Raw genomic sequence first — 122,297 nt, 5'->3', positions numbered from 1 at the left:
TACGAGAAGCAAGAATTACTTATATTTCCAAAAACCAGCAGCACTCGGATGAGCAAAAGTGTGTCTGCTCAGAACCGGACATAGCACTAAGCACTTTTCTACATCAAGACCGTTTTTTTAAATATGAACGTTGCCGTGGATTTTTGCATACTCACATTTTACGATTAAATCTGTGCGTTTTATAAAGGAGGCCCACAGTCTCCTATAGAGCAACATGTGATAACGGATAACAGCTTTGCTATTAAAAGTCTGTTCATCACATAAGTGAGTAAATCAAAACTAAGTTAAAGTTTAGACTCTTTCAGATCCCTTACCTTTTACTAAACATTTTCTGAGAACAACTGCAAAAAGCCTTTTAAGGTCAACCTGGTAAGATTGATAAAGATTCTATCTGTGTTTCTGATGATTTCAAGTTGTCCCTATATTAACATATATTGATCTTTGTTTACATTTGGGAATAAACAAACTGTACATAACTCTGTGTACGGTATTTTATTCAGTACATAAAATGTCAATGAAGTGTCCTTGCACGTAAATCATACATTAGTTATGGGGTCATTTATATATTACAGACGTTCAAGAAACATTCTGTGACAGGTTATTTATGTGAGGAGTGTCATTTTTTGAACACATTGTGTACTTTTTTATTAGGTTTAGAGTCCATATAACAGTAAAGCAAATGTTACAGAGAAAACACATTCAAAGCAATCGAGGGACCTTTACATAAGAGAGATAAGTGTTTGTAGTTCTTGGAACTGTTCCATTGAACAGAATCTGATATAAAGAATGTGCCATGTGCTCCGCTCCCATTTTATGTCCTATGCATGTCATTGCATGTAAATCAAATATATGATGCTGGCCAGTTCCTAGGCACGAGGTAATGAAATCTACTGGTTTCTGAGAACTAATAATAAATTCTCAGCAAGATTTTAAATAAGCCAGGCCAAGCAATACTTAAACAAACACATATTATCTGTATGAAGCTTTTAAGTGTGTTTACAAAATGCACTGTGAAAACAACATGGATTTGGTACTAGAAATATGAATAAACAGTGAACAATCATTTACAGACAAGTGCTGTTTATTGTGTTCTTTCTATGTCCATATGTTTATGGCATAATCTGACACTGGCCTGGGGCGTTTTTTTTGTATATGACATTGTTGCTCATCTTCCTGATGTTCATTCTCCAAAGCAGTCTCGGGCAATGAAGAAAGAGGGAGTGGATGTTAAAGGGCACTTTTGACTGCTTTAGAATTCTGATGCAGATCAAACAGAGATTTGCTGATTTGGACAACTGAAAGTTTCTCCAGTTGTTGAACCATGCAATGTTTGAGCAGATGCGCAATGCATTTCCAGTTGAGGCATTACACTCCCTAATCGCCTGCTATGGTCAACATTTTGACACAGACAGGCTCAATTAAGAGCTACAAGTTTTTTATTCTGACAGAGACCTGCATGGAGAAAATGGCAAGTTGTGTGACCTCCTCAGAGAATTAAAGTCGAATGATTTGGACAAGGTTATGTCAGATCCTTTTTTAACTAATGTGTCTTGGTGCTACACTTGGAGCATGATTGCATTTATTTCCACTAAAATGTTATAAGCATTCATTTATGCAAGCAATTATTGTAAATAATTTTTGTATTTTGTAATATTATTTACTCATAATTACTCATAATTTACTAATTTGACTAAGTCTTTTTCTGTGTTTTGATCTTTTCCCTTTCACAGTAAAGAAGTCACTGCAGACAATAAAGGCTGTGAAGTGAGTTTAGGGTTATGGGATTAGGAAATGTTCCTGTACTGGCATTAATAGAAATAAGAAAAACTGCAATAAGATTTATTTTCTCACACATTTTCAAACAAAGAAATTAAACTGTTTTTCTGATGACACACTTGTTAAAAGTGCAGAGATGAACAAAAATTACATAAGTAGGAATCTTCTGCCTCATTTTTTAATTCCACCGCACACCACTGGCACTGGCTCACCCTCCTTTTTGGGGCGATAGCACAGTCCCATGGCCGATGAGGGGGTAGTTGGGTCGCCCAGGCAGGACAGAAGACAATCTTGGAATTGGTGATCCTATCTAGGAACCTTTACTGATAGCTTTTCCGGGGGACTTTCGAGGGGGGTGGCGCCAACTAAGACAGGTGCTGGTTCAATGGGTCATAGAGCGGCCAGGGTTGGGAAACACGATGGAAAACATTGTTTGCCCCACTTGAGAATCTCTTCGGTTTTCCAGTGGATTTCGGGTTGGTGTTTCAGAAGACACGGGCGACCCAGGAACATTTCGGTGGATGCCTGTTTCCAGGACCAGAAAATGGATATCCTCTTCATGACACGCGCCCAGTGGTCGAAGGTATATGCAGGAATACTGTGTGTACCCACTTCTTTATCAGTTGGAATTGCGTATACCCACTTGTGAGTGCAGGGTATGCACAGGTAAACGGGCGTGTACGTCGAAGGACAGAAAATGAATTGATTAAATTAATAAATAGATAAATGTACCAATAAACAAATCAAATTAATCCGTAAATGAATGAATGGAAAAAAAACTGAAATAATAAAAATGTCTTATGTTCTCAATCCCCATCAGTGCTCTAGCGATAATTGTGGGGTCAGTCTTTCATATCATAGTCATTTGCTCGGTGCAGATTTGGGTAGTAGTGGGCAAAATTTATTGTTTATTACTTTTATCTCTTCATTTATGTCTTTATTTATTAATTTCTTTATCCATGCATATTCCATAATTTATACACGTTATTAAGTAATTTCTCATCCTCCATAGAATACCATTTGTGAAAAAATGTAGGTGAAAGAATATGCTCTGATGTAATGCACAGCCACGATGGCTGAAGTTATTGATGTAAGGATGGATGAGATGTTATGATATATCTAATTCACTGTAAAAAATGGTACAGTTTTTATAAAAATGCACAGGGAAATTACAATATTCCTTTCGGGTCCTAGAAATGGTTACTATGGTTACTAGTGATGCGCGGATGGCGGTTAAATCCGGGGGCGCTGCGCATGATCCGCGTGTCGGTTGGGTCGGGTAATAAAAAATATATTCTGATTAATTGCGGGTGGGTCGCGGGTTGATGAGATCATTCGTTAAAAATACAATTATTTATAACAACTTTTCTTTAAAATACGAATGTGTTTTAATAGCAGTTTCAACCAGGCAACCGGCAATTTTGCACTCATGTAAAAGAAATACGCGGGTGTCGACAGTGGAGAGGGGGTCCTTTTCTTAATGCAGAAATGGAGGCGAAACAGATCCGGGAGAAACCTTCAGCTAGACAAATAAGATCGCTTATTCCCACGACTGCGGCGCCTTGCTAGGAGAATATTGTGCATTCCTGCAACAAGCTGTGCAAGCGAACGCTCATTTAGTGCGGGTTTTAGAGACGAGGCGGAATCGTCTGAATCCAGGCACAGTAGATGCTATTCTGTGTTTGCACAGTGCAAAAGAAAAGGCCAAGTAGCTAATGCTGAATTGGCACCATTTTGTTATCGGACTTTGTTCTGTTTTCTGGAAAGAAAAAAAGTTCTTTATTGTTACTTTGAATATCTGTTTTAGGAATGTTCCAGTATAATATTTCAAATTATTTGAGCTGTGTTTGTGTGGCCGAAGCCAAACTTTTTGTTATACAAATAAAAAGCATTTTACGATTAGCGTATCATTTTAATATCGGATATTGACAGACTAGTTCTAACGTCACTGAATCTGATAACATCATGCTTAAAAAAATAATTAGATGAATTAAAGTGACGGTCGGGTGCGGATATCTATATCATAGAAAATTATACGTGCGGGCGGATGGCGGGTGGATAATTGATTTGAAGCAGCGGATGCGGGTGACATTTTAGCTCATCCGCGCATCTCCAATGGTTACCGACTCTTGAATATGTTACCTCTCTTTTAGCATTCTTTCTAAAAACGGACCCCAGAAGTACTTAGTATGATTGAACCAAATGGATTTTACACATATGGTGACTTTACATGGATAAAGCACAGGATAAGGTAAAGTAAAGGTTAGCCGAGAATTAACACAGCTCATCTCCTCACCTGTAAACCTGCTTCCACTCAGTGACCCTGCTCTCCACAGACACATACACAGATGGCCAACTGATGCTACAGACCACACACAAACCTTTAGCTGGAGGTGGAAGATGTAAACGCAGCTGAATACTTTGGCATGGAATATAGAGGAAGAATGAAATGTTTATGCAACTTAGCCTTGAAGTTTTTGTCGTCAAATGTGTGCTCTGAAATTGTGGCGTGAGGCTAACAGGCTGTGTCTTGAAAATATATATAAAATAATAATCATTTCGCCACAGCTTACAGGGAACATTTTCAGAATTTTCCTTCCAAAAGTTCTCAAAAACATTTTAAAATAACAATAAAACGGTTACATGTCATTGCTAAACATTATAAACATGTGTTTTTACAACTTAACATGAACTTTAGCAAAACATTCTTTGGCTCCAGATTTAGGCAGACTTAGGCACAAGTCTCTTTTACCAACTTCTATTAGACTGTATGATCAGAGCTTAATATGACGATAGAGTGCATTACACAGAGGTTGTTTGTAATATGAATAATTCTTTGTGGAATTGATACTCAAAAAACAATCATTGTGGTTATGAATGGTTTTATGTCGTTCTCTTTATTATTTATTACTAATAATATATTTGTCTGGTATGTGCTGATGTGACATATTACATTTCCCTTAGGGGATTAAGATAGTTTATCCAATCCCGATCCACTGAGGCGCTTTTACGCGGCTGAAAACGCTGGTTGCAGGCGCTTGAACAATGTTATTTTTTAAGTGGAGGTGAGTTGCTTACTATGATACGCTGAGTGTCCTTCCTTCCTTTTATTGAACTCGTTACATTGATGCTGAAACCCGGGAGGAAGGAGAGACATGCTGTCAGAGAGCCCTCACTGCCGAGGGTGATCGCGGTGCTGAGGAGTTCGGGCAGCGCGGACGAGGGATGTCCGCGAGTGGCTGCCCGAGGTGGTGGTGCTGGATCCAGCATTCGGATAGGACGGAGACCTCGCTGCCGTGCTCCTGAGTCGAGGTGGGATGGCTGCCATCCGAGAGGGAGTGGAGGAGTCACCGCTGTTTGCCATGGGCCGGAGCACGCTGCCGTCCACCATGAAGGGGAGGAGCAGGGTACTGGGGACTTGCTGTCAGCTGCCCTCAACTAGAGGAGCCATCGCTGGCAGCCAGGAGGCGGCGGAGGATCGAGCCATCCACCAAGCGTCCAGTACCATCGCATGGCACCACGAGGAAGAGCTTCTCGGCTGGCTGAGGGCCGTGCGTCAGTGTGTCGGGGAACCGAACCAGGGTTTATTTTCTTCTCTTCCTTTTCTAGCATGTGTCGCTCTTTGTGCTTCCGTTTCGGCTGTTCTTACCCCCAGGCGCTGTGGCTGCTGAGACTGGCCCCTGTATGGGGGGTTGGGGGGAGTAGAGCGCAGTCTCTGGTACTCTACAGTACCGCTTATGACAATGATTATTTGCGATCATGTTGTAAAATAATAGCAGTGGTGTCGCGTAAGCACAATCACTTGTATAATTTAGTCACACAACCTCTTCCAAAGACGTGATATAATCAGTTATATAATCAACGACCAGCATTGTTGTGAAAAGCTCTTAACTAGCTCAGCTGTCCTCATTGCCGGATTATCCAATGGGCATTATGGGCACAGGCCAAGGGGCCCATACATGCTTGGAGCCCAAGTAAGGGGAAGGTAATTTCACATAACCGCTATATTAATTCTGCTGTGCGCTTCTCTGGCCCGCACAGATGGAGGTGCTTACACAAAAATTGTTTTTCTAGCTTAGGAAGTCTGTCTTTTTTGATTTTGTAACTTGTACGATACCCAATGATGGCTTTCGTTCAAAAGGAGCTTATAGCGACAAATGTAGCTTCTTCTTGGATAAATCTTAGCTTTCAGTGAGGAAATGTCAGACCAATAACTGCCTTACTTTAACAATATTTAGCCTTCATTCTTAGCTACTCCACAATGCTTTTACATAAATTCGTTAATGGTGTGTATATGAAGATGAAAATCTTTGAGAATATTCTTAAGAATTTGTATTTATCTTAAGAAAGTTCTTATACAGTTTTGTGTGTGTGAATTATTCAATTCAATTTTATTTATATAGCGCTTTTCACAATTTGCATTGTTCCAAAGCAGCTTTACAGGGGAAAACGAAAAATGGTAAAACACGCTACATGGTGTTTTATATAATAAATTCAATTATTCTAGTAAATAATATCTAATGTCAGCATCTCCTGGTGGTTTAAAAAATTATGGAAGAATCTAATGGAACTGAATTGGTAGAGGTGGGGTAGTGTGTGCTGCTTGCATATGCCAGTGAGTAACAGTATGTAGGGAAATGTCTTGATATTGGTCCATGGTTGCAATCATTTGGTCTAAATCCTGTATGATGGAAGATGGTGTTGATATCGTCCGGTTGTCATCATAGTTTGTAACTTGTCAATGTAATCCTGTATAAGATAGAGGTGTTTCCTACACATAGTAACCTATAGGCTAATTTAAACCTTCACCACTATGGTAACCCCCTCAAAAAAACTATTTTAAAATCCAGTCATAAGAGCAAAGCATGCTGGGAACTCAATCCGCGGTGTAGTTTCGGTTAGTCATTGAAAATGATTTATTTCGTCCAAACACAAATGGAATAAGTTATGTTAAAGAGTTGCCTATTTAATGTCAATTTTACACAATTAAATTGTGCTTAAACATAAAACCAACAGAAATGTGTTATATCGAACTATTTTGATCAAGTAAACAACCTTTAAAAATGATAATTTTAGACTACAGTCACTATATTTTACTTCAACTATATTTCACTTGAACTTTACTTCAAAATTCAGATTTAAAATGGTACGTAAATTAGGATACATTCTTTGTGGAAATCGCATTTATTTATTGCATTGAATTACACACAAAAATGCGATGCAAATCAACCTCCATTACACCATTATTCGGTATCGGGCATGCTGAATTAACCAAAGCATATAGAATGTATCCGTAAACCTGAAAGTTCTTGTCTCTTCGAGAAACCTGAGTTGTTATGGGGAATTCAGGCCTCTTCCAGCTGTGCAGCATGGGCTGAGGGGGTGGCCTTCAGGTCACACTCTATGCTGTTTCTCATGATGGAAAGAATTGGTGTGCCCTGCAATTTGATACTGTATAAGTATTTATGAGCAGACCTCAGACCTCGAAACTAGGAAAATTGGATTAGTTTTATATGCGGACACTTAAAGTATCGTATGTAAGGTACACACAAAGAATGTGACACCGTTGTTGTGACACAGTGTATTGGATGGTTGTAACTTCTTACGTACTCAATGTTTTAGATATTTTTTTATAATGACATCCTCTTACTTCTGATACTCCTATCTACAGCATATGAATAGTTGCAACCTTTCGCATTTTTTCCTTGCAAGCAGGACATATATTTTCAGCTTATTTAAAGGCGGGGTGTCCGATTTCCGAATTATTTGTAATTAGACAAAGTCGGGCCGAGTACCAAAACAACCTTGTAGCAAATCATCAGTAAGGTGCACAGTGCACAGGGACGGACATTAGCCGAGCCGAGTGCTGACGAAAGCAAAAGATGGGGGTAGGGGATGGTTTGTTTTGGCACCTCGCATTTAAGTGAACCATTCTAAAAGGGTTCATTCCTTTCTTTTTCTAAAATAAAAAATCGAAAATGTTCTGAGAAGCCTAAACAGTTTGAAGTCTTCAGATAAAGCATGTGTCTGTGATAAGAGTAACTGGAAGAACATTTAAGCAATGTTTTTCCTTTCACTGAACTGTTCAGATCAACGTGATTCATGACTTCCTGTGTGAACCATTCCCTGATCCCTGATCTCTATCCATCATAGGGAAAGTGGATGCAACTCTAAACAGTACATCTCTTTTCATGGCCTATTTTATTACTACCGCGTATATATTTGGTTTTCCCTGAAAGGGAGTTAAAGACTCAATTTTCACCCTAAAAATATGTTCTCACTGAAATTTCCACCAATATCTCCTTCATAAAGGGGCTTTGCTGTGCAATGACCATATACCCAAGCACATATTCAAATCACCTTTCCACCAAATCTGAAATTTGCACATCTTATTAAATAAGACATTATTGCATGTGGAACATCTAGACAAGAGATTTAAATTAATTTAATTGATCATATTAATAGTATTCTTAACAGTACATTACAGATATGAATAGTAATATAATACTAATAAATAATGTAAAATACAAATATAATAACTTAAAAAAAAACTGAATTTAACAGACAACATTTCTTCTAAATTCCAAATTACATTAGATTTTATTTGCATTTACTGGCAGAAAATTGAATCAGGACAAACTGGTCCAAAATAACAAAAAAGGCTGAATTTGCGGATCTAGAATGAATCTTTAAACTCTAAAAAAATGAATTGCCTCTTTAAAACTCTGCATTGCTGCAATTTGTAGATAAAAATCAAGTGTAGAAGAGGGAGGAATTTAGAAACATACATTCCATCTTTTCAGGAGACATGGACTTTGTTTGTATGCGGTCTATATAGATTTTTCCCAAGCCGATTAAAGCCAATAAGTACAGAACATTTTTAGCTTGTAGTTTCTGTCACCACAGATCCATCTCCCCAAGCTGCTTACCATCATTCAGGATTCCGTTGCTATCAAGAGACACATCTGAATTCCAAACTATTTCAAATATATGCATACCAGGAGACATAAGGGCACATTGTTAGCAAGATACCCCGCTTGACATATCTAAGCAAGGAGGAATACAAAACAAGTTAGGTTACAGAGACAATAGACGTGTCTAGCTCTGGGAAAAGGGTATGGTCATTAGTTATACAATGTTTCAACATTGGAGATGGAATATGGCAGGTGACAGCTGAAATACCCCCCAGTTAAGCCTAAATGAACTAGTAACACCTGTTTTCCTCTGTCACAATGTCTGTTGAAACACACTTTTATGTGCGGGAGTAATATGTCTGGACAAGCGGGAGCATTTCTGAATACATTTAATCTCTATTCTATTAATGAAACCCTAAACAACCATGGCTATATATGTGCTGTGACTTGTACTGTAACAGATGAGCTTAGATAACAAATAAAATGTATGTAATATAATCTTATTATCGAAGTGTATCTGAATCCTATATTCCTATACCTGGTCTTCACATGGTGTTAGTTCAAATAAATCTTTAAAATACTTTTAGGTATTTACCTAAGGTTTCAGATGCAACCATGTAAACAGATTAAATATGATGTTTCATAATCCTAAAATATTTTGACTTCACTGGGCTGACAAATCATCCCAAATCGTAGCCTCTGCTTCCAGCATCCGACAATGGCTTATTAGTGTTGAACGTACGTGTATAAAAGCTTCTTTCACTAATAGTTCAGGCGGTGGCTGATAAAATGCACAGCTGTGGCCCACGTGTCCCAAAGCCAGCCCATGTCGTTCACATACTCGCTTCGTCACAGATCAAGAAATTCACTGTATTACTATAATACACTACACACTTAACCCCACTTACCAATGTAAATTCATTAGCATAAAATCAGTGCCCGTCCTATGCTTTATAAAACATCATCACCTCTCCGCAGTGGCATGCACGGGTACATTGCATCGGTCTACAAGCATGGGCTGGCAGAAATATACAGAAGTATACAGTACAGCTCAGCTTCTGTTTTTTACAGACACATCTTGTTTGATCAAATCAATAAGCCAGGGCTTGTAGCCACTCAAACGTCCATTGTCCATTACATTGGCAATAGACAGTCTGAAGGAAAAGTCAATAAATGCAGCCATCTATATGCACTCATGCTCTCATTATACACTTTATATGGTAATGAAAATGATATGATGCCTAAATGACACATATTCTTGGAAACCTTCTGAGTGTAGACACCCCAGTAAAAAAATTTACTGGCATGATATGCAGAGTTTTATAATATACAAATACAACGTATTTCAGTGTAAACTGCGTTCTATTCACTAAGCACTTGTAGTCCAATTTGAACAGATGCTAAATGTGCCGACACAGAATTCTCGGGAATTTCACAATGTATATTCGGTTTATAGATTAAAGTTTATTTGCTAAATTTGGCAATGTAAAGGAATAGAGATGTGCGTTTGCTGCAGTATGCAGTAATTAATAGAAGAAGATAATTTGCAAAAGCTGATTCAGATGTTTGGATCACTGTTGCGAAGCATATATGCCATCTGCTGCATCCTGTATTGTACTGTATTAAGATCTATCTATCTGTCTGTCTTTCTATACTGTATATATACAGTTGTGTTAAAAATAATATTAGTGTGTTTAAAAAAAGTGATTAAAGCTCAAAATTCTTATAATAACTTTTATTTCAATACACAAATGCACTGGGGCCCTGCACATTCTATTCAAAATCAAAACATGAACAAAAAGTATCAAATTGATTATTACTGTAAAGAAAGTGAAGAAAAAGAAATGTTAGCCCAAAGAAATTGCAATGTCTGCATTTTTTCCCCAAAGTCAAACATTTACTGTATAAAATGAAAAATGCTTGAAGCTTCTGAATCACTGAACTAATATTTAGTTGTATAGCCAAGGTTTCTGAGAACTGCCTCACATCTGTGTTACAACTTCTGGCACCTGTGAAAAGATATTCACGCCCAGGACGATTGCACTAAAGATTACAATTCCCCTGCATTTCTTGGTTTTACCTCAGAAACAGCGCTTTTGATGTGACCACACAAATTTTCTATTGGATTAATCTCTGGGGATTGGGGTGGCCACTTAATAACGTTGATCTTGTTGGTCTGGTACCAAGATGCTGCTCCCTTCATGGTGTCTTTGGGGATGTTGTCTTGTTTAAACACCCATTTCAAGGGCATTTCCTCTTCGGCATGAGGCAACATGACCTCTTTAAGTACTCAAACTGATCCATGATCCTCGAATCCGAAATATAAGGCTAACTCCATAGTATGAGAAACATCCCCATATCATGATGCTTGTGCCACCATGCTTCACTGTCTTCATAGTGTACTGTGGCTTGAATTCAGTGTTTGGGAAGCCCAAAAGTCTACAAAATATTGCGCCATTTCTCTTTGACCAGTCTATGTGTTCTTTGTCAAATTGTAACCTCCTCAGCACATGTTGTTTTTCAGCAATGGTACTTTGCGGGGGCTTCTTGCCGATAGTTCGGCTTCACATAGGCATCTTCTAATTGTAACAGTATTCACAGGTAACATCAGACTTTCCTTGATCACCCTGGAGCTGATTATTGGCTTTACAAGATTATTGGACACTTTGCCATTTTGGCTATTGTTCGATTCAATTGAATGGTAGTTTTCCGTTTTCTTCCACGTCTTTCGGTTTTGGTTGACATTTGAAAGCATTCAACATCACTCGTCTTCAGGTTGTGCTGACGTTCAATGATGCCTTCTTCCATGAGCCCGCCTTTGTTGATTAGGGGGCTGAGGGTAACTTCGTTGATGAAGCCTGGGCCCGCAAGAGAGGGCTCCCTCTCTTTCCTCTCCACCCACCAGTATTCTCTCACTCGTAGGACTCATTACCTCCTTTAACCATTGGGAGGAGATAACGTTTTTTGTTATTAAATCTTCTATAGTCCCCATTATTCTGGGTCAAGCATGACTTACTTTACACAACCCTTCAAGTAACTGGACTGATAGTATTGTCACGGGGTGGAGCGTATATTGCCATGCTCAATGTCTCGGTTCTGCTCACTCTTCTGGTTCTTCTTCTCAGGTGCAGGATGAACTGGTCAATCTGGCTCGAGTTCCTGAGGTTTACCACAGTCTTCAGCAAGTCCCGGGCCTTATTATTCCCATCGTTTGTCTCCAGCAAAACAAAACTACAATGTCGCAGATCTAGAGCTGTTGGCTGTCCGTTTGGCTTTGGAGGAGTGGCGCCATTGGTTAGAGGCAACGGTCATTCCCTTCATTGGGTGGACCAACCATAGAGTAAATTTGGTCTGCCAAATGGCTCAATGCTAGACAGGCTTGCTGGGCAATCTTCTTCAGGCACTTAAATTTGGTTCTCTCTGTTGTTTTGCTCCCCAGGGTGACTCGCCTCCTACCGACACCATCCTGCCATCAGAGTGCGTGCATGGGGTGGGTCACAGTTGAACACTGCTTCAGGCGAGCCCTAAGTGGAATTAAGGTGCCTCGGGAGAGCCCAGCAAGCCTCCTCTTCGTTCTTGAGTCGGTCAGTGCACCATCGTCCAGGCTGCGCCAACCCTTTGTGCTTAGGAGACTGCCGGGGCAGGCGTTGATCATGTCTTCCGGATTCACGGTCTTCCAGAGGACATGTTCTCCAACAGGGAGCGTGCCGAGGGTAGGGGCACTGTCAGGACTGGGGTTTGATTTTCCCTTTCTCTCTCTTTTGGTTGGCGGTCCCTGCACAGCTGTTGCCACTCTTTACTCCCATGACGAAGTTTGCACCTCGGCTGACCAGTGCTTCCTCGACCCTGACTCTCACCCCACGGCTCGCCACAGCTTTGTTCCTTAGTTTGATATCATCTCTTATGTTTAATAAACTCTGCTAATCCAACTGCTACGGGTCTCCACTGTTCGTGACACAGCATGCATGTCAGGACTGTTGGTTTTCTATTTCTCTACTACACCTACTAGTAAAATATTTGCCATATAGAATTATAATTTCTAACAAAAACATTGACTGATCTCGATAGTGATGTTGGACTGCTATTATTTTGAACATATTGTATATTGCATAATCCTTGAAAAATGCATTATTGGTAAATTCAAAAGTGTTTATGATAAACAATACAGATGTCTGATTTTGTACCCTGTGAGTATTTATCAGAGACAAAAAAACAGTAAGGAAAAAATATGTTGTTATAGTGATGGTTCAAAAGCAACATTTTCCTTTGCATATCTGATCACAACCTTCCTTAATGTTAAAAGTAAAAAAAGGCAAATTTTATTAAACAAAATACTACATTATTTACAATTTTTGTTCTATTCCAAAGCACTTGCTTAAAGGTCCAGTGTGTAATTTTTAGGATGATCTATTGATCGAAATGCAATATAATATAATAGCTATGCCTTCAGAAGTGGATAAAGAACTTACACAATGAATTATGTTTTTATTACCTTAGAGTTTGCTATTTCTATCTACATACACAGGAATTTGGAAACCTTGCCGCTAGATTTCAATGACTGGACCTTTAATCCTACCCTGGATTCCTCTCGATTTTATTTAGCATTCAAATCAAATTATGAAGATGCCACAAAGTGGTGTCTGGAAGATTAGTCCATTTTACCACCGGACATGGTACTTTGACCCGAGTATTACATGGCATTTTTATGAATTGAGCCCTAGGTCAAACTCTTGTCCCATATTTTTAAGCAATCTGCGGCGACAACCTCAATCAAGTGCTTATCCTCTCTGGGCAGTGGAAGGAGATATCACTGCCTGGGGAAGCTAAGCTTTAGCGGCCGATGGATTGGCAGTGTTGGCTCAAACCAGATGACACTTCATGACTCTTATGCAAGACATACCAGCTGTGACCGGTGAATGTTGGAATTAGCTTTACATAACAGACCTTGATTTTCAATTCCCTGAATTCAGACCATAGTGCAAAGAATACGTGAAAGATTACAGGGTAGTGTGAATACAAACCAGTTGTATATGTTTTTGGGGTGATTCCTTGGTTATTTGATATTGGAAGTTGAATATAGTTTTAAATGCTTTGGAATTTGAAGATGGAAGGATTTATGCTAGTCGTGGGGTGTTTGATATGGTTTCTAGGAATCACAAGTATCTATGAAATTGATCCCAAAACATGCCTTGTGTTTCTCCTTCAATTTAAATGAACCAGATTTATTTAAATGTATATCGACTGAAAATTAAAAACACAAGATCAATCTTTTTTAACCATTTTCCTCAACAAGCCTCAATTCTGAATGTGCACAGAATTCCCAAAGAAATAGATAAGCCATAACATGCAGTGGAACAAAATTTGACTTATGATCTTGAGAGGGTTCCAAAAGGGGGTATGTGAATTACGACTTATTCCCTCAATCCTGTTCAAACACCATGGCTTGTCAGGGGCGCAACTCTCTCTCTTTTTCTATGTAGCCCTCTCCTCCTCCTCTCTGATCCTGCTTTAGCTTTACTAATCATGTCTTTTGCTGTGACCTTAATAGTGCACAGGGTGACTCCACTGTTATTGTGCTGTAATTGCAGCTACAGAATGCTGGCCTGATCTGTGTTAAGCCTCAGTCCTAAATTCTGCAGTCTGCCTATTTATACCTGCTGTGGGCCAATATTGGACGCTTGTCTCTTCTCTGGGCTAAAGATTTTGGCCCCTCTTAGGACGCTTTAAGCGTCCCTTCACCACATTTCCACTCCATGCTCGTTCTTCTGTTTTATTGGCTATGATCTGTTTTAGTGCTTCTTGCTATAGGGTAAGCATCAGGATTTATTTTCCTCATATTTAGGGTTAGGAAGCCAAAGCATTTCTTTGGTGTAACTCCCACTATTTAAATACCGAGCAATAACCCAGGAGGGGTTCATAAATCGGGACACGTATTGGAAAGAAAGTTTGTAGAATTCTCGAATGGAACAGTTTCTAGCTTGACTGATTTCAGGAGACATTAGTTCGCTTTTTTTGTCTGAACCCGCGTCTCCTACATGAATGTCAAGGCTCAAATCTTGTGAGCGTGTGCATAGCTCTGACCCCGCTGAACTGTTAGGAACAAAAACACAATAAATGAAACTGTCAGCAATGTTCTGAAAAGATTATTCGGATTTATGAGGGGTTCCTTGTATTTATTTATTGTCTTTATTGACAATGCAATGACTTGACCCACCTGATCTCGCAGGAATGAGTTACTATTTTGCGCGAGTTGGCCAAATTGTATGAATTTCGTACAATGTGAATTGTTCAAAAACACATGAAAAATAACTGTGTAAAATTAACCTAGTACATGTTTATATTTAACCCAAAAATGGTTTAAAACAACCCAGCATTTTGTGTTGAAACAGCCTCACATGGGTTCATTTATAAACCAATTGATGGGTACCTTATTCTCCCAATGCTAGGTTGAAAATTGCCTAGCATTTTAAAACGCAATACTGAAGGCCCTCCTCTAAAATGTATGAATAAGAACGTAATATTTCATTTCAATTATTTTCAAATTTCCCTGAGATTGTGTTACTTCTACACAGGGATAGTCATTCTGGAACAGAAAAGGGAACTTTAACACACAGTAAGGGCTTGGGCGACCATTAGATTTCAGCAATGAAGTTAAAGCATTGATATAATGAACATTCTCTTTCTTTTTAATAAGAATAAATAAAACAAAACAAAAAAATGTAATATAATGTGATACATATAATGTGATAAATGAGAAAAATATGTAGGATTTATTGCTTGTTGGAAGTCTCAGGGTCATAAATGTTTGTCCAATCATTGTATTTGCTATATTTGTCCAAGCTAGGCTAACCCTAAAGACTTTTAATTAACATGATAATTAGCCACTAGCATCTCATGTATGATTACAAAATGAAGCATTGTAATGACAAAAGGAGCCTGTAAGGGCTGGCATTAGTACAATACAACCATCTCTTTAAGATGTCAAGAAAATAGAAAGGAAATCTGTTTCAGAATGACATGGTCAACTTTGCTTATTATTAGTTTAGGTGCCAAACTGTATTTTTGAACGTGGAGTTGGGTTTTAGATTTGTAGAGCTATGCCCACATTGTTCTGGCCAAACACTAGCACCACAGTTTCATTAAATTTCCTCTGCTTTCCAGGAACGAGCTGGTCATTGGCAGGTCAATGCATGGCTTCCAAAGCTTAGATAAATAGCCATCATTATTGTTGCAATTGGCACTGAAGTCGTCTTTGTGTACCACAGGCACAGGGCTAAAAATAAGCATTTTCTTGAAAGTATTACCAAAGATATAAAACATGCAAAAGATACGCACAAATAAGTCATATGTAGTCATTTAGTAGACACTTTTAACAACAACACTATTCATTTTTCTCAAGGATTAAACTTCTGTGCATAACTAGTCATATGCGGTTTGTGGAGTGGAGGTGTGGTACTACTTTTACTTGATGTTTTAATTTCGGATTTTAATCTGACATACAATATCACATCTGAGAGACTTTCCCTTTTTACCCTAGCAACTGCACAGCAATACAAACAAAGTTTGCACCAAATTTTCCTAAAAATATAAAGATCCTTTAACATAAGGTAGAGAGCGTAAGTTTACGGATTGAAACATTTCCAACAGTTTTAAGCCAAGTCTCAAAAGGAAAAACACTGAAGAGCCACCTGGTCTGAAAGATCACAGGTGAAATATATCCCAGTGGTCACGGCACTAATGAATCCAAACACTCGCGATGAAATTGAACACGTTGATCTCTTTATAAACATGATGACAAGCAGTCTGTACATTTCACGCCCACTATAAAGGTTTCGAAAAAAAACCCTGCTGATTATTTAGTTCTTCACACATCTGGCCCAAAGGCAAATTCCCGATGTTAAAATCTTTATGCATCAGGACAAGCTGACATCAGGTGCCCACGCATCTTTTTATGTTGCTTTCCAAAACATTACACAGTTGTCAGTTGTTACTATTGTGAACTTTTTGTTAAGCTTCAATGACCAAAAGAAAACGTGTAGTCCGTTTGGCACGTGCCAGGAACTCGTATAAATGGTGTGCGATTGTGCAACTCCCGATTGTTTGTGGTTATCTAATAAACAGCCATTAAAAAGTATTAGATGACATTATTATGACACACTTGTTTTTATTGGCAACTATAACATTATTAAGTGTTTTGATTGCACAATGTTGTTGTGGTTTGGGATTTGGATGTAGCGATAAGGTTTCTTTGAACATCTCTTATTTACCTTGCTAAAGGTTATTTTTGAAACCAAATGTTTATTAAGGATAAACAGCACAGAACAGAACATATTGTTCGTGCTACAGACATGAAATGAGGTTGATTACTTTGCAAACATCAAATAGTATATTACGTTCCTATTTGATAAACATTTCTTACTTTATACAGACCGTAGAAAAAAAAAACCTAAAAAAAATATTTTTTTATTACATTGTATTAGTCGACCAACTCAGTGTTGCTTAAAACTAGTTTCAATTAAAGGGACAGTCCACCCCAAAATGAAAATTCTGTCATCATTTACTCGCTCTCTCGTCATTGTACACCTGAATGACTTGCTTCTGCAAAACACAAAAGAAGATAATTTGAAGAATGTTGGCCCCCGTTCACTTCTATTGTATGGACGCAAAACCAATGCAAGTCAATGAGGACCAACGGTTTTCTTTAACCAACATTAGTCCAAATATCTTCCAAGAGTGTGAGTAAACGATGGCATAATTTTCTTTTTGAAATATGAAACATATAAAGCCTTATATAAGATGGACATTTTGTGCAATCCATTAGATGCCAAATTAAAGCTCAAAGGTCTGGATAAATCCAACTCTTCCCCATATGTATCTGGCATGTTTTCCGTGCTTCTCCCACCAACTAACCGCACAACCATCTAGTTTTTCTCTCCCACTTCTGTTCCTGATGTTAACATTGTCGTGTTTTTCTTTCCCTTATTAATAAAAAAGAACGTCTCCTGCAACAAATTCTCTCAGGCTGATATGTTTATTCTTGTCTGTTAGTACGAACAGCCAGCGTTTCCATTTTTAAAACTGGAGCTTTGACCGGTAATTGCAACATGGGACTGTTCATCTGAAGCTTGGCCTTCTCCCAATTCACAAAATGTTCTTGAACGTATTCCATCTCTGAAGTTAATACAGGCCGAGAATTTCTACGTCTCTGAGATTGCTGCGTATATAAGCGATCTGTGTCAAGGTTGAACGATGCAATACTCTGTCACCAAATGTCCTGCATTTTAAAAGCACTTGTGTACATAATAAAACAAATATTTACATAAGGAAACAGTTTCTTTCGTTCAGTACTGCCAATGAGAAACAAAATCCAGCGAGGAAATGTTTAAATATCTCAAACGGTACACTCCGACTTTCCATTCAAATTGCATTTATCCACCCATGGCCTTGATGTGCAAGAACAGCACATACTTTACAATGACCGAATTTAGATTCTGTCAATCCCCGAATGGGTGTCGTAACCTGCAGAACAATGAAACAAAGGCAAATGTTGTTTTCCTCATAATAGGGCCACTGTGATAAGTTTCACAGATGTCTTGGTCCACAACAATAGTTTGTTTGATTTCAGGCCGTCAAATTAATGCAAATTTTTGTTCTGTTTTACTCCACATTTATAATGCACACATTACATCAAGATATCGATTGTTGGCAGAGTAGTGAAATGTTATAGTGTGAGAAACACTGACCGTCCTGCCTGATTTACCGTGTGCAGATCCTCTCTTCTATTTGTGTTTCTTAGACAGTTGGCACCTCATAAATGTATCAATAAAAGCTGGTTTGCCTGAATTCAGAAATTGCTAAATGGCCGACCAGGGAGACAGATGAGCTGACAAAAAAAGGTGAAAGCACAGAAGTAAAATGAGTGTTATTGAAGCTACAATAACAATGAAGCGAAGGCCAATAAGAAAGAACAATGACAGATTTTCAACTCAAATTCACGACAGAATTTTAGTTTTATGGGTAAACTATCCCTCTTTAAGGCTGAGAAAGAGCAACCTCTGGGAAATGCACTTCTCTTTGAAGACAAAACAGACAAATATCAGAGAGTATTGTCTTTTATCAGGGATTACTCTAAAAGAGATATTCACAAGTCCATTGAACTTTTTACTATTGGTAGCTTTGCTTTTTTAAATATCCAACTGCAGTGAATAACGTATACTGTACAAAATGAATGAAATCGATGATAACTCCAAAGGCTTAAGCAAAATAATTCCATGCATGCTTAACACACAATATTTATCTTTATCTCAACCTTCAAGATAGTGTGTACCCAAGCAAAGTTCTTCAAGGCCACGAGAAAACTCTTCCTGCAGCAAATTATTGTAATAAGAGTTTTTCATTGGTTGATGACGTCTGTTACATTGACCCATTGAGTATGTCTGAAGAAAGACATTAGGTGAGGTGTTAGTAGGGAATGAATAAAAAACGGGGACCACCTCTTTGTTCCTGCGTTTGGGAGGGGGCTGTCAGAATGATTTAATGTAGCGAGGTGAAATGAAGGCTCTGGTTTGAAGGCTTCTCCACATGAAGCTCACTCATTGATGTCTAATTTAGCGATTTGGGTCAAAGGAGCTTTGCCGTCTGCTCTTTGCACATGAGACAGTTTCCACAATTGTCCTCAATACCAAATGCCATTTTCTGCCCCATTTCATTGAAGCTCACTTCGGAGAGGAGGGAGAGAGGGGGGTATTAATAAAAATCCCTGAGAAGATTAGGGTCTGGCTGGGAGGTTCTTTTCTGCTTAGTAATATGTGCGAGTGGGCACAAGTGCATGTGCAGTCTCACGACAACAGCTCGGCCGAACAGCCGATACGTATAGGTGGTGAGCTGAATAGGCCCTAGAGTCATTTTGTTTCTGTGTCACGATGTGGGGGTGTTCGGTGAGCCTGAGCGTGCATGTTTTCTCTATTTCTGACAGCATTTACCCAATAATTAAAAGTGGGGCGGTAAAAACTGTATTAAATGTGCAATACAATGACTGAGGGCTCAACTATGGGCTCATTTTACAAAAGGATTGATGTGCGTTTTATATCAAACGTGCTAATGCTCTGGTATAACAGGGGAAATTATGCTACAAGCATTGTGTAAAAAAATAAAGGCTTTACTGGAAGCTATGAATGGTTTTGTTGTACATTATTAAAAAATGGCCCAACATATGTGGCTTTAAATCCCAATACTGCATCCATCTATTCATTGCAAACACACTTGTGCAGATTTGCAGGGGTCTACAATGCACTGTTAAAATTCCTACAAAACAACAGAGATTTTCCGGCAGGTGGGGTTCCCTGTTTTTTCCCTATTAATTATTTAGTAAAAATATTTTATATTTTTGTGTATATTTGCAAATTGAAATTTTGTAATATCGATATGCAGGGTAAAATCCCCAATCCCCCATATTTCCTCAAACTCAACAAAAGTGGTTCAGGGAAATGTACAGTTCTGCACAAATCTTTTATGAGTTTAGCATTTCCACAGTTCCTTCCTTATCTATGAATATCTTTGTAACTTTGTGACAAATAAAATGTTCAAACTTTAATCTAACCACAATAACTTGTTTACTATATACTAAACACGTTAGGCTGCTAGGAAACAGTGGTGACCTGAGAAGCAGAAGTGTTTTATAAATCAGCAACAGAAGTGATAAACACTGCAGATATGAGTAGATAATGCAGAAACACATGAATAGTGTTTATTATACCTAGCTATATATGTCGGATTTATCAATAATCTATTAAATGAAATTAATTTAAATACAGAAAGCCATTCAATCCTATCTAGAGTCATATCCTGTGTATTTACATTTGGATGAATCCCCTGGCCCCACCGAGACACTATAATCTGTAAGATTCGTTTCTATTTATACGTGCATTACAATTGGATGTAGGTATTGCGTAACTTCCAGCAGCCTACAAATTCGGCAAAAAAGAAAAATAACGCCCTCTGCTGGATACATGCTTCTATTGCAAGGTCTTAAAATAAGTTAGATTGAGAATTGTAAGGCACAAAACCTGAAAAAAATTGTCCTTAGTGTTATTCATGTGCCGCGCCTATTGTTGAGCCCTAAGTAAGACAATGTAAGAATATTATAAAAAATATCCACATTTAAAATAATATTATACAGAATGGGAACAATAATAGGCTTTTAATGAAAATTACTTGTTTTACGTACAACAGCACATGTGAGAAATGTTTCTATTCCATGAACAATGGTTTGTATTGAGAGAACTAGAACCACAATACTTCCTATTATTTCACACCAAGTTCCTTCATTTCTGTTACATAAAAATGTGGAAGCGACAGGATTGTTTTTCGACCCTGCACACAATGGAGAGACAGTTTGTTCTATGCCTGTTACATTACACTATATTTATACAGATTTTAGTTTATAATGAAGCAACACCATGGGTTAGGAGACAATGCTCACAGGTAAATATTATAATTCAGAGGTAAATCATTCATTGTGGTGTTCTGGAGAATAAAAGGATACTAAAGAAATACATTTACTGTGAATTAGTGTTTTCCTGATCAATTTAAGTTGTAAGCTTTAAACTGCGTTTATTTCAGATAACAGACGGCTATGATTGTAGTGATATGAGCCTACAATCGATTCCAGATGAGATACCGGATTCTGTCAAAATTCTGAAGTTCAGCTTCAACTACCTGCCTGCTCTATACAACTTTACTTTCAAAAGGCTACAGAGCTTGCATTTTTTAGACATTACAAGGTGAGAGAAATCATACATTTATTCAAGTGATTCATATCCGTTTTGCATTTAACCCTCAAATCCTGTTTCTCAACAGATGCAGCATCACTTTCGTATATGACGATATTTTTATACATCAAACAGACCTGCAGGTCCTCATACTCATTGGAAACCCACTTGTGTTCTTTGCGAGCAGAGCTTTCTTTGGACTGCGTGGCTTGAAATACCTAAGTATGGCTCAGTCAAATATAAAAAGTATATCAGCCATCCCGTCAGATAATCTTGCTTATCTGGAGGTTCTAGACATCAGGGGAAGTGACATTCACAATTTAGATGGGCTAAGCAAATTCTATTGGCAAAACCTGAAGAGTCTACAACTAGATATGAACACGATTGAGAGAATCACGGCGGAAGATTTAAAACCACTTCGCGGAATGATCGGGATGAACGTTAGCTTTAAAGCCAACAATATTATTTACGTAGAACAAGGTGCTTTTCAGTCAATGACCTTTGGGAGTATTGATTTTAGTGGTTGTCTAGGAAAGCTGGACATTTCTTTGCTATTAAAGGGTCTTGATGGTGTTAAAACCAGCAGGCTTAATCTGGGATTGTACGAAACGGATCCAAAGTCGTACATACCAAATAAAGCACTAGAATCTTTCTGTAACATCTCAGTGACTGACCTGAATTTTCAGCTCCAGCATTTTTCAGACCTGAATAACAGAACGTTTCATTGCCTCAAAGGACTTCAAAGGCTAGACCTTACCAGAGCCCATCTCGATTTACTGCCCTCTAACCTATCCGGCCTGTCCACATTGTCTCATCTGGTGCTGAACAAGAACAGCTTCCGGGATGTCTGCCACATCAATGCCAGGAACTTTCCCATTCTTACGCACTTGTCCATGAGTTCAAACCTGGAGCGACTGAATTTTAACCGTAGATGCCTGGTGAATCTTGTAAGCCTGGAGAAGCTGGATCTCAGCCTTAGTAAAGTAAACCCCATAGGACCTTGTTGTAATGACCAGCTGTTTGGTCTGGGTAAACTGAGGTTTCTCGATCTCAGCTATGGCTCACCCATGTTCTGGGATGTCCAGCCTTTCAATGTAACTCCAAAGCTGGAGCACTTGGACTGCAGCCATTCGAGATACACTCTGAATGGCAGCTCGCCTTTCAGAAATCTACAAAATCTTAGAAGTCTAAATCTCTCCTGGACAAACAGCAATCTGAAAAACGTGCAACTTTTCAAAGGCTTGAAGACTTTGCAACACCTCAGTTTGAAGGGGAACAACGTTCAAGATGGAGTTTTTACTCAAACGGAGCTCTTCAAACACGTTCCTGATTTGGAAACTCTAATTCTGTCTGCATGTGGAATCCGTGCGATTAAAGAAGATTTGTTTAAGGAGCTCACGCATCTGAAGCAGATCGACGTCAGTTCAAACAGACTGCTCAAATTCAGCATTTCGCCATTTTACTCATTGAAATTTCTCCAACTTAACTTTGCTAATAACTCCATTACGATGGTGGATGTTAAAGATGTTGTGGATTTGGGAATTGAAAGTACCGTTGATCTGAGTTACAACCCTTTGATATGCAACTGTAGCAACTATGATTTTATTAAATGGGTTGAGGACAATGTTACCAAAGTTAGACATATAACAGAGATGACTTGTAATGGCACAGGAACAAGGATTGTGGATGTTCACTTGCAATGTGAATTTTCCGTACATATGGCTTTATATGCTATAATAATTGTTGCGGTTGTTATTGTGTTTGGCATTATTTGCATTTTCTTTCTAATCAGGAGCATGAGGAAAAGATATGCAAGCTACAGGGAACTATAAATACGGACACATTTTCTCTCACATTGACCCGCACCGTCTTAAAGGGATAGTTCACAAAAAATTACGATTTCTTTAAATATCTCCATTCTAAACAAGAAAGAGAAGTTTTGAAAAACATGATCGTGAATAAATTACAGAATACTTTGTCGTTGCGCAACTGTACCTTATATCTGCTTTCAAAGTTTTGGAACATAGTGAATTATATAAAATGCAAAAACCAAACAATGAAAATGTTGTTTCTAGCTTTCTTATTATATGAAAATTGTAAGGATATACTGTAATTCTAACTATGTCTGAAAGATTTGTATGACATAAATGTGAAATAAAAAAGCAAAAATTTTAGTTTTCACATGCCTTTTTATTTTCAGTGTTATACAACTTTAGAAGTATAAATATCTGTATAGTATACAACATCTATGACATCCATAGAGCTTTTTGTGGGTGATATACAAAACTCAATACCACATTTCTTATTGCACAGATCCTAAAAGACGATGATAAGCAGGGTCATCTACATAAACACTGGTAAGAACACATAGAGAAGACACATAGAGAAGAAAGAAATCGCCAAGCAAAAACCGGAAAGACAAGAAACAATTAATCTACCACACCAACAATCCTTAACAGCAAATGTCTGCTAAGAGGAACTCACACATACACACACACATCGATCACAGCAGAACTTCCTGTGACAGCACATTAATTTGGCAAATAACACAATGTACATAATATACATCCATGAAGTAGCTGTAAACAAACATTTAATGTGCTTTTTCAACATCTGAATTTTCAGAAAAGGCAGGGGAGGAACCAAAAGCAACACGAACAAAAATCTCTGGGGTTAATTCACGGCAATACTGATGAGCATAAGAGACAATGCATGTGTCCTACAAAACATTCACATTTCAGTTCATATAATGCTAGCTTAGAACCTTTTACCCAAAACCCCAATAAGCATCGAGACTGTTTAATCATAAGGTGCATTGTATCTGTCAAGACTTCCTAAACTACGTAGTAAAGTCTACGAGGAACAGAAAATTCAGTCTGCTTACACTGTTTAAAATCTCTAGCTTTTCCTAACACGGTGCATTGCGTTATTTAGATACTTAAGCATATTTGTGAGACCAGTTCCTATAAATGCTCTTTGCTTACATTTAATATTGTGAGGTACTTTAATATCATACTGTAATATAGCCTAGATGTTCAGCAATATATGTGTACTGAAATGGGCTTAGGTAGACAATCGATTTACTTGAAGTTGGTATGTGATGCATACATACCAGCAGAGTTATAACAGGTTTAAAGTTCAGACCGCTGAACTGTTGATACATCGGTCACTGTGTGACTGTATTAAGATAAATTAATCTAAACTAATGACAAGGATGTTTTTACAGGTGATTACTTTGAACATTTTACATGAACGTCCCTGGCATGAAAGAAATGAGAGCATTACACTTCACACCTATCAACTCTTTTAGACCAGAGATGTGACTGGCAAAAACGCCTTTAAGTATTTATGAGTGTTGTACTTTGCACATGAATAGAATAGCAACTGACTGAACATGAAACATGTGGTGACACTCATGATTTACCACAAACAGTCACAAAAATCACTTTTGATAATCCCTGCTTAAGCCCTTTTAACCAGACCAGGGAAAGTACAGTACATCATGTTTTGTATACTGAATGTGAATGTTAGATTTTTTCATAAAAACAGATTGTAAGTATGATCCACGTAGTAGCAAACCTTCAGTTTCCGCATTTTATATAATGTGCTACATTTGCATTGCCCATGTTTTCAGGTAAATACATTATTTAATTTGTGATATCTTGAGTATGATTAAGAGAACTTTTGGAGAACATTCCCTCTGCACGCATGTGGTTATCCCCTACATACCTCAGCGAAACTTCAAGTACACTTCCATTTCCGAGTGAGACTATAGTTATTCTTCTAGTATAGACTCTAAATCAGCAGAACTACTGAGAAGATGACATCACTAGGAGACTAACGTCGAGTACAGTTTACAAACATGACATAGCAAAATATATACATATAAAACATACAACACTCATTTTTAACCGACCCCCTCTGTACAATTACCGCCGCAGTATTTACAATATATTGCATAAAAATGAATCCTTAGAAATGTATGTGAAAGGAATGTGAATTTCGCCATAACCTGCTAAGAACAGCAAGTCGTAATTCCCCAGAAAACCCTAAGGCCCCTTCCACTACGATTACAGAACCATAAGATGATTCCAGTATAAAATAGTTCCAGGTGAGAAGCACAGGACAAAGTGCTTTCCCTCTGTGCACCGCTACCCAAAACAAACCTTTGAAATAAACACCCACAAAACAAACAAAGAAAAAAAACAGTAAAGTACAATGTCAGTGAGTTTTCTGCTTGCAGAGTGTAAGCCACATTAATAACACCATTGCTATACCTTCTGTAGGTTTTTTTAAATACGTCAAAAAACAGTGTAATACATGATAACGGTATGTTTAAATGAGCACTAACTTTTTTCACACCGTCTAGATTCATTTCAACCCTAATTGGCACAGCCGAGCCTTAAGAAAGGCCTCCCCACTCCATCTCCACAATTATTGCACATGCCACTCGCATAATGCCTAATTTGCCGCATTTGCAAGATCTAAAAAGTGACCACAAATCAGCAGCAAATCAAGACTACATTCAGCCTACACTTTTTTTTAACAGAGAATATATAAACAAAACATAGATTACGACACAAATTCATCCCTCTGGCTTCGTGAGAAAAACCCAAAGTAACAGTTTCACCGGTCCGCAGATAGGAAGGCTTGATGATATTACACAAACAATAATGACGTTTATATCCTCATAGTCCTTTGAAAAATAACCTTGGCAACTACAATAACGTATTACTTTTTCGAACCTCGTGGCGAATCCTTGGTTTGTTTAGGACGCACAGAATCTTTTTCAGAAGTGGTGATATCCTTCGTAAACATTGAACCTTTCGCAGAGTCTTTATGTGTCGGTTTGGGTGCTGATGATGTTTCTTGAGAAGGTTCTCTTTTCTTCTTTTCTACTTGCTCTCTCCGGCTGGATGAAACTGATTTATCAGTCACCTTTGAATCAGTGAAGACGTGTTTAGAGTCCGGACTGGATGTTGTAGTAGTAGTAGTAACCACAGCATCACTAGCGCTGGACACCTTGAGTGGTTCTGATCTCTGAATGTCAGTTCTGGGCTTCGTTTGCTCCTTAGAGGAAGGTCCAGGTGTTTCACCAGTGCCCTTATTTGCCGGAATCCCACTTGAAACAAAGATTTTAATAGCTGGTACAGGTAAAACTGGTGCACCTTGAGAACCAGTGCGGGTCACTTTCTGGGCTTTAGGTGTAGAAAAGACAGACTCTTTCTGCTCCTTATGTTTAACTGTACTGTCTTTGACAACGGGCTGTAGCTGTGCTTTGTTCTCCTGCTTACCCTTGTCTTCAACTGCCTTTCCAGTGGATTGTGTAACAAGTGGAGAGTCAACTCTAGGTTTGTTTTTGGAACTCAAAGGATTCTGTTTTGATGACGCAGTACCAGACTGTTCTTGCTGTTGTATTGCAGTCTGCGTTGGACCGGTCTCAGTTTTAGAAATGTTCATTACTTGTTTATTAGCCGTGGGGCTGTCTGCCTCAAGTCCTTTCTTGAATTTCTGCTTTTCGTCAGTTTTAAGTGGTGATTTCATATGCACTGTGTCTCCAATTGTAAAATAACAGCTCTTAGTTTTTGGTGGACTTGCACCAGTGTCCATCTTTGGTGTGGTAGTAGCACATACCTGACTTTTGACAAGGGCTTCTTGCTTTTCACAGCTCTTTGAAACTTCAGTCGCAGAGCCAATCTTTTCACTCGCATGGCATTTTGGGTCTTTTTTAGGAGACAGTTTATCTCTGGAGTCTCCCAGTTTGTCTCCAGCTGCTGCAATGGGTTTTAGATACTTTACTGTTGGACAGGATTTGTTAGTTACATTTTGTGTTTTGTCAGAGGTTTGTTTTGAAAACTGAACTGAATTACTCGTCTGTCCATTTGCCGAGCCATCAGAGCGTGACACTTTGGCACATGTTTGTTCAGACTGTGTATCTTGGATTGTTTTAACTTCAGTCAGTCCAGAGTGTTGTGGGTTGGTGTTTGCGATGGCTTGGGGTTGTGAATCAGTAGAAGGCAAGGCTTTAAGAGGGGAGGCAATGGAGGATGGTGTGGCTTTTCTTTGAAGCATAGGTTTGGGAGACAATGGGCTTTTAACGAGAGGGCTCTCAGATGTTTCTGCCGCTTTTGTGACAGTGGGAGCCGAAGATACACTCTGGGGGATGGATGCTATATCAAAGACATTATTTTTTGAGTTAGCCTGCTCAGAGCTAGTTGTGATTGGAAAAGTCTTTACATTTTTGTCAATTCTGTGTAATGCCTTATCTCCCACAGAATCTTGAATATGCTTCACAACAGAGTCAAGAGAGTCTTTGGCACTAGCGACCTTGTCCTTTCTGTCTACATGATCCTTTGTTACAGCCAATATTGGACTTGATGTCCCAAATACATTGCTTGTAATAACTTGTGTCTGATGACTCTGCTCTGCAACCTTTGCAGTTTTGTTTGAATTGGCTGGCTTGTCCTTTTCTGTAGACCGTGATGAAAGTGAATTGGATGGTTCCTCAATTGTCCCACTAGGATTTCTTTCAGAAGATGCTGTTGGGGTTTGCTGAGAACATTTGAGCTGGGGAATAACAACAGTAGAAACTGGCGACTTATCAGGTTTGTGAGTTTTGGTAGGGACAGGTTGTATTTTCTGAACTTGCTCTGCCGGTGCTTCCTCAGGGTTTTCCACATCCTCCGCTTGGTCTTCATTGCTGACTTCCCTGATGGATGCCGTTTTCCCACACGAAAAATGAGTGCAATGTCGTGCAGCCCTAAACTCCTGAGCTGTCTTTAGCCTAGTCTCTGACTTCACATTTATGTCCAAAGATTCTGCTTTAAGGGTATTTTGCAATTTCAAGCCATCATTACATTTGCTTCTATCATAAAATTCTTCATTGCAGTCCTTGGATATGGGCTCTTCTTTTGAAGTTGTTTTGCTGTTCAAATTCACGTTGTCCTTAGGAGTAAGTGCTCCTGTTGTTTTCTGTTGAATTAGTTGTTTTCTACACATATTTCCTGCCATTGTAGCAGTGTCACCATGGTTGTCTGCCATTTTGGAGAGACACGTGTCAGTCTTGGACACCCGAGGCCCAGAAAGCAGGCCGATGTCTAATGTGCCCTCTAGAGGTTTTAAAGAGGACACAAGTCGTCCTTCCAATTTGTACTCCGAAAAGGTTTTCCTGATGGGATTTTCAGAGGAGGCGATCATTTGAAGTTTTTCTACGGCACTTTCGCCTCTCCCGCTGAACAGCTCAGGGGCTAAAGTCTCAGGGCTCATTCCAGAAGAACTGTGAAAGTTGCACATGCCCCCTTTCAAGTGTTCTATAGCCAAAGCAGAATCTAGCTGAAGACTTTTGGACCTGGTGGGGTTAAAATGAAGGCTTTCGTGAATGCCAGATGAAATGCGACACAATGAGTCTTCCCTTTCGTCAAATGACTGCCTCTTCCTTGCAAACTCAATGTTGGGTGCTTTAAAATCTAACCTGTCTGGTTTACTACACTCTTTCATTGACCTGGACAGCTGTCTGTCTTGTTGGCATGGAGATGACCTCTCGCCTAATAGCGAAGCACAATCTCCACCGACAGTCTCCGCAATGCTCTCACACACTCTTGGGTTCAGTTTTTTATAAAGCACGTCCTTCAAAGTAGCATTAGAGGACTTGTCCAGTGACCCAGATTCAGAACTCTGTGGTCTTGCACTTGGTCTTGTTAGAAGAGTCCACTCCTTATCATCAGTGGCGAGGGAACACACAGAACCTTCCGGATCTTGCACGGTGTCTTGTTTATGCAAAGACTCCCTTCTCTCAGTCCAGTCTGGCCTTTTCACCACCCCCTTGGCCTTGAGCTTTTCTCTGTCCAAGTCCTCTACTGACTCTTGTCGACCAACTTTGCGAGACACAGGCCGCTTAAGACAGCCCTGCTCAGCAGGCCTTACTCGAGTAATGGCAGGTGGCTCACAGGTTGTGATCTCTTCTATGCATGCAGAGCTATGCTCCCCCTTACACAAGGCCTCTCCTTGAGCCTCTTCTTGAGTCACATCCAAACTGTGCTTTCTGGTGCATAAGTGCTTTTTGTCTCCAGGATATGAGGGGGAGAGCTTCTCCTCTGACTGGACTCGCTTTAGGAGTGGGGACCGAGGAGGCTCAGCGCTCTTAGGTCGCACCATATGGCGGACAATGGTGGGGGGCGAATGCATCTTGGCGGGGAAAGTCTGAGATGTTTTGGTGTTCCCCAATGTATGACTCAGCAAGGGAGACGGTGAGCGCTGAGGAGACGTCGGCTGAGGCTGTGGGGTTGGGGAGGGGGTGCGAGCCAGTGGAGAAAGGGGAATGCTGCCTGCTGATTGGCGTCGGCCTTGGCGGAGACGTCCAGGGAGTTTAGGTCCAAGACCATGCAGAGTGCTGGGCCGGATGTGGCCGGAGCCTGCAGGTGAGTTTGGAGCACTGGAACTAGGGGAACTGCTCTGTGATGAAGTGCCACCTGGAGAAATAAAGCACCCAGCTAAAATATATGGACAGCATACAATGCTACCTTAAAATATTCACAGGGAAGTACAAAAGAGGGCAGATCACTATAAACAGCAAGATAATTAATTATCATATGATTCATAATAAATGTCATACACTAACCTGACTGGGTAAAGTCGGGTGTTGGACGAAAGCCAGCTGTAGGGGAGCGTGGTGAAAGGCTGTGTGTGGGAGATCCGGGCAGACTCTCTCCTGATGACAGCGAGCGGTTCAGTGAGGTGAAACTGCGGCTGGTGTGTAAGAGTGGAGAAGGCTGCATGGCGAAGCGTCTGAATACTGATCGTCGCCTGAAGAGAAACAAATACCACAATTCCCAAACTCACTCTATTGAAAAGAACATAGATTATCAAAATATATAGAAAGACACAGAATGTTCACAGTACAAACTTACAATAACTTAAATGTAACAAGCAGAAGCAATACCAACTTTCTTTTTCAATAACCACATTCCCTAAATGGTATTCTTTACCTTTCTTGCATTTTCTCTTTCTTGGGCTTCTTGGTTCTTCGAATCATTTTGCTTCTGTAACTATTCCTTCTTGCTGGACCAGTTTTGATTGAAGTGTTTTCAAAAGGAGTTGTGGATATTGCAACTTTACTTCCACTCTACAAAATGAAATTTAAAGCATCATTGTCAACAGACTTCCTATAACATCAAATAAAAAATAAGCACATTTAAGTACAGATAGGACAAATAAGTACTTTTAAAATCATGACTGATTTCTGTACCTTCAGTAGTAGTTCCACCACCTCAGTGTGAAGCAGCCCATGAACTGTTTCTCCATTCACGTGAGTAATCAGGTCTCCTGCTTTAAGTCCAGCCTTATGAGCAGGTCCACCATCCTCTACATTCTGTTATCAAAGATGAAAGTTCAAATTAGTTTTATTAGCATATAATTTAACACATTAACCAGGCGAGATGATGAAAATGCACTCTTACCCAGACCATGTGATAAACTGTATAAACATCACTGTCACAGGCGTAGACCCGGATTGCGCGAAGTGTGAAACCAAATTTCTTCCCAGAGCTGTGAATGATGATTGGCTGACGATTGCAGACACCAGAGTGGGAGGAGTCTCGGCTGGGGGAGGAGTCTCTGGTGGAGGGGTCTGATGACAGAGAGTATGGCGAAATAGGACTGGCTAATGGGGACACACCAAGAACATCTGTGGAGCAAGATAACAGATTGCAGCATATTCATAAAAAACGGTCACAATGCAATACACTAAAATTCAACTTTCCATAATGGAAAGTTTTAATACTTTAAGGTTTTTAACCTTTTAAAATGCCCTGCTGTACAATGTATTAAGTAAAAAAGAAACTAGAATATAAACCAGACATAGCACCTTAAGCTTATATGCAATATAGTTATACAGCAAATGTATACAACAAAGACTCTACACTAGTGCATTTTCATTTGAAATCTGAGTTTTCGTTTTCAAAACGCTGTATGTCCACACTTTGTCAGTTTAGACAGCGAGTATGTGTTTTATTTATTTTTCATTTCATCCATTGTAGAGACATACGACTAGATAAAGCCAAGCCTACAGCCGGATATCTCCAAACGCGTCCCATCCACACTGAAACGTCTGAAAATGCTTACATCCATGTACTGCCAATTAGTTTAACCTAAGAAAAGTCAGTATGCGTCATCTCTGTCAGGCGTTCGCCTTATTATGTCGCGGCAATGTGGAGCAAAGACACAGTTTTCTGATTTTGGTGCGGGTAACACAAGACTACAAAGCTTCAAAAGTGGAAGTTAAACTTAACTCGCGCTCCGCTGCCAAACAATAACTGCGAGTAATGAAATATTCAGTCTCCTAAAATTCTATCTAACGTATGCATGAATTGACATTAATGCTATCAAACAGGAAAGCAGTGGAAACAACTGTGTCACATGACGAAAAAAGCATCATCGTTTTTAAACTCCTCTGTTTTCCTCATCCACACTACAACACAAAATGTATCCACCGAATGCGTTTGTTATACACATTGTTAACACACTAACCTCCAGGGATCATGAGTGACAGGGCGCTGGTAGACACTGATTTTGGCACTTTGCTGACCGGACACTGCTTGTCTGTGATCTCAGGTCTGGGAGTGCTCAGGAAGATGCCTGTATCAGTAGAGGGCTGCTTACAGGAGCTGTCTGGACTTTCAACTGCCTCGTCCCTCGACGGCACCTGGTCCAGGTGCTCTGAAAAACTGCCTACTCCAAAAAAGTGTTCTAATTACAATTATACCAAACTGTGATCAATGCCAGCACAGCTAATGTACATTTATGCACTTCTGTACATTCAAATGTGCCCTACCAGAGAGGGTTGAGTTACTGATGGTGCTACAGGGTGTAGTAGAATCAGGCTCATCCTGAGGCAACTCCCCAATACTAAAGGTCACTTTACTGGGGTCTTCCAAAGCAAGAGAGCAATTGCCGTCATCCACTTCAGCAGATATGGCAAACTTGGGCAGGAGACCTGAACATCTGCTAAGACTTGTGCTCTCGGTGTCCGATGAATGAGAGAGAGAGGGGCTGAAGGTAAGTAACAAAGTTGTTAGTCGCTTTACGCTATCAGATGTCATTTCTAAAAAGATGGTTGAGTGACGTACATCTCAGTGAAGTCTGGAGTCCAGCTCAGTGAGTCGACAGTCAGTGGACTTTCAGTCTTCTTCTCTGTGTGTTCTCCTTTCTCCTCCAGCTGACCTCGTGACAGGTCCAGACTACTGTACACCTTCCACACACAAGGAGAATATGCATCACTAAACAGATCACAAAATGCAATAATGAACCGACCCTTTTTATCCTAGATTCATTTTTAAATCTAGACCTAGAAGGCATTGGTTCATACCTTATATATGAATCATAGTTATACTTGTCTTAACAAACGCCACTAATAATAAAAAATGACATGTATTGGGTACAGAGTGTTCCTTTACTTTGTCATTTTGACACTTTGAGGACAAGTGAAAAATCCACCTGACACTATATCAACTCTCACCAGACACACTGTGTGCAGTATAGTTTCTAGACTCAACATATACTGCATTGCACCAAAGTCCTTCATGCCTGAGAGCAAGAATGTGCATGAGTTTTTGTAGGTCTTCTGTTCTACAGAAATAGATATTCAAATGTGAATTCCTTCACATAGATCCTGCGCGCTTGAAGCAGACATTGTTGATATGCTGGTGTTAGTGATAGTTGCAGAGGGCAATATATGCAAATCCTTCTGCACCTCAGGACTGCAGACTATATATATATTTTGTATGAGTGTGTGGCAAACAAGTAATAGAAAACTCACTTTAGAGAATCGATGCGAGGATGAGGAAAACTGACGGAGTTCCACATTGAAATCTTCATCATTAGTATCGTCCTCTTCTTCAGTTTCAAGGTGATGGTACCTATCGGATCGTGCTGAAAGGAGAAAATGTGTCACATGGTGCTGTAATTTCAATGCGATCTTAAGTTACAACAACATTCCTTTAAATAATTTTAAAGGTGCATTTTATCCAAAAGTGCCGTCATGTGATATATATATATATATATATATATATATATGTGATTCATTTGGTTGGAAGTTAGATTTCAAACTGAATAAGTAAATGAATATTCATTTTCACTATCACTATAGTTTATTTTACTTAAACATTAAATTGAAAAACCTTTCAAATTATGGTTTGTAAATAAAAACCTAACAATTGATTTCAGAGAGCAACACAAGATGACTGTGACATATTCCTTAAGCTTCTTTAAAATATACAGTGAAAAAAAGCAAATTATTCCAAACATTATACCATCATCATCATCACCACCTAGCTGTTGTGTGCTAATATGTGACGAATCTATCAGCAAGATGAACATCTGAACCTCCCTTTGAAATTGAAGTCAAGAGCCTGCGGCCAGCACTGAGTTCGTCTTTACTCCTGCATGAAATGTCACTTAATGAGTGAATGTCACTTACTGTCAAAGTAGCTGGTGTCGTCTTCAGACTCCAGCTGAGGGATGAACTCTGCTTTCTGCCTCAGCAGGCTGTTCCAGTCCAAACTGTGAAAAAACTGATGGTGCTTGACCTCGTATGCCCCTCCTGTTAACAACACAAAGCCAAGATTCAGCACTGCACTGTGTTCTAAACAGGCATGAAATGATAAAGCATGGAGTAAATAATAGCTTTTAATATTAATCTCACTCCACACGTGTCAGTATATTAAAGCAACAAAAGCTGTGATTGTAATAAATTGTATTATAAAAGCAGGGTCTGAACTTTCACTTGTTTGATGGTATTCTGCAATGCGCTTTAAAATGTCCTATGTACATAAATAGGATTTAACAAGACGAAATTCAAGAAACAGAATTTACGGTCTCCACTAAACGGAGAAAAACGTGCTACAGTTTGTCTTTTTACGGGTGGGCACATATTGGTATGGCAGACATGAATAATGCAACACAATTTCCTGTGAATACCCTCTAAGGTCTGCTTTAAAGCTGGACTGTGTAGTTCTCATAAAAACATCCTGGTTTGATTCTATTAGTGTGACAGGAATGATGCTGGTCTTGTTTGCTATCCAGGTGTCATTGTCAATTACTTAGTAGGCCTAATAGAAAGGACTGCAACAGGACACATGCAAAGGTTGCCGATCATTTACAACATTTTAGGACAGTATGTGGCAAAAATGTATTGCAAAAGCACTGAAGCTTTAGGTTCAAAAGTAATCTTTACACGTGCCTATGGTAAATAAACGGAGAATTTTATTTGCAATTTTGCTACCACACTTTTAGTTTCGGATCAAATTACACCGTCTAACCAATTTTTGTAGTTCTTGTATAATTCTGTGGTGCTTATTATTGTGGTTATATTTATTTTCATGAAGCATCAATGTGTAAGTGTATATTTAAGTACATTCTAAGCTTATATAATTCATAATGATATACCGATATATTGCCAATAAACAAACACTTTACAAATTTTCACATATTTTACAAAAGACATTTCAGTAGCATGGATGTGGGATGAAGCGATGATGAACTTCATGAGGACAGTATCAAATGTACACTTCTGAGGTTTTGGACGACTCATTTTTATGTTTAACTGTTGTTTTGAAGTGTTATGCCAGTACCTTGTAATGTCTGCATACATGTAGTGATTCCAAAATATGCTTTTTCGTATTCAGCATGTTAGATCTCTTTTTTATTGTGTTACCGGTCATAGAACACGTGCTTCCTTGCTAACCCTAAACAGTTTTTTGGTTATTTACTTGCCAAAGCCAATATGTACTTGGCAAATGCTAATTTAGGACCCTTACCGCTGCCGAGGCGTTCCAGAGGGTTCTGTTTGAGCAGCAGGGTGATCAGCTCCTGGGCATCGAATGGTGGCGCATCCTCACCCTCCGGCCAGTTTATTTCATCTGAGAGAAAAGCAAACGGTTTCATCATCCAGATCGCCCGATTCAAATACAACCAATACACTAGTATTTTCAGGTTACATTTTTTGTTTTTTATTCAACATGAAAGCCTATCTTGGTTTTTGTCATGCCTTCATTGTAACTTCATTGTAACACCGAACCCCAGCAGCACACACATGAATATGAAGAATATTTTTACATATGAATTTAAACATGGGGCAATTATCGTACATCAACATTTCTTCAAAGCATAAACAGGCCTGCATAAAACATCGATTTCCAGGGGCTGTTTGTTTTGTATTAACATGGATCAAGGAGCGAGCTTGTCAAAAACTCAAATGAATGCAGAGCAACAAAACGCAGAGCAACAAAAAAAAAGAAGAGAGACTTCGGCTGAAATGCCGGTAGGGTGAAGTAAATGAGGAGATGCATTGTTGCTTTGCGACCGTCTATACAGCAACACACGCCACAAATTTGAATGAATATAATACAAAACATGAATATGTAACCAAGCCCAGGAGCAATGGCAGCTAGCTGGGCACATTAATTAAGGCTCGCACACCCATGATAAAAAACAACTAACAGCTGCAGAAACCATTTGGTGTTTTCTCAGTCATGGGGTTTGAGTTAAGGGCATGTGGCTTTGACGGATAATGAAAGACTGCTCAAAAATATTTAAAAATATTTAGGTCAAATTGAAAGTGATAGATCACCCAAAAATGAAAATTCTGTCATCATTTACTCACTCTCATTTCGAACCACTATGACTCTCTTTCTTCTGCAGAACACAAAAGATATTTTAAAGTAAGTCGGTAAGCGAACAGCACTGTCCCCCATTCACTTCTATTGCAACTGAAATGCAAGTGAATGGGGCCAGTTAACAACATTCTCCCAATGCAAATTATTACAGTAGAGCTGTCAGGACATTCAAATATTCACATTGGGCAAATTATTTCTGCTTATAATTTTATTACAATATCTTTTAATAAATAAATTAATAATGCTATCAGTCAAATTGTGCTTCTTTTCCTTAATTATTTCAGATGATTTACGACACGTATATTATGTGTGTTAGTTACAAAAATATTGATAATAGTGTTTTTTAATATCACATGACTTGTCAATGCCGACATATCGAGACACGTCTAATTAAAATATCATCATAAAATGTATGAATATTTTACTTCAAACAAATATTCAACATAAACTTTGATAAATGCAACACTAATCTCGTTTTAATAGATTTAAATAGACACTGCCTTTAAAGTCTTATTTGTAAGTTATTCCACAGCAGTTATGTGTTTGGTGTCCTGTTTTAAGCATGTTGTAATGCGGTTTGCTAGAATGTTCTAGGTGACTGTTAACTAGCCCGTGTCAAAACCACCCTGCCCTCTTGCAATAAAGCCTAACCTAGCATTACTAATGCCTTAACAAGCACTAGTGACATTCTAAACAACATTTCTGCTGATCTTTTCAGACATGAGGCATTTGCATTTGGAAAAACTGCATTTAAAAAATATTTTTTATGATTCTATGACAAAGCTCAATTCATATGAGACTGATATAAACGGCAGCACATTAACCCAGAGACAGAGAATGACAGGTGCAGGATGAGAACAGGAGATCTAGTGTCAGTAGGGACCCACTGTTGATCCTGTGAAATACTGATGTCCATTAATGTGAAGCACACATCTTGCAACACTATCTCCCTCTGCTAAAGCTCTTGCCTGAATGAAGCATGACTTTATTGCACAAGAGAAATCAGAAAGTGACTGACCACTGATGACCTGGCCGAACAGCTCCTCTGGAGTGTCTCCAAAGAACGGCACACAGCCCACCAGGAACTCATACAGAATGATGCCCATTGCCCACCAATCCACAGGCTTCCCGTAGCCTTGTCTCAAGATCACTTCTGGAGCAATGTATTCCGGAGTCCCACACACCTGGAGAAATGTGTGCAGAAGGCCAATACGCAGACAGACAGCAAATGTTACGCTTTGGCTGCTAGCTTTTGACAAGGGTCAAAAAGATTGTCATATAACGATAGCAACTGAACATGTCATGAAATCAAAACATTTGCAAACAATGCACAATATGTGGAAAGGTTTTGAGATGCAATTAACCATATGTACCTGTTTATCAGAGAACTCTCTGGCATCTTTTTCAATGTGACCTTCGTAGAGGTTAGTGGTCATATTCATCAGCCCCACCTTCGACAGGCCAAAATCTGTCAGCTTGATGTGTCCCATTGAAGTCACCAACAAACTGTCAAAACGTAACAACAAAGAGCAAACAATCACCACAACTGACAACACCGCAATATTCCTATTTACTTTTATACAGCATATTAGTCAGTTAGAATGTAAGTCACTAGCAACGTCACTTGCTAGAACCATTTTTAACAGTTTTTTGCCAAAAAGTCCGCAATGGAACTGGCCAGGTTCTTTAAGGGAAGTTTACCATTGGCACTTTTGGTGCACACCTCGGTTCGATTAAGATAAGAGTTCGGTTTGTTTGGATGATGTGAACAATGCCTTGCGAGCCCGGGTACGCACCCGAGAACTGTACCCGAGTCGGCTTAAAAGGGAGGTCAAGGGTGCAGTTCATGTGAACTCCAATACGGTTCGCTACTGATATGAATGCAATCTTGAGTCTTGATGACCCGCTTTTAATGATGTACATATCGTTTTTTGTGTGCCCTTCGCTTTTCTGACAAGCGTATTTTTCATTTCTGTTCGCCTTCAGCGTTCCTAAGAGAAATTGCAGTACATTCGTAGACAGACGAAAGATGCCAATGTGTACAGAAGCTCTGGAAACAACGGTTCAAAAACATGAATGTATAAAAGTGAAGCGAGCAATATTATGCATTTTGCTGGCTTGATGACTCAAACAAACCGCAGTTAGGAACCATATAAAATAATATGAACGCAGTCCATTGGGGGCAGGTGGAGGAATCGAACTAAATGTGAACCCTTATAGGCTAGTGCATTTGCAGTATGTTTTTGTTTACCATTTACGATTTATTTTCATCTTGGTAGCTTACTTGTCTGGTTTGAGATCACGGTGGACAATTCCATAGTTGTGAAGATATTCCAGGGCTAACACAGTCTCAGCAAAGTACATTCTGGCCATATCCACAGGAAGAGGACCCATGTTCTTCAGAAGAGTGGCACAATCACCTCCTGGCAGTATGAATAACATACAAATTAATGTTGCACAAATGTTATGCTTTCAGTTAAATGAAATGAAACAGAACATACAAGGATTAATGTTGAGTAACCATGATACGAGAAACAAGCATTATGACAACAGATTGCTTTTTAGGGTCTGAATTTGTTCAGTTGTTGGAACTTATAAGGACTGTATAATAACTTATATAATAAGCATTTCCGTTATTTATTTACATAGAGTGGAGATTAGAAGGGGTTATGAGGAGGATGAGACTTTGACAAAAATAATGGAAGGCTGAAGGACAAGTTTATTTTGGTTATTGCACATTTTAAATCCAAATAAAACCAAGTGTCCAGAAAATTACTAGGTCTTTTTATTCATCAGTCACTCGTTTCATAAAAGTCAACATTACGTTTTAATATCCGTTTATAGGCCATTCTGGCCTTTATATTGGAATCCCTTAACTCACCCTCAACATACTCCATAACCATGCAGAGATGTCTGCGTGTCTCAAAGGAACAGTACATGCTGACCACAAAAGGGTTCTCGGCGAAGGTTAGGATGTCTCTCTCCACAAAGGCCTGCTGGATCTGGTTCCTCAACATCAAGTTCTGCTTGTTGATTTTCTTCATGGCGAAGCGCTGTTTTGTGTCCTTGTGTCTCACCAAATATACAGCACTATGACAGAATAAAAAAATCTTATATTATTCTAAATATAGTCACCCAATGTCATCCACACAGCTGTTGAGTCATCTTACCCATAAGCTCCGTTGCTGATCAGTTTGATCATCTCGAAGTCGAGTTCGCAAGGTTTGCGTCGAGCCCGTAGTGCTGCACTCAGACTGTGAGACTAGAAGAGACACGCAGCATGATGTATTACAGTATGACTCTCATACGAACAAATTCGACAGTATTTTAAGAATAGAGTACCCCTTTCTCCCAAAAATTATTTTTAGGAATAATTTTTTAATTATTGCAGAATTTTGGAGATCTAAATATAAGGTTTCTGTGATTTGTCTTAATATGTACCCATTTAATTTTTCCAGCAATTGGTTTAGTTAAGTACTTACACTGACAGAGTCATCAGTCTCTGGAGTTTCTGCAATCCCGCTGTCGTAGCTTGTCAACTGGGCAATTTCTGTAAAAAGCATGAATTGGTCAGGTAAATTCACATCCTTATTGTATACAGAAATCTTTCTGTGATCTTCCATTCTGCGTGCTATCAAATATTACGTTGGCAAGTGCTTTATCGGTTTATGAAGAATGTTTTAAACCCTAAGAATGGAAACCATGTTTATTACTGGTCATTTTCACATTTCCCTACAACTAATTTTATCTATAATACTAGTAGGTGTTTAATGCAGGTTGGAGACAAAATAGGAACAATATCCCAGGACCTGTGACTAGGGATAAAATGACCCCAAACCCTTTATCCATGTAGTCAAGAATAGACTTTCATGTTGCTACGGCTACAGAGTTTGCTTTGACAGTATCTATATTCATTGAGAAGTCACTGTACTATAAAACAACATGTAAAAGATCCTGTAAGATTCTGCCAAATTCACGTAAATGTGAAAATGTAAGATCGACGCCTACTTCTACATCATTGCCTCTTTAGCCCCACCCAGAATTTCAGCATGTCGTATAGATGCAAACACAGGATAACTGAAGCAACAAATCGATAGATGGCTAGGTGAAATCCAAGACCTCGTGCAGTTTATTTGCATTGCCATCCTTGTGATCCCTCGAAAAATGCCTAATTTTGGTTAAGAATGTATAGAGTACATCATAGGAACCAGAGAACATTTTAAAATTAAAAGAAAAAAATGCAGTTTATAAAACTTTTAAGCAATTGTCCCGAGTGTCAAGAGCATGTTTTTGGCAGTTATGTTTTCTGTATAAATACAGAAACATAATTGCCAAAAACAACACTTTCTCCACCTTTGTTTTTGTCTTTTTCTGTCAAAAAACAAAGTCGTCGCTTTTTCCAAAAGAGTAATTTGCTAGTGCTGACTCCTGTGGTTGCTAAACGAGTTAAATGGTGTGGAAACCAGAAGTAAGTTTACACACATGACACACCATGAAACATTTACTTGGAAAAACTGCCACTCCAAACAAATCCCGGTGAGGCAAGACTCAGGAGGCTTCATCAGTAACCGATGAACAGCAGGAGGTAAATGAACCAGAGGGTCGATCAGCTGTCTCTAAAGGGACCTAAACCCATCGGAAAGACCATGGAACAGCTGCCTATCTCCATTTCCAATCTTCACACAAAATGATCTGGACGTTCTCTGAGGATTAAGAAGCCTTGGAGGGCTCTGTAACCAAAAGTGTCTTGGCAGAGAAGATGAGGCAGAAGGTCTATGGGCGTATTCAGTTCTCATTAGCCATAATGATAGTCTTGAGTAAAAAAATCAGAGGTTCATTACAGGATGTCTAGTGTGTAAGGCTTTTAGCTAACACTTCAGGAAATCTAATACAAAAGAATGAATGAAACTCATATTTGTGTTCCTAGGCTCATAACATAAATGTCATGAACATCGTGTCATTTCCCACCTATCATGTAATTTTCAAACTTTATGACTTTCTTCGGCAGAACATAAAAGAAGAGATTTAAAAAAATATTGGTAACCAGACAACATCGGGCCAAACTGACTTCCGTTGTAAAGACTATCTGAGACGTCTCAAAATATCTTCTTTTGTGTTCCACAGAAGAAAGAGTCAAGAGACACTTTCAGGTTTTGCACGACATAAGGGTAAACAAATGAAAACACATTTTTGGGGTGAACTATCTTCAGTGATGCTAGTAGCCTAACTAACGGGGCAGACTGATAAAACCTTGACTAATGGATCAAGCCAATAAAAACAAAACAAAAAAAACTTGACGTCAAATGTTCAACAGTTGTTGTTTCTGTGTGCAATATGCATCAGATGTTCTGTCAATGGCCTGTGGTCATGCCTTTTTCAGATAATAACAGCTTTATTAAGCCTCCTACCCTCAAGTGGATCTCTCGTCAGGCCAAGTTGGCTGATAATGTATCTCGGGATATCGGTCTTGATTCCTTGTCCCTCTTTGGCATGACCTTCTGCAGCCTCCAAGAGATGATAGAACTCTTCAGGATCAAACTCCTGCAAAACAAAATGAATAAACCATTCGAAAAGAGTCTTTGATCATTCTGAATAAAAACTGAATTCAAATTGAAATCAACTGAATACACCTAAAGTTGGGAGAGTTCATTTCAGGAGCATTCTAAACCATGTCACATTAAAGGTGAGGGGGCTGACTGGCTCATTTTGTCACCTGAAAGGTCTTCTAAACAACTTACCAGGCATTCCAAGAGTCGTGCAGGCCTGGCAATCACAATGAGAATCTTTTTCACCAGCTCCTTGATGAAGGTCACCTCTGCACTCTCCGATCGCTCAGTCGACTGCATTACAATGACAGAACGCATCATACGTGCCCTTTTAAGCATGCATCAATGAGAAACAACTTGAAAGGTGATGATCCTCTGCTTTTAAGTACGGCAGACTCGTCGCACATGGTAAAATGTATTCCAAATAGAGCCGAAAAAAGAAGAATAAAGGCAGAAAAGCCTCTGGAGAGGTTATTTACCTCCTGAAAGAGCCTTTCCAATTTATCTGTGAGCTCACAGAAGTATCGGGAGGTGATGAGGCCAAGACGTGACTTTTCCAGGCAGTCTCTGGCTAGCTCGATGATCTGGTGGTGGGCAAAGCTGAGCACACCATCAGCCAGCGGCAGGACATTCTCGGGGGAGTTGCTTTGAATGATCTCCTTGATGCGCTCCTCCATCTGAGCCGTGGCCTGAGGGGTGAAAAGGAGACATCAGGACTGTGTAATCACCTGGTCCCACGCCCGAACCTGGAGCTACAGTTCACCACATAACTGCCATAGAATAAGCATACCTAGCATTCTATCCTGGTTGTATTTTTCAAATATTTAAGCTCGTTTTAAAATGGCTCCATCTTGAGATTCTATCAGGTCAAAACTAGGTGCACCAGTCTAGCTGTCCAACCATCTACCATCCAACAAGCTAGTTAGGTAATAATGTAAAAACAGGTTCCAACAGAAACTGATTTAGCTTGACTTGCAAGCAGGGAATATCTCTACTCATTTTACTTTGCTGAAATCTATTTGCCCTTATTTGTACATGTATTGCCTTAAAGCTGTAATCACATGACACTGAAGAGATCTAGTTTAAGGGACAGTTTACCGAAGAATAAAAAATCTTTCATCATTTCCTTACCCTTACATCATTCCAAACCTGTATGACTTACATCCTTCTGCATAACATACATTAAGATATTTTGGTTACCAAATAATATTGGAACCCATTGACTTTCACTGTACGGACACAAAACCTCTTCTCAAAACATCTTCTTTTGTGTTCCACAGAAGAAAGAGTCATATACAGGTTTTGAACAACTTTGGAAGTTAGATTTTGGGTCATATGCTTACTTTAGGAAATCTTTCTTTGTACACGTGATTCATCATGATAATCTCATGGTCACAGCATGATGGTGATCTTCCAGGACTGTAACAAAAGTCAAGAAAAACGCGTTTCAATACTCATGATATTCCGTATGACATTATAACTTCCAGAAGCCACACACAAGCGGCCTGTACCTGAGGCTGCGGGAGCGGGGACGCATGGCTGTGGCTCTTCTGCAGTCGTCACCGGAAATGCTCTCAGTGCAGAAATGCTTGGACAGGAAGTGCAGCTCATCCGGTGTGGGCTGGAAGGGCAGCTGATGGAGCTTCTCCTGTGATGAACAGGACGACTGGAAATGAAACGTAAAATACATTGAAAAAGAAAAGAAGAGAAATGGAATGAAGACAAACCAAAAATATGATAACTGATGTGTGATCTCACACATCAAAATGCGAGCATGAGCATGCACGTGAATGTTTCTTCAAGATGATAATCTTAAAATGATGGTTAATGGAGACCCCAGTCAAATGCCAAAATATTTAAGTGAGGGGCTTAGATGCAGGGCGACCTTTCCCTTGAACCTAACGTGTAGGCGATGTTTACATCCCTGCTTTGGCTGTTTAAACAGAAAACAAGAGTGGTTCAAAAGCCCTCAACCACCCAAGATCTTTCACAACCCTGTTGACTTCTGTAAACTGAATGCGGAAAACTGATTGGCGTTCAGCATCATATTGGGACGGGCAGCTGCTGCAACTGTGTCATTGAACACAGAAACATCCAGAGAGTGAGCAAGCGGGTGGGTGAGTGGGCAGTCTGGCGCAGATTCAGGGACATATTTACCAGCAAACAAATCTGGCGCTGCTCAGAGGGACATTAGTCAGATTGGGAAACAGAGATGGCAGCATCTGTTACCCGTGGCAGACAGTCTCAGTCCAAATATCAGTTCAGTTGTGCGTAAAAGCGCACAGACCTTTCCTAACTGAAATCTTTAAAGCAAATTTAGCAATGCATCTTGGACAATGCTAACAGCATACAATAATATGAAGAGTTTATTTGCAAAACAGATAACTCACAAATCATGTTTTGTATTATGTTATCATGTTTTCATTGTCTTTTTTTGTATTATTATTATTACTTAATCAAAACAACATAACTGCAATTTGACTGATATTACTGGGAATGAACAATAAAACAAAATTGGAAAATAAATAATGCAAGTGGATTTCATTGTATACCACGTACTGCATACAATTTTATAATGCAGGGTTTCCCAACTGGGGGATTGGAATATTTATGTCATGCTAATTGTTTAAATAAGTTAAATCTGTTAATGATAATGATCTAATTTGCAGTCATTTTTAGGCAGAATGTAATAATCATAGAGGCAAGTGGATTTGGGTTTACTAAAATAAAATACATACAGCACTAATATAAATTTTTGGTTGCATTATTTTGTTGTTTTGCTTTCTAACATTAATAATTTTTTATCATGTATGGGGAAAGTTTCAGAAAATGTAAAAGTTTGGATATTTCTTATTTTCACAGTAACACCAAAAATGTCAAATATTTGAAAAAACTATTTGTGCTTATTACACTTGTATACAATTACAAATAAATGTATATATAAATATAAAACGATCAATTATTTAATTGAAAATATTTTCTTTTAAAATGTATTCAAAAATCGAATTTAATTTTGCGGTAACGCTTTACGATAAAGGTGCTATTTGTTAACAATAAGTTAATGCATTAGTTAACATGAACTAACAATGAACAATACTTCTAAAGCATTTATTAATCTTAGTTCATGTTCATTTCAGCATTTAAGTAAACATTTTTTAATTAAATGTTGTGTCTGTTAACATAAGTTAATACTCCATAAACTAACATGAACAACCGTATTGACATTAACTAACATTAACAAAGATGAACAAATTCTAAAAAACTAAATTGTTAGCTTATGCATTTACTACTGTAGCTCCTTGTTGTAAAGTGTTACAGATTTTGTAATATGTACAGTTGACTCTTTAATACCCACAAATGTTCATACCAAATCTATGCCCTTATTGCATTGTTTTTTCAGCAAGGTGCATACGGACTGTGACTTTCCTGTGCTATTCGCTGTGTTATGTTTTCCAGCTATTCCGTTGCTGCAAATCATTGTCATCTTGTCAGCGTCTTTACCTCAACCGTCTGCAATGTATGGTACTTACCGAAACAGTGGAACTGGGCGTGTTCGTGCCATAGCCAGAGGAGGGAAGGGATGCCAAAGACCAGCGTCGCCCATCGGTTCTATAAAACACAAGCAGCCCTCAGTAAATACATTACAAGAACTATGCTTGAGTTAGGGGATGATAATAGTCAACTCTACAAAACAGAGGTGAGTGGTACACTAGATAAAAGAAAACTCTGAGTGAGCCATTTCGTTTCAAAGTAGAGCTGATGAAAGCCAGTGACAGTATAATTCATGACACTCGGGCAGGTTGTCATTTAAGGCAGCGCTCTGTGAGCAATTTCCTACGTGATTTTCCTTCAATCTGATTAAATGCCCTGATGATAATCACAGGAAGACAAACGTCACAAATGGAGTGGAGCCTTTCATGGACCGAGTAAATACAGAAAACGCCCAAAAATCTACAGCACTGGATGTTGAACAGGTCACACAGGAAAGTGTGATGGGAAAAAACAGAGTAAAGATACAGTAATTGTCATTTAAATGGCGTGTCTGCTCTAATGCCGTGACTAGAGGATTATAAATAGTAAAAAGAATAATTGAAAAAAGCATTTTTTCCTGTCTAACGGAACAGCATGGAAGCTCTGCTAAAGGCGTTGATGTGACGGGTAAACAGATTTAGGCTGTAGAAAGCCTGTCAGCTCATGAGGTTTTTCAAAAGCAGCAACCGAGAGCTTTTATCAACCACACCAAAGAAGAAAGAGTGTCAGAGACTGCTACTCGCATCAAAGAGCATTTTGTTTACGTGAATGTTGTACATTCCTGACAGATCTGGACCACAATTCTAACAATAATGCTATTTATAACTTTTCTGCTACATACTCTAATAGATAAGTGATAATAGCTTTCCCAAAAGAAAATAGTGGCTCAAGGATTTGGACACAAAGAAATACTCCACCTAGAATTTAAAGTTCTCTCATGAATTGCTCAGCCGCACATCAGGTGCGCATCAAGCAGATTAATCTTCTTCTTTTTTTATACAAAGGTATATTTTATATTACGGTCTTGCTCGTTTTGGAGCTTTAACAGTTTGAGTTGAACATTTTGAGTCTGGATAAAATGACAGCATGGTAATATCATATTATGTGTTTGTTTGCAACGCAGGAATGGAAGTAATACACAATATGGATGACATGAGGGCGAGTAAATTATGAGATTAAATTAGATATTTTTGGGTGAACTGTTCTTTTAAGGCATGCTTAAAGATGGATGCATTTGACTGCATTTGCAAACGAATACTTGAATATTTTTAAATCATTTAAATGATTTCAAATGACTACAGTTAAAAATGATATGGTTACCTGCGGGTAAAGGAGAAATGAGCTGAAGCACTTGGGGAGAAGTTCCTTGGACTGTCTTGAGGACTTGTGCCTGCAAAAGGACAAAAACATTGTTTTAAGCACAACACTTCTTCCTGTGCCAGCAGTACTTTCTGCTCGGTAAATACTTTCATTTATTTTCAAAAGAGGACATATTCTGTGCCTGTGAGTAATAAGTTAACGTTTACCCAAAATAAAGATGAATTCATCATTTAGAGAACCACATGCAAAATAATAATAGTTTAAAAATACTTTTATAATAACTTTACCGATAAAAGGTGTTTTGTGTTTATATTGTTTTTTAACACGGTTCATCAAGTTGATGTTATTTGAAAACCCAAAGTAGTTTCTTTCAGAATTTCAATAATATTATCAAATAAAACCTCATATTCAAATTGATTTGTTAAAATTACCTAACCAAAGTTAACAAAGTAACCATAGTTCCTTGATTTATCAAAGTCCATTTACAAAATACGTATTTAAAATCAAATGTTGTAACTTCTTTAGCACCACGAACTTACATTAATAAAGATGAAGAAATGCTGTAAAATATCTTGTTCATGGTTAGTTTGTTTCAGCGAACGCATTAATAATAATGTTAAGTAACGTTAATGATTGCGACTTTGCCTTCTATAAGATATTAATAACATACTATGGTAGAGAAACGTACCGTTGTATACCACATGTATTTCTAAATTATAACATATTTTGATTTGGTCCACAAAGGAACTGCATGGCTCAAGATCGTTAAAATGCAAAGAAGATCATTTATGATCATTTTGGGGTGTTCATCCAAAATGAATAAATGAAAATAAAATCCATTTGAAAATTTACGAAAAATTGCCCCTTCAACCAAGAAGCAGGCTCCTAACACCATCTCCGTAGCCATATGTGCTCTCTGCTCTTATTAGCTGAACCCCACTGTTTCGAGGGATTGCTTTTGGCAATGTGGACGCATCTGAGAGTCTGGGAGATCCCAAATCATGGTCATTAGAACCAGAGTTTCTCCTCCGCTAACACTGAAAACGGCCTTCTGCCCTGCGATAATTACAGAAAATTAACCCGAACGAATATGGAAAGTAGTTAATGGTTAATTAACATACATCTCTATGACCCCCCCCCCTTTGTTGTTGATAAAGAGAGGCCTCTGAGCTTTACTGATGCTTGATGCTCATTAGTGGTGACTCATTTAACAAAATTCACAAAGAAAATAAAGCAAATAAGATGCGGGTAATGCGTCATGTTACAAACTTGACTGTTGTCAATATCAGTCTGTCTATGTCTTGGTAGATACAACCAGTCACAGTCGTCACCCGATGCTGATAATCACAATACAAATGATTTGTTAAGGATGGCATACCAACATATCCCTACATCTTGAACATTATGGGCTGTCCTAACATAATTCACCAATGCTATAGATATTTGATAGCTGCGGATCTAATCAATGCTTCTATATTTCATGTCTATAAAACGTGAATCCCAATAAGATGCTGTAATTTAATCAACAGGACTGCTGAGTATTCCGAGTACAGAGATGGTGTGAGTAGAAAGAGAGGAAAATTCACCGGGCAGCTCATAAATTAAGACACAAGATTACTGCTTAAACAGGCTTTTTTACACAGACCTATTCCATTTATTCAAACCAAAGAGTCACCGTTCTCTGGACATCCTCCTGTCCCAGAGCATTTTAGTAATCATTTATTGTAAAAGAACAAATTCATGACCACGGTTCATTGGACCAATATCATAAAATTAGGTGTCCGGAGAAATAATGAAAGTAATAATAATAATATTCCAGTGAGCCAATCAGAAATAGTGCTGGGCGACATCACATATATTGATCATCATCAACATTCGACTGATTCTGGAAAGGCACATTTTAATCTTAATATTTTTGGTTAAGGGTATTTTTTGTCTTGTTGCACACCTTGCAGGTGATGATGTTTTGTTTAGTAACCGTTCCCTTAAAACCAAACCCTTCCCATCTTAACTACTAATTCATCACCCACATGGGTGACATGCCAGAAACAGAAACCCCTCACCAACAAAACGTCTTGTTATGTGTGACTATCATGTTGTACCTGGTTAGAATGGAGGGATACTGTGACAGTCTGGCGGACTTCAGACATCAAAGCAGTAATGCCAGACGTGCACACATGAAAACACAGACACGCATACTAAACGGATTACCTGTGTGTGATGACAGAGGCGAGTGTGGTCGAGGAAGAGCAGCCGACTGTCCACTTCCTATAAGACTCTTTCTGTTGCTCGTTCTGCAGCTAGAAAAACAAACCAAAGCATTGTTTTTTTAAAGAACCACTGCAAAGATAAAAACCTGTTGTGAAGGGAGAGCAGTTTGGGTTTTTAGACAGGTGAGTCATCGAAAAGTGGAGTAACACAGGCACAAAATGGACATCTGTCGTATTTTAGCATCCATTTCAAATGGCTTGATTTGACTTTTGTGAATAATATAGAGCAAATGTTGTGTCCTTTAATGCTGCAGTGTGAGTTTGCCAAGAGAACCACTGGCTTGTTTACAAAGATAATGAAAGTAAAATCACTCTTTTCCAAATGATCTTGGTAAATTATTAAACAAGATAAGCTTCCACACCCACACAATTTGTCATCCATGTTTGATTTAGAGACTTCTAAAGAGTAGTTTCCTCATCGTGCCACATGCACAAGATAAAATAAAATATTATACAGTATATAATAATAAACAATATAATCATATTATTTATTTATTCATTCCTTTTATTTATAATTGTATACATGATATTTTATAAATAATATATACAACTGTATACCATCACTCGTAAAAGGGTTCAACTCTTTTCCTCCTGTGAAATGAGTTTAAGAAATCACATTATTTTTGGCAACATTGTTGCCAGAAAAGGTAATATGACCATTTGACAAAAAAAAAACATTTGTTTACTCTTCTATACAATCTCCAAATTGTACTTGAGGCTTAGTCTCCTCTCAAAACCTACAGTACAGACAGGATATCATAAAATGTCCCCATGACTGAGCGGCACCCCTCAAACAGGTCCTCTAAATTAACAGATAAAATATATATTAATCGCACCCTGTACCAACCAAACCCTATGTAGGCTTACTGACAAATTCACTAACATTCCTCTTAACACAAACGTGCTGAAGATTTCACTGTCCTGAGGCATTGCGAATAATTTCAAGCATATGCCCACAAGCAGGGGTTAAATTGGGATTTGTTACATGCCGGGGCTCTGTGTGGGATTTTGAGTGGTGCGTATTTGAAGCCTATAATCGTATTTATTGACAAATTGAAAAATATAAGTTGAGAGAGCCCTTTGTAATAATCAATAAAATGCTGACCAAACTCATTCTAGATGCCAGCAGTTTACAAAGCTACATGTGATGAGAATATAGTCTTTCCGTAGGCCTTTGCCCCTTCCTTGTGTCAACATCAAATATCTTCATTTATAGCATTTAAGTCCTCAGAATTGTATGTATGTATGACCTGTGTAGACCTAATTTTCTGTCAAAACTTCATACAACATTCACAATGATTAAGATGACCGGTTAACCTATGCATTCCACACACACGGACAAACCGCTTTAAATGTATTTGTGTATTAAATGCTTGAATTGGTTCAAATGCCATCATTTAGAAGTCAGTCTTTCTTCACAACAGCTCATTGTAACTTGAAACGTTGAAACAACAGTGTGTACCGGAAGAGAAGCGTCGCCACGCGTCATGTCTACAACTCGCAAGCTGGGCACTGCAGAAAGGAAACAAGCGTGCGCAGACGCGTTCTGACTATTGCGTTTTCCCCTTCAGAGCTTACACATCGAGCTTTACTCTTCGAAGAGAGCAGGGTATAGGGATGATCACTTCGGAACGGAACGTAGGGAAAGTTTTCTGCACGCACACGGTTAATGTACGACTGCGAGTCGAGTTACAACGTTGCATATAGATCTGTTTTTCCGCGATTGTGTAAGTGTATACATTGCCAAAAAAGTAAATTGTTACTTAATCGTGAGATTTATAGTGAGGCACGATATCGAGATTATCGATATGGAGTTATCGCAATAGCCAAATTGTCTCAATATTATCATGGTCACATGACTGTATGAAACGATCGGTCTTCCGGGCCTAACATAGAGAATGTTAGAAAAGATAATAAATGTTACCTTTTGGCAAGGTGAAAAGGTCCAACTATTCTATTTTATAAAAGGGATTTTTAGGTCATTTGACACATCTAATACTATAACTCATTCCTCTAAGCAACAGTTATGATTAGAGGATAAAGAAAAGAGGATGCTTATGTGACTTTTCAAAGTCATCATTTGTCATTTTAAATACCGCCATAAAGACCATGATGTGGAACGCATAGCGAGGTTTTATCGTACAATGAGATTTTGATATTGTTACATCCCTATAAAAAGGTGCTGCTGAAAGTATAAAACCGCCCTACTGGCATCACAGAGGACTTTTAGTTTCGAGACTTCATTGTATTATGTTAATAAGATTAAAAATGGTTGTGTCTAGCACAAGGGAGGACAGGAGTACTGGAGAGCAGGGTGAAATCTAAGAGGAGAGCAGAACATGTGACTGTGGTCAGCCCTTCAGTCATTGATCCTACTGTTGATGGTTAAATGGGAGCAGACATCACAGATGACATTGCAAAGCCCTTGTCATCGGATAAGGGCAGGTTGCCAGATACTGAAGGTGTCACATTTATGGAGACTTCACCCAAAAACGTAATGTTGTCACTCACGCTTATGTCATTCAATGTACCGTATATATATATGTTTTTCTTTTGTATTTGGAAGATACAAAAAAAATTGTTTTTAGTGATATAGTCCAAAGCCATATGATAGCTTTGTGTGAGCTACAGACAGAACATTTAAGAGCATCTAGGGGTGAGAACAGGAGGGGTTATGAACAGGAACCGACCGCTCACTCCACCCCATTCCTTTCGAAGCACAACGGAGGCTGAGAGAGGATAAAGATGTTGTCACGATTTCGCTTCTTTCCCAAATTAGATCATGTATTTATTAGATCATTTGTCTTTTTAGGGCTATAAAAATAGCTCATTCTAAGGTAAGAAAAACATAACGCTTCATTGTCAAAGGTCTTTTAACACCCCTGAACACATGTTTTTAAACTAAACATAAATTACACACTGGTCCTTTAAGTCATAAGAACTGAGACAGTTTATTATTCCTCTCTCAGTAAGACTTCATCACATCGGCAGAAAATTAATATGATTTGAATATACTGTAACAGAAAACACGTACATTTGTCCAGTCTTAACCAAAGTATAATTGACTGAAATGAAAAGTACAAATAACATTTTCATTTTCAATATGCGAGTCTACGGTGATGTAGTGAAAGAGCTTTTTTCTTAAGATATTTCTTTAATCCAACATTTGCATTTGATGATTTTTACCCAAAACAAGTCCTCCTATAATTTTACAAGAGCATTTCAACCCCCTGACCTTTTTTTAACTGTATCATACATAATTTATATTTTGTGTATTTACATGCATAACTCTGGGTTGCATGAGGGGGAAACCCACGCTGAAATGACAGCATTAGACAACGTCTCTGATCATTTGTCATGATTCAGACAGTAAATGTTAGTCACTAACTGCTTATGTCAGTTAAGCATGACATGTCTGTATCGTCACTGACTTTTGTCATCCAGGCACTTTGACGTAGTTGCTAATTGTGCAACTTTCACTTATCCTATAAAAGCTTGCTTTTGTTAAAAGATAACGTAATGGAATCTTTACATTACAACAACTGTCTTCAGGTAATAAACACTTCAGTTGTGAGCAAGGCGTCATAATGCTAGAAAGTAAATATTTGTTGATGTCAGGGAGGAGAAAAGAGTTCTTCTAAATTGATAAAATTCTGATAAAAAAGCACCATAAAGTTGTATTATTTAATATTTGTGTAATAATTTACTTAAGTGCCCTCATGCAAACCTGTATTACTTTCTTTCTTGTAGGAACAATATTGGTCCACATTGACAAAACCAAAACATTTCTCAGAAAATATGTTTTGTGTGTTCCACAGAAGACCTGTTTTATAACAACATCAGGGTGGATTTTTTTCGTGAACTATCCCTTTAAGTGCATACGGATGTTTTACCTTTCCAATGTGATAATGTATTAGGGGAAGTCGTGAACGCGCAACCCGGTTGGGTGCAAGACATGTATTTGTGGTTTTCTAGAATTTTTCTTAGAAAATGACTACTTCCCTAATTCATCGGCTGGTGTCGCGTTTAGCCAGTTAAAGCTGCGAAGAAACGGATATTTGGACATTAGGTCAGGTTGTCCCCCATTATATCAATTATATTTGCCTCAACAACCTTGGACTAGTTTCTACAGTAGAAATAAATACATCATGGATGACACGAGGTTGAGTAAATAAGCATACATTCTAAAGTGAACTATTCCTTTAAATACATAATTGTTTACTGCAAATATTTCTATTTGATTATAATTTCAGTACTGGAGTAAAATGGTTTATCATGTCAACCTATTAAAACTTGTCCTTGTGCTCTCACGTTTCTATTGAATACAAATATTTCATTTAGAAAACAACAACAGTAATACATCCCTAAACACTAAACACTTTCATATTAACCTGGTATTAAATGTAATAAAAGTACAATTTAAAACTCCTCTTATCCGTTTTATGGAACTGCAATATTTTGACACCACCAAAAAAAAAGTGTTGGTAGATCTTCCACACAGCAATATCTATTTATAAAAATTATGAAAAAAAACGATTCTACATTTTTTAACCAATTTATTTTTCCCACTACAGTATGTTATTAGGTGTTTCAAAACATATAACATTTGCTTCATACTCTCTGTGACCCTTCAAATAATAATAAAACAGCTGATTTTGGCTTTTTTTGCAAGGACAGCATAGAACAGAAGACCTCTGAGATTTTAAGTCAAGTCCAGCTGTCAGCTTTATTATGAAATATTATGAAGACCTCCGATCAATAGGCACATACATGCACTGTAGTTACCTTTTATATGCAGCACATCATTTTATTGAAAAAGTTACACAAAGTAACCGCCTCTGTAGATCAGCGATGTTATCACGATTACTACAGATAAATGAATTACTCATTACTAAAACTTCAGCCCTAATTAACACAAAATGTCCACCCTGAACTAATAAACACAACACTGGAACAAATGCACAATGCAAGGTCCTGTTTTTCATACACATATCCGTACGTATAATAACATTCCATGCACACTATAAAACACGAGCAACATCAAGCATATACTGCATCTGCAAATTGGGTCATTCGCAGGATTAAAATGTGAGAGCGACTCGAAACACAGGCAAGGAAGCGCATGACTGTTGCTATTCAAATATATCATGACTGGTTTGCCCTTTTGGTTAAGGGGTGAAACTGATACGATGCAACTTTCTGCATGAGCACTGCATCTGAACACTTCATCAAATAATAGACACAACCACCTCTTAAGAGGACTAACAGAACAAACCACTTTCCTCGCATTGAGCACGCAAATTCAGGGAAACACGCTGTAATTATTTCAGTAGGTAGGCAAAAATCTTTTGTCCCCACTGCGTGGGCTAAACAATACAGTTCTGATTACAATCAAAAGGCACTCCAGTATAACATTCACAAGGGAAATCCAACACAATGGAAAATTTGGCTCCTGGCCGACCGCATTGAAGCTCAAATGACACAATTTCACCTCCCAACTGCCTAAAAAAGATCCAAACAAAACTGTGAAGTATCAGCAAGTCAACAACTTTCAAGTTGATTACCTTTTGGAGCGTCGTAATCTTGCTCCACTTAAGAAGTGGGGCATGGAAAAGTTGGAAAGTACGGTCCATAGGCTGGAGTCGGACATGGTCCCAAAGTCATGCCCCCAAAGTGTTCCAAGCTGCCTCAGAAAAGAAGGTGAAGAGAAGTGTCTGGCTTCCAAGAGCAGTAGGCACCCAGTGCAAGGGTCTTGCCGGTAAGTCCTCCCAATACAACATTCTGCCACAATCGAGGTTTGTCCATGCACATCTGCCGTTCTCTGCAGCATATACAGGCTGTCAGGGGGACGATGTGTCCTCTGAAGTGTCCTAAATCAAACAGTAAGAAAGCTCCTATGAGCTATTCTCACTATTCAGGTCATACCCGCTTCTCGATCGCTGGGTGCCTATGGGACTACGACACAGGACTGTCTCCAGCAGGATGAGATTTTGTTTTGCTGCCAAAGTCGCACGGCTTCGCTTCTATCCCGTAGACTCATTGAGACTCAAGCACGCACCATATCATGTAACAGGCACCTACCGTATCACATCCTGGGGCGGGCAGGGTAGAGGAAGGGAGGGGGGGCGTGAGTCAGATCAGCACTGCATCATCAGCAGACGATGCAGTGAATGCAATCACGGCTCTCCCCATCTGGCCCTGCTCCAGCACCCGTCAGGCTGTTTGAAGTGGAAATGCAGCGCTTTTAAACCACGTGCAAGTCCTGTGTGCTGCCGCCAAGCACCTTCTCCTCCATTTACTTCTTCTCCATCTGACCTGCCATATGAAGAAAAGCTCTCTTTTCCACTTCAGCACCTTTGATGTCCTCCCGCTTTGCTCTTCAATCTGCTCTTCTGGCAAGCAGAACCACAGAAGGGCACAACCTCCCAGACTCATGACAGATGAAGTTGGAGGGGTTGAATGGGACCGCTGGGTTTCGACAATTAACCGTTGAATGCGAAGGGGTCACAAGCCACTAAGGTGTGAGGTGAAGGAAGCCACTTCAAAGACCTTGTTGGTGGAGACACACGCTGGGAAATGTCCGAGAGGAACCCATTGACAACAAAGTCTAATTAGACCTTCAAAGACTGTCTCAGATATGTACATTATCGTGATGACCCTAGTCATGCCTGTAATGTGGGCAAAGTCTAGATTCACAGCTCATGACTACTTATCTTTTACTGGGAAGGAATGGTGACCTATAGAAACAAGTGATGCACATATTGACCGTTTATCCGTTAACCGATAGTAAAAATGTTGACAGATTAATACTATCCGTTACTAGTAGTACTAATATTTGAAAAGGTATGATTATTTTTTAACGTTAAATAATATTAATAATATTTTTGAATTAATCATTTAATAATGTGTTTTTAAATAACTCTTAAATCATACATGTTTTTTGGTTTTCTGTATGGTGAAATAAAAATATGCTACGCATCACGGAGCATTCAGGCGTGTGCGACCAGGTGTACATGCCCTCTGAAATGTCAGATTAAAGTCAGATCAGGCAAACCACTTGACGAAACTGGACAAATGTAATTCATCTGATTGTTGAAGCCTTGCACAAGCACAAGTTTGTTGTTTTAAATGTAGACGTGCAACAATCAGGCTCACAACAGGAGAGCTACTGCAAGGGAATTTTGGAGCCAGAAAACAATTTATCCTTTACACAAACTTATCTCATGATGCTTAGCATCGGCAGCCTCCCGTGGAAAGGAGGAGAAAACGTGTATAGGAGATCGGATTTATATCTTTTTAGCTAAGACACATTTAAACCCTCTATGGATATTAATCCTGGCTTGGTCATTTAGAGAGGAACCAAAATTGCTAGCAGTCGTCTGTTGAAGCTGGCTGGGATGTATGACAGGTTTAAACAAGGCAATTCCTTGCTGTCCTATCTGTTAGTCATAAAGGATCATCAAGAAAGCAGAAATTGCTTGTTTGCTTTGAGTAAGGCAGACTATGGCAAGGTAACGCAACATGGAACTGAATAGTTAAACTTCCAACAAAAGTGCAACCGACCAAAATTCTCATAAAGCTCGCATGTCTGAACAATTCAAAATGATCTGTATTTTTTTGACCTTCTTTAGAGTTCCAGAGTTTACCGAAATAATATTATTTGTGTGTAAACACTGACTAATAAAACTAGTCATCAGTCCAAATTCATGACGGAATTTATCAGTCCAAAAGACAAGTTTTATGAACAAAGGCATATTTTCTGTGGTATGGGACATAATTAAGGCATTGAATAGAGGATTCTAGAACAAGCCACAAAGAATAGCAAAGTTTGAAACGAAAAAAGCAAAGCTGACAACAAAAGGAAGCTTCTACACATTAGTGATTCATGTTTACATTCAATGAGTGTAGATTCTCAAATACATATTTTATATTAAGATATTTTCAGGTGTTTTTTATATTCCTATTTTGATGTGCAATTACAAAATAATTAATAATAATTAATTCCTTATGAAGGAGGAGTCTTTCTAACTGGATAATCTACTGCGCAGTTAGTCCTGCGACTCCATTATAAGTACTATTCGAAAAAGTCTTCCTCTCCCAGAAATTAACAGGACGTGCCCTTTGTCTTTGCGATACAAGTAATCACTGTGCCTCATTTCTAGCTTTTCAAATGACCTCATTTCTTGCAGAAATTGTGCACAGCTCTTTCCACCAAAATGTTCAATGGCCAGAGCAGCAAATCCTATTTAGCACATAAAAGAGGGTGAATGAAAGAATCTCCAAAAAAGGGGAAGGGGGTGTGCAACATTATATAAGCATACAAAACACCCCTACCCCCAATTTATACAAGCTAAAATTTTACTCAAAGGCTTTGGATCTATAGATAAAACTCATACATATATTGTAAAAACGTTTTGTTCACTAAACCCCCATGCTATCCTATTTCAGTGGTTGAACTTGGAGCCATGAATAACACGATAACCAAATGGCTATGGATGAAGCACGCTCTTACCTCCAAAAATGAAATGCGTGCAGCGGGCTGCATGGACTGCAAGGGCTTGTGGGAGTTGGGCTCAAGCTTCGAGGAGTGAGGCTGGAAGTCAAATTGAGTTTTGTGAAGGGATCAGATGGACAAAAACGGTATTTTTCAGAATGCAGATTTTGAAGATCAAAGCTGACATGTATGCAATAGACATACACGTGTGCATGCATTAACCACAGTGCAGCATCAATGCATGGCCGTTGAAGGATAGTGGCTTGCGTTGTGAAAACAAAAACAAAACATTTCATGTGGTATTCAATTCAACACAATCAAAACCGACATGAAATGGTCCGATCCAGATGTTACACGTGTTAATAATACACCCTGGCTAGCCATATGCACACATTTATATGCATCTTAAATTATTTCTAAGAACCCAAATGTAAATGCAAAATAATTCCACTGCAGGCCGTGTGTTTATCAAGAGTAACCATGAAACAACCAATGATCCAATGAAACTGCTGAGCTGACATGTCCATGAGACACGCATGGATCAGTATCCTTAGCAACAGCAGGCGTGATGCAACACCTGATTGCAGACGCAGACATGCATCTCCTGCGACCTCTGTAAACAAAAACAAAGGCGTCTCGTCTTCTCAAAACAGCATGAGCCAATCAAATATGCAGGGAGATTTATTGTTTATGTCGCAGCACCAAAGGCTCAGCTGCAGTCGCTACAGTATGGTGACGTATTTGACCTGCTAACAGGTCGCAAACAAACGGGCCTTGTGAGAGGGCAATTCAAGCACTTGACTCAATAATTCATGATGATCAAAAGCAACAAAAACGCTAAAAGGGGATGTATGTCAGTATAGCCCAAGAAAAGAGGCAGGTCATCCAGCTGCGCACATTCTCTGTATATAGAAAACTGCATTGCTCTAGCAGTTGTGTCCAAACATAAGCCTGTTCTATCCCAAGATCACAAGCAACGCCGTTTTAAACGAACTTCTTAAACATAACAATCCAGCAAAGACTAGCTGGATCTCGCACAAGGTAAGAAACCTATATTTACCCTTCAGCACATGCTGCAGATGCTGCTACTGTGGTAATGCTGCACTGCTCGGCTCAAATGTGCTCATCGCTGCTACAGCGACAGACACACTGCAGATAAACAGTCTGGTGTCATCACAGCCACAGGGAAGACAAGAGAGAAGCAAAATACTCACTCCAGCGTCAGCCCCGGAATCCTCAGCCTCTCGCGCTGGGCTTTCATGGTCGCACGCTTTCACTCTATTGTGTACATGATATATTCACGCCGCTCGCCTGCGTGCACCACCATGCGCTGACAAAGAGCCAGAGCCAGGCTCCGTTGCAAAGAAACCGGCTGAGAGCTGCTCACAGGGAGGAGACGATCAGGGGGACCCTGTGCTTTCGGTTGCTCGACTTCCACCACGGGCTGTCAGATGTGATCATCAACTGCCTGTGGAGGGCAAGGAGGCTGGGCAAAATCCTGTTTCCCCTCCCCTGCCGCTCTAGCACGACACTAAACACAGCCCTTCACGCCCCTCCTCCACCAGGAGCCTTACGTCAGCACAGCAGCGATAAGAGTCTACAGGCAGCACTTGCTCACTGCAGCAGGGCTGTCGACCATCATTCAAGTTGGTGTTTTTCACCCATTGCATAGTTTCTCCAAGCACTGCAGCAAGACCAAATATTATTCTGCAAATAAGATGTATAAACGTGTGGAAGAAATCTTTAAGAAAGGAAGAGCCTTAAGGAAATTGTGCTATTACATATGTTGATGTTACTTGATCTTACAATTAAAGTAAATAAGGACTGAGGCTGTCAGTCACTAACTCCGAATGAAGATTCTGTCATCATTAACTCACCTTCATGTCACCCTCTGTATGACTTTCTTTCTTCATCAGAACACAAAAGAATATACTTTGAAGAATGATGTTAACCGGCACACTTGCATTGGTGTTGTGTCCATACAAAGTGAATGGGGGCTGGCATGTTCGGTTTTCTTCAAAATATCTTCTTTTGTGTTCTGCAGAAGACAGAAACTCATACAGGTTTGAAATGACAACAGGGCGAGAACAGGCTTGGCATCCGTTAGCCACGTTTCAGCACCCATCCACAATGCCCGAGAACAAATACGGGCCGCCAATCATCTTTACCTGGCCCACGTTAACATTTCAAATAAGCGGAGAGACTAGGAATCGTGTGCTTTCAAAGATGTGGCGTCTCAGGATGTGCATTTCTTAAAGTCCAAAACACTTCAAATTCAATACGAAAGCAATTCCTGTGGCTAATAACGATTGATGTATTTTAAAGCGCTTTGATCGGTCTGTCCAAGAAACGAATGTTATTTGCAACGTTATAATCGGCAGTACACAGCCACATGCAGTCCGAAACGCGTCTGGTGCCCTTGAAAGTAACTGCAGGAAGAGTACTACATCATGTGAACTGTTGTCTCAGATAAGGGGAAAACTATATTGTTTTTATTACTGCATTTATTATGTATGAACGGCTATATTTACGAAAAATAGCTGTTCATAATTCCAGAACTGGCTCTTCAAATGATCTGCCCTTCTAAGGTAATTTACCCAAAGATGCAATAATGATCAATTGATTCTCTTTATAAAGGGGCAGGGATTAATCTCGTGCTGAATATATTAGCGTTTTTGACTTTCATTAATTTGACCAAATACCTTCATAAGTATGACCATTACATGACCTACAAGTAACAGCAACAAAATAAATAAAAGGAACAATGAAAGGAACAAAAGGCAATAAATAACAGAAATACAAAATAACAGAAGAAATTATGATTTGGTAAAAAAACTGGCCCGCAACCTATTTATACTTCTGGAATCTGGCCCTCAAAGAAAGGTAGTTTACACCAGCATTTCTTGCATATGCAAACAACACTGCCACTTTTATTTATTTAGTACAATTCTTAGCTGATCTTGTCATGGCACAAAGAGATTCCTTAAAACATTACTATAACAAACCAGAAATTCTGCCCTGGTCTGTACAAGGCTTTAAAACCTTTTCACTGAGGACAAGTAACTTTGAGACTGCTATTATAACTTTAAGGTATAACAAGCAATTTAACCCCAGTTCCTCTAAAGAGCTGCTAATGAACTCGTGAAGCTTAAGAAACATCCGACCTGAAACCACTTATGTCTCCTGCATAGCAACATCAGTATGTGCCAAACGGAACAAAACACGTCCACAAAGTCCTGGCAAATATGTTTAACGGTTAAGAACACTTGTTCAATTTGGAGAAAGAGAATATTAGGTAAAAACATTCTTTATGCAAATAAAATAGGACAATTGGCAACATAGTTTGTAGATATTGCATCATCATGTTACACTATTTAAAATACATAACACAAAGTTCTGGAAAATATGATAGAACATTGGTTTAGCCAAACTATAGCCAAATGAATGACTGCTTTAAAACAATAAGAAGATCATTCATAAATCTAACTTCTTATAATGTATAACAAAAGTAACTTATGTGATGTTATTTGGAAGAGAACAAACACCTCAATCGACCTCTCAAGGATGTAAGTGCACTTTGTACCCTCTAAAACTTGGGCTTGCGGACAATATTGAGAGTAATGTAAACCCAGCCGCCGTAATCCATTATTCATTACTTTTTGTCAATACAAGTGTTTTTGTATTTTTACGAAAATGGGCAGTATTTCAGAACAAGCGCAAACTGCTGAAAACAACATTGAGTGCGTTTACATGCACAGCCTTACTTGGTTATGCTTCATAAGCTGATAACGTGCAAGGTCATGTAAACAGGTAAAACGGGTTGTTTTTTCGGGGAAAGCTCATAACGGCGTAAGCAAAAACGCTCGGTAGAGGTAGTTTTTTCCCATTCCTCCAATTTTGCGTTGCATGTTAGCACCTTTACTGGTTTTCTCTCAGTTAAAGTCTCAAAAGGAATTTAACAGTAAAATCATGCATAAAAGTACGCTCTTGAATCATGCAGTTGATGAGAAGTAACTATATAACTATGTAAAGCTTTGACCGATTTCCCGCTGTGTTTTTAATTACTAGACCGACTATCGATGGTGACCTAACTGGATGTGAGAAACCTGGCAAGTCTCAAAAATTCCATGTAAACGCTGCATAGCCGATTCATTTTGTGCATGTAAACACATAAAAACATGTTTCTTTTATAAGAAGATATTTGATAGATATTTGTTTATATTGTGCATGTAAGTGCACTCAGTGAGTGAACATCGCATCAAAAGCCCAACAGGAGCAGAAAGCTGGGACATAAGGACAGAACCCAGTTTAACGCATACTTCAGCTCTGAAAAACTAGGCCAAACTCTAAAGCGCAAATGTTTACAAACTTGGTTAAGACTTGGAACAAAGATGTTAGATTTATCTAAAAAATGCCAGTTTATCATCATTCTGAGAGATTTGAACAGATTTGGAAAAATGTTCGTGTGTGTGTTTACTTGTTTTATACATTGTGGGTTCCGAATGTCCCCCCAATGATAGTAAAAGTCTCACACACTTACACTGTGGGGACCGATGGACGGTCCCCACAATTCAAATGAAATATTAAACAAACTAAATGATGTTTATTCTGAAAATGTAAAAATGCTGAAAGTTTTCTGTGATGGTTAGGTTGTGTGTGTGTGTGTGTGTATGTGTGGAAATGAAGCAATCAGTCGAGGCCACTAGGACTGCTCCATTGGGATTTAACAGGTCACGCCTCACATATTAGCTTCTATTTGCATTCATTAATTGCAGTAACCCTTTCGTTCCTGCAGTGCCATCATACACGTCACCAGCACATGCGTTCTAAGAATTTCACCAAAGAGGTTTTGCCAAGTGGCTCTCATGACATCTTGCCAAAATGTATTTTAACCAAATTATCTTTTTCTGCCCTATCATATCATATCATATCAAATTTTTATTTTTGGCCTTTCATTCAAAGTCACAGGCACTGACCTGCTTCTGTATACGCGGGTGACTCGCGACTTATTATCATTCACTAAACACATCAGGAGCTCCATACATAACCCCAACGTCAACATCCTCCCCATCCACCCCTGTTGATCATGTGACCAATGCATTGACTCGCTCTCTGAAACAAACAGACAACCGTAACAGCACATTCATCACGTCCCAGCATTGCCGTCACAACGGACAGCCCATAAATCACAAAAGCAAAAGGCCAGTAAAACTCAATGACATGTTTTTCTTCTAATTTGGTTCTGACAGGTTTTGACAACTTGGAAATCTATCATACACATCCAACAGAGAGAGCGAACGGCTACAATGAGCACGCACTGACAGATGAGAGTTGCATTCCTATTTAATTGCTTTCTCATAGAAATACAAGTTTGGAAAAGACATGTCAACATAGGATGCAAGTGCTGTGGAGTGGGAAGAAATGCAAAACGTGTGACAAACCTAAAAAAGGTCAAATCAAAATGTGCATGCTGTAAAATTGTGGTAAATTTTCATTTCAAACATTTAGGACTTTCTTCTGCGAACACAAACAAAGATATTTAGAAGAATTACTTACAGAATTAACCGAAGAAAAATTTTACCGATCGGCCCCAATTTCCTATTGTATGGACACAAAACCAATGCAAGTGAATGGGTCCCTGTTAATAATATTCTTCAAAATATCTTCTTTTGTGTTCTGCGGAAGAAAGAAAGTCATACAGGTGTGAAATGATGACAGCATTTTTATTTTTGGTTGACCCATCACTTTAATGTGACTCTTTATCTTGCATTTCTGTAGTCTATCTGCCCTAAAAACTCATCCACACCAGTTATGACCTGTTTACAGTGAACAGGTGTGGCGGCTCACAGGAGTCACGTGGTGTGCTGTGAAAGTCTGTGGGCTCTCCAGCTTTGTGTAAAGCTATCTGTGTGTTTACAGACACCAGAGAGATTGCTGAATGAAGAACATATGAAATGTATAGGGGACACAAAGGGGGAGGGTCCTGTGTGGTCACCTCTCTGTGTTTACATTTCAAAGCATGGCTACAAAATGTGTGGAAAGACTAAGGTTGACAGACAACATGATCACCCCAGATAATGTTTAAATATTGTTTTTATAAGCACCAATAAGACTGGTGCTTCTGTTTTCTGAACATGAAACTTTGGTCTGTGTGAACTTGCTGCTGATATGAATGCATTGACCTACTTTGTGGAAGTGAACTGCTCGGTGACCTATAACTTGGCGCATGTGTGCATTCTCGGTCATTTAACAGACAAGCACGACTGATGTCCTAAAAGAAGCTAAATAAATGCAGGTCTTATTTCTCCTCATCTCTGAAGTAATTGCTTGGGCAAGCACTCTGCATTCTCTGCAGTACATTTGTGGAACATAAGACGCAGATTCTTTTCTGTGCTTAGATTACAGAAATAAACCCAAGATGCGTGAACATCACACAAATGTAATTTTGACAAAATGTTCTCATTATTAGACACACTGTATGTACCAAACTCACTAAAATACATTTCAACAGCTAAATGACGAATGCTTATTATCTTGTTCAGTGAGTCAAGCCAGACTTTCCAACTCCAAAAGTTGATCATCTGGATGTTTCTATATCTACAAGTTTAGGATTGTAACCAGGGGCGGTTCTAGGGTGACTGGATACCCGGGGCTTAGCCCAGCTTTTTATTAGTTTTAAAGCGCCATTTCGAAGCAACCATGAGCCACACTCGCGCTGAGTGTTCCGACTAGTGTCTGTGCCAGGGCTCACAAATTGAATGGTTTGTTTGGGGGGGGGGGGTGTTAAAATAAAATGGGCTGCCGGGGCTGTCCAAGGCTGAAGCTGACGGTCTTGCTCTGCTCCGTGTCAGTGTGTGGCTCTTCTGGTGTTTAGAAGCGGTACTCCGTCGTGCCCAGTTATCAAGTCGTAGTTCTAACAATTTACTTTTTTTATTAGTGTATTCATTTACATTGATAAATCGTGGAAAATGGATCTATACGCAACAGTTACCAAATGTACAAGTGGCACATTTGTAATCCATCTCTACGTACATAAGTTGCGCACTGCCTCTTCATTGAAGTGAAGTCTTGGCCATCGTACATCGGGAGTAGACTTTGAACTTGAGCTTGCACATGCATAAATACGCTTCCGATGCGCATACCTGCGAGTTGTAGACACGGTCCTGTGCTTTTCATCCGGTGCACACTGCCGTTTTGAAATGAGCAATTCTAGAGGTCAATTTTGATTACATCATTGCATATTTCTTGCATATTTTGCATATCTTTGTAAAGCTAATAAATTGTACTGAACTGAAGCAGACTGCACGAAAGACACTGAAAATGAGAGTCTAATAGAAATGCTTAATATCAACCTTAAGGAGTTGTAACAACTTTGTCAAAGACATAAATACATAAAATTCAGTGGTGTTAATAAATGAACATTAAAGACGGATGGGTCACAAGCAGGCTTTGAAGAACAAAATGGGACATTGTTCCCCAGTAGAGCTTTATATGACTAGCCAAACCATCACATTATTTAACAAGCGAGCTCTTACTTTCTGCTGCCAACGTTGAATTACATTCACTGAAACGCGCCTCCATTTCCCCAAGAACATGATCCAAAGCACTGACAGACCACCTGTATCTCCACTTTACCAATATGCACACAAATATTTCACTATCCGCGTAATGGTTAACAAGATAGGCTAAACACACCAGTTTCTTTTTAGGCAATACATACAGAAATGTTGCTGTGTACTCAAGTAGCCATTTAGCTTTTACTGCGCAAGACACTGTTGTCAGTGGAGTCTGTCGACAAATAAATAAAACATACTAGGGCACTTGTCATGCATCTACATTTAAAATTTAAACTAAGTGATTCACAGGGCATGGTAATAAAGACGTTCAGGGCTTTACTGAAAACAATCAGGGTGTCAGCCTATGGAAGACGAAACCTGCAAAAACGATAAATAAATAAATCCAGGTATAAACTCATAAATGTGTGTATAAATTCTTATATTGCTATTAAAATACGTAAACAAATTATTAAATGTGTTAGAAGCTAAACCCAAAGTTAATCGATATTTCTCTCTTTATGTGGTTCCGTATTTATTTTTCCTCAACGCAACATGCTAATGAGAGGACGTTGATCATCTTGCCTGCGCATGCGCATTAAGTTCAGGCTAGATGTTGCCAGAAAGCATGAAGTCTAACGCATAGAATTGTTCTGAATACACGTCAGGATGATCTAGACAGACAACCCAAGCTTACGACATACAGACAAACGGACACCCAGACACACACAATGACACCTGCATGTCTTATGAGTGGAGCAACCTGTTCTAGCTACTGTTCTTTTCTAAAGCCATGTCAAACGTACCTGTTCATGTAAACATGCATTTACTCAAAAGAAAGCTTACGCATTAATCGAACCCGAGTTAATGCTCATGCGCAGTCAAACAAGCAAGACTCGCCTACTGTTGCACGATCAACACCCTCTTAGCCTGTTGCTATAAGGAAAAATAAATAAACCATTAAGGGAAAGTGGATATCATGAGTTTAGCATTTTGTTAAATATTTTTTCATTTCGCCGACCATTTATTTTATATATTTACATTATTTGTTTATCTCACCAAACATTAAATATTTTTATATTCATTTTAATCGCAATAATGTGTATTTAATTCCACATTTATTTATTAACTGTTTTTGCAGGTTTCGTCCTCCATATCAGGCGCTGTAGCCCACCCCTAGCGCTGCCCCTGATTCTGATATCTTATTTAAAGTGATAGTTCACCCGAAAATTCTGCCATAATTTACTCACTCTCAAGTTGTTTCAAACCTGTATAAATAACTTCGTTCTGCTGAAGACAAAGGAAGATATTTGGAAGAATGTTAGCAATTTTCAGTTCTGTGACATTATTGACGACCATAGTAGGAAACATTTAAACGGTAGTCAAAGGTGACCCAGAACTTATTATTTTCCGAAATTCTTCGAAATCTGGATGATGTCCCAGAACTGAAAATTGCTAATATTCTCCCAAATATATTTTGTTGTGTTCAACCGAAAACTAAATCTATACAGGTTTGGAACAACTTGAGAGTGAGTCATTGATGACATAGTTTTCATTTTAGGGTGAGAGGATCAATTGCTGTTTCAATAACAAAATCTCTTGTCGTTCGCTTGTGTTGTCAGGTTATGAGCTGATTTACAGTAGAATGTACAGGTACATGTGTAACCGGTACAGAAAGTGTACTGATAAATATTTGTATTATTAATTAGAATTCTCACAAAATTGTTCATTTACATACACCTGATGACTGCCTAAGTGAAGTGAGTGCCTTTCCCCTTTAATTGATGTGACGTCGTGAGTCCATATAATTTCCTGTTCTGTCCCCTCCTCTTCCTCTTTGCATTGGTTATTCAGTGCAGAGAGTAACCGAGGGCAACTCTCACTAAGAGGCTGATTATATTTGTTTGAGTACATCAGGGAATAAAAGATCAGCGAAACTGCGAATGCTGTCCTGTTCTTCTAAATACCCAACGCAGACAACAGACCCGTTACACATGGAAATGCAGTAAATGATGTAGTATAAGGAACTACACCAGGCCGACTGATTGACTTTGAGCATGAATATGTTTTTTCTATTTACTACACTTTTTATAAACTATTTTCAAACCACTAGAAAAAATGCAAGTAATGTTACATTTGAATGCGTGCAGATCTTTTAATGTGCACGTGCGAGGGCTGTGTTGGATTTGTTTGCTCATCAAATTCTAAAGAGAACCAAGACTTGGGAGGTAATTGGGAATGTTATTTACATAAAACCGCTGCATCAAAATGGGCTAACTAGGTAGATATTTGTTTTGAAAATCTTCAAAGCAAGAATTTAAACAGCGAAAAATTATTTCAGCCCAGTTGACGTGCATTTTCAAATGAGGACAAGCTGTTCGCACTCCTCGTAATTCTAAAGCTACCAACAGAAGCTGTGTGAATCCACTGCACTCAAGATAAATGTCAGTCTGAGTTCAACTTTATTTGGCAGACTGAAGTCCGTAGTTGATCATATTTCTTCTGATGGTGTGGGTTTACGTGTAAGCCCTATTGTGCGACTAGACATTTGAAGTAAGTTTACTTACAAACTTCCTCTTCGGGGAAGGCTGAGCTCCTTCTGTAAGAGAACACAGAAAAAAATAGATTTAGCTCAATTTATATGACCACAACACATACAACACTTTTCATGTTAAAAATTCAGTTGAGGTAAACAACCAAGTGAATTTGAATGATCAACTCTCAATTTATTGGAGATGGTCCCATTCATTTCTCATTCAATGTAGCACTGTGGGTGTGTAGCTTTTTTTTAAAACAGCCAACCTCATGCTCAACCAAATGCATTTTGGGGCAGGATCACATGTTTATCCAAACAATGGAAGCAATTGGGAATAAGGGGCCATAAATCATGTTTAGATAAATAGCCATTATTTTCAATTCTGTATGATGCCGTGTACAGTACGGTTCAGAAATCACACACCTCACTTTATGACGTTGTTGTTTATAAACATTATCATGAAGGACTTAGTCTGTCAGCATGATGTTTCATTTGAAAATAAATGGGTAGGCACATAAATCACTCTCAATTAGACAGGCCGACACATGGACATCCTTCCATAATGCTTGTGCATCCTCTGAGCCTATTAATAACAGACATATTTGCCTAGTCATTCATAGTCACTGCATGCCAACAGGTGACCTATATTTCAATGGCAAATGCACGTGCCAATGGTGACCCAGTTTCACAGCTCTGCAGATGATTCTTTTCAGTCTTAAAGTCAACAGGAACTTTTCAGCTTCCATTCATAAATCCCTATAGCGTCTGTAGGGGTACAAAAATCTATGAGTGTTTTCTGAGCAAAACAGTTTGTTTGGTCACCCAACAATTCAAGAGCCCATTAACAGATAATCATAACAAATGCAGTACCAATTTAAGATTATAGACACATTATAGATTTTACTGTTGGGTACATCTACAGTATATCTCCAACCTGATTTGTCAACAAATATTTTATTTTGCTAGTAATAAAGAGTGGCATCGATATTATACATTAGATTCTCAATTGAGAATCTGCCAATTATGCAGGTATGTCTCTATAGGGGCTCATCGACCTGCTCATGAGAATATGCAGTGACCAATAGACACCAGCAGAGGGCATGTGATCCATTTAATGAATGTCATTGAGACCTTTTATTCTATTGAGAAAATACAGCTTAGTTTCAACTGGTCTGAAGAATTAGATGAATTGATAAAGATCAAAGAGAACAACTGATGCTACAATATTTATAAAAAAGAAACAAGTTTAGCAGCTACTCTCCATTGAAAGAGTTGGCTCCTATAAATATTTAGGCATATGGATGGACGTGAAATTTGCGTATAATGTCGACAGTGCTAATTTGTGGAGAAAAATCTAACTAAAACTGAGGTTTCTTTATAGGTTGAAAAGCTGCTTTAAATATGAAATTAATCGAGTACACTTTTGTCTATAATTGACATTGTTTATATGCATGCAGCCTCTTCTGTATTGAAGGGGTCATATGGTGCAAATATGTGTTTTTTTGTCTTCGGTGTGTTATAAGTTGCCAATGCATGTATTACACACGTAAAATTGCACAAATGTAAGTATCCGAACAAAAGATGCATTCCATCTAAAAGCGAATGCTCACCCAGACCTGCCTGAAACCCCTCGTGTAACCACACCCCCACAAATCTACTTCAGTTCGTGGTATGATTTGAACGCATGCAGTATACGACCAATCACTACGCACTGGTTAACTGGCCAATCACAGCACACTTCCCTTTCAGAGCGATGAGCTTTGTGAAAAAGAGGAGATACAAACATGCACGATACGTGGAAAACATAGCGTTTTGGACCTTAAATCGTGTATACACATCTAAAACAAACGATAATATTCGTTTAAGCCGTGTCATGTGACCCCTTTAAGGAAGTTGGATATCGTCTACCAAGCGGCATTACGTTTTGTGTGTGGTGCAGATTCACAAACTCATTGTATATTATATGAATCTGTTTCATGTTCACCTTTACATTTTAGGATAGTTTATTATTCATATACAGTATATATATTTATTGCTAGGGCAGTATATATTTTTAATCTTTTAACCTTGTATTCAAATAGTTATACCACCAGATCTCAATCGTATTTACACTTAAAAGTTAAATGTGCTTTTTCATTCTATGCCCCTTGTGCCGTTATGCACCGTTATGCACTTTTAAATGCATTCTGTTTTAAAAGATACATGTAAGTGTTTTCTTGATTTACATGTTCGTTTTTGGTCCTTTGTTTTGTGTGAAACTTTGTGTGCCGCTGTCTTGACCAGGTCTCCCTTGAAGAAGAGACTGCGAATTCTCAATGGGATTTTTATCCTGGTTAAATAAATAAAAAATAGCTAAACTCCGATCGGAGCAGTTTAGAGCGGAAACTATATTAACTGGTGGACAAACCATTTACTTTATTGTCATCATCACTAACTAACCATGTATGTGTCTTATATTGAAAAGCAAGGTCCATGCGTTACAGCACGGCTTCACATGATGGCCAACAAAATACCTCAGTCACGGTAAAATCTCCGTGCCGAATGGCCTCCCATGGCTTATTGTTTCATCTCCACACCATCTGGCTATTATAGTTGTAACTGTTTGAATGTGTCAGCTCTCTCCACTGAGCTAAGCGTAATTGTGTGCCCCCACCTGCTGATTCCCATTAATCAAGTGAAGAAAATCCCATTCCTGCACAGGCTCAGGGTGAAGCTGAATACTTGAAACTTTGCTTTAGTAAAATAGATTCCAAGTAAAAGAATTAGGGCTGATCCACATTAGGCGTTTTTTGCACGCGCAAGTTTGTTATTTTAAATGTTATTTTAGGGAGCGACGTGGTTGCACGTTGGCGCCGCATCGAGATTGAAATAGTTCAACTTTTGACCCGTGCGGTTTTAGATGTGTGAATCACCCCTTAAAGACCTCTTAAGAAGACGTAAACAATGCTGGTCCCAGTTCTTCCCGTTTCATTTTATAACAAATGCTCAAAAACAGAACATTTGAGAACAGGAATAACTTATTTAAGTGGCAGAAAATAAAAACAAAATGTAGGTAATCGTTTACATATTTAGAAGCATTTTAGTACATTTTCAAAATATTCTTCTCACGCCATTTTGTTTTAAGAGTTTTCAAGTGTTCAGCTTAAGACGCATATAAATGCATTTATGTGTCCAGACTTCAAGAGTTAAAGTCCAAAATGTCATGACATTTCTCACAGCATCCAGATCTGAACTCTGCATCCTCTGATCCTCTGTATGGTGCTGCTACACCCTGAGATACTGAAGCCTCGCGCTATTCAAAAATAATGAATGAAAGAGAACGCTGGAGCTGCTGGGGCGCACAGCGGGGAACAAGCAGTGAAATGGCGAGACGCTGGCAGGGTATACCATGAATTCAGCACTGGGCAGGCTCACCCACGGTTGAACATGAATATATGCATTACTATTCACCAGGAGCGCCCGTGGAAAGGTTGCACTATTTCCATCACGTTTTAATGGAATGTCAAAGAAAATTGGGCAGAAGGGGGCTTGTTAGAGGGAGTTAAAGAGGGTCAAACTATAACGCTGTAAGGATTTAAAAAAGATCCACAAGACTGCATTTTGTTTTATCAAGAAAGTTTAATAAATAGTGCAGCTGAAATTTCGCATTTGGAAATGTCAAATAGCAGAAAAAAACAAGATTTACATTTATTCAACAAAGCAAATCTACAGAAATTATGCATTGATCTCTATTTCTGTAATTCATTCATGTACAAATGTGTAAATTGCTGTACAAATTTGCCGCAAGTTTCATTGCCATTTGGAGTTTTCTCCGAGAAACTCATCTTTGCGAGTCTCACAGAGTCCGTTCTACCACACGGTCAGTCCATCTCACTTATCCAGCTCAGTGAATGATGGAACACATCAACATTGTGCAGCGATCGGTCCCACCCCGCTGAGAGAAAGGTCAGACACCGTGAAGAGGTGAATGTCATAGGGACAGGAAACTTGTTATCGTCGGCCACACAGAAGTGTCCGAGGTCTGATTAGTTTCAGAATCAGAACACGCAAAGACTGCTCACGAAAGACAAGCTCCAATCGGATTGGCTGGCTGAATGCATCTTCTAAGAGACAGGGTGCAAAGATGCTACAGTTCTAGGAAACACACATGCCGTGTATTATATGGTTCAATGCTAAAATGAATATTGAAGAAATGCATTCAAAGCATTTCTAAAGCATGCCAGGAAGGCACCACAAGATGCTGGGTGATAAAATGTGAAACGTTCAACACAACATAACTCCCCAAAGTTACATCTGTGTAATTTCAAAGTTCTGATAATTTTATTAATAAAAAATAAAAAGGGATAGAATTAGTAAGCGACCATTAATCTTTTAACAATAATGTGTGGGTATAATATACATTATATAATTACACTCCTATATAAAGGCCTTTGAACTATTCTGTCAGACAGCGCACCAGTATTAACTTCTCTTTCGTGCTTGAATGAACCAAAACACACCAGATTACGCCAGAAAGCACATTTTGTCTAGTTTTTTTTCGCAAGCACGGTCTCCAAAGAGTTAAATCAAATCTTAAAGGAATACAAACAGTAGTGAAAATGGGAAGCGCATTAGACCTGCTTAAAGCGGCCGATCTTAAAGGGGATGCAGATTTTGAAAATTCTCTGTCTTTTATCTATGAATAAAATAAAATCTAAGATGATCAAGGTCATGGTGCTTCAAACATGATTTACCAGGTATTGACAGACAGTCAACTTCAAACCATCGCTGGGCTTTTGAAGATGTCCACTTGAATAAATTCTATATGTTGCCCCAATTGAAATGTACTTAATCTTCCGCAAGAGCAGAACACTAGAAACATATCCTGCACACAAAACACTCACACACACCGCTGTCCTAAAAGTTTCGGCCATTTTGCATCGGTTGACCACGGCACTTCCCGTGTACCAGCTGCAACATAACAGCTATACTGATACGGTTTTAAAGACCTAACCATGGTGGTGAATAAATAATTCTCTTTGAATTTACAGCAATTCTGCACCATCTCAAGATCAAAAGTGTGTCAGCCCCTGGAATATAAAATGCTGACTTGTAAGTTGGTAAGGGCTTCCCCTCTCATTCAACATTGGCTTTTTGAGTTTCTAATACGGAGTAAAAGCAGAAGGCTGAACAAATCAGCCATCTGTTATTTTCCCCCAGGACAGTGTTGCTGAGCCGCTGGTCAAGAGGAGCAATGTTTACATTAAGATGTCTGATAAGATGAATGCTTTTTACTGCACAGACAAAGCAAATGGGCGACTCATTCTATACAGCAAGGGTAATCTGCAACATTTCTTGCTTTGGAGCTCAGAGATTTTCCCAAATAAAACTATTATATAGAATGAAAGCAGATGGCGATTTACATCCGGATGGTGTATTTTCAATACATATGCATTGAACTTTACTAAAATGCAAAGTTTGAAAGCCTGTACATTTTTTTAACAATCGTAGTTATCATTTTAATGGAACACAAGTGTGACGGAGCTTTTGCCGTGAAAACTGGGGCTTGACTGCATTTTCATTTTTGGAGAAAAGAGCAATAGGAAGAGTAAATTCATTCTTTTGTCTACACTCTTAAAAATAAAGGTGCTTCACGATGCCATAGAAGAACCCATTTTGTCTACATGGTTCCATAAAGAACCCTTAACATTTGATTCAAATTAAATAAGGTAAGAAAGAGATGGTTCTTTAAAGAACCTTTCAATTAATGGTTCTTTGTGGAATCAAAAATGGTTCTTCTATGGCATCGCAGTAAAGAACCGTAGAAAAGCCTTTATTTTTAAGTGTACCAAGGAGTATGTTTTTTTCAACACTCACATGTACATTTAGTTAATTCATTCCAATAAATAAATGTTGCAGTCACTCATAAAACCTGATTCAAGCGCATAACATATGTAACTAAGTCACACAGTCTTACATTTTATTTGATACCACGATAACCAGGATGTGAATGAATTCATCGGAATAGTAAACTTTTTATCACATTCTCTCTTTATTAATAAGTTACAACAGCATTTAGCAGATGCTCGTGACATTGATGAACTTGAAGATACACTGCAGGTCCCAAAAATGTCTCTAATATTTCGTAGGACCTCCTTTAGATTTGATTACGGCACGCACTCGCTGTGGCATGGCATCGCTTCGATAAGCTTCTGCGATGTCCGGAATGTCCATTCTTCACGTCCATAGTTGCATACATTTTTCGCCAAGATCTTGTATTGATGGTGGGAGAGACAGACCGATGCGCAAAAAAGTCTTGTCCAGCACAAACCCAAAAGGTTCTCAATGGGGTTAAGGTGTGGCCAATCCATGTGTGAAAATGATGTCTCGTGCTCCCTGAACCACTCTTTCACAATTTGAGCCTGATGAATCCTGGCATTGTCATCTTGGAATATGCCCGTGCCATCAGGGAAGATAGGAAAAACCTGGTTATTCAGTATATTCAGGTAGTCAGCTGACCTCATTCTTTGGGTACATAAAGATAACCTACACCTCCAATCCAATGGGAGGCTCTTACCTATTTGCAACATTTGCATTCTGTATTGTGGCTGGTCTTCATTCGTCAATTTAATTCCACGCTGAAGTTTGATTTATATTTGCTTTATATTTACACAGAATCAAAAACCAAAAAGCTTACCTACAATTGTAACTATATTTTACATTAGGGGGATTGAAAATCAATTTATTTTTCTTATTTCCTTAGGTGATGCTACTGGCACATAGAAGGTGCATAAAATAGCTTTAAAGGAACTGAATACTGAACAGCATTCCTATACCCCTGAAAAACTCTTATACACAAGCTGTGTACAGTCATTTTTGATCCTGTGATATTGAAGAAGACTGCATTCAGGCGGAGAGTGTATTAGATAACACATCAGGTCTGGGGCCAGTGGGCAGGTTGCAGGTGCCGGGCAGAGGTTTGGGATGTGCTATGGAGGTCAATCCAGGTAATAATGTGGTCATGACACTCAAAGATCACACCAGGCCACAGAACTGTGTTTTCATTATTGGTAAAGGTCAGCTGAATTGAAAAGATCTCTCGACATAATGTGTTAAATTACCAATTTTTTCCTTCTTTGAGCATACTTATGAAAATAATTATAAGGTATAACAGTGACAAAGGTCTAAGTGTCTATAAGGCTATGGAGAAGAGTTCAATTACCAGCAGCAGATAAAAGCGCATAAACAAGCAACAAAACAAACAAAAGTGGGTGTGAAAGTAACAACTATGCCTAGAGCTGGAGTCTTTTCATTAATGTTTCAGTGGCCCGCGTTTAGAAAGTCGATATTAACAATACAGTTCTGCCTTCCACTTCTGAACTGCTTATTGACGTTACAGCGACACTCAACGTTTTATGGTTTAGAAAGAAAGTGATTAAAATAAAATCAAAGCCGTAAAAGCTGTAATCGATTTCCTATACCTGCAAGAATAACGTTCAATACACTTCAACCCCTTTCAGACTCACAGCGATTCTGGAAGAACAGTTACCCAACATTGCGTGATTTCATTAATTCCCATCGCTAGAGATTTCCTGTTTCCTGTACACATCCCAGACTGTCCCGTAAGGACTAAAATAAAATCCCAATGTGACGTCTAATGCACACGTTTCTGGGAACAAGGGAAGTGTTTGCTCGTTTCTGAATGACATTAAAAAGCGGTCAGTCCTCAATTCTCTACATCATTCAGTTCAAGCTTTTCATGATGTATTGGTTATAAAACCAATAAAACCAAAATGTAAATGAGATGTTTCCATGAGGTTTGCTTGTTCATTTTGTCTTTGTGGGGCAGCAAAAAACATATGTTTTGATGTGGATCTTATAAAGCTTGATGAACTTTTTTCTGACTTTTCCTGGCAAAAAAACATTACACATTTCAAAAGTCCAGCTCCATTTACTGTATGTCAGACCCATCTCTGCAATATCCCCACTGCAATGGATGCTCCCCATTGAAATCTCTCTAAAGAGTGTAACTTTACCTTCTGTAACAATTTGTTTTGCCAATTTGGGATTCTCCTGCAGTCTACAGTAAGTGGCACATTTGAAGAAGTGTGTATTTACTGGCCAAGAAACGGGCTCCCACTGCTAGATTAACGCAGTGTTAACCAAGCAGATAGGCGGCATACGGCACAGCGCATACAAATTTGTTTTAGATGTGCTGATATCTTCCAGAGGAGTTGAACACACGCTGTGCTGGACTGGTGGGCTTTTGATGTTGGCATGAATACAGTAGGGAACTCACACTATACCTTGCATCAGAACACATATTGTTGTTGCAACATTCACATTTTTTGTTTGTTTTTGATTTGCACTGGTCACATTTTTTAACTGAACATTACAATACAGCTCTCAAACAGATTTACAGTAATGTCATGTTTTTGCAACTAGTAGTTTTCCCAAATAGCGGATTTCGTCCATTTGGTTTGCAGTTAGAAAGTAGAGTGTAATTTTACCTCAAATAACTCTTCATTTAAGATATCTGTTATATGAAAAGAATCATTTTCCCCGGGTTCATATAATTGGTTAATTCAATTTTGCATTGATGGGATGCTGCGCAAATGAACAGATTAATATTTGAAATGTGTGAAACAAGGAGCCACAGTAGACATACAGCTTACCCTTTACATGCCGCGAATGGTAGCTTAACACCCACATGCTAAAACAAACTTGTGTGAAATTGTCTGGACTCTATCGACAGGGCTTTAATAAATATAAACAGACCATTCCGCATTGGTATTAAATTGTTATGATTGAACGAAGCTCCGTTGCTAACGCCTTGCGGAATGCTCGGCTGTTCAGCTGCACATTTCCACACTGCAGGTACACATGCGCAGAGGGCCAAGGTTCCCGCGGTGTATGTAGATAGAAAAAACTCATTCTAAAATAATAAAAGCATAACGCTTCAATATTAAATTGCATTTCTGTCAATTGATCCTCTAAAAAAAAACACACATTGGACCTTGTTATGGATGGGAAAAAAAGGACACGTTTTTGAGGGACAATATGTTACTGCAAATTGAAATGTACGAACCAGAAGCAATAACATCCAACACATGGAGAAGGATGGATCTTTCAAGAACATAAAAGTTATTATTATAATTTTCATGTGCCCATTTATGAGGAAAATGGACCGTTATGGACGTGACAATTCACTAACATGACAAGGGAAACTTCTAAAAAGTAAAATGTTAAAAATTTTTTTTAAAGAATGGCTTTATATGGTTATTTAAAATACCAAATATTGACATCCGACCTATCAGCAGGATAAAATGATCGATTTTTGCATGGAATTGCACTTTAGAGTTTTTGGTTTGTATTCATAGTTAATAGCTATAATCTCTACACATTAAACTGAAATATGTTGCTGCTCCACATTTATTGAAGTCCTGTGCAGGTTTGTAAATGAGCTGTTAATGGTTTTGCTCGCTCATTTAATGATAAACAATTATCCGTAGCTTAACTGGTCTCCAAAATCATGGGTTCAAATCCCAGTAATGGACTTTCATATAAAATGCATAAATGCTTTGTACAAAAGCATCTGTCCAATACATAAGTGTAAATGTGGCTGCGGGACTACAGCGTGTATTGAACATAGACGCCTACCGATGCTCTAGTCTAGAAACCCAACATGGTTAAACAAACGTAATACATTTGAAAGGGATGCATGTTAACTTTGGCATCTCTTCTATGTTCTCCAAAGTTCATGATGATGGATGCGTAACGGCACGGCCTTCTGTTCAGCGTGTGAAAAATGAACAGCTAGACATGTTAAGAATGCGCCGCATTATTGCTCTTAGTGTGGAAAATGAGAATTGACTGATGTGTCCATAAAGGCTCAAACATCTTTCATTAGACATTATCAATCATGCTTATTGAATTCTGATCTATCGCCATACATCATGCGCAGCATCACTGTCAGCTTCAGGGAACGCGGCTGTTAGATTAGATTATTCACTGTACACATAAATCAAATATAAAAGCCACAAAACAACAAACATGAAATACATTTAGCGTAGGATATTAACTGATTTTGAATAAATGCTTTTTAATTGCATAAAACTGATTGCCATTCATTGAAGGCCACAAATATTCATGTATACATTAGGATTGCCAAATAATTACCTCGAAAAAAAAAGGCAATTACATGTGCACATCTCATTAAAAGCGAAATCCTATGTTTTTCATAACGCAAACCTGAAGCGGGTGCAACTAAACAAATGCATAGAGAGGCGACCCCATGAGAGTTATGAGTGCACACATTCACTGCAACTGTAATTACAAAGCTAATACAGCACCACTACTGTCTATTCATTCTAATTACCTGCCAGTATCTTCTGCCCATTTCAATATGTTCTGCTGACAATAATATCCCCTGCAGAACAAGCCAGGCCTACAGGATATGGCCTGAGAGACCCATGTTTATATGCGAGACGATACGTTTTAGTCTCTTTGGAATGCATTACTGAACCTAATGTCGTAAAAAGAGGTAAATTCTGGAGGTAATAAGCAAATATTGTGTTTGCAAATAAAAATGCTTTCATAAACGCATGCTGACTGCTGTGACCATTTGTCCTACTCATAAATGTCTGCTCACTCCAAGAACAATAACTATAAAGATAAAGTTGTTCTTAATGTAAGAGAACGAGAAAAATCCACATCGCATCTATAATGATAACAATATAACTTTCAGTGATGTATTAATATGCATCAATTTTTCATTCCAATTTACATCTAAATCCAATCTGCCCCAAGCCCACATCAAATAAAACATAAACCAACCTACAGAAAAAATACACACATGAGTGCATTTCTTAAATGTGCTGTGTGTAATATTTAGGAGGATCCACTGACGGAAATCCAATATAGTGTACATAACAATGTCTTCAGGGGTGTATAAGATCCTACATAATGAAGAGTTTTGTCCTTGTTATCTTCGAATGAGCTATTTCTCTCTGCATACACCGCAGGTTTCTACAGTAGCTCTAAATGGACAAACTGCTACAGAGCACGTTTCGCGTTTCGCGTTTCGATAATACGTCTCCTTCTGCAAAGAAGCGAAAACACTACGACATCTTTTTCCAGTGAGAGCTGCCGTAGTGCTTCGAAAGGTTGGTTGCAGTTTGCAACCTCACCGCTAGATGCCACTTTAATCTTCACATTCGTCATTACAAAAATAGGTATTTACATTTTTATTATTATTCTGTCAACATTTATTCAGCCTGACAATTCGAGAGAAGTTTGACTGGTTTTGTGTTCATATAATGGAAGTCAATGGGGGCCGGCCAGTGTTGTTTGGTTGCCAGCGTTCTTCAAAATATCTTCTCTTGTGTTCTGCAGAAGAAAGTCATACAGGTTTGGAATGACATGAGGGCGAGTATGATGAAATCTTTAACTTTTGGGGTGAACTGTTGCTATAGATTGATGCATTGCTTTAAACTGTGCTTCGCTTGCTGAGATATTCACTGCAAATATTTGCATTTGGTGTAAATAGTCTTTTAGGTTTAATCTTCGACGTAATTCTATTTAACAGCAAGCTTCCAAACACAACTGAGCAAGTCTGTTCGGTGGGTCTCAAAACAATTGCCCTGCGTGCTGCAGGTACCTTCATTTCATCGACATAAATCAGCAAATTGACTTAACCTTATCACCCACATCAACCTGTCTCAATGTAGCCATGTAACACACTCACTTTCTGTGATGTACTGCCAATAAACACATTAACTCAACGAGTTCCGGAAGTTCCCTCACATCACAAAAAAACAACCTTCCAGTCAACACGTAGTACCTTGGATTTAGAAGACTGTAGCCCAGGGCTATACAGAGAGTGTAAGATAGCGCATTTCCATGCATTTGACTGGCAAATGGAAAGAGTGTCCTATACGAAATCATACAGAACTGTGAATCTTGTCCTCAGGCAAGCCATCATCTTTCTGCAGTCAGCAGAGATCACAAAGTGTCCCTTTACTCGACTACACAAAGAGGAGGATACACGAGTCTCTTAAAAGGAAATAAACACAGAGAACACTTAAATTATCAGGCGATGAGAACACTTTATTTAGACCTGATAACCCACAAAGCAATTTTGTCATTTGGGGATAGCTCATCCAAAAATGAAACTATTGACCTTCTTGCGGTGTAGACAAAATATTTATAGAAATGTCTCCATGGTGTTTATACAATTGAAGTCAATGTGGTTCAAAGTTGTTTGGTTACCAACGTTCTTCAAAATATCTTCTATTGTGTTCCTCAGACAAAGTGAATGATGAATACGTTTTTAATTCAGGGTGAACTATCCCTTTAAGATCACCAATGTCTAGAGTAATAAAATTCCCATTTGCTTTTACATTACTACAGTCAAACACGTGTCTAACTTTGCATTGACACTTTTATCACTTTTACACATGCACAAATCCAGCCATGTGTTCACACTATAAAGATTGTATTAAAATCATTTACAACAAAAATCCAGAATTATTCAAAAGGTAAAACCTTTCAATAGCGTTCATTTTACAATTCATCCATCATCTACAATACATCAGTATGACAATTACATCCTAAAGTGAACACCAAAGTGACATTTTTTTAATTCACATTTTTCACAAACAGACTAATATGCATCAGTTTTACAAACTGGATGTGTGTAGATGCGTTGATGTTAAGAACGTTATTTACCATAATCTAATACACTCTCTCAAAGTTAAGATCTGTGCAGGGATTTTGCAGTTGAAATGAATGATTTGAATAGATCATTGTTTTAAAGTAAATACCTACTTCAGTGTCACCCATTCAGATCTTAAAATCCCAACTTAAGTCTTTATAAACTGTGACAAACCAGCAGCTACTGTATATTGCAGATAAATACATTAATATAAAGTGCTCTGACAGAATTTTTTTTTCAGGTTTTGTCAATAATGAACTCAACAGTCTAGAGCAAAGACGTTACTTTGTTAAAAAAATAACTTTTTTGTTCCGTTTTATCACATTTGAAAAGTTGTTTTGCATGAATTCAAAAAGGTAAAAGCACTTTGCAGACAATCATGTCAGAAATCAATACTATTTTTGCACTTAACAGGTCTTCTTAGTGGCACCTAAAATATCCTAATGGTGCACTTGGAGTTGAAATGTCTGCGCATGCAGAGGCACGGACTCTATTTTGTTATTCAACTCACACATCAAGTGTTCCTGCAAAAGCAACAAAACTCCCGATGAAGCAAACAGCCCGCGTGCCGTCGGTCTACATTCCCTACCTGTAGCCCGCGTCTCCTTAGAATGCTGGACTCATCCATGCCGGAGAGGCAGAGCACACGCTCTATAACGGTGTGCACGTCTCTTGTCGCTACTTATCCATACTGCACTGCACTGCCTCCTCCAGCGTACCGGCGATCCTGCAGGCATGCTCCATCCGTTCCGAGCGGCTGCTAAAGACTTACATCAGAACTTATCTGATTGGAAGGGGCCGGTCAGCTGACGTGTCACAGTTTCTCTCTTTGAACTTCAGGACAATGTGTGAGCATGTACGCGTTTGAAGCAGGGAGTCGATGCGAGCGTGTGAAAGAGAGGGAGATTGTGAATGCATCCTTTATAATAGAGTGAGCCAGAGAAAGAGAGGGAGATGCAGGAGGGGCGAGTGAAGAGGTGGAGGTAAAGACAAGCAGCTGAAATTCAGTGTAAAAAAAATCTAACGGGGACCAAAGATTCCTTCACCGCAAGCAAGCACGTTCTTTGGTGCCCAGAGTGACCGCATACAGGGAGAGAAGAGGCAGGAAATCCTGTCATGTATTGTTTTGCCAAAACTAAACAATGCAGCTGGCATCCTGTGTGTGCGGCCACCTTTGGTCAATAGCATTGGTGATGTGATAGTGAGGATTATCTATTTGTTTTCACTGGAGGTGCTGATAAGGAGAGTGGTTTGAAGGTCAGAAGCCTGGGTGGACAGCGTTCACGGCCACGGTGAATTGGGTCTGTTTTCGGGCAGAAATAGGATGAAGGGACTGCACAATTAGAGGATGAGAGCTCAGGAGCACATAGCACTTCCTGTAACCGCTTGCTTGAACGCACTTCCTTCGTTTTGTGACAAACCACAGCTGATGGGAATAAGGAATGAGGTTTCCATAACCACCACGTTTTGTGTTGGACAAAACACCAGGCAATAGACCGCAAAAGCCATTACATCCCAATTTGTTAATTATTATTGGAAGTTAATTATTGAATCATAATCTAAGAGTGAGTTCCTTCAGCAAACATGGTATCGACTTTAAAGATATTTTGAAGAATGTTGTAAACCGGCACCCATTCACTTGCATTGGTTTTGTGTCTACATGTATATACAATGACTTTAAATTGACCATTTGTTGTCAATAAGTGTTCAGACATTCCTCTCAGGGTTGCGTTTACACGGTTTACCATGTTTTATAAGCTGTAAACTTTTTATGCATCTTTGCTGTTCGTTTACATGACAACAACGTATTGAGGGTCTAAAAACGCATACTTTTGAAAAGGGGTTTTAAAGAATACTGAAAAAAAATAGGGATGCACAATAAATTATCTCTTTCAATTAATGGTCGATAAATCGTCATTTTAATGTAATTGGCCGATAATAAAATTTGGGCCGATATATTATAGCCGATAAATCAAATCATTTTTCTGCTCACAGTTAAAATAACGTACAGTACTGTCTTTCTGTCTGTCACTTACTGCTATTAGCAAACATTGTTGATGTAGGAACAGTGTGTAGATACAGTATTTATGAATGTAAATTAAAGGAACAAAAGCATATTGTTTGAATCAGACAGCTGTCTGAATGCTTTCGGTCTTGAGACCTGTTTGACTTGTGGCAATTTAGAACATTTTTCTGGGTTCTAGAAGAACATCTATAATTTGCTTGTTGAATGAAAAATATACCAGAAAGTTTAAAGGTTAAATATCTTTAAAAGGCGCAGTTTTTGATTTACAGTGCCCACGAGCATTGTATTATAGATTTGCAACAAATCTCGCAGTCCAAACACAACGGTGGCCACCACAGTACAAAAAGATGTCGTCGGCTGCGACACGCGTCTTCTCATGTTGACACAGGAAAAGTACAACAAGTAAAAGTATTAAAAGAAGGATAAAAGTCAGGCAAGAGCTGGTACATGCGATATTATAAAAACTTTCCAGCAGAGACATGTTAGGACCCGCGTCATCCTAAGGCTTCTAGCAGAGATACCCATTTAGATATAAATCATTACTCATAGATATCTACGGAGATACTTTCCAGCAGAGAGACGTTGGAGAGAAAGATTATTTAAAAATCAATAAACTTAGTTATTCCGCGGGTCACATGCGTTCCGAACCGTAGGGCACTTATGTACCAGTGGTGAGAGAACAGTTGATAATGTGGGTTGGAGTCGGTACAACCGATGGAGAGATGGCTTGAAGGAGATGGGTGGGAACAGGATCAAGTGGGCAGGTAGTCGGGTGATTGGAAGCAATGACCTTGGAAACGTCAGCTTTAGACAGGAGAGAGAAAGAGGGGAGCGAGCAGGCTTCAGGAGTTTGTGCATGTTCAGATGGCGGCGCAGTGAACTGACTGCTGATGGTTGTAGTTGGTTTTTGAGTGGTAGTATGGTGTTTTAGCAGAGATGACATCAGGGGAGAAAGAGGAGTGCCTCTCAGAAGATCGGAGAACATCGGATAACCAGGGGGCAGATGGGCTAGCACGGGCTGGTCTTAATGCGAGCGGGCATGAGCTGTCCAAGCAGGATGTTAGAGTGGAGCATAGTGATTGGCTGAAGCTAGAAGTTACCCCATTGGCTTAAGTAGATAGTGGGTCGAGTTTACCTATTTGTGGACTGTGTGCACGTGTTGACGGTACAAATGTTTTAAATAATAGCCAATTCTAAATATTAATAAAAACAAATAAAAATATAGCTGCAAGCAGCAATTATCGGGTTTCGAGAAGTTTAGGTAAGTAAACGTCGACCAGTCTCAGGGATGGCAAACTAACATGTCCACAATCGACAATACAATCCCACACCCAGAATAATGAGTCAAAGGGTCAGCATTGGCTCATACAGACCCAGGCATGCTCACACACACATGCACATATAGGACATACATTACATTTTCTCATATCAAGTCATTCGGACAATTCAGTAGCGAGACTCACGTTATCAGGATAAATTAGTCAAATCCATTTCAGAAATGGCCCTAACACACATCCTCAATGAATGATAAGCCTTTAGACCCAGAATTTTGACTTAGGTGATCAGTAACGGTCTATGCAGACTACACATGCTTACAAAGACATGTATGAAAAGGCCATTTGAATGAATATTTCACCTTTTTGACTTTTATGAAGGCATGCCTCTTCTGATGAGCATGCTTGTTTTGAGTCATAATATGTATAATACTACTTAATTGCAAGTCAGTTGTATTATTTATTAAGGAGTAGCAACCTTTAACGTACATTTTTCACGTTAATATAATAAAGGACCCTGTAATGGTCACACAACAAAAAAAATCAACATGTTTTTGATCATTATTGACCTAGAGAGTCCAGAGAATTGTACTATGGTGGAAATTTTGAAATTGCTTGTAAAATCAAAGAACTAGTTTGCAAAAGTAAGTTTTTAACATCATCAGCAATAACTCCTGAACCGTTTGATTGACATCAATGGATCAAGAGGCAAATTTGTTCAGAATGAGAAGAGCTATCATATGATATCAATAGTTTGTGTGTTTGTCAAATGTCACATGATACACAATTGTTTAAGTAATGAAATACGCGTCAATTTAGCCATTTCTATTGGTCTAGCGCCACCTAGTGTCCAAACGCCACCTTCTTTTGTAGGTGACCTCGGAGTGATGGTCTACACATATGTTCCAAGCCCCATGATGATGTGTTAATCCGTTCTGAATTTATGGCCATTTTAATGTGATAGGCTCCGCCCAGTTGAGTTTTTGGCCCCCCTACCGTGTATGAATACAAATTTAAACTTTTTTTCAATGATTATTTACATTCACACTCCACAGAAGTCATCTGCATTGGTTTGGTTCCGATCGGTTGAAAAACCAAGGACTAGTTCGCGAAAGTAGGTTTGTGACATTATCAGCGATAACTCACGAACCGTTTGATCGACAGAAGCGTGTCCAGAGGCAAAGTTGTTCAGAATGAGAATAGCTATCATATGATGTAAATAGTTTGAGTATGTGTCAAATGTCACGTGATACACAATTGTTTATGCACTCTAAAACTGTTACTTCGCCCCCCGGTGGCCGAATGAGTTCATATTTCTTACAGACCTTCAGGACCACGAGTTGAACAAGCCCAGCGAGTGTCGTTTCGATCGGCCCCCGTTAACCCTGTGTAATGAGTGCTCAAAATTCATTGGCCGATAGCGGCCATGTTTTTTGAGAAACGTCAAAGTCCTTTTATACAGTCACGGTGCATGACACAAAGACACACCATACTAAATAATAAGTCGATCGGGCAAACGGTTGCGTAGTTATAGCCCTTTTCGAGTTCTTTGCTATTATAGCGCCACCTAGTGGCCAAACGTAAACTCCTTTTTACTGTGACCCTGGACTGAGATTCTACACATAGGGTCCAAGCCCCGTGAAGATAGCTCAAACGGTTCACGAGTTATGGCCATTTGAGTGAAATAGGCTACTTCCGGTTCAAACGTTTTGATGCCCCCTAGCGACCCTGATTCGAAATTTCAACTTCCTTTTATGATTATTCATATTCACACTCCACAGAATTCATCAGCGTTGGTTTGGTTCCGATCGGGCAAAAATCCAGGGACTAGTTCATTTTTTTTTTTTTTCATAAAATGCAAATTAGCGGAAAAATTTGCATACCGGAAATGAAATCGGAGATAGCCATTTTTTAAGTTTGGAGCCAAGGATTCCAATGACACCAAACACTTTGTTGTGTGACATCCGGTTTACGAGCATTGAGCCCAAACGCATTGGCCATCGCTATAGCGCCCCCTATGGACCGACATGGCTGGCTCCGAGTATCTGAGTAGCGTGCAAGACTACTACCATCCGACAAAGTCTCGAGTTTCTACGACTTACGGTTTGGGCTGGGCAAAGCGTTTTATGGCGGAATAATAATAAGAAGAAGAAGAAGAAGAATAAAAATCCTTACAAAAACAATAGGTTTTCAGCACTTCGTGCTCGAAACCCTAATAAAATCAAAACTATGAAGAGAGCGATCCCCAAATGTGGAAAGCAATTCAAAACTGAATGACATTAAAATATATTTGATCTCTTTGTATTGATTTGTGAATTCCATTCCTTTTTGTGGAGTGTCTAACATATATTTATGGTTAGCTTTTGTGCAAATGTGGATTAAATTTTTTTTTGTTTAACTCTCTACATTTATTTGTGGAACATTGCATGTTTATGCAGAATAAGGCAACATTCTGACACACATATTCATGAAAGTTCTGAAGCAATTTTCCTGGCTGAATTAACTTCCAGGGTGTTACTTTTATTAAATAAACAATTTGTTGAATGGGTCCTGTAGTTTTCTCGCATTTAAAGAAACCGTATGGGACATTCAATTACAGGAGTGGCAAGTTTAGCAAAGTAACGGTACTTCTCGGTTTCTTTTGCTTGTTATCAGAAATAATCTACAGTCACTCTAATATTTGCAAATGTGCACCTGACGTAAAGGGCAGTCGGCGAATGCACGCATGCGTAGTAACGTTTATGTTGTTGCTTTGAAACCATCTATAAAGATATATTCAATACTGTATATTTCCAGACACACAGGCTTTTTGATAGTCCACAAAGTCTACGGAAATTTCGTGTTTTCTGTATAACAAGATGTAGACTGAATTTTTAACTGCCTTAAATCTATTCCTTGTTCAACAGCTGCAGAAAAGGCGGCTCGGTTTATCCTTGCTTAAATAAGAAGATCTTGACCAGAATACATGAAAAAGCGGACCGGACTTCAAGCAAAATGTCAAAAAGGCACCCTGAGAATCGCCTCACATTTCTGGTCTAGGCAAGCTGGACTACAAACTGTTGGAACAGAGGTTTGCCCTTGTACACCGCTTGGTCAAGCTTACTAGGGCAGAATAAACACCTTGAATCAAACTAGCTACTGTATTTCACAAACTAACCTGACAAACCCTTAATCAGGTATGACCTTGTTTTACCAGAAGGGTGCCCCCAAAAACTAATTATCCCCAGACTCAGCTACATATCACAAGTCAATACAGTGTGATTTCACGGGCAGCTGTAGTGGTATTTTTAAAACATCAACTTCCCACATTTCTGTCTCCTGGAGTGATTGGCCTGTGCCTTCTTATTAACATGTAGAGATGTAACTTACGCGACGGCTATCGTGCCATTCTCAATTGTCAATTTCACAGTCTGTTGTACTTTATACTCTGTTTTTCACCTTTCCAAACACTCTCTCGCTCCAACACACTCCCAAACCCTCAGCCTTTGTCGCTCATTCATTTCAATTCACCATGAGTCCCCTGTGAATATTAAGTGGGTTCCCCCACTTCTCCTTGTTTCTCTGGCCAGGCTTGAACGAACCCATATATGGAGAAGCACAGAGGAGATTGACAGCTATCTCCAGAAAATGTACCAAAGATTTCAGAAGGTCAAATGTAATAAACTCTTCTTCGTTGTTTCATCCAGTCATCTACCACAGCTTGTCTGCCGAGAGACAAGTGTTTCCTTGCTGAGCGAATGATAAAAACGTAATCTGACGTTGCCATTTAAATTTCTTCAGACCCGAGGCGCAGAGGTTGGATTAAGAATGTCTTTTCTCTGTAGAGGAACAATTGCAGAAGATTATCCCGAGGGAATTAGTCCCAATTCAGCAAGTACAGTGAACAGTGGCAGAGGGGAACAATTAGAACATTTCTTTTTAGAGTTAAAGCAATAAAGACTGGACCAGTGCAAGTATCAGTAATTTCACTTTCAGTGCCGGAAAGGCTCCCTGTGGTGGGGTATAACTGCAAACACTGAACTTCCTCCGTCCCAAATGTATTCAAGGAAACAGTTTCCAACAACAAAGCTTTCAACACATGTAAGAGATTAAAATTGTATTGTCTCGAAGCAACTTCATTGACAAAAACTCATACCACAGCCCTATTTCCTACTTGCAGGAAACAAATTCAAGACTAATACATATGAGCCGGCCATCCTCTTTACCTGATTTACCCAAGGAGGATGTGTTCCTGGATCAACATCCTTGATGGAACATTGCTGTCAACAAATCAGAGATCGGGGTTAGGATTAGGGTTGCTTTTAAGGTTTGGTTTAGGTTAATAATGATCTTTTACAATATTTTATGGCTGGGAATAGAAAATAAATTTGCTATCTTATTATTTCTGTTGTTTTGGATCACAGACAATAAAAAAAGTTGGGCGACACATCCCCATTCCTACTCACAGATCTGGCTCCTGAAATTTCATAATTTGACATAATTTGACATAATTTAGGACCAGAGTCTATGCAGTGGTTTGGGCAAGGTGGAGCCTTGTCTGTGCGCTGCACACTATATCTTTATAGTCTAATGTTGGTTATCATATTAAATTAGGTTTTGATTCAATGATCCAGAAACATACTTATATGTGAAATCACTATCACATTGGTTAGGGGCTCGAACTCAAAGTTGACTCAACTGATATACTTTGGTGAATGACATCATGCATGGGCCCCCGGTCTAATACATGCTAAAAACTGAGTGTGTTGGCAAATGGCTTGGCCCAGGTAAGCAAGATGATGATGAGAAAGACTGTCAGTTCAGGATCACGCTGGGGTCACCGCAGGTAGATTAGGCCAATAATCATGGGAAGATGTGAGAGACTCTAGGATTTTCTTTGTTCTCTGTAGGTGGGTGACTTGAGAGACTTCCTTATGGAGGATAGACATGAGAGAGACTAAAATAAGAGGGAGTGGAGAATTAGAGGAAAAGAGGTAGCATGGAAAAGGGCTTTAGAGGTGAGAGCAGAGGGCCTGCGGTGAAAGCTGATTGAGTGACCTGTGAGGTCGAGCGCCGTTCTAGCCCATCTGAGCCTCTAAGGTGCATAAGGATCTAAGCTAAGGGACCTGCAGAGACCAAACACACACGCATAGATCCTAAAACCATAAGAGCCACAGTCCATCTCACCAGCCCTGTTACAGGACGCTTTAACTGCCACATCAAACACAGCCGACAAAACTGATGGCAGCCACATAGCTCTGAAAACACAGTGATCTCATGCAACAGAATCACAACCTTAAACATCATGTAACATATGACCGTGCCAAAACATCTCATGGTTGTCGAAACCCGTACCAAACCAAATCATTTTACTGCACTGGTTCCAAATATATCTAGGTGACTTGTGGCAAGTTGTGGATCGGAAAAAATATGACAAACAATGTTATTTTTCACATGATGGTGATATTTCAGCGGAAAACCATTTCAGAATAGAACAGACCGGTGAGTCAAGAGTTCAACATCCCAACTGCTCCCACTTCATCAGACAGACAGCTCCAATTTAACTCCTGTCTCCCTGTGTACACACTGACATGAAGTAGGCCTGTAATTCAATCCGGTTTACCAAAAGGGACTTTCATATCCCTCATGAGATGATTCTGAAGGTCAAGGAGAACAAATGTATGTAGGAGTGCAAAATGCGACAGGAAAGGACGAAGACATTGAAAACCTTCTGCCTGAGTAGTATTTGAATCTTGTAACATGTAAAATGGCTACATCTAAAGAAAAGGGGGACCAAGGGAGGTACAAAGCCAAATGAAATCATTAAAAATGGCACAAAGATCTGCAGTCCACTTTCTCTACAGTCGAGGTACAGTACAGCGTCCAAGAAAAAGAATAAAACAGCTTGTCGTTAAGTTCCCAAGTAAATAATAGCTCTCTGTATTAACAGCAACATTATATTACTATAGATGTTTAACAAGTTTTCACAATATCATTCAAAAGAAATCAAGACTCTCCATCGAATACTCTCTGTATAACGGTATTCCTTGTTTATTGCTGTTCTGGTCTCCTTGCTCTAGAATAAAGCGCCAAAAACAAAAGACACTGCTATCTGTGAAGGACATCTCTGGCCACAAAAATAAAGGACTCGCGGCCACAAAGCCTCGACATCAGGATTATGACGTCTTATCTCCATATCTGGCCAAGAGGAGCTGTATTGATTTTCTGTCAAAGTTCATCATGATCACAACACACAAGACACCATAACAGAAGCCAGTTGCATTTTTACACTGATCTAGGATCAAAATCTTGAGCTCTCTTATAATGGAAATAGTTCAGGTTTGTTTGGCTCCAACCGGTCCAAAATCAGCATGAAAAGTCAATCGCTTGGCAGAAAACCATGACGGGCTGTAATGCTTGGTGAAGGGCGTAACAATATAGATTGGGGTCGAGGACATGACAAACCCACATGAGATCAGAGTATGAGAGCCTAAAGTTTTTGAGGACTTGGCACAACTATAACACAGATAACCATAAAGTGGTAAAGTAGGCTCTAAACTGGACAGATGGTTAAATGCTGACCATTAAGAAATCACAAACCAGAGCCTCTTGGGTTTAAGCCAGGATAAAAAAAGCTCAGTGCCATCGAAAACCTTACGTTTAGTAAAATCTAAAATGTGTAATAAACCTCTAACTTGACAAAATCATTTAAATGTCCATTTGTTACAATTTATTAAAAACTGTAAAGTTGATATTCGCAGTTTGCATTTTCTAAACAAATTTTGTGTTTTTCTCATCAATGTAAAACTTGTTACCGGAACGTCATAGAGCTAGAACCATCTGTGTCCTCCTGCAGTATATTTCCATCTAGAACACAAACATCTGTAGTTCCACAAATACCTATTTACAATAAAATATCTTAATTTAGAAAATAATCTTAAGAAATAAATATTTTCGGTAATTAAAAAGAAAATGGTGCTTTTGGATTTTTAGTAAATTACATTGTGGAGAATAGTAGGTAGATGCACACACATACTATATCAATACATCTCTATAGCCTGAAGACGACTGATGAAAGCTGATGAAGATCTCCTCTGGGGAGAGCTTGAACTCCAATGACTCACTGCGAGTCCCGCAGTGTCATTATGAATAAATAATCCCTTTGTAGTCGTCATTTGTATTCTATCCCGTGAGACCACTGCTGGATAGTAATAAAAACAGCAATCGCCCTGAGCACACCTGTCAATAGAGCACAGAGTCCATTCTAAATCGTTCTAATAAATTGCATAATTCATCAGTTTCAGATATGACAGTGTAAGGTCTGCTGTGCAGATTTGATTTATGGAGCACAAAACCCTCAAGTGAAGTTACTGGAGAAATGAAGGAAAGCCTGTACAGTTTGAACAGGGGCTGTGAAGGAATTTTTATGACTTCAGAAAATTTACTTATAACGTCTCTGAAGAAAAGAAAAAGCGTGTAAAATATTTCAAGTCGAAGAGGAGGTATGTTTACCAATCCCTACACAATTATGTTTTTGTCAAACCATATCCATTACACTTTTATATTCACCTGGAAGACCCAGTTACTGTGAACAGGATTCAATAAATGCAGAAGCATAGTAAACCAACCAAAAACACCCTGAGCTCGACCGAGCAATAAGAGACCTACGGTGATCATTGCTGAAAGGATAACAAAATCCCATTTCTACTTTTATCCCGACAGTCTTTGACAACACACACTGTTTACGATGTTACTGCATATCCAAACAGACCAAAGCAAAAACCCATATTGCCTCCACATGAGGTATACAAAGCAAAAAACTAGATAAGCTCACTCTGTGTGTGAGGAATATCTTTCCAAGGTCACATATAAACTCTACATGCACTCGTTTTCACTAAACAGCGTTAACATTCCCGAGACATCATCCTTCCCTTTGTATTTTGGGGGAGTGGGAACATCCAAAAAGATACAGCAGGAACGGCACGGGGGGGAAAAAGCATTAGGAATTCAATGGAAGTCTCTGCAAAGCGGGAAGGCCCAGCCTTCATTGATTTTCAGTGAGGCTGATTTAGAAGCAGGGTCATGTAAACGGCTGATAAAGCCAAACATTGCACACACTGGCTGAGACGGACACCAAACAGAGATCGACAATCGACACAGACCCAGGTGAAAGACAAACAAGGGTTTTAGATGGCTAACCCTTGTCTGTGGCTGGCATAGTCGGACCACTTTGCAATGGGAGAACAGCTCCAGTTAACATTGGTAAGCAGCAATATGTTTTTAACAACCAGCTAAGATGGTCTAGAACTAGCGAGACATAGGAACCCCCAGTGGTCAGCAGATCGGATTCAAGCGCTAAGTAAATGACATTCTGTTTGCGCTGTATTGACCTTGCTCTCCGTGATCATTAATTTCAATCAGGTACCCACACAAAGAAGCTGGGCCTCTGTTACCAATGTCTGGGGAGAGCAAAGCAGAGAAGACAGGCTCTTTGGACAGCCTCACTGAAACAAGCACACCTCAAACAAATAAAAATTCTTACAAGCCTTTAAAATAAAATAAAACCAATAGTATTAATGAAATGATGATACCATATGGTTTTGTTTATCGCCTACATCAGTGGTTCTAAATAGATTACCTTTTTGAAGTAAATAACCAAAACAGTGTGTGCAAACTCACCATTTGTATGGGAAGTGTGCCTCATCAACGACAATGGCAACGAGGTTGTCTGGAAGAGGGTTGATGCAAACATAGCTCGCCATTCTGAATTGAGAATCCAGGATTCGGGACTACCCAAAATAAGGCTGAAATTCCCCTCCATGATTTCTCAATCTTTGTGCACGCCAAGCTGTGCAGCACACAGACAGAGTTTTGCTGCCTCCTTAACCAGATCGTCCATGAGGGCAACCAAGGGGGACAAAATCCCAATTATCGCCTTGCCAGACTTTGGCCTGCCTTTTTTCTCTCTGACGAATGGTAACAGTTGATAAATTAAACTTTTCCCAAAACCCGGAGTGGGGCACAACATCACCACCATTCATAATGTGAACCAAACACTCTTCTTGTTCAGGCTTCAGTTGGCAAATGCCGAGAGTATTCTCCACAACGGCGCGAATAGCATCCCATGTCTGCTGTCGTTTTATATTTCCCTAACCTAAACTATAAGCTTAAATTCCAGGTTTAGCGTCTACGTCACTGCTCTCAGCCCGTCCTCTGTTCGTTGGTTGGACGGGTGGTGCGGAGCCAGAGATAATCTCGGAGTTGGTTTGCTATATCAGACGGAAACGTAACATTTGCTCAAGTACTAGTCGTTCCTCTCGGGTGCATTATGTACGATTTTTACCCAAATCATTTTTTAAGATTTAAAAATGTGTTCAAAGCCATGTTATGACTTTGCTCTGATTCATTATCCTTATAATAATGATTAACATTTTAGAGTGTAGGGAATTTTTTATCTTGCATCATTCGGTAAATAAATGAAAGCACAGTTTGGTGCTTGTAGATACAATAGATGGACCTTTTTAACAAAAACAATAACCTACTTAGGTTAGTCAGGTAACGGCATCACATAATGCAGTTACATTCATTTTTTTGAAGAATTTATTCGGCAAATGCGTTTACCCTAAGGGTTTTCGTTTAGAAATTGGCCATTTCCATCACACGTTTCAGAAGCGAAACTTCAAAATGGTGATGTAAACCCTGCTACTGGCATTTACTAAAACAATCTAGAGCAACAGACAGCAACTTCCGCTAGATTAAAAAATTATAATTGTGAATAAATTAAAAACGGCTTCTCATTTATTGACTGAAGTCATTGAGCAATCATTTTCAGTACAGGCTGGGTAAAATGCAACTTAACCTCGGTGTCAACCACCTCTCCGAAAGCTAATTGAAGTCACAGGTTTCAATTCAGAAGGATTATGGGTTACACAAATATCCTGCCATTTAAAAAAAGTCACTCACAGCATAGTATCTGACAAATCTGTAAACAGTACAAACAATTTTCATCGTATAAGACCAGTGGTCAAGTGGCTTGCCATGTGTCTTACCCTTCACCATCATTTGATTATTAAAAACATCATAATATATATGGACATTTCAGGTTGTCCTGGCCAACACATGCAAGCAGTGTTATGGGCAAGCGTCACAACACTAATCAACGGCAAACAACGTTTCTATGGCAAACCCCTCGCGCCTGCAACCCAGCAGTTTCTCACATTTGAATCATATGAAGTCCATACATACAGCTGTAAAGGTTGACAGGAGTTTCAAAGCCAGTTATGTGACGAACCGATGTACAACGTACAATGTTATGCCTATGTACGAACCGAACTACAAAGCTATTATCAAGACCCTAGTTATGTCTCTTTCATGAGGTGTTGGCAAGACCGATCAAAGTGCCACGAGAGCAGAGCTCCGTGTTTTTTCAAAACTTGCTCGAGCTACTCTAATGTCAGACATTTGGCGATCGGTCTGCAGCATTTCAAGAAGACGAACATACCTGATGCATAGTCAGAAGACCCATCTGCAGTATTTTGTGAGTATCAGTAGTATAGGAACTTGCACTTTTTAAAGATGTTATATGTTAGATATCATCATCATCATCATCATCATTTTCTTCTTCCGCTTATCCGACGCCGGGTCGCGGGGTCAGCAGTCTAAGCAGAGATACCCAGACATCCCTCACCCTAGACACTCCCTCTAGCTCTTCCGGGGGGACACCGAGGAATTCCCAGGCCAGCCGGGAGACATAGTCCCTCCAGCGTGTCCTAAGTCTTCCCCGGGGTCGGACGGACCCGGAACACCTTCCGAGGAAGGCGTCCAGAAGGCATCTGGAAAAGATGCCCAAGCCATCTCAGCTGACCCCTCTCGATGTGGAGGAGCAGCGGCTCTACTCTGAGCTCCTCCCGGGCTTCTCACCCTAGGTATAATAAAGTTTAATTGAATGGAGGCCTAATGTAAACCCGTAGTTGTTTATAAGAAATGGAAATAATTGTATTTCTTTTGTTACACTGTTTTTGAGTTGTCTGTGGACATGTTATCTTATCGAAGGAAAATAACTATTTATCCCCACAGGGACCTTAAGTGAGACTGTGGTCTGTGGACATAAATAAAGTCATTTGGCTATTGAAGTCATCGAAATATAATAGTAATAAATATATATAAACCAGTATATATACTTTATATAATAGTCGTTTCTGCAATTTTTCAACTTTGCCCAACACCACATGCTGTTCCCCATCGCTTCTGGGAGCAGTTGACCTTTCAAATGTGCACAGCTCTATCAGTGAAGGAGAAATGGTAGTCCAGGCTAATACAGAATCCTCATCACAACTGTGAAACATGGAACTTCATGGTTTGGGGATGCTTTGCTGCCTGAGGGTCTAGGTGCCATGTAGTCATTGAGGGGACAATGAATTCCTTTACAGTAGAATGTCCGTGTTGATCACTTCAGTAAGTGTGGGTGATGCAACAATACAAATGACAGAATCCAAAAGATTTGAACAAATAAAGAATGTTCTGGCAATAATCATCAGTGTCCTTTCACATTTATTTTCACCCTATATTTACTTACTATAGTAGTTTTCAGCTGTCCTTCAAAGTAGTCGCAACCACTTATCATCTTTAGCAATCACCACCAACCCAAATGCCTACTTCTCTTATTTGTGTTCTTCAAGGATTTTATGGGCAACCTCCATTAAGCCTATTGTACTGAAATAGTTCCTTATTATTTAGCACAAAACCTGTCGGGTTCTATTCTCTGCCTTTAATACAGCAGTGCCCCCTAGTGTTTAAATGTAGAATACACTGAATGATCTCACTCAAACAGATGTCTACAAGATGCTGCTGAGGCAATAAGTTAATGTAGCATACTGACCAGGCTGGCTGTGAGGGAGGGGGCAGATTTCCCGAGGGTCTGCGAGCGCATGCGCACCAGGTTGGTGGTCTCGGAGCCTGTGGCTGACCATGCCTGCTGTGCTGAGACATATGGCAGCAGGTACTTCCCTGGAAAATTGAAGGTGGTTAGAAATAACGGGAAACATGGCTAAGAAAAGATTAGCTTGCTTTGTTTGATATTCGCTACTTTGTTTGATGTGTACAACTGTCTTTTCTGAATGCATGAACTAGCAAACATCTCTCAAACCGTTTACGATCCAGGAAGAAATGAGATTCCATTAACAAACCACAGTTTAACTGTGAAATCAAAAATGCAATTCATTACAAAATATCAAACATTTTACAATAAGGAAGTTTAAAACCTCCAATAAGTTTCCGATGTAGGTGGGGATACCTGGCACTTTGCAACAGAAAAAAACAACCCGGCACGTAATAAAATGCCCTGCTTTATGCGTGTCATTTGGTTAAACCACATTGTTTTAAGTCATACATTTATGCATTTGGCAGACACTTTTATCCAAAGCGACATAATATAAAGCCCCACCCTGAGTTTTCTGCTACATTGACAAACGATCTATCCAGTGAAACCTTGTGATTCACAATGTCCTACATGCCTATTCATCGCACATTTGATCAACGTATCCAAACTTGACATCTTCTTTTTCATTCCCAAGCCTGATCATCAGATAGACGTTCACAACATTAGGCTCCTGTACTAAATTTGACTTGTTACTTAAATACTCCTGTCATATTTAATTCAGTTAATTATATACAACAGAATTACTTTAATCAAATAATGTACACATTGCTGATTTCAGATTTGGGAACAGATTTTTTGTTTATTAATTAAAACTGCATCAAATACTGAGAGAGAAACATTGAGAAAGTTTCAAACACTCACCATCTCCTCTTACATATCCATTCCATAGGAGTTTGAAGAAATGAAATGTTATTTCGATTTCACTGGGATTTTCACTTTACCATACCATTTAAGTTTATTAAACCAAACGTGATAAAGCTGAACAAATTTAGAATAAAAGGAGCAGCGGGGGTTGTTTGGCCATAACAAAACCTCATCATGATGTTCTATTATTTCAATTTTATTTATATTTGCTGGGACATAGAAAAAAAGATGATTACCGCTCACATAAAACACAATGGAATGAATTAAATGGAACCTCTCTCTCCACATGATTAAAATTGATTTATTTGATCATTTGCGTCTCTCCACTTGTTATTATCTTTTATTATTATGTCTTGGCTTGAGTGTTTTCCTGATGTCTGTCGTGACGTCCTTTACATATGAATCAGCAGCAGTTTGCCCTCTCCGGCTAAATGCGGTCATATTCTCCTTGGCAACTAGCATGTCACGACAGCACTTCTCGGTTGACGTGAAGCTGGTATTTTTGTAAAGCTCTTGAACGGACAATTATTCAGGCTGTAAATCATTCGTTTGAGGCGTGACTACTTTTCGAGGTGGATGAACTTTGTTATGTGTTATGAACAGAATTTTTGTGTGGGAATTTTTTACTGGGATATGGATACTTGTATCATATCCATTTCCTGGTATCCACCCATACATATCAAGCTATATTCATTTATATGTTTAGGGATCGAACATTACATTAACAGGGTTGGTAAGCGATTCGTGAGATGCAACGGTGGGCAAAACAACAAAAAGACTAGAACAGAACAGAACCATGTAAAATCATATGCCAGGCAACCAATACCTAACCTGTATTTATGTGTGTTGTGGCTGCACATAGCCACAGAGCAAAGTAAAAAAACAGGATATGTAGGAGGAAAATTGTGACTCCTGCTTCCAGTCATCATCCACAGAACCCCAGGAAATGCCAACTTAATACCCTCAGCATATTTAGCAACGTGCCCTATATGCTAGATACAACACATACAGTACAGTACAGTGCATACAAAGAAATCCATAGTTTACTGAAAAATATTCATCTTTTAAAATAACAATCGGTGTCAAATCAACCAAATTTTGAATAATTCCAAGGCCTTTCTATTTTACAGAAGCAAGACATGTGGAGTGATGCTAAAAAAATCTGAAATTCCACCAATGAGTAGTAATGAAATAATTCATTAATTTGTAAATAGAGATAAAATGAAGATTTTCACCTGAAATTTGGAGCCATATGGGCCGCAATATTTTCTCCACAGGCGGCCTGAAAGACCCGACTTTTATCCAAGCGTTTATTGAGTTTACTCTACAAAGCATGGGAAACAACATACAATGTTGGATCATGTGCCGACTCAAGTGTTTATGTAGCCTATGTTCCCCAAATTGTTATGGGCAGTCTGCTTTAATAACGGATCTTTCGTGAGCTCTTCGTGAGCTCAAAAAAATGTTTTTGTTCTGTACCCTTGCACTCAAACTGCATATTTTCGAATAAACAAACTCTGCATATAATGTACGCTTGCCTGCATATAGAGAACGTGGTGCTGACGTCATGCCGTGTTGCATGCTGGGTGCCGCGGCCATATTTGCAGGTGGTAGCGGCGCTTTTCCGCTAGTGAGTTAAGTTTAATGTTGTTGCATTTGTCGACATAAAATTTACATTTATGCATTTGGCAGACACTTTTATCCAAAGCGACTTAAATAGCAATGTCCTATACATTTGTTTCCAAGTATAATCAATCCCCTGGGATAGAACCCACGACCTTGGCGTTGCTAACGCCATGCTGTAACCACTGAACCACAGGAAAGCATTAACTGTAGAACTGTCTTATAAACTGCAACAGCAAGTCACACAGTCTTTTAGGAAAGAAACTAGACAATGCAATACAACTTTTTTGTTTTACGACTTCAAAACAACGTGAAGGAAATCACATCAAGGATCATGTATCAATCGCAAGTAAACAACCTCCGAAGATGGCAGCGGCGCCACCACCAGCATGCAAGCGTACATCTGAATAACAATAACCTAATTATAGCTTATTCAATCGTAGGCTATAGGGAGGCTCAGAGATAACGTATTTATGTTCGCAAAACCCGGAAGCGAGTTAGCATTTTAGGACTTCCGGTTCCATCGCTTCAAAGTCTATGTTTTTTTTTAATGGGTTTTTGGTAAATCACCCAAAATAAAGTCAGGGGTTAACAAAACCTTTTTTACGTTTTATTCTGTGACATTTAACACACCAATTTGAAGCTGCTTGTGAAATTTTAAAGCCTAATTGTGTCTTAAAAACGGCGGTTGCTAACAAATTGTTAAAAGCGACTACTTCCTTTAGCGGGGAAGTTATACATTAGCGCGTATAAAGCTCGCAAATAATGCAACATGGGCACAAATCTCTTAAAACGTAGATGCAGGTTCATTCACAGAGTAATGACTTACCAGGGAACTCATTTTTTGTGAAAGAGTTGTCAGAGGCTTAGTGGTGGTGATGTTGATATCGAGCGACCTTAAGTGTAGTTGGTTTATAGCATCATGTTAGCTTTTTACTTCGGCCGATTGCATTTCGCCTTCGAAATGGTAAAAAAAACACATGCCTTGTTCTTTTGCTTCAAGTGGTTGCCGTTTTTCCCACTGTGTGCTTTTTAACAGTTTCTCATGAAGTCACATTTATGTCTCATATCTCATATCTCTAGGACTGAACCATAAATGGTTTAAAAAATGTAGTACAAGCACAAGAATCTAAAAGGACATTAAAGTGATACTTCACCCAAAAATTTAAATTCGGTCATAATTTACTCACCTTCGAGATGTTCCAAATGTGTGCACATTTATTTTTCTGATGAACACAGAGAAAGATATTTGGAAGAATGCTTAAAACCAAACAGATCTCGACAGCAATTGACTCCCATAGTAGGAAAATTACTTATTACTTTCTTCAGAATGTAGGACAGCAAACAATTCTGTTGCACTTTTGACAACAATTGTATTTTCGGGTGTCGAGATCTGTTTGGTTAAAAGCATTTTTCCAAATATCTTTTTCTGTGTCCGTCTGTGCTGCACGTTCTGAAAACGCATGGTTATCATTGTGAAAAATGACATCAACCGTATGAGAGCGGAAGTTAGCCGGCCGAGATTTTAGCGGTAGTACATCATCTGCATATACCCCATTGGCTATTATTAAAGAAAAACATATTGAAATAGGCTTTTTGGCATTACCTGTTAGAGCACCGCCTAAGCTTCCTCGTCGGAGCACTTTGCCATCATCACTGAGTTGTCGCTTCAATTTCTGCGCTAAACTGGCACAGTGGGAGACCTCCGGGTTACTGGACTTGCGGAAAGTCATGGAGGGGGGGTAGAGGATGTTATCCGGCTGGAGGAGAGGAAAAGACAAGATCAGCATGGTTTTTAATCTGGGAACTATTATAGAGAAGATCACTGGTTACATTAGAAATAAAACTCCACAGTGCACAGCAATATGCAACATATTAGTCAAAGGGCGGCACTACTGACAATCAGCTTACTCTTGTATTGTATTTAACTAATAAAAATCCTTATGTGCTAGAAGAATCTACTTTTGTCATTCACGGTCTCAGGTCTTCAATCATCCGGATTAAATTTTCAAAACTGAAATTTGATAAATCCCCCTTGCTATCATCACAGTCGACATTTACTTTTTATAATGGCTATGTATGTTACATAACAAACCATTTCCTCCACCTTTACTTCATGTGAGGTTTCACCCCCCAGCTCTCGGCAAATATAATCCACAGATAGATTATCTCTAGACACGATAACACATTCAGGGTTTTACCTCCCAATGATAAATGATTCCGGTGTTAAAGTGTGTTTGTCGTCACATTCGAAAATAAACACCTGCTCCAGCTCTGTAAACACTTTCAAGATAACATCGCCCCGCACTGATATTTACAGCCACACCACTTTTTAATCATCAAATCAAATCATATTTTCTGCTGCTGAGGTGGTTTCGCTTAGAAAGTATAAATGCCCAGGCATTTCAAATGCACAACCTGCTCACTTAATGTGGGCTGTATTAAAAACTGCTATGAGAGAAAAGCGCAACAGGTTAATCAGGTGTATGCATAATGCTTCAACCCACTGAAATGAACACCCACACCAAAATATCAGCTTGCAGACATTTCCTGACTACTTGTTATGTGGTTAACTTCCTGAAAGGTTTTTTTTGTTACATTGCCATGCAGTTATATACAGTATTGCTATGAAAGATATTAACACTAATCAGAAAAGACAACATGAGTTTGAGACTGATAGAATAAAATAAGTTATGTCATAGTTTTTCATTCAAGTTTCAATTGTAACACCTGTTTCAAGTGCTTATAATTTAAATTATAGATACATTTAGGACTTTTTAGCTTAACAAATATCAATAATTTGCTGCTGTGTACTATCAAGTTGAACAGACTAACTTAGTACCATTAATATATTTAGAAACATAATAAAAAGGAAGTACATGATAAAATGTGCCCACTATTATTGGCACTCTTGGAAAATATGAGCAAAGAATGCTGTGAAATTAATCTGCATTCATTGTCATTTTGATCTTTTTTTTAAAACTCTACAAAATCCTGACATTTCAGTCAAATAAACAATTGGAAGTGGGGGAATATCATATCATGTTTTACAATTATTGGCACCCTTAGAAATTCTTATGAGCCAAACATCTCCCAAGTATATTCCCTTTAATATAATTTTCTCAGCACACCCAGGTGACTAGAAACATGATGTTTTACAGTCATGGCTTGTTTCACAGGAGAATAATATTAAGTAACACAAAGCCCAGACCCCCTTAATCATTCATCACAATGGGTAAAACCAAAGAATATAGTTCTGATGTGCAGCAAAACACTGTTGAGCTACAAAAAATAGTGGATTTAAAAGGAAATGGTTGAAACAATAAAAATTCACATTTCCAAACATCAGGGCAACAATTGAGAAGTTTAATTGTATGGGAGATGTTGCAAATCTGCCTGAAAGAGAATCTGTGTCTGCATTGTCTTAATATACAGCAAAGATGATATTATGAGTGCCCAAAGACTTTTCAAAGATCGCAGATGGAGAATTGCAGAAATAAGTTAAATTGAAGTGTGAGACAAAATAAAAATAAAGGAAAACTGCACCTCCATCACCACAAGTTGTTTGGGACACTGTTCAAGAAACAAATCTGCTCTCAGGTAAAAGAAAAACTCCCCTTTATCATTCTGAAATCACCACAACAAGCTATTAGCTAGACTTTAATATTCTTATTTATTTTCTAATTTGCTCGTACTTGAGACTGATTGTTTTAGCAGAGACACAAAGTAACTAAGACAATCGCATACCAGCTTGAATGGTCAAGTGGTAAAGACGCGGCACAGCTCGACCGGGGTTCAAATCTACCTATTGCCAAACGTGTTCTCCTTTTCCCATCCCTCATCAGATTGAAAGCCAGCTTTTTTAGAGCAAATACAAGCGCAATACTAGCAATAGTGCTTTTGTAAGACAAGGAAAGGTATGCCCGTTCTGCAGTCTCCATGAACTTCCCAATCTCATTTATCAAAGGCACGATGTTCTGTTTATATTTGGCCTTGCCTAGGTTATAGCATGAAGGCTACTGGTACAAATGAGTAATATTTCTATAGAACACTTGAAATGTCTACTTTCAAATAAAACAATTCAGATCCAAATTATGATGTAAACATTTAGGATAACTATGAGCAAAAATAGTTTAGAATTCACACCATTTGACACAGCATGGTGTTGCGTTTGTTATTTGTATCCGTTAGATTTTAGATGAAGACATATTGTTGCAGTTAGAAACTATAGGTTTAAGTTTTATCCCAATGGGAATAAAGTTATATTGACATACAAGATAAATGCATACAGAAATCAGTTTTTCTTAAAAAATACATTTAACAAAAAACCTCATAGTAGCCTAAATACAAAGAACACGTTGCAATAATTTGGAAGCATAGAAAAAAGGACTGCTTCGATAAGATTTTTCAATTTATCAATAATAGTCCAATAGCAAGCAGTGGTGTGGGTTTTAAAGTTTTAAGAGTGAAAAATGTTTTCATTACTTTTCTTGAACATTAATCTGAACGAAAAGAACCAGTATAAATCAAATAAATTTCACACTTAAGAATAATCTAATGTTTGCTCAGGTTTTCTATACGTTCTGCAAAAGGTTTGTCTCTAAATTTCATTTTGATATGTACATATGAAAATATAAGAAAAACAAGCACGTTGAGCGATGGTTATATGCATATTTTCTTGTCTCTGTTAAAATACAAACAGTCAAATTGATTTGTAGACCTAAGGAAAAATCATAAAGTGCACAAGTGTTATGGTTCAGTAAACTGGTAACAAATACATTCTCTGAGCATTTTAATGTCACATCCAAAACACTGGAATTGCCCATATCATATTTTTCATCATATTTCTGAAGTCCAGGATCAACGCAGCCATCTACCAGGAAATGTAAGAGCACTTCTAGCGTCCTTCTGCTGACAAGCTCTATGGAGATGCTTATTTCATTTTCCAGCAGGACTTGGCACCTGCCCACACTGCCAAAGGTACCAAAAGCTGGTTCAATGACCATGGTGGTACTGTGCTTAATTGGCCAGCAAACCCGCCTGACCTGAACCCCATAAAGAATCTATGGGGTATTGTCAAGAGGAAGATGAGACTCCAGACCCAACAATGCAGATGACCTGAAGGCTGCTATCAAAGCAACCTGGACTTTCATTACACCTGAGCAGTGCCACAGTCCGATTGCTTCCATGCCATGCCACGCCACATTGATGCGGTAATTCATTCAAGGCCCAAATCATGGAAGCCCAATGAAATACTTTTCTTGAACATTAATCTGAACGAAAAGAACCAGTATATCAGCTAACACCCTTGTGTGACAACAGCTCCTTCGAGTTTCATGCTGTTACTATCACCCACCCTGTTAAAAGTCATTTTGTAGTTATATATCGTCCCCCAGGTCAGCTTGGACATTTCTTGGAGGAGCTGGATGTGCTTCTTTCATCCTTCCCTGAGGATGGTACTCCCCTGGTGGTACTAGGCGACTTCAACATCCACATTGGAAAGCCACAGGCTGCTGACTTCATCAACCTGACCGCATCATTTCTCCTCGAGCAGGTTTCCACATCAGCAACCCACAAGTCTGGAAACCATCTAGATTTGATCTTCACAAGGTACTGCTCCACTCATCACCCTCAGGTCACCCCGCTGCACACGTCTGATCACTTCTTCGTCACCCTTGACCTCGACCTCACTGCTCCGGATATCGCAGATGTCTCACCGATGGTCACCTTCCGGCGCAACCTGCGGTCTCTCCCTCCCTCTTGTTTTTCCTCTGCTGTCCTCTCTGCACTCCCCCCCTCTGATGAGCTCTCTCTTTTGAATACAGACAATGCCACAGCCACTCTGTGTTCCACGCTTTCATCCTGCTTGGACAACCTATGCCCTCTTGCATCTGGACCAGCCCGTCCATCCCCGTCGGCTCCCTGGTTATCGGATGTACTGCGTGAGCATCGCGCCACCCTCCGGTCAGCTGAGAGAAAATGGCGCAAGTCAAAAGACCCTGCAGACCACTCTCTCTACCAATCTCTTCTCTCTTCTTTCTCTGTAGATGTCACCTCTGCAAAAACAGATTACTACCACTCTAGGATCTGCAACTCTCCGGACTCTCGAACGCTCTTCAAAACCTTCTCTGCTCTCCTCTGTCCGCCTGCTCCCGCACCTTCATCGGAGTTAACAGCTGCTGATTTTGCATCGTTCTTCGTAAAGAAAACTACTGCCATCAGCAGCCAGTTCTCTACGCCACCATCTGTCGAACCCACCCACATCCCTGACACGTGTGTGCTCCCTGCCTTTTCTCCTCTGTCTGAAGCTGATGTCTCAAAGATCATTGGCTCCAACCACCCTACCACCTGCCCACTGGATCCCATCCCTACCCATCTCCTCCAGGCCATCTCTCCAACGGTTGTGCCTGCTCTGACCCACATCATCAACTCTTTGCTCACCACTGGGACATTTCCCACAGCTTTCAAAGAGGCCCGCATCACACCGCTTCTAAAGAAACCCACCCTGGACCCTACACTGCTAGAAAACTACAGGCCTGTCTCGCTTCTTCCCTTCATCGCCAAAGCCCTGGAGCGAGTTGTGTTCAATCAGCTCTCCTCCTTTCTCATGCAAAACAACCTCCTGGACAGCAATCAGTCTGGGTTCAAGACCGGTCATTCCACAGAGACTGCACTGCTCTCAGTCATCGAAGCCCTGAGACTGGCAAAAGCATCATCCATGTCTTCTGTGCTCATCCTACTGGATCTGTCTGCTGCCTTTGACACTGTCAATCATCACATCCTCCTGGCTTCTCTCAGTGCTATGGGTGTCTCTGGAATGGCATTGCAATGGTTTGAGTCCTACCTCTCGGGTAGGTCATTCAGAGTATCCTGGAGAGATGAGGTCTCCGCGTCCCAACAGCTCAACACGGGGGTGCCACAGGGCTCAGTGCTTGGACCGCTACTCTTCTCCATTTACATGACATCCCTCGGCTCGGTCATTCAGAAGCATGGCTTCTCCTATCACTGCTATGCGGACGACACACAACTCTACTTGTCATTTCAACCGGACGATCCGACGGTCGCTGCTCGCATCGCGGCATGCCTTAGTGACATCTCGCTTTGGATGAAGGATCATCATCTGCAGCTAAACCTTGCAAAAACGGAACTGCTTGTGATCCCGGGCAACCCAAAGATTCACCACAACCTTACCATTCAACTAGGCTCATCAACGATTACACCGTCCAGCACAGCCAGAAACCTGGGAGTGGTAATCGATGATCGGCTTAACCTCACAAGTCATGTTGCCAGCACCACCCGGTCCTGTAGATTCATCCTCTACAACATTAGGAAAATTAGACCATTCCTATTGGAGCACTCTACGCAAGTCCTAGTCCAGGCTCTTGTCCTGTCCAAACTGGATTATTGCAATGCGCTTCTGGCTGGACTTCCTGCTTGCACAATCAAACCTCTCCAGATGATCCAGAATGCGGCGGCAAGAGTGGTCTTCAATGAACCGAAGAGAGCGCATGTAACTCCGCTCTTCATCAGGTTACACTGGCTCCCTGTTGCCGCCCGCATAAAGTTCAAGGCTTTGCTCCTGGCCTACAAGACCAACACCGGATCTGCACCATCGTATCTCCACTCGCTAATGCAGATCTATGTTCCTGCCAGATCACTGCGGTCTGCAAAGGAACAACGACTAGTGGTACCATCCCAAAAAGGAAAAAAGTCACTCTCCCGTACCTTCACTGGATCTGTTCCACATTGGTGGAATGATCTACCAGCTGCTACAAGATCAGCAGACTCGGTTGCCATCTTTAAAAAACTCCTAAAAACGCATCTCTTCCGTCAACACGTTGCTGATTGAGTTTTTCCTAATTCTCTTCCCTTTCCTTCTTTAAAAAAAAAAAAAAAAAGAAATTACTACTAACCTCGCTATTCTTAGCTTGTATACTGTGCTAGGCTTTAATGGACTAGTTTGATGCACTTATGTATTTTTCGTTGCCTATGTTGTTATAATTGCTTCCAATGTTTCCTCATCTGTAAGTCGCTTTGGATAAAAGCGTCTGCTAAATGACTAAATGTAAATGTAAAATGTAAATATTGAGTGCATAGCAATGAACAGACTTTTCAGACTTTAACTTGACATTTCCGTTTAAAATATAATTTATTTATTTATAAGACACAGAATTTTGGGTGTTCATTATCTGTACGCCATAATCATCAAAATTACAAGAAATAAAAGGTGTGAAATATTTCACTCTATATTTAATGAATCTATATAATATGTGGGTTTCACTTTTTGAAATTAGTGACAAAATATTGACCCCTTTCAAGATATTTTTTCAGTACCTGTACATAAACTTTGAACAATTAATGCAGATGGTCGAATTTCATCAAACTGATATGAGTGATTATGGTTGTGCCTCTTTTCACACCCGAGGAAGGTCACGCGTAAGGCCACAGTGAATTCAGAAAAAGACAAGGTGCTGGAGTGACTACGAGACGTGTTTTTAAAAGTAAAGGAATGTTCACAGTAAGTGATCTGGTGATTTTCTGACGGGGGTGAGAGTGGGGATAAGAGATCAAAAGGATCTGTGTCCGTACCTGCCAAAATCTGTGACTAGATGTTGCGGTATACAGGGGACGCTCCAGGACCAGGAAGTTGGTGAGCACCAGCATGGCTGCTGCGGTGGCCAATGAGAAGTGGGTGCAGGTGGAGGTGATCTGGAGCCGCCAGCGGAAGTATGCTCACGCTGTTGAGGCGGCTGAGAGTATTAGCAGCTGAAAAGATGCTGTCGGGAGCTGGTAGCTGTAAAGCAGCTGGAGGAAGAAGCTTTTCCTTTGTGGCGCAGCCTAGACTAGCCGACGGCGTGTGGCGGCCGCCTGAGGTTGGGTAACCTTGCCGTATCGTGATGGTTGCTGGCCCTGTGTGGGCATACAGAGAACCGAAAGCTTGGTCCGGCTTGTCAGCAGTTTCTGACTGCAGGGAAGACCCAGAAGGCGGGGCCTCTGTCTGCAGTGAGAAGTAGAGGCCGTACAGTTCGGCCTTAATCAGCCAATGGCTGACGTGTACGTCCTCGTTGGAAAGGGGCTGCCATAAGCCCAAGATGATCCACTTCTCAATAGCATTTGACAACGGTGGTGAAGGACATGGACACTCGGTTGAGTGTGCCGACGAGGTGCATTGTTGCATCGAGGTGAAGGGAATGGAGCTGCGAGGCTGGCGTCCTCTTGCTGAGCAGCAGGCTCCGTTCCTGCGTCCGGTCCGGAGCTGGAGCGCTGGAATGTGCAGGAGTATCCTGGGCGGTGGGGCTGTCATTGAAGATGTGGGTCGGGGTCTCTGACATGCTGGAGGACTTGTCGAGATGCCGCACGTAAGATGTCTTGTCTATTTATGAGAGAGCCCCGGTTGAAGACCCAACTTCGTGGTTCTCAAACTCAAACCTTTTAAGTCAATTGGTTCTACCCATGTTCTGTATGTCTCATTTAACTGCATTTGTGTTATTTTAGCCTCTTATCTGCCAATCATCCACAGTGCATTCTTAATATCAGTATGGCACTGCCTATAACAAAACCCATATCGGTCCACCAATAGAATGTGTGCTGATATTTTTCACAATCAATATTTAAAAAACATTTGTTGGTGCTAGTATGTTTCACAAGTAATACATATAATTTTTCTTATGCAAGTTTCTTTAAAGTTAAAAACACCAAATAGAAGTAGAGCAGTAAAACTAACAATAACAGTCACACATGGACAAAGGACTTTAAAAAAAATGATACTGTTAGTGGCCCATTGACGTGTTTTTGTCATCAATATCCAGGTTTTGAGGTAACATTAACGGTACAGTTTAAATTACACCTTTAGTTAATACTTAAGGTTTGGGCTTTTACAATAGGAATGGTGATTTAAGTAATCGAGACACACCCAGGTTAACAGTTATTATAAGGAATTGACGTCATTCCATTTACCTGCAAAATCTCAATTTCCTTTTTAATCTCTAAAGAACATAATCCTTTAATATGTGGAAACCTTTCTAGTGGAATTGACGTCATTCCATTTACCTAGAAAATCTCAATTTCCTTCTTAATCTCTAAAGGGCATAATCCTTCAATATGTGAAGACCTGGAAACCTTTCTACTTGAACATATTTCTTACATTGTATTGTAAGCAAGCAGCTCAACTGGTAGAGCACTGTTGTGTTACCACTGCAAATTGAACTGAATCCCGGTTTATATTGTTACAGTTGCATTGTAACGATCCCAAACTTCTTCATCTCATTGTTGAAAGTTGAAAGGACCAACTGCCTGTTGGGTTAGGTAACCTCACTCTGGAACAATGGTGGAATAGAGGAAGAGGTTCTGCCCGGTGTATGTAAACACATGGAGGCCCAGTGAGTGTTTTCCAAGGGAACTCCCTCTCATTTGAGGGAAATAATTCATGACACGATATTCTCTTGTTTGGAGTAGCCCAAAAAGAAATAACATACCCAGATCTTTGGGAGAACATTGCCACAAAACGTAAATGGACTACTCCCTTTAAGGACCAGCAATTTTCACACATGGCATAATACCTTACCATGTGTAGTGCAGATGGATTTTAAACAAGAAAAAAAATGTGTCTATTGTTGTAAATAGCAACATATTTTGAGAAAACCCTACTCTCTAGACAGCTATCTGTTAGCATTCTCATTCCTCGTAATGGCATTAGTTCAGTTAGCACAGGACCCCATGAAAGTAAACATCTAAAATCAGTTTTGTTCATGGACCCATAAACATGACCATCTAAACCAAAGACTACAGCACAAAATGTTCAAAATATGTGCCTCATACGTTCAGAAACATTTAGAAAACTCAAAGGGGTCTACCGCCTACTACCTGCTTTCATTTAGAGTTAAGAGTCACCCCACAAAGGTAAAAGTTGTATCTTTATAAATGGTCAATTGAATCTATTTGGAGAAACTTGGCTTTATTTTCAATGTTTTAATTGTGACTAGAGACCTGTTTGAGTTTGACTCCGTAAAGAGACAGTAAAGATACAAGAGACCGATATAAATGTTTGTACGGCACATCAACGTTGTTGTAATGGTAGTCCACTGAAGGCAAGTTTTAAAAAACACAAATGCAGTGTTTATTAACTCAAAAAACAGGTACAAAAAGTACAAAGTAAGCAAAAACCTGATACAAAAACCAGAAAACATAAGCAACAACATAAGCTTACCAACAGTGATTATAATAAACAAAGCTAGACAAGAAACAATGGAAACATGAAGGCTACTTCTACGAACAAGACTAATGACTAAACAAGAAAAACCTGAGGACCATAAACCAATCAGAACAAGGGGACCAATGAGAACAAGACACATGAAGGAACTACAAAAACAACGTTACAGTTGTGCATCTTTTATATCAAATAAAATGACTATAAAATCTGGATTGTGCCAAAAACTAGTTTTTTACATCACTTTTGACTAAGTAATAATACTTTTCAGGTTTTAAAATTATTTAAAATTACAAAGTTAAATGTAACTCCCACAAGAAAGACGTCATATCTGTATTCATGAGGTGATCATTTTTAACTCAGGCCTGCTGGAGGACACAAGATAACTTCTCTGCATTATATCATACACATGACCTCATAGCTGGCCCAGTGCCAATGCTTCTTTACATATCTCAGCTGTCCATCTATTATACAACCAAATGTTGCTGTGAAATACCCATCATGCATTTTGTCTGTGTATGCAGATCAAACTATGATCTCCATTTACAGCATAATGTACTTCTACAAGACGTTTCTAAAGTAAATTGTACCATTTTTTATTTGATTTGATCCCCTAATGTCAGCAAAGGCCTTTTCTGACAACAATTTCTTACTTTTAGGACTGCGTGAAATCAAAAACGTTTCAACCTCTCTGTCTGACTCTGGTTATAAACAATGTTCCTGGATTAACGCCCTTGTTTGGCATTACTTCAAAGAGTCAGATATGATCGGTTATATAATTAAAACATAACTCTGGGAGACTATAATTTAGTCCGGACATGTCTAAGAGGATTAAAAGTGTGTTATAGTGAAACATTCAACATAAACAAACATATTTACCTGTTTTTTAGGCACTAGTGAGAGCAGATAGCATTCAGCCTTGCAGAAGTGCTCTGTTTATGGGAGAGCGAATTCTGTGATCCGTGGCTTGAGATGAAAGCACATATTAGGGTCCAACTAACAAAACACACTCGAGCCTGAAACCTGAAGATCATGTCTATTAATACTTTAGAAAGCGGTATTGGACATTTGCATTCATTTCCTTAAAGAGAATAAGCAGCTTCATCCTAAACAGTGCAACTAAACTAGCAGTCAATCCATATTTTAACAATTTTACATGGCCGGTTGGTCATGTAAACTTTAGGGACAGTTAACAACAAAATAAATACAATTATGTTGATAGACCACCATGCAAGTCCTTCATTCAAACATTTGTGCAGCTGTCAGATCCATGGATCAGTGCACAAGGTAATGATTTAGAAAGAAGGTCCATTCTCCATTTCCTAAAGTACGAAATCTTACAAGCCCTGTGCAAAAATGTGCATCCTAAATCCAAACGGACTGAGCGGTGTTTTTGTGTGTTAACCCCTATAAGATACAATTCACATTCAGAAGGTCAAAGAAAAACAAAGCTCTGTTGTTTTAGCACAGGTGTTTCTCATTTTAGCAGAGCATACAGTGTCAGGAAAGCACATACAGCAGAAACGGACGGTGAGAGCAATCTTTCCTCCGTCTAAATCCATCGGTGTGGAAAATAACTGCACCACATCAAATGATAAAGAAAGAAATTGCGTGTCTGGAAAAGACGAGATGTCTCTAGCCACTTGTACATGTAGCTGATGAGGCACAGCTGACTAAGTACGCCGCAAAGCAAACAAGAACTTTCAAGACACAAGCCCCTACAGGGACTCTACAGACAAGCCTCTTGCACACGCAAGAGCCAAAGGTGAAACTACCAACTAGAAGACAAAACAAAAAGTACTGCGAATTTGTTGATGCTGTGCAGTGACACGAAGAGATGCTGTGCAGTGACACTAACTGTGTGTTCACAGAGCGCGAATGAGGCGTCAAGCGCGAGTGATTTACATGTTAAGTCAATGCAAAGACGCGATAGACGCGCTTGCGGCGCGAATAGCGCGAATGAGGCGGCGCGAGTGACGCGAATAGCGCCGCGTTAACCAATCAGGCGCCTGCTCTAGTAGTGACGTAGACGACGTAGCGAGCAGAGGCAGAAATAAAAAATGGAGGACAAGCTCATCTCAGTGTGTGGACACCCGGAGCTATATGATACGTGTTCATAAAAATAAGAATAAAAAGGATCTTGCTTGGAAGAAAGTGAGTGAGGAGATCGGAGAATCCGGTAAATTGTAAAAACATTTTCGTGAGGCGAATTTCACTCGCGAATGATGCGAATGACGCGAATGACGCGAATGACGCGAATGACGCGAATGAAGCGAATGAAGCGAATGACGCGAATGACGCGAATGACGCGAATGACGCGAATGAAGCGAGTAAACACAAAATGTTCAAGCGTCCAACTACTCGCGAAAAGCGCGTTTTTGACGCCTCATTCGCGCTCTATGTGAACACACAGTAAGAGCAGCTATTGACTACTGACCAATCAGCATTCAGAACCGTCTCCCTAACCAGAGTAACATTTTATTATAAACCATCATTAATCCACCACTACAGTACTATTTTGTAAAGACACTGTTTTATGATATTTTATTTTTAAAACTTCATCATCATCATCCATGAAAGAGACTAGAAAAGCAGAGGACAGGGCAAACAGTATGTGCAGGTAATAAAGACATTTAAGAATGTTCCTGGACGAACACTATCAGATGATCCTACAGGAGAGGCGGCACTGAAAAATGCAAAATCCATATCTCGGTTATCAGCAACCCCTGCTCTCCCCGCATGACTGTCATCCATTTTGACATGGAAATATATTTGCAACTGAAGGACCTGCTCATACTACATGCCAGATGAGTATCCCCTCATGACACATCACTGAGGTTTCGTCATTAATTCATTTAGTCTCCCTTAGGGGTCAAAGTCACAAGAACTTTCAGGAGCAATTTAAAAATCTAAGGCGTTCAATTGTAGTTTACCAGTTTTAAACAGCAAAGCAATGAGAAGAACAGTTTATATAAGATTTTAATTTAAAGGTACAGTTTGTAACTTTTTTTGCAGCAAAATATCCAAAAAACTATGTTATATGTTTTTTACAATATCTCATATGTGTCCAACTATTTGTATATCGTGAGAAAAAACTCCATTTTAACCAGAGACACGGACCGTGTCTGGCAGTCGCCTGTCAATGGTGTCATATAAATGTTACCAAAGACACTAGATGGAAAGCCTGCAACCTTCAACGAAATGCAGGAAAGGAGACTAGAGGCTGTTATACGATTGGACAAATGTGACAGTTTTAGTTTTTTAGCGTCTATCAAGCGACGATCTTGTTTTGCGCAGTTGTTATGGAGCACAATTATTCTTAACTGTTTGCAGCTGGTTCTGTCAACAAAGACACGGGGTAAACCAAAGAAGATCTTGGGACAAGAAGATATAATCGAGAGAGTTAAACAAAAATATTGTGGTATCGATATTTTTGTACAGCCCTATTTCAAGGTCTCTGTGCCTTACCCGATTCACAACAGTAAGCTTATAATAAATATTTTCAAGTTAGATAAATTATGCGAAGTGACCTGCGATTTTGTGTTTCCAACAGAGAAGGCAAGTTACAAATTGCAGCATTAAAGCAATGTAAACATTTCTGTACTGGTTGAAAGTCTTTTTAGATATTCATAGAAATCAATAATAATTCTTTCAAAGCTAGCATTGCTACTGCAAGCCCTTGATGTTTTATTGCGCATATAATTGTACCATTTTTTTTGTTTAGATATGATTTCTCAGAAAATGACAAGATAAGGTTATTGGATGCCTCTCATGAGAACTGCGGACTTTAGAGTTACTCATGGACTGTTGGGTCATACTAAACAAACACACTTTATCTGACTGAAGAATCAGATATCACTCTATTGGGAGACATAAGGAAGTAACTTTCTCCTACATACTAAACTGTTCTTGAAGACAACCAGGAGAAACAAAGTATACTGACCTCTATCCTTAATTTTAGCAGTTGGATTTAGCATTTGACAACAGGAAGGGTCGATCTCTCAGGCTTGTGTAAAAGACTCAAAGTTAAAACATATGGATTGTCACTCGTGTTCTTCTCGTGTGGGCGATGTGTTACATGGCAAACTATAACACTGTGATGGGAAGTTTTGCAAAGGCAAGCACTATAAACATTTTCTTTACAAAACGTAAAAAAATGTATAATGTTGGTGCCCGAAATATATATAAACAAACACTAACATTTGTGTAGAAAAATAAGATACATTTGCAGGCTTCTGCAAATAATGCAGGATTAGTTGAACAACTGGCTGTCATTTTTCCTGGAGGGACTGTCCATGCCAAATGTTGCCATGCCAGGCTGTTAGGATCCCAAAACAAACAGAGTAATGTTTTATAGCCCCACCACAGTGTCAACTTTGCGTTATGTGTTGTTAAATAAACATGACATAGTTAAACCTGTTTTTCACTAACAAGACAAGATATGCTAAACACACACACACACATCAGGCGTTTTGTTGCCGGGATCTCACAAAGATCATTTTGTCACAAATCTCACAAAGCAAATTACACAAAACAGTGTGCACGTGATGATGTCATCTTGGTTGCTCACCGTATCAGGTTACCTCGTCTATGCATTACAACACCCTGAAAACAGATCTTCTGAACTTCACACCCAATAAACCCTAACCAGGAGAAATCACCAGGCATTCGCCCAACCGTGGTGCATGCTGTTAACGTCATTAGCAGCCAATTTCTATTACTACAAGTCCTTTCAGAATCCGACCAAAAAGGTATCACATGTCCCTGTCAGAAATGAATCAAAATGAAGGCCTATATCGTGTGCAAAGGTCAAACCCACACGAGTAACTGCAGACCTAACTGTAGCCCATCTGCTCAAAATAGCCCAAGGACAACCCAATATCCAAACACCAGACATGTAGCCATGTAACCACCAGCCACAACAGCACAGAAACCCAGCACTGAAAACTGAGGCAAATTCAGGTCTTCTTTTCTTAATATGCTTTGCTTTAAAGTGCACTAAAATTACACACCTAACAGTACCTTGACCAGGGTGTAAAAAATGTGTAATATTTCAAAAATAATATATTAAATTGAGCTGAAATTGTCTTATTCGTAGGTTAAAGCATAGCACAATAAAACAAGTGAAAAGTGAACTTGGTGTTGTGGTAATGCTTTGGAAGAGAGATGTGATGTGATGTGCAACACTGCTCCAAAATACATTTATAAAAACATGATTATCCATTATGTCATGTACTCTACCACGAAATTTACATTTTAGCCTTGAAACCTTGGAGACCTTCTGCACAAGAGAGCTCAATTTCAAAGAGTTGTGTCTTAACTGTCTAATATCATGTGGTTCAGCTGAAGAACTGGGAAAAGTGCCTATAAAATGTGGAGCTAATGAGTTACTCTGGAGCCGAACAATCCCGGAACCATCAAGTGTGAAAAAGTAAATTCCCTTAAGATTTAATAATAATCTATTCAAAATTACTGAGAACAGATCTCATAACAAGCTTTAGAAAACATCCTGTGGTAGTTCCATGTTAGTGTGTTGGTATCAGGAAGTAATATTGTTGTGCATTATTATTACACGGCTCGTTGGAATGCTTGATTCTGATTGGCCAGTCGCGACATCCGCTGTGGCTCAGTGGTTAGAGCAATGCGCTAGCAACGCCAATGTCATGGGTTCGATCCCAGGCGATTGAACATACTCAAGATACAATGAATACTGTACAGTATAATGCAATGTCAGTCTCTTTGGATAAAAGCGTCTGCCAAATGCATAAATGTATTCCGCGATAACAACCTCTCAAAACTAATAAAACACGGTAGCCTGGATGCAGCAAATCATTTTGACAGGTTTTTTCATATATATATAAATATGTCTTTTAATAACATACCTATATGACATTATATTTACAAATTATTAAACCAAATTGCCTGTTCGTGACATTTGAATGTCGTTTCTTACCTTAAAACTGAAAGTAAACGGCTTTTACTCGCGGAAGGTCTGCATTCGGTAAAAATGACCAAATGAAATAAATAAAAATTCACGTTTCATGTCCAGTTTTTTCTCATGTGGCAAGTAGCCGAGTAATTTTTATTTTTTAATAAGTGGGATAATGTAGAAGCAGCCGGCTGTTATGGCGAAATAAGCCCCAAAACTGTGATCAGGACCCGACGCATAGCTACTTGCCACGTGAGAAAAAACTGGACATGACATGCGAATTATAAATATTTCATTTGCTTATTTTTACTCATTCTTATTTCTGCGGTAACAACCTGCTGCCTGTACAATATCCCTTACATAACAAACCTGCAAATGTCATGACATGTCCATCCACAATCAAGCGTGACATAGTTCCCTAAACAAAAAGGATGTGTTTGCCGAGACTGTCACTTTCCCTGGATCTTCAGGCTTTGTGTCTGTTTTTGATAACAGAATACTCATACTTCACAAACCACAAGATCAACATTCTTTTAGGAAGACAGGCACTGAGGTTTATTTTAGATTACATTACGAAATGTTTTGATGCACGTACCTCAGCCAAGTTTCCAAACAGGTGTTAACAGACAAATGAAAAAACAAATGGAAAAACTTCCTTTTAATAGCACTAACCGCTCTGTCGGCTTCACTGCTGTTTTAGTTTCAATACTTTACCAAAAGGGTTTAGATTTAAAGTTACATCCTTAGGTCCTTAGGTACATATAAGAGGCTATGGCTATTTATAATTCCTTTATATTACAATGATGATTGTCACCTCATACCACCCGTCACATTTATAATCTGATCTCTATACACTCGTCAGCTGTTTACTCTGCACATTTATATCATATATATTTGTTATACATATTGTTTTTTAAAGAATGCATGCATACTGTATGGCATAGCCTAGAAGATCAATAATAACGGTTTAGAAACTACATTATCTCTTGACATCTTCTGGCTATTTTCACAATTGATCCAAAAAATGATCTGACCCCTGACCCAAAATCCGTAATATGATCTGAACTATGAGTTTTGTGGTCCGTTGCACCACTACTGTTGCATATAGAATTTCAGTTAATTGTGTGACAGAAACGCTATAAAAGAAAAAACGAATTTAGCCCAAAATAGTGATTCTGTGCCATTGTGATTATTTTTTATAATCACAATGTCATTGTCATATTTTTAAGAGATGTCGTTTTAAGAATACTTTAATATCTACAATTTGGGTTGCACTAAATCTCTTAAACACTTGTTTACATCATTATCAACAAATTGTTGCCTTCGGTTTTGTACACTTACAATGTAAACAGCTTTGTTGATTTAATAGGAGCAATGCACTTTTGTTACATCGCAGGGCACTGCATGCATTTTTTAACTTGACCGATAAATGTATTCAATTTGGCAGAAGTAGTTGTATAACTGCACAGAAACTTTCTTTGGCTTAAAAGACAATAATAGGTGTATTTTTTATACTGTGGAGTTTAACAGTGGAGTCCGTGTTGCATACAGTAGTAGTTTAATGTTTGTCAGCAGACAAATACTAACAGTGCCTTCGTGATTGAACATATAACATATCCAAATAAGACGACGGGCCAGTTTCCTTTCAGCAATGCATCTGTTTACATCTATTGGGAGATATTGTCAACACAGGAAACATGACTTGGCTACTGAGATTTTGCAGGGTTGATTTAAACTAGTAAATATTCAGGGGGAAGGAGCAGTGCAATGTGCGGGTCATCGTCCCTCTTTAAGGTCAATGGGAACCGCCATGACATTCAAGAGTTTCTGCTGTGGCTGACCCCGACAGCTCTGTTCTGTAATATAACCTCTAGAGGAACATGATTTAGTTTGGAAATGGAACAGGGGAGAAGGTTAAGGTCAGGCAGATGTGCTGATGACGTCAGTTCTTGGACTATAAGAGTGGAAGTTGTCCACTTTTTAAAGCAATTATTTATCAAAAAATCTGTAATTGTTTACTTGACTTCGTGCCTTTTTTTGTGGCATATTAATGAGTGAATGTCTGAAAATCCTGGCCAGTATTCCGTATAATGAAAGAACTATGACAAAAAATATATCAATAAAAACATCAGGTACTCTGAAGTCATATGACAGGCATTGGTTGAGAAGTACACTGAACTTTTGGAAGGGGAAATTATGATGGGACAAGGATTACATATGAAACAAGCCAGACTCCAGCTCTCATGGTTCTTGTCAATGGTTTTCAGGATGTTAATACATACAAAACTAAAACCTATATAAAAGACAACCCACCCTAAGTGTGATTTTAATAACAAAATGATCATGTTAACAGCACGTGGTAAGATATTTTTTTATTGTGGTTCTAAAGTTTTCTTTTAATGTAATGTGGAATATCATAATACAATAATAATAAAATAATCTATGAAGAGGTGTGAAGAGATCTCCGATGTGTCTCGCGAGATCCGAATTTCCTTACGCAATTGGCATGATGGAGTGCTGGGCTCGAAAATTGCAACCATTTTAGTCGTATATGCTCCCTAAATTTAACATTTATATAATTTGTAAATATAATGTCATATATGTATGTTGTTAAAAGACATATTTATATTTCATTCGTCAAAATAACCTGTCAAAATGATTTGCTGCATTCGCGTTACCGTGTGTTATTAGTTTTGAGAGGTTGTCATCTGGGAATAACGAACCTGCAAATGGCGCGACTGGCCAATCAGAATAAAGCATTCCAACAAGCCGTGTAATATTCCCAGATAACAACCAGTCAAAACTGATAAAACACAGTATTAGCTACTTGAATATATCTGCGATAACAATCGGCTCCCTGTACAATATTCCTTACAAAACAAACCTGCAAATATCGCTACTGGCCTTCCAGAAATCCGATGAGCCGTGTAAAAAAAGAAGTATAATAAGATCACTCTAGTTTGCTCACATTAATAGCTTTCAGTGTAGACAAAGTGTTGAGCAACCAGGACATACAGTTCCCTAAACAAAAAGTGTTTGACTAGACTGTCACTTTCCCAATAATAATACTTCACAATATAAACATCCTTTAATATAGGACAGGTACTAAAGTTTATTTTAGACTGTCAAACTTAAACAAAAATAAAAACTAAACTTCCTAAATATTCCTTGATTTTACACTAAACACAAAACCTGCATTCTTCATTTAATCCAAAGCAAAAGAACAGAATCAAAACATTGATACATTAACCACCAAAACAAAGTTACGTTGTCTAAAAGTCACACTCCTCTAGTCAAGTTCATTTTAGTATTTCAAATTCATCTCTGGATTTCTTACCCTACACCCATCAGACAACGCCCTTTCTGGCACCGTCAAATTTCTTCTCAGTGCCATTGGTTTTTAATGTAAAAATATTCCCTCAAAAGCCGATAAATAATATACATCTCACACATGTGGACAGGGCAAAACCCATAAATCAACAGCAAGCAGACGAGCATGCTGTGAATGACATGACCTGCAGTGGATGCAGGAGAAACCCTAAAAAGATTAAAGTCTAATCCTCTTAGCCAGTAAGCCATTCACCAACCCCGTACATCCTCTTCACATGTCCACGAAACAATGTTAAAATAAATTGATGTTTATTTATGTCATCAGATATGGAGTTTTACTTGTTGAGTGCTGCTGAGAGCTTCCACTGGCGCTCAGTTATTCAGATTCATTAAAACGCATGTATGAGCACTCATCATTCTGGGAACAATACACCCTGAACGGTCATGAATGATGATTCACTAACACTGTTATTGAAAATACAGAATGTCAAAGCAGAGAGATTACGTTAATAATTACAGAAGCAATAATGTTATTATTTTAGGTTTGCTAATGTAAAACATCTTGGTTTAAGTGATTTCACGAAAGCAGCCTTGTTTCTACATGTCTTGTGTTCTTTGGAAAAGCATAAATTACCAATTATGTCAAACTCTATTTTCTGCTATAGGAGGACAACAAAACTGTCAAACAGGTTTTCTGAAAGTTCAGACGGATGGTCGCGCCCAAAAATCACGCCATTGGTTGATCCAATCTTACTTGTTTCAGACTGGTCAGGATGCTCAAACAAACAATGTTTTGGAAGCGTCACAGAGACCACGCCCACAAAAAAAAAACTTTTGGATAGTGGCACTGTTTTTGCATTCACCTCCAGTTCTTTTCTGGGGCAGCATTCAGAAGGGAAGGGTGAAAAGAGAAAAAGGATATTTAGGGGCGGTGAAATAGGCTGATGAGTTCAAATTGAAACGGTCAGGTTGAGGTCGAACTAGCGTACGTGTTAAAGAACAGGTTAGCGATGGCTTAGAAACATCAAATAAAAAGATATATTCAATTCTAAAATCAAAACAAAAATACAATATTTAAATACATAAGACTTCAAGTATAAGATCTACTTTATTCTAAAATCTAAAGAAAAAAAGAAACTAAATTCTGCACGAAAACAAAGTGAAACTAATTTATAAAATATTTTACTGTATTACAGAGTAGAATATACTGCAATACAAATATAGTTCATTTAAAGCAGTATAAAGTGACAGTATATAAATAGCCTACTTTACAATTAATATAGAACTACTAAGATAATATTATAATCATACATCATATTGAATCTTTTTTATCTGCATCACAGTAATGTAAACTGAGAGGCAAATGTTTCATTTTCATAATGGAACAACGCAAACAGATATGGGCCTATTGGTCCTGAAAACTACTTCACATAGTAATGATCCCAAAATACAGCGGCGGTATCAGATGGTAATCCGTTCACTTGACTACCTTATAGAACGCACAGTGTAACTCGGGTCCAAATGCCAAGAAACCCTGCAAACTGTAAATTAATAAAATTAGCCCAATTATTAGTCAATTATAAAACATTTAAATATCCCAAATGCCACAGCATCACAACATCATTAATACCTCCAGATGAGGTCCTTTAATGATTGTACACAACAAAGCAGCTAAACTCTCAATGTTAACAGACAGAACTAAGACTGATAAGCCAAAGTTTCTCTGAAGACTGATTTCTGCGGTCACGTCGTGTATAGAGGATAAATCTCTCCCTCTGAGCATCAGTTTACTCAAAGCGATCCATGCTCCCACTCACTTGACCTGGCTGAGTTGTTGACACCAGTGGAAACACTTCAGGTATCCGATTGGCGTGCAAGCTATTAAATCCTCACGCAAGCCAATTAGATGTCACTCGTACTGAAAGTGGCCCTACTATTATCTATGAGCTTCAATTGACAATTACAAGGTCGAGCTGGACAAACCGGTCGGGACGACTAACCTACTTTACAAGTTAGACTAGGCAAACAAAAGTCAAAATATTGCCATTTGAACTCAAGCTATGTGAAACCGGAAGAAAAACTTTTGCTTTTCATTTTAAAGAATGTAAAATGCGTGACAACTACAAATACGGTCCACGAAATTCTATGACAACGTATGGCTGAAGTTTATAGCAAATGCAAAATATCTATATATACAAAAATATATGTATTTGCTGAATGATTTACACCTAAAAATGTGTTTACAACCCATTCTACTTTCCTAACGTGATGAGATTTGAGTGAAAGGGGATATGTCATTACAGAAAGGCATTGAGGGGATGAGCTAAAGAAATGGAAGATTATAATAAAAAATGTCATGTGCTCAGTGGCCTGTCCATTAGCATTACCATTTCTAGTCACAATAAAAAATAGAATTTTCTAAATAAAAAAGCAATGAAATGTCATAAAGCATAAAGTCAGGTGGTTAGACTCTCCAATCAGAATTAAGTTTCAATTGCACAAATAAATACGTAAATATTACGATGGCTTTCAGTCTGACTTTAACACCGGGAGATTCAACATTAATGTACGTTAGACATACATTTTAGGCAAAATAGTAAACAGCTTGTTTATTTATGTAATGAACTTGACCAAGCAGCACGTTGATCACAAACACACTTTAACCGGCCACGCTGTTACTGCGATAGTCTTGGATATAACAACAAAACCCACTCATGCTTGTTGATGTTAGTCAGTAACGTTCCACTTTACCATTTCATCATCGTCTCCCTCGCTTTCTTCTCGGTTCTCTCCATGTCTCGCTTGTCTCTCCTCGTTGCATTCCTTCAGATCGCTGTCCTTCACTTTTCCATCTAAACTTTCCAAATCTAAGCAATGACGTCTGAGTGACTCGAAGTGTAATTCGGGTTCAGATGGTTGGGAACGCGTCTCGCCCTCTGACACGGTGTCCGATCCAGATGTATCGTCTCCGCCACCGCCAAATATTTTACACTGTTCACTCTCCATTGCCCTATAACATCTCGTTAACCGTCCCGAACTTTAGTGACATGCCGTCGTACAACTCCTCCGACGTTTGACCGAGGACTTAGAGCAACCACCCTGCCGTTATTTGAACTACTATTTCTTTGAGTAGAAAGCAAACGTCCATTCTAAATGAAGTTTGTACCGCAGCACAGTGAGCTCAATACCTCGCTGCAGCGTCTTTAAGTGACGCCGGCGCGCATTGGTTCGGCAAACTCCGCCTATCAGCCAATGAGAGAAGAGCGCGCTTTCAACGTGCTTTTAACTTCTGACGTTCTACATTTGAGGTCATAATAAGAGAACCATTTATAAACACTTGAGTTTTTTTGTTAAATGTTGTAATCTTCATCCCTTGAAATGTAAATATTATTATACCAGTGCTCTACCAGCATGTTTTACGAAATAACCAAAACAATGGAATGGAAATGGGTGACTGAATGAATTAATGAATGAGAGAATGTTGTTGTTCTACTTTTACATTACTTATATTTTTAATTTGTAATCAAAATGCTACGCAATTCGCTCATTTTAATTCACTGGTTTGAAATGTTTTCACATCAGGTGTGTTCTGCGTATGATTTATTTCATCTCTTGAAAGTAATAATACCCCTAAAATCGGTCACAACCACATTTCTGACAAAGCCAGAGATTTGTGAAAAGTGCTCTCCAAATTTGATCAAAGTTTAAACAGAATGTATTTAACTGTGCATTTACTCTTGTTAGAATATAAATGCACATAAAAAACGTTGGTTGGTGAAAATGTATTTTCACATCAGATGCATGAAGTCATTTAATCTTAGTAATGATTGACACCTCCAAAATGTTGCATCTGTCACATCACACACACCAAACAGATGTTTGTCAAAGGCTGTCTCTGAAAAGTGCTCTCCAATTTTGATCAAAGTTTATACAGTGTTTCTGAATTTATTTAACTTATAAATATGCTAAAACTGTGCCTTTACTCTTGTTAGAAAATGAATAACAATGTTGTAAAAGCATCTAAACCTGGTTGTACGATTAAACTTTATATGTAA

At 39.0% G+C, this 122,297-nt stretch overlaps 2 protein-coding genes across 3 annotated transcripts; one reads left to right on the top strand and one right to left on the bottom strand.

Annotated features, from left to right (window-relative positions):
* Positions 1 to 21,030: 21,030 nt before the first annotated feature.
* On the top strand, positions 21,031 to 23,639 carry cd180 (CD180 molecule). Its single transcript, XM_079484392.1, has 3 exons — positions 21,031 to 21,173; positions 21,312 to 21,472; positions 21,549 to 23,639. The coding sequence occupies exons 1-3, from the start codon at positions 21,033 to 21,035 to the stop codon at positions 23,290 to 23,292; spliced, it is 2,046 nt and encodes a 681-aa protein (XP_079340518.1). The 5' UTR covers positions 21,031 to 21,032; the 3' UTR covers positions 23,293 to 23,639.
* On the bottom strand, positions 23,639 to 121,500 carry mast4 (microtubule associated serine/threonine kinase family member 4). Of its 2 annotated transcripts, none has more exons than XM_079484364.1 (29): positions 120,994 to 121,500; positions 99,384 to 99,537; positions 95,231 to 95,358; positions 67,411 to 67,442; positions 48,738 to 48,826; positions 46,527 to 46,596; positions 45,206 to 45,284; positions 43,187 to 43,341; positions 43,019 to 43,094; positions 42,155 to 42,364; positions 41,868 to 41,969; positions 41,538 to 41,670; positions 39,612 to 39,679; positions 39,300 to 39,391; positions 39,011 to 39,219; positions 38,414 to 38,552; positions 37,503 to 37,635; positions 37,148 to 37,313; positions 35,272 to 35,373; positions 33,933 to 34,055; positions 33,273 to 33,385; positions 32,584 to 32,705; positions 32,289 to 32,506; positions 31,985 to 32,185; positions 30,916 to 31,142; positions 30,705 to 30,827; positions 30,445 to 30,581; positions 30,078 to 30,262; positions 23,639 to 29,928 (listed from the first exon to the last, which is right to left on the bottom strand). In XM_079484364.1, the coding sequence occupies exons 1-29, from the start codon at positions 121,246 to 121,248 to the stop codon at positions 26,192 to 26,194; spliced, it is 7,578 nt and encodes a 2,525-aa protein (XP_079340490.1). In that variant the 5' UTR covers positions 121,249 to 121,500; the 3' UTR covers positions 23,639 to 26,191. The 2 variants fall into 2 exon arrangements, with proteins under 2 accessions (XP_079340490.1, XP_079340491.1); XM_079484365.1 differs by having other exon boundaries at positions 43,187 to 43,323.
* Between the last annotated feature and the right edge of the window lie 797 nt (positions 121,501 to 122,297).

The sequence above is a fragment of the Barbatula barbatula genome (genome assembly GCF_947034865.1).
Source record: "Barbatula barbatula genome assembly, chromosome: 2".
NCBI lineage: Eukaryota > Metazoa > Chordata > Actinopteri > Cypriniformes > Nemacheilidae > Barbatula > Barbatula barbatula.
The sequence above is the reverse complement of the archived record's forward strand: the minus strand, read 5'-3'. Positions and strand labels throughout refer to the sequence as shown.

Bases quoted from the DNA above. Each gene is read 5' to 3' on its own strand.
- cd180 (XM_079484392.1), top strand. From the start codon at position 21,033: ATGTGGAAGCGACAGGATTGTTTTTCGACCCTGCACACAATGGAGAGA. The intron at 21,174-21,311 runs GTAAATATTATA...CGTTTATTTCAG, and splicing joins TTAGGAGACAATGCTCACAG to ATAACAGACGGCTATGATTG. The intron at 21,473-21,548 runs GTGAGAGAAATC...GTTTCTCAACAG, and splicing joins CATTTTTTAGACATTACAAG to ATGCAGCATCACTTTCGTAT.
- mast4 (XM_079484364.1), bottom strand. From the start codon at position 121,248: ATGGAGAGTGAACAGTGTAAAATATTTGGCGGTGGCGGAGACGATACA. The intron at 38,553-39,010 runs GTGAGTTAAGGG...TCATACTGCCAG, and splicing joins GGTTATGGAGTATGTTGAGG to GAGGTGATTGTGCCACTCTT. The intron at 29,929-30,077 runs GTTAGTGTATGA...TTATTTCTCCAG, and splicing joins ACCCGACTTTACCCAGTCAG to GTGGCACTTCATCACAGAGC.